Below are 144,179 nucleotides of genomic sequence, written 5' to 3'. Positions count from 1 at the left end.
TCAGCAGCATATTAAACAGCTGTCTAAATGACTCGGCTAAAGTTAGTAGCATGCTTGCTTGTTTTTTTTTCTGCTTCCACTTGTCTTTGCACTAGGATGATGTCGGCGTAAATGTGCAGTCATATTCGTTGTGTTCCCACTAGTGCTTTCAGGTTAATCTCGTTGAAATGACCTTAACGCCACAACACGGCAAATCTCCGTTAACGAGCTACCGCCGATCGCCCCGTGCATGGGGCTAGACGGCCAACACGTTAATGAGCTAACTGCGCTAACACACTAGTTCCCACCCATGTAATTGAGCATTGCATGGCACATCCAACATACTGTTTTACTTTAGTCCATGACTCGCTTACCTTCAGGGTCATACGTCACATGAAAACCAAAATAATTCCAAACGCCAGATCTGAATGAGAGTGGGGGAGGTCCATGTTGTAAGGGGAGCTTAACTTCTGTCTCGCTAGCTTGCCCTGCGCTCTTCCTTCTGACGATGCTGTCTGTGTTGAGCGCTCAGTGAATCTGCGTTCGACTACTCCGCCTAGGCTGCACTGTCGACCCTAGGCGGAGCAGTTGAACGCAGATTCACTGAGCGCTCAACACAGACAGCATCGTCAGAAGGAAAGTTGATAAAATAAATTACAAATTTTGTATTGTTCGATACATATGCGTACCGAACCGAAAGCACTGTATCGAACGGTTCAATATCGATACGAATATCGTTGCACCCCTAATACACACGTATGTATATCTATGTATATATATATGTATATGTCTTGCCTTTAAAAAGATTGGTAGGAAACTGTTAAATACATTTGAGTAGACAATGCATCTAGCTAAACTGACACATTAAAATGGATAGATTTCTTTATAGGAGGTTATTTTTACTTTTAACTCTTGTGGCCAATTTCATATATAAATTGTTCATGAAGGGGACTACTGCTCACTGCATACAATGTGTACAGTCTTGGGCGGTTGAATGATATCACATCTGGTTTAAATTGCCTTGCAGCCAGTTTTATCTGATATTTAGTTTCACATTCTATGTGCACTATGAGAAATGATGGTGTTAAAACATGATAAGCCTTTGCGGGAAAAAAAAAAATCCAGTATGACCAATTGTGTGCTCATTTATATCTCAAACCCTCAAAATAAAGTAATGTGTTGTAACCCATGTGTATTTTTGATAGCTGAAAATGGTTGGAGTATTCCCCCATCACTAAATAAATAATTGGATGAATAAAATTGAAAAACCTAAAATCTCACAATAAATTAAGTAGGAAAATCTCAGTTTTTTTAAATTTAGATTTTTCTTTATTACATAATGGAACTACTATGAAGATGTTATAGAGCTAGTGAACAGTGACGTACGTGTGTGTGTGTGTGTGTGTGTGTGTGTGTGTGTGTGTGTGTGTGTGTGTGTGCAAATTAGACTAAAGTAGACTACATCAGATACAGACAGATGCATGTGACAAAAATTCCCTTATATTTTCCTTTTCTTATGCTGGTCTATTAAAAGAATAGAAATCTATTGAAAGTACCAGTCTACCACATCTCCATCTCCTGAGAAATCCCAGGATGAGCTGAAGTAATCCCTTTCTCTGTTGGGGCTGTCCTTGGGTTGACTCCCAGTAGGATGGTCCCACAGTTCCTCTAAGGGGAGATATCTTAAAATCATCCTAATCAAAGGCTTTAATCATCCCAGCAGTTCCTTGAACACCCTTGAGTACCTCCACGTGACAACATTGGCCAGTCAGTGTCAGTAGTCAGATGTGCATGGTCACTTTGAAAAGCCTAGGCCAAAGGTTGGCAACTTTTGCTATCAAGAGACATATTTTTGAGGAATTGCTAGAAAGAAACAAATCTGTATGGAGCCACAAAACATATTTGACCCCTACAATGAAGGTGACATAGCCTATTAAGACAAAATTAGCCTATTAACATTACTATTAGGTGTAAATTTAATTACATTTCATTTTAATGTAATTTTAATATTTTACCACATGTGATTACTCTGCAAAGCAGAACTACAATAATGAAAATGATGACACAATTGCGAGTTGCAGGAAAAAGTACCTGCTTTAGCATGTTTAAGCCTGCTTTGAAATAGAGTGGCTGTAAAGCTAGGCAGGCCACTTTGAGTCATGGCTGTGATTGCGCAAGTTAATTAGATTAAAATTACCCTGCTTTGATTAAAGCAAATAAACATATAAACAGACAAAACATTTAGCTGCATAACAGCTTGAAAATGCAACAAAAACAATAAAGGCTACATTCAATGTTGTGCAGCTGCAGATCAACTATCCTTGTGAGCACTGGTGATAAAAGTAAACCAGTCTAGATGACTATGAATCTTTCCAGTTTGGTTTTGTGTCATAGAGAGCCACTGGGCATGGCCAGAAGAACTGTATGCAGCTCCTGCCCTAGACTCATGAGCAAGAATCCTGGATCTTTCTATCTTGTCATTTCAAGCAGCAACTCACCTTCAAAGAACAGATGGAAATCCACATTTTCCCCACATCAGTGTACTATTGCCTGAGGTGAGATAGTTGGCACTGATCCCAGCAGCTTAACACTTTGCTGCAAACTGTCCCTATGTAATATACTGTCCCATAAGTAAATAACAGACAGGTCACCTGCAGAAAAGAAGTGATTAGCAGAAAATAATGTTTCCTATAACCAAACACATTGTTTGAATCATTGTCAAGGACCCAACTGCATCCCTAAGTCATCTCTCAATGGGCTCCAGTGGCATATACCAAAGAACAGAGACTCCCACCAAATCCACAAATACAGTGAAAAGTGGGAAAATAATGAGTTCATACAGCAGGAACAGTGTCTAGTTCCATGTCTCATTAGAACACAGCTTTCAAATCATTTCTCTGCCTTCAGGGCCGTATTTTCTAATAAATAGATCAAGTTTATCTCGAGATTTCATACTATTTTAGAGGTGAGTCAATCAGGTTTAAGAGTTTAGAAGAAAGTGCTCAAATTATTTCAGAGTTGGATATTTCCATTCTATCACTACTATCCATTTGTCATGGTCCGGAGTCTGCGACTCCGTGTTTATGTTTAGTCTATTAGTATTCTATGGTTTTGGTTACCTTGGGTGTTTGTATTCTTCTGTTCATGTTCCTATGTTCTGTGTCCCCCAGTCTGTGTTTAGTTGGTGTGTTATGTCATTGCGTGTATGTGTTTCCTGTTTTATTGTGAAGGTCTGCGTATTATGTGAGTGTTTTCAGTTTGCCTCCCTAGTCTCGTCACGATAATCACTCCCAGCTGTGTTCCCCACCTGCGTGTAATCTCCCTGTGTTCTCTGGGTGTATTTAAGTTGTGTCTTCTGTCATGGTAGTTGCTGGTTCGTCTGTGTTATTTCCCTTCCACCCTTCTGTGTTGATTCTCTGGTCATTCTCCCTGCATGTCACGTTTGTATTCCGGTTAGTGTTTTATTTAGTTTTCCCAGTTTAGAGTTTTCACCGTTTTGTTCCTCGCCACCCTGTCTGTTGTACCTTTTAGTTGCAAATAAACTCACCCTCCACTTCAGCAGCCTGCAGTTGGATCCATTATTATTCACACGGCTTGCCCCGGCAAACCGTGACACCATTTAGTTATACCAAGTCTATCTGGCCTAAACCCGAACCATGTATTTGAACAGATGTTCAAGATCCTCCTTCAGAAATAAACATGGAGACTCGAGGGAAGCCAAATACTCTGAGGTTCTGTTTGACAATAGTCTTTCTTTCTGCCACACTGTGGTAATACTTGTCCTCTGCTTAGACAAGCTAAATAAAAAGATTTGTTAATGCCTGTCCAGTTAGCACCTGCCACCAATCAAGAAAAGAAAGCTGTAATCAATTGTGGACTATAGGGATGGGTATCGTTTAGGTTTTATCCGATACCGGTGCCAAACCGGTACTTTTGAAACGGTGCCGGTGCTTAAACGGTGCTCAAACCGGTGCTTAAAGAATGGAGAACACAAAATTGGTCCAAAAACCTCTCATGTTCAGCTGTTTTTTTGTAAAAAGATAACAATGTTAGCCTTTTCTGCAGCTATGGGGCATATATGGTATGACTCTTGGCTGGAAGCAGTGCTTAAACAATGGAAAAAACACAAACTTTGTCCAAAAACCTTTAATGTTCAGCTGTTTCCCCTCTTTTTCTTTGGTCATTTTAGCCTTTTTGGCCAGGGTGAAGGGAGTATCTGCCATCAACCAAGAAGACAGCCGCATGTAACTACGAGGTGTTTGCTAGTTCACCTTACATGCATTAATGTAATAACGTGGTTAGCCTACTCAACATAAATTACACACGAACAACATTAAGCTACTCACGCGGAGAAGAACGGCTGCTGCTGCCGTCATCATCCTCATCATTTCTGCTACACTGGCAGGGCTAGGGGCCAGGACTCTCCTCTTTGGGTTTTTGGGTATGTTGCTAACTCCGGGTCTGATAACAGGCACCACATCCGAAGTAGATGTGCTCGGTGTGAGGTCTCGCAGCAAGCTATCAAATACGGCGCATTTCTCGGCTTTTTAAAAAAACCGCTATGCGTCGCCAGGTGTTTCATCGGATTTGAGGTGTTACCTCCTTTGACAGTATCAGCTTAAAGCACTTGTTGCAGGCTGCTGAGTTTGCATCTTTTGCTGTGAAGTACAGCCAGACTTTTGACCGCTTCGCCTTGGGCGTTTTTAATCTGTAGCTCTGCTCTAAAAGAACGTACGTACCTGAACCCGCCTACTATCCTCGGAAACGTAAAATGATTGGCTAGAAGTGTATCACAGCTCAGGAAAAAAAAGCACCGAAATAAAGCACCGAAATGTGCGCTGCTTTTCGGTCTGGTTACTACCGTTTATGTCAGAACCGGTGCCATCACAGCACCGGACACCGGTACCCATCCCTAGTGGGCTATGAGGAAAAAGGGAACATATTAAGTATTGATACTTAAGAAGGGCCCATTATAGGGCTGTTCGATATAATGATATATATCGGATGGCGATAAGAAAACGTCTATCGTTTCATTTTAGTCAAGTTCTCTCTTTCTCTTGTATTTAATATAACCACACTACTGACGGACAAGAGACTGTTTTTATGCGTTGCCGTTAGCAACAACGACGGTAAAACCATCGCGTGGCTCCGCCATACGTTTGTTAATATTCCACATAAACCTTTCACAATAAAGCTGAAGATCCTGTTGAGATTTTTCAAAAATAAACTGAATCCGGTAAAAGAGTATGCAGAGTGTTTACGGACGAGAAGCTAAAAAGAGCCGTCAGGTGCTAAAAAATAAACCTTAGAACACGCCATGTAATAAATACTCACAAAGAAAATTGCGGCCGTTTCAACTTATATAACACTCCACTCCAGGTACACTTCACGCAAGTCAAGTTGCCCAAGATTCACAGAATTTAGAGAAAATGTTAAAGTTTTGTGATATATATTGTTGTCGGGACGATAAATGTCTTATTTCGTGATATGAGATTTTGGTCATATAGCACAGCCCTAGCCCATTATGCAGTCATCTACGCATTTACAAGCCAAACATCCCTGGTTTTATCCAGCATAAAAATTGCTTTCGGATTTTATCAGGAAGGACATCTGGTGTAAAGATCCGTCAAAGCAAAATGTGGAACCTGTCTACTGTGTTGACCCCTTATGAAGACGGCAGCCAAACACAGCTTTTACTTATAAAGCCAAGATATACCTGGGATTCAAATGTATACCCACTGTTATCTTTCACTGAGCCTAGAAGCGATCTGTTTTAATTCAACCTTTTCTCTAATTTTTTCATTTTCTAAAGGATGCCAAGTGGCTTAACAAGAAAAAGGCATTCACACATACAAGTATTACAAATATTTTGCATGTATTCCAGGCAATTTAACTGCCGAATGATACATTTGAATGGATTTACTCTTATCTAAGTGGTTAGAGATCAGACATGATCTGCTGGTAGGGTGATCTGTGTAAATAGAAATTATGTCAACAATTTTAGAAGAAAGTTAAGTCATTCATCTGCATTTAACATCTACTGTCTCCCTGATTTAAAATGTCATCATGTGCCAATTGTCTTCTTTAACCATATAGGTATGAGAGCAGATAGCTTTTTAGCGTCCTTTTTGGGCGGATGTTTTCAGAGGAAATGAATGACAAATGAGTAAAACATGCACCCAATCCTTTAACCCCCTCCCCGTCTAAAACTCACAGCTAATTCATAGCTCCGTTGATTACCCAGGGGAATTCTTTTATCTCCCCCATTTCATTCCTGAAGCGCTCCGCGGACATTTTAATGGCTGCACTTTCATCGTCTGTCAGATATTTAAATGGAGAAGTGCGTGTGTGTGGTGAGGAGCGAGGGAGCGTGGGGGCCATCTCAGATTCTGCATGTCAATCTTTAATGCCTAGAGATATGGACGAGTTCTGACCTCTTACTCTGTCATTCTCCTTCTCCCTTGCATAAATTGACCTCTTGATAATCATTTCCTGCTCCTATCTGCTGTAACGAGTGTTCCAGACTACTTGGCAGTCACGTGAGCCAAAGTGAGCCATTAGGGTTGAGAGATTGACCCCTCTGCTGTGGCTAGGCCATAGAGCCATCCTCTGACATATGGACTACAGTAAGACTGTCATGGCTAGTGAATTTCACTTTGCCTGTTATGGCTGTGAACATCACACGAAGACATGTAATAGAAAGGGGACCATTGGCGTAATGAAACTGCAAGTGTGAATCATTTGCTATTATTGCTATCAGTTGGTAGTTACAGTTGAAGGAATGTGTGATTAAAGACACAGAATGAGAGGGTGGACCAGGAGAGACTGTGTAGTTTGATAAATGCCAAGTTCAAAATTGTGGGAACACGATTATTGTCTGTGCTATATCTCTGTGTTATTCTGTAATATTTTGGCTTGAGTGCCACCTGCCCTTTAAGAAGTGGCTCTCTGCCTATTGAGAACTGCTGCTTACTTAGGTTAGCACCAGTTTAATGAGGCCCCAGTTTTCTGTCTCCGTCCCAGGCCACACTACTGCAGCCTTATGCATATGGCTACACACCTGCTCCACAGCAGTGGCTGTTCACAGATGACCTAACTCTTCAGACAGCAGAAGTTTAGGCGGACAGAACCAGTATCAACCCTGCATTATTGTTTTATACTAACTAATCAGTCTTTCTCACTTCTCCCTAATGATATCTTCTCATATTAGTGTCTTCTAGCCGTGATCCCTTAATTTCACGTGGTTTAAAAATTGATGGAAAATTTGCCCTACATGAATGGACAGAAAGAAGGATAGCTGAAAACGTTAGCGTCATGGTTTCTCCAATTCACTAAATGGGAGCACACATTTAACTCCAGATGCAAATTCTGCCTAATTAGTTTACTTAATCCTTACAAGAGTAATGGCCACACACCAGTGGTCCTCAAATGAACATTTAATCCTTTTGGGGGCACCTCTAATCTTTTCATATTAAAAGCTAAATAATCAAATGTAAGTATTGATCTAATTACACATGAATTTCTCTGGAGAGCTTTGGAAATGAAATGTGTTCTATATGCAGAGTGCAACCCGTAATATATGTCAGGCTCTCGGAAACGATGTAGTCATAATAGCGTTTTTGATATTAATTTAGACTTTGGTGAAATTGGTTTCCAAATATAATATAATGTGCTAATTTTTAAAATCCTTTTTCATGTACTGTGTGAATTGCAACATTTTAATAATAATAAAAACAAATACTGTGCATTTTAATTTTGTGTGCAACCACTTACTGGATTTGTGAAAAATCACAACCTCACTAACAAAGGAAACTGCAAATGAAGCCCACTTCTTAAAAGTGTACATGTTGACTTCACCCTCCATTTATTCACATCTTGAGCTTCTTGTGTTCCTTCTACTTGATGTTGCTATGATTCTGTATTGTTTTTAATACATATTTATATGTACCTCTCTCTATATAGATATATTTATATATCAGTTTCAGCATTTAACTGTATTAAAGAGTGAATGGACAATAGGTTGGAATAATAATTCCTAAATCATATAATTTCTTTTTGCCCACATACTTTAATTGTTTTCCTAGGTAATTGTTTTTTAATCATTTTCACTATTGATATGAAAATGAAAAGTATATTGATCAAGTACTGTGGTTGCGACATTTTTTCTAAACCGTTTACCGCCTGCTCTCACGATGAAAATGTCACTTTCCTCCACCTCCAAAAATCAGCTTTAGCACAACATTAAAACACATTTTATTGTCTTTGTTCACTAACAAAAAATTTTGATACTAGATGCATTATATTGATTTTAGAAAACAGACAAGATTAACATTTAATCTTCTCCATAAGAAGCTCAATAACTGATTCTATTGTTTTAAAGTGTTACAATGTTTTTGGACTAATGAGATAACTTTTGTGATTCTTCACTTAAAATTTAACATCACTTCTATTAATGTAAATGTCTTAATTCTTTATTCCCACATTATTTTGTAACCTTGGGTTCCTTGAGTTTAAGGACATACATTTAATCGGGGAGTTGTTCTTTTCCTGTGAAATATTTAGTGTATTGCTAAAGAACACATGTTTTGCGCCCTTGGTAGTAGGCGGTGCACTGGACTGGAAATGTAATTGGTTTTGTTTATTTTCTGAGGAAATGCAGTTTTGTGCTTATGCAAGTGAATAATGTTTAGACAAACATGTAACCCAACTTGGCTGGCTCATAGGAATACCACAGCTGTGTGTGGAAAAATATACGGTTGATATGATTGCTGAGCAAGAAAGAAAAAGGCTTAAATGCAAAGCTGTGAATCTTTTAAATAGCCACATTTGCACTGAGAACAAAGACTCCACACATGTATAGGTCCTGTAAATGATATTAGTATTTTGAAAGAAAGTTGTGTTTCACTGAATCTGATAGGTGTTTATATTAAACTTAATGTATAAATACATTTCACCTGCAGGTTCCTCGGTGGTTAAAATGCATGCTACAAGACTTGTATAGTGAAGGAAAAGCAGAAGGCAACAAGAAAGAGGCAGATGAGAAAGCTGTCCACAAATGTAATATGAAAATACTAACTCTTGTTTTTAACTGAGTAAATGGCATTATTCTATGTAGAATTAATATATCAACTTGACTGTTATATGTAAACACAACACTGGATCATCTCTTGAGTTTTGAGCAATTTGTATGCCTGAATGATTAATAGGTCAGTGTTAACCAGCTTTACACAGAAACAAAAAAATAAAATACCCCCGAGGTTCAAACAGTGAATTTGTCTTAGATTCTTTAACCCCAACACATGTAGGTTTATGCATAACATACAGTGACATTATAAAACTTCTTCTTTGATTGGGTATATTTTTTTTTAAAAAGTGATATATTCATGTACAAGTGCATTTTTATCAATTCATATTGACAAAATTAGGCATACTGTTATGACTCAAAGTTGCTGTGCTTCATCCCTTGTGTATTAATTGACTTAAAATGCTATGCACAAATCTGATTACAACATGCATCTTGAATGTACCTTTTATCATTATTTGCACATAAAATTACTGTTGCATCACAAGTTATAAGACATGGCAATTAAGACATCTAGTCAGCTGGTAAGTATCCCCAGATGGAGATTGGTAGAGGAGCAAAATGGCACTTTTAGGTAGATCATTTCTGTCTTGACTATAAATCAGACTCAAATACAACTGTTTAAAGTTTATTGTAAAAACAACATTGTTTCAATGCTTCAGAAAGCTTCCAGTAGCTGCGCTGCTTTGTGCGATTTCTTGTTTTCCAGAAACCAGTCAGCTGAGGGGGAGAATTACCAAGAATCAGAGCCACAGTACTTTGTTACTGGGACATCTCTTCATAGTGAACTAGAGTTCTCCTGTTCAGTTTGGACGTTTTGAACTGTCTGTTTGACAGCAGCGAGACATTTAATGGCAGCCCTCTGCATGAGAGTTTAATGGGTATGTATATGGTCTATTAATGAAACTAGGGATGCTCCTCGTGACTTATTTACTAGCTGTTAGTTGACTGATCCTAACATAAAACATTAACCTGAAACAAATAGTGGTTTAATTCCGCTGAAATGTATGTCACCGTGCGTTGTGTATAATGCTGTACAAAGGTGATGTCTGATTATTTTGCCCAGTGTAGCCAACATTAGCAGTGCTAGCAGTCAAGATCCTGCACACACCTGTGCAAAATGTAGTCGCACATTGCTTTGGTTATATGGTTTCGTATTAGTTTACTCTAACACAGCTGGCATACAACCATTTATTCTGCTTGAATAAATTGGGTCCAGTGTTTGTAATAGAGAGGAGCATGACTTCTTAAGTACTGAAGTTGGCGCTTCTCTCTCCTGTCACAGACAGGCACTGCTGCTGTCGTAGCTGTAGACCTGGGTAAGCAGCAGGTAGTGTAGTAATAAAATAATGTAGGAAGAGGGGCAACATTTAAAGTCTTGCGCATACCAGGATGAAACATTTAAAAAAAAAAAAATTACCTTATTGATAATTATTTTCAATTAGCTAGGAGCCTGACTTACTTGAGATGCATATACTATCATTATTAGTGTTGCATTTGATAAGGTGGATAAATACAGTGTGTCAACAGAAATTAAACAAATGGAGAACTTCTTACTGATGTCTACTAACTGACAAGTAAAGGATGCTTAGAATAGTTTTAAAAAATTGCTTCTCTGTTTTCTAAAGTGTACTTGATGTACTAAAAATGTACAAAGATATGCAAACTGCTGCTATGGGTCATCAAAGACCCTCCAATACTGATGAGGTCTGATGGGATTTCTGAGAAGTCTGCAGCATTAAACTGTTGATTTCTCCAGTCTGTGAGCTTCCCTGGCCTGCCAGTGTTATCTCCTTCTCCCTGGTGGGAGGAGACATGCTCCGTGGGAAGGGCAATCACCACGGGCTGGTGTGGAATCAGATTCTCCTATCACAGCTCCTGACCTCACTGTTATATGATAGAATGTGAAAGTTAACCTGGATCAGTGCCTGGGGACAGTGTCTGCCTTTGTCGAGGGAATATGGTGTTTCATTGTTTTTCAAGACTTCTCTCTTCTCACACTATCGGGCGTGAATGTGTGTGGGTGCACAGTTACACACACGCAAAATGACGATTTTCCATCCTGGAAAGCAAGTTTCTGAATTGTTGCAGGTCGCATTCACTTTCTGTTGATTTTTGCGTGTTTATCTGGCCTGGGTGCTCGGTGAATGCATTCTGCACCAAGGCTTCTGCCTTATTTTGTAATTTAAAAGTGCTCTGGGTCTGCACCAGCATTTAATGGGTCCTGACTTTGCCCATGCTCCATCCCCCACCAAGTTAAATTCAGCTTGGAAGCTATTGCATATTTGTGCTCACAGACTGAGAGACAAACAAACAAAAATATGTGCAACAATGAAAAGATACCTCAGCTCTTACCTTGTCAGAGGGAAAATAAAACTTCTCCACTGAAACTTACAGGGAAGGGTAATGCAGCTCATTTTACCTAATAGTCTAGGGGTTTGGCTTTTGTTTACTAGCTGTCACTTCTACTGAGCCCCAGTATACGTGTTGAGTAAACTGAGTTCAAAACAGTAAAGCAGTGATGATGAACACAAAATAAAGAAAACAAGAATTTTATGGATTAACACCTTCGACATGATACAGCTGTAACTTTCAGTGAATGTGTGGGAGGACTCACTGCTTGTGATCTACTGGGAGGATCTGTACATGCTCTGTTTTGCTTAAAGGTTAATTAAATTATGCAGGGGGTTGTGCCACAGCTGCAGGTTTGCTCTCTCACAGACGGGCACACTTAACCGAACCCTGGAAAAAATAACAAGGCCAGTTGTGAAATGATTCCATACACGTGCATTTCCGATAGAAGAAGCTGCTATCTAAACATACAGCACAATGGATAGACTGACATGTGGTAATACACGAAACTGCGAACAGTTACGTATATATATGAAAACGTTGACCACTTTCCTTGCATTTATGGTAACTGCTCTATATGTGCTTTACTTTCCGCTTTCTGTTTACCTCTTCTTTGCCTGTTCTGATCACTTGGCTCATCTGTAACCTGCTCATATCATAGATGATGAGACACAAACCTCTTTAGAAGTTTGACAGAAAAAGAAAAATACTAAAAGTACAATTTTTAACTTGTGTCAAGTATAACAAGTATAACTGCTTTATTGTACCTGATACCAGAACCATGTCAACAACACATGGAGCAAAACAAAAGAAAACACTGACATCTCTTAAGGTTATAGAAAAAAACATAAATTTGACGTAAATTTGACATAAAATGACAAATTCTTCCACTATGTTCAGAGTGTGTATCCCATATGCCTTTCTACAGAGCAGTAGACGTCATCACCTCTAAGGCAGCATTAGATTAGATTTTTTTTAGTCCTGTGTACTATTAGCAACTACGCATGGAACAACTGTGTGGAGAGTGTGTGCAGCATTGGTGCCACAAGATAAGTTGTACTTCAATTAAGTCAGTTAGCTTCCAAAAAATACAAGCCAAAATACTATCGATTGGAGGATCCATGATTCATGTTTTTTTTTTCTCTAATGTTGCTTACTGTAACAGGTCAAACGTCCCAGTGATAAATCGATCTACCCTTGTGGCCAAGAGTGAGCTGAGTATTAAAAGAAGCCAAAGTATAAAAATGACAGCTGGACAAAGATATTAAGTTTCACTGACTTCAATCTGTTCTCTGTTCTTACAGCTGTTAACAACTATGTCTGATCCCAAAGTACAGATGGTAGTGTCTCCCTGTCTGTTTTTTTTTCTTCAGTTTTTATAACCATTTGTTACAGGGAAGCATTTGTGAGTTGTAACTGTAATCAATTTCTTATTCGCTGTATGTTAGTTTATCTTTTTTAGGTTTACTTTTTAAAATTTGTTGTTCAATAAACTTTATATGTATTGTAAACTCTAAACAGTTTTATAGTCAGCAGCTTTGAAACCAAACCTCAGGAAGCTTTTCTCCAAGTTTCTTTATTTAGTTTATTAGAAGAATGAAAAAAATAAAATGTAATTGTCTTATCTTCAAGTCAATCTCTTGATGCTGACTTGTTGATCACTTTAAAAATAGATTGGCATGGCCACTGCAAGAAAAGAAATGAGAGAAGTTGCAAAAAAACCAAAAAACACGTGAATAGGAAGGAAGGGTGGAGAAACTGAAAACAAATGAGATGGAGTTGCATAGAGAGATCAAGTTAGAGACAGGGAGAGCTAGAGGGATACAGGCAGTGTTCTAATGACTTCACACCCCATTAGCCACTTAGTCTGATGCGTCACACCTCATTATGCTGCTCAAGCAGCAGTGCATGAACGCGTGAAACCGTCCACTCAGCCAGACCTGTCCACCCACTCCAAACACTCACTCACTTACAGCAATTAGTGTTTGTGTATGTGTGTGTTTCTCTGTTGCTCTTATGAGCGCGTGTATGTGTAAAGGTAAAATCCAACTGTCCTGCCAGTTTGCGAAAAGAAGTGGTTAAAACCGCTTGTTTAGAGCCCAAGAAAGACTTTCTCAAATCAGATGCAGGGGCTCCCACTATGCTGTATTTCAGCCCAAGTTCACCATGGCTACCCCAGAGCTCAACCGGGAAATGCTGCGAACAAGCTGAGCCGCGCTTGCTTTGTCAGCCGCACAAGAGAGCAGGACTGAGTAGCGTGCTCCAGAGGACTCTCCTTAATCACACTCGCACATGCACACACTCTTGCACTATGATGACCATGTACGCACACAAACACACAAGGATAAGGAGATAGAGAAAAGAGCGGTCCCCATGCCATTCCCTGCACGGACAGCCCCAGTTGGCAGATTGTGAAGTGTTCCTCTCCAGGACAAGGCCTGCTAACTCAAATCCCTGGCTAGCGGCCACGCTCCTCTCTATTACAAACACTGGACCCATTTATCCCGGTGTCCCCCCCTCCCCTCTCCAGTCACACTGCCACCCCAGGGGCGATCCCATATAATGGATCTGGACCCACTGTAACTGACATCTCTATTCAGCTAATGTTTATTGTTTTGCTCTGCTTGATTTGTTGATATTCAACAAAAATGAACAGCACAGAAGGAAAAACCAAAGTGAGCAAATAATGAGGGTTTTATTATCCCAAGCTTTGTATAATTCATGAGTTCCAGACAAATATTTCATATTTAATTTGAGTAGCCTCTTGTTTGAAGCCAAGTTAGACTGTGTTAATTACTGGGAGATGAAGGAGCCTTAAATGATCTGTTCGTTCCACTTTACATCTCATTGTCTGTCTTGGACACTTTTTGTCCTCTGCCAAATCTTAACTGCACATTCATATCGTCTGTTCTTTGCATTCCATTAATGTAGGAATTTGATACTTAAGAACTCTTCTGCTCTCTCTCACCTGTTCCTGTCAGGCCTTTCTCCAAGGTGACTTTCTGCAGTTTTGTTCAGGGTTTTTTTCTTATTTAAAAAAAAAAAAAAGGTTACGTAGCTGTGTCTTCATTCCTCGAGATGCGTGTTTGTCCAAAAAAGCTGACAAACTATGACGAAAGTAAGGATGCTTTAAGAGTTAAGGGCATTTTAGGCCATATTAACAGAATGTAAACATTCCCTTATAAAATATGCATTGTTTTTAGTGTTTAATAGCAACCACAGACACAGATTGACTTGACTAAGTGATTTATAAATGGGTATGCCCGTCATCATCCTGAAAAAAGATGCAGGTTTCCTTTTGCATCATACATCACCTTGATATTCATCTCACTGTGTAAGCACTTACTTTCTACTTGTTTTATGTAATGATTACTCAAAACAATAATGCGAATGTTTTTTGGTTGCATTTGCTGATCAAAGTTTTGATATATTCTTCTTTTTTTGGTGTATTCCTTGCTTTAACAATTAAACGCTTTGCTTAACTGCATATTTCAGCATGAATAGGTTTTGTTTCAAGACAAAGAAAAAAACCACCAGCTTCTCAATCTGAATTAACAGTAAACAGACTTATGCAACACACTGAAATGCTTTTATTTAATATTTTATTTAGTGTTTGTTTTAATTCTGCCTTCCTTAAAAATCTGGTTTTCCTCACTGCAACGACGCCTGTGCCCTGACCTTCAGCAGCACACCGAGAGATAATGTAATCATGGTCAGGGAGTCGCTGCTGTCAAACACATCTCCTGCATGTGATGAACGCATGCTGTGTGAGAATGTCAAACATCACACACCTGAGCACCTGTCTGTTCATGTCTCCAGCCCCACCTCACCCCGGTCACACAAGATGAGCAAGGGAAAGGACAAAAACCATGGGAGTGGTTGTGGAGAAATAAAAGAGGATAATTCATCTTGTGTATTGAAAGGAGGAAGGATCCCTGCACGTAGTAAATTATGACTCAATTACTGCCCTATTAATTTTCTAAAGCACGGGTTTAATTAAAGATTTTTTTTTTATCAGTGTGTGATTCACATGGTGGGGTACATAGGTATTATAATTTGTTTGTAATCAAGGCTAGCTGACTGGCAGCTGTGACAGTTGGCACAGCTTGGAGTGTGTTGGCCCCTGCAGTGTTCTGTTACTGGGTCACTGAGGCACTGTGTGCTGCAGACAGGGGGTGGCCTTTAGTGTCAGTCTTCTGTGACCTCCCGCTTGCATCCTCCACTCTCTTCAGCCTCTTCATCTTTATGTGCTATCCACTGAGATAAAATAGGGATAACGCAGATCAGCTGGCATGGAAAACATGTCTCACCTGCTGGGACGAGAGATTAGAGGGAGTGGATTCTCATGGATATATGTCGATTGTTGCACGTGTATATGAGGTTTATGGTTTCAAACGTGGTAAGTATCAGCCTCTGTCACTTCCAGACATCCTTAACAGAGGCAGGCTGTGACTTTTTAACCGCTGAACTTAACCTTCACCGCTGGGAGGAAACAATCAGCGCACAATTGATGAACATGCCCTTGCCCAACAGCGATGATTTCAGAATAAATATTACACTTTATTTTGAAGACACAAGCATATGTGTTAGGGTTGATAATGCACTATGGTCAGATGTGCTCATTATCTCTCACACTTCATTATTCCCTCCACTGCCTCCGTTCGCTGACCCCAAACCTGCAACCCCCATCTACTCTCCTCTCTCATTCACTCTGCTTTAGTTCCTTTTTTCTCTCCTACTCCCTCTTCTCTTTTGGACTGAGGTACGGGTGAGATCATAATTATGTTTTGACACATGGCGTTAGCCCCCAGAGCGCTAGGATTTTAACTCAAAGTGGGAGTTGTCAGTGCGACAGCCCTTGCTGCTCTTAATTGGAGGGGAGGGCCAAGAGGCCCGCCCACAGACCAGGGTGGCAGTTTTAATGAGGTTATGTTCATACAGGAAGTCGGAGTTGTGACAGGAGGAAACTATCATTGGCCTGTTAAAGAGAGCAGCTGACATCTCAAAGCCTACTGTGTTTGTCAGTGAGAGGGGAAAACCTCTCCATTCCTCTCTCTACAGGTGGAAACAGGCAATTAAAACAGAAATGAAGAATTAAAAAAAAAAGCAAACATCCAGGGCACCAACACAAACTTGACTGCATCGCCAATAAACACAAATCAGACGAAGAAAAGCTGCTGATAGAATAATAATTGCTAAATAAATTACTTAATAACCCTCCGTGGACTCACTTCAGTAGGACTCACTTGAAAATGAGCAAATTGCAGCAACTAAATGGCAATTAACACAAGTCAGCAAGATTATGAGTGCTTTTGTGTCTTTTATTTGTGCATGTATACACATATAAATTATGAAAATGTATACTCAGATGTGTTGGGTGACTTTTCTCTTATGTTCTTCAGTCTTACAGTAGCTTGGGTTTCAGAAAGAAAATTGGGAGAGAAGCAGTTAAAAGTGAAGCCTCTGACTTTTCTGGCCAAAACACTGGCCTTAGTGTTCTCCAGGTGCACCCTGCTGAGGAAGGGTCCTGTTGCCAGAGTAATGTGGCTGTTGGTATTCTGCCCTTACAAACAGGCAGTGCACAACCTTTGATCTGCGCCACCCTCAAAGTGAGTTCCCTCTTCAGCTCAAAGTCCATTTACAAAATGTATTCCATTCTTTCTCTCTGTATAAGCAAATCCAAAATATTTGTTCAACATTTCATTTCAAACAGACATTTATTTGGAATGAGAGCTGTGTTTGTTTTCCTAAGTAGTTTTTGAACAGGTTAGAGTTTCACCAAGGCATTTAAGCACACACACGATGCGTGTCAGCATGTAACCTAACAGAGACCGTAGCCATTTCCGCTCACTGTGTCCGTCCACAGACCTTTGCACGCCTTAGGTGCAAAAGTTTGTTTTTAGTCAAGGCAAGCGTTGCAGGCCAGGAATTTTGTGGAGCCCAGAAAGGAGTTTTTACAATGTTAAAAAAAAGTTTAAAAAATAAAGTTAAACAGGCTTTATTTTGCAAAATGTTTCACATTTTTGGTCCTTTGTTGGGTTTAGTCCAGTTGTGAATGCTAAGGGAGAGAGATCCCTCGCCTCTTGAGCTGTGCAAGACATAATAAATGGCTTTATTAATGAAGACATTTGAAAATAACATTTGCAAATTTGTGTGTACACATGTAGAGGTGGTGCCAGCTGGCATTGTTTTGACATATCACATGCTATGGTTTGCTTCCCCTGAATCTTATAGCATGAACTTAATAGACTCTCTTTGTCCACCGTGACAATATGTGGCTTTGAACAATTAGAGAGGACTCCTTCCTGCTATACTAGAGATAAACATCACCTGCTGGCTGTATAGATTGGAACAGACTCTCCAAGGTTGTCTGGAGGTCTTTTACTGTTTGGCTGCTCATTCACAGAGCTTGCTTCTCTAAGGAGTAGTAAAGGAACATTGGGGGGGGAGAGATCTGTCATGACCTTGTGTGGCCTGGGTCATGAGGAGAGAAAGGTGGGGATGATGTAAAGCATTTGGTCCAGAACAGAAAAAGACAAGGTCATTGTGTTTTTCAGTGGGCTTTACAAGGTTGCTTAGTTAGTTGATATGGGCCACAGCAAATGGGCTTATCAATAGATGTGGACACCAAGGTGAGAAGGGGCAAGGTCCCATTTTAATCCAATCTGACTTTAATGCTTTGGCGAACATGATTTTTTACCGTGTTGTACATCAACGACTTTGCTGAGTTTTTTCCGGACTTCTAAGATCTCACAAGTACACCGAGTGGCTAAAACACTCAGGGACACATTTTCCAATGATACTGGAGCAGTTTGTGGCTACTCTTCTGTTTTCAGCTTAAGCTACACAGACTGTGTAGATGTGACTGTTGAGGTGAAACTGCTACTGGAGTAAGAGGCATATATAGCGCTTGAGGTGAAGGGTATTTATAAAATGAATGTGTGCGAGCTTGTGAAGCTTTGGCTCAGAGCTAAGTCATCCCACCTACGAGACACCCATCAGAGTTCTGTGATCAGGTCTGACTGTAATCTTACCACAACTTCAGCTCACTGTGCTTAGATTCACCCCCGGATGATTGTCATGAGTTTCGGTCGAGAGCATTCTTGCCTAACTGCTGATGTTCTGCTGCTAGATCGTGAGAACTGACACGCTGATGTTTTACTTCCTCCGTGTGTCGAAGATGGAAACAAATGTACTAGAAAAATGAACATGCACGTTCGCCAAAAACGTGGAAAGTTCTGACCACATAATTTATTTCGTAACAGGTGAAAATGAAGACGCTCGTCCTTTTTTCTTCTTCTTCAGTGTATTTTAATTCCGGTTTGTCAAGATCAGGAAGCGGTTAAAAAGGTCATACACATCATCAAATTGGACTAAATGTCACCAAGAATAAAGGTTGGATCACTGAAGATTCATTAGTCTCAAGATTTCCAGTAAATTCTTTTGTCACTCTGTTGCACAATCATGTTGTATCATATAGTCTTTGTGAGTCTCTACAGTGATCACCTCTGGTTAAAGCAAGAATTCTAAATGCTCTGAGGTCCACTTAGCCGGGCTTCTCTAACATTAATAATGCAGAACATTTTCCTAATGAGGGAACATATTTTTTCTTTTCCATTTTTTGTCTTTTAACATGTTGGATAACTGTGTTAATCAAGGCTTTACTTTCAGATTTCCTCTCTAATGGCATATCCAGTGAAGGGAAAAGGTCATGGTGGTAATAGACTGATCTGTCGTCCTCAGGGAGATTCTCCCTCTCTCTCTTTTTTTCTTCCTTTCTTTCTTCTCTCTTTCCTCTACACCTCGCTGTTTCTGCTCAGCCTCGAACAGGCAGTCTGAGTCGCAGACATCCTCATCTGCCTCCCGCTGCGCTCAGCCCAGGATTTCAATCAGAGGGCCAAATGAAATTATTAAGAGGTGTTAAACTTATTAATCATTAAATTAGCTAAATGATCCTCCAAGTACAGCCCAGATGAATGACGTGCCATTCTCTAATGCAATTTGCCTCTCCACCTTTCCAGCAGGTGAAGGTCACGAGAGGGCTCGGAGCATACCAGTTGATGGTTTTATTATTTTGTTCGTTTACTTTTCATGTTTAATCACTTTCTTTCTTCGGGTCAACTTCAAACAATTCACTGAACCTGAATATGAATAAATATAACGCGAAGCAAGCGTGAAAAATACGAGCGGTTAAAACTGCTATTAACTTTAAAATATACTCTGTTTCAAAATGCAGAGGCTAACTTGAAGAAGAAAGACATTAGACTTATGTACACCTGACACTTCCTGTCATCATTTCCTTTTTGATGATAGGCACGTATCTAAGTGCTCTGAAGTTTCATTTCATATCCGTTATCTCGATGTGATTGGTGGGAAAGTAGGTGAGCATATGCGAAACACACCTCCTACGTAACACTTGAGCTTTCTGTGTTAGTATGCAATGACATTTTGTTGATATCGTGTATAAACACCCCATGTCAATATGAATACAGATGGCTGATTCACCTTTCAAGAACCCCCAGTGTCACCATGTGGTGAAGTAGCCTTAAGTGGTTTAGACGTAATAATGAAACATTTTAGCATTCATGCGCAAAAAAGATCCAGTAAGACAAGCATTTAAAAAAAAATTTTTTTGATAATTATGCCGTGTGGTGGAGTTTTTTCTCCTTTCGCCCCTATTTGTTTTTCTTTTTTCTTCATAGCAGAAGGATTCAGAGTGTGACAGTTCTAAGTAATAACAAAAGTTGATACTTATGCTAGAAAAGATTTTTAAAATTGAGACTAACATTTTCAGCATTGATCTAATAAGTAATCAAATTATTTATTCATGTAAAATCCAGACAAAGTAGAGAAAGTTTGCATTCTGATATTTTCTCATTTTCTTTGATTTACTCATTGCTTGCATAATTGTTTATGCCTACCCACAAATGACTCATCTTACCTTTACCTTTCATTTCTATGCAGCATGCAATATGCTTTATCTGTATGTCTGTGTGTCTGTATGCGTGTGTGACATATACCCCCAGTAGTGCAGATTTACAGCCCCGAGGGATTTAAATATCATTTTAATTAATCTGCTCACCTGAATTTAATGAGACATGTCCAAGGGGCTGTGTGCTTGTGTGAATATACTGGATGCATGTGTGTGTCCATATATGACTCTGACTTAAGATGTGCATCTGTATGTTCAAGAATGCATGGCTGTGACTAATGAAGTTCATTGAGGGACTTCAAATAAGCTCCTTCACTTGCTTTCAGAATTTGCATGTACTATTTGTATCTGAAAGTCAAGGATACATTCTGTGTTTACCTTATAATGAGGCTACACCACTTTTATAAATAAAGGACTGTCTAGAAATCAGTTCCATCTGTTATTGATACAAGTATGATTATGTAATTAGTCTGAGATCTATATTGGCATTGATTACAGTGCAAACAAGGGATTAGAGCTTTCTGTGTTCTCTGGACAGTTCGGGCAGACATGATCTGGACGTGTTCGACAGGCTGACCAAATGGCCTGTGCAACCTTGACCAAGTTTACATCAATACGTGATTGAACTGAACACAAAGGTTATGGGAAAACGTAGATTTAGAAGTTGCCAAAAGCAAATGTCTTCAAACATCATGTCAATACACACTGAGAATTTGCATAAATGTGTAAATTTGACTAATTAGCTGGTAACACAATTTCACTTCTGTGTGTTGTAATATAGATAACGTATTAGCACTTTGTAGAGATGTAAGGCTCTTAGATTGTCTTTGTTCTACGGAATACTTGAGATAAACAGATTTATTTTAAAATGTAGTTTCTTAACGTTTTAAAGTGAAAAATGAGGGCAAAAATCACTGATGTTGATAAATTAATAACATGATTATTTGAAATGTCAACAGGAGTTATGGAATGATATGACTTTTATCTCTGTCTAGTTGTTGGCAGTTCAACTTTAAATCCTTAAATGCTGTGCAAAAGTCTAGAACCGGCCTTCATGCTTTTTTTTCTAGTAAAATGGGAACTAATTCCAATTAAATCCATTATTATGTAATTTTTGAAGCATGTGCAAGCATAAATGGAAATCCAGTGTATAAGGCAGAAACTTTTGACAATTCTACTAAGCTTGAAAGTCAATATTTGCTATGACCACCTTGATTCTTCAACACACCCTATCTTAGGCAAATTTCCTTCTAATTTCTGTAAGCAGTCTTCTGCAATTGTTCTCCAGGCTTTTTGAAGGACATTCAATGCTCTATCAAGACGATTTTACACTGATTCAATAACGTTGAGATCAGAGCTCTGGGGAGGCCAGAAATGTTCCATTATATTCTTTTAAAAACACACTGCACACCATGCTGACATATGCCACATTTTTGGTTAAAACGAGCAAAAATTGCAGGCAGTGCAGGATGTTCCTCCATTTTGAGTGTGTCAGAACGTGGTTGTCAGTGTGAAAGACGACAACAAACATGCAAGCGTGTTGCCAAACATTACACAATAGGTTTGCACAAAAACCCTCCCTCCCTCCCTCGATCACAATTGCCCGTTTCTCTCTGTATTCTGCTTTTGTTTTGTCGCGCCTCATTTGTGATGGTATTTATCTCAGTGAAGAATACAAAAACCTGCTCTTGTCTGAAAGAAGAGTCATTTACAATCATTTACATTAACAAAAAAACTGTATTTTAACATTACAATAACCTCAGACAATAGCATATATCTGCCTTGTTCATTTTGTGCAACAAATGAACAGAGGTACACACGCTTCTATTGTTCTGGTTTAAATGTGCCATAGCATAATCATCTCCCCCTTCACTTCGTGTATTAGATAATGAGAAGATGCTGATAAGTTCCTCAATACAATCTGCTCCCCACTGGCTAATCCACATCATTCAGTATTGTGAGGATCACAATGATAGTTTATTATTGCTCATTCAGGGCTCAACAGTGATTTAAACGTTCGAAATATAGGAACAAACACGCTGTCTCAGATCACTCATCCATTTAAGAGGATGCCAGTTCTGCTTAGTAGCAGCTGTTTGTTGCAATGAGGATGATGATCATTGTTAGCCTCAAAGCTCTACAGTTCATTCGTACCTTTGGAAAAAGAAAACGCGTGTTTATCCAATAAAATGGAAAAATAAATCATAGTAAGGATGCCTGTCCTGCACATATTCAACTTTGGAAGTTTCCAGTGAAACACAGAAAACGAATCAAGAATGGAATTTCAATACAATATAGCTGCAGTAAATGTTCCCTTTTCCCCAGGATCTTATAAAGAGAGGGCATCTTTCTGTTTAGCTCTTCTAACCCTCTGTTGTCAGCCACCTGGAGTATTGAATTTCACTGACACTGGCCCCTAATGAGAAGCAGAACGACACCTTCGTATTATAGCTAGTGCCCTACCTCTCTCCATTTCTATGACTTGCTTTAATAAATTACTGTCCAATAAGATCTTTTATGATCTTGGCATATGTTGCCTTTTATAGGTGAAAATAATTGCGTTCCCAGATCACCCTGTCCATTCTGAACATGAGAATGAGACTAGCGGAGCCTACAAAATGAGATAGTTTCACAGTGTCTGCACAAGTCCTTCTCATTTGGGTCGTTACGCCTCCCCCTCCTTCTTTCTCAGTTTCCTGGCATACCTTCAGAAGCACCAACCCCCCCCTTCGCCACTCTCAACTCCACTCATGCCTAAAGAGGCCTGCGCTTGCATGCCAACAGGCACTGATAAACCCACAACACCATCCCCCAATCGACTTCACACACACACACACACATGCACAGAGTCTTGTTTTTGAGTTCCCACTGAAGTGTGACAGAAGCCACTTGACAGGTGACACACACACTTGATGTTATCGGGTCAGGGCCAGAGATTCAGCCTCTTGAGTGATGAGAGACTGTCACTCGCATTGTTTATCTATGCTACAGGAGGGGAGAGAAAGGAATGACAGAGGGAAAGCGAGTGCTTCTTTCTTTCTTTGCCATATATCACTCGAGGGGAAAAGAGGAGCAAAGAAAAATACAGAACCTTGCTCCCTGCAGAAGACAGTGTGTACATGTGGAATTCCTGACCGAAGCCACCGAATCAAACATCTTTGAAACACTCAAATCTGCAAATATTCTCATGGCCTGTACGGTAGCATGGCCCGTGATTGGGGTTTCTGTGTAAACGGTGCAGAAAAACACGAACCTAGAAGTGCTCTTCAGTCATTTACAGAAATTTGCTGAAGTCAGCTCACAAATTGATTTGGCTTTGTTATTGGCATTGTCAATTGATTACACCTAGGGCGATAATGAAATAACTAATTGAATGTGTCCTCTTGTAAACAATTTGTTGAAACATACAAAGCACAAACTTCCCTTGCTCTGTGCAAGAGACTTTTAATTAATTGAAGACTGAGTCTGATAACCTTCACAAAAGTATTAGCCATTCCTTTAGTTTCAGGCAAGGAGTAATCTTAGAATGATGATAATTAAACAGATGCCACAGAACTCACAAATATTATGGGAATCTCTGCGATATTAAAGTGGCATATAATAGACAGTCTGGTTCACCAAAGCCAAGGTGAAGTGAGAGGTCTCCACTCCGTCTTATACAACTGGGCGCCAGGGGTCAAAGGTCATTGTGTCAATTGCTTTCCTTGTACTCCACCAAAGATATAAAAAAGAGGAAAAATCTAGCAGTTAGGCTCCCTTACAGACCAGGGCTAGCGTTTATCAGGACACAACACCGGATTAATGCGTTTTATAACTAAACTCTGTAATTGTGTTTAGTTTCCCTTCACTGTTTAGTTTTACTTTATCACTCGTACGCAGAAGGATTCAAGAGAGACTTCAGAAGACAGACATGTTTTCTCTTTACAATAATTATTTATTAAATTCAAAATATCTTTAGCACAGGTTAAAAATTAGACACTTCCATCTACTATGAGCGCCTTGGGATTTAACATGGTTCTAACATGGTTGAAAATAAATCCTCTAGAAACAAAAACAATTTTTTATTTTCACTCCTCCCTATTTCTGTTTTCATAAAATGTCACATTAGAGTTGCTAGGGCAGAGGCAAATTTGAAATATAGATTATCATTTTTCATTGGACATTATTATTCTTTTAATATTAGAAAAAAAATATCAAAAACTCTTTCCCTTGCATGTCATGAGTTGGACAATTTGGAGTCAAAATTGCCTGTTGTACCAGCTTTGTAGTTTGTTGTTAATCGGAATTTACAGACATTTACAGAATTGTTATTTCTTTTATAGAAAACAGATTAATGCCTTTTTTTAAAGAGCACACTCTAAAGCTGGTGATAAGACTTTTTTGGTGAAATAACTAAAATTGCACCGCAGTTTCACTACTTTTAAGTAGTTTTGCCACAACACTTGATTTATTGTGGAAGACATTCAGAATATGTCATTAATTATTAAGCGTATGCATGTAAACATGCAGTGGCAATGGAAAAAAGAAACTCAAAAAAAGAAAAGAAAAACAAATCAACAAAAAAGCAAAAGACCTACAAACATGATCTGACTGCTTTCCCCTCAGCTTCTTAGTCCCCATCCCAACTAGACCGCAAACCAGTGATTTATTTTTTTATTTTTTTTGCCTCAGCCCTACCTTACGAAACATAAAAAAGATAAAAAGTAACATGAGCAGAGCAGTGTAGTAAATGGCAGGCCAATGCATTAGTTATCAGTAAGAAAACATTAACAGCAAAGACATATACTTTTCAGTTTTGAAGTTGTTTACAAACCATATCCGTGTTTACAATTTCTTATGATTTTCAGTGTTTGCTTCTTGTCGTCACTACATGCCATATGAGAAGTCGGGATTACAAAAGTACCTGAACAAATTGCTTGTATATTAGCATGCATAGCTGTTTGGTATTTACATCCTATTTACAGACTTGAACTAGGAAGAAAAGACTACAATACATTTTCTTTCATGTGTTTCATTTACATTTCTAGGATGGAGAACAAAAAGCAGCCTCATACCGATTTGAGTACATGGGACATGCACATAAAAGAGAATGTTTGCTCGACTAAACAAGGTGTGTTGTTTTATTCCCCTTCACTGCAAAAGGAATAGCTCAGTTCTGTAACAGGCTTTGTCTCTGACCAGTGCTACCGCATTGCATAACAGAGATCTAGTTTTCCCTTTGTCTGTATTGCGCACTAGTCTCTGAGCACAGGGGGCTTGGAAAGGTTAATTTACGATGTTAACCGTGCCGTGAAGGGAAAAGCAAATAGGAAAGAGCATGCACAGCACCAGAGAAGGACATTAAGCTGTGGCTGCGTCTCTCTCTTTCATGCTTCCTGTATCTGTCCAGTCAGTGACAACAGGAGGGCCTCCTGATTTGTACAAAGACACTGGGCTATCACCATCCATCATTGCGGACATACTGAGATGATCTTATATCAGCGATCAGGCTCTAAGCAGGCACTCGGCACTGACACATTCTTTTTCGAATTGTGCCTTTCATAGCCACAGAAAAATGCCCACATCAGTGTGCTTGGAAATGTAGAAAAAAGGCCTTTAAAATGTTTTATTTAATGGATGTAGTGCAACAAAAATGAGAAGACAGTCGAAGAAGAAGCTGCCACTTACAGTATAGTGCGAATAGAATAAATGACTACAAAATATGTTACACCATATCCAAAAGCAGATTTTGCATTTTTATTGTTATAGTTTTGTCAGTTTTTGTAGAAAGAATGGAAGACATGGATATATTTAGGCTGCAGACAGCATTTGTAATCCAGGGGCTAGTAACCTGCTCATGGGGTGTTGCAGTCATTAAAGATATTGCTCATTTAGTGAGGATAACATCACTATTACGTATCCTCAATTCTCCCAACTGCTACAAGTCCTTTGTCCACCTCGAGCTCATTTACAGTCAACCTCTAATATGGGCAATCAGCAGCACTATACCCTCACTGGGGGTCCATAAACACTTGATTTCACAGAACTGCCTTTGATAAAGGAGGGAGGTGACTGCCAGAGCATGTTAATGTGCTTTCCCATAAAGCTTATCTCTGACTAGGGTCACGGAGGCCAAGTGGCAAGGGGCTGATCGCCATGGCAATAAGACCCTAGAAGCTGTTACTGCAGCTTACGGCCCCTCTGATAATAACAGAGCCAACCAAGGTCTACCTTTGGATAATCAAACCCCTCATCCAGGCCCATGTGGGAAATAATGTGGACATTTACTACGGTACAATTGAAATGAGGGGCGAGCACAAATTAACCTCTGGTAACAGTGAAGGAGCTCATTGTGATAGGAATCATAAATTTTTAATTGTTCACCAGCAGCAGTATTTTAAAAGCATGTAAAAACAAAATGATGAGCTGACCCACACTACTGGAGCACAAACGCAGTTTAAACAAACGCATTCGAGTGAAAAAGAAAATTATTTACCTTTCAAAGTGGCCAGACTTCCGAAATACATATTTTTTCTAGTAATGTTTTTTCCCCCATTAGTACATTAGGCTGCATAATTACGTTTCTTCTATTTTTGTCAGGTATATGTGATGATACTGTATAATTTAGTCGACTAAAGATGGGAGCTTTGAAGAGCACTTTGATAGCATATGGTTATCCCCTGCTGTCTCAGACTCTCTGCTCTGTAGGGGGCCCAGAAGGGATGTATTCATAACTTTCTGGACTTTACAAACTTTTCACTTCTCTAAAACTGAAGGATTACACCCGAATCACAGCAGGGAGAACAGCATGTTATCTCCTCTTGAGCCACTATAATCTCAGTTTTACACCCTAAAGGTAAACCCTTACCCCCCACCCCCCGAAGCAGGATAGAACAAAACAGGGGTAAATTAAATTAGTACTATTGCCTTCCTGTCTGACCCTGAATTAGTGTGCACAGACTTCGCACAATCAAAGTAAGCTTGGTACTCTACCAAAAACGGCATTCTGTGTTTTCCATGTGCATTAGCTTCATCAATTGTGTTTCAAAGCAGGCAAATTGGAATCTAGTTAAGCTGTTTTCCCTGCCGTTAATTTTCTCTCTGTTTTCTGGCTCAGGTGTGGGAGACTAAATCAAGCTGTTAGAAACCAGACTGCACAGCTAAACGGTGCAGACTGAAATGCCACCTGTCCACAGCTCCTGGCAATTTATTATTTCCCCATTTATTTGTTTCTATAGTAGCAAACTTGGCTATTTGTAGAAGTCCCTATTGTCTCTCGTTTTTTTGTTTTTAAAAACTCACATTCTGTGTGTTTTGAACCATTGCATCCCACAGACAAAGGTTGTGATTTCCTCCATTATCTAATCAGATGCTAAAGATTTGGTTTACAGCATTTATCAATGGTATTACAATGAGGTCAGCCCAGAGCATTTCTTCCAATTGAGGCATTTTGGTTAATCCGATTTTCTTCACCCCCATCCCCAATCTTCTTGGGAGCTCATCTCATCTCAGCGAGGGGCTTGATGGCTAACTGCCCACCTAGAGCTCAAGCTTATGTGCAGGCCAGAATGAGGTGGCAGTAAGGGCTTTAAAGGCTCTATTATTCATCCCTGCCATTAGCTATGTGGCATAAGGAGGGCTGTTCTGTCTTTCTTGCTGTCTGGTTGTGAGACCAACCTTCATCCACTGTATCCCTACGTCAAAGTCCACACCACTTCATGTGTTACATTTCAAGCATTTTAAGAGTCCTCTCTTAGTTCAAATACACACATGAGTTAGATATTCTGTGAGTAATGTGTTGATGTACCCACAGTATGTTGACCTCATACATGTGAATAATTTTTCAAAAGGCTCAGGTCAGCCTGGAGGTCAGGATTGAAGTAGAGGACTTGACACGGGTTGCTTCACTGTAATCCTACCACCTTTGACCCCACTCCCACTACCCCATCCCTGTCTAGCTTGAGGTCACTGCTAATCATGACACTCCATCAGACATAGACACAGACAGCCAAAGTGTGTGTTTTTGTGTGTATGAAAAGGAGCTGTGTGTGACAGAAAGAAGAGCAGGGCATGGATATGTATGCTGCTGCATATTTCTGCAGTACAGAGTTGCATGGTGAGAAGAGCTGCTGTCAAGCATGTGTCTGTCATCAAAGTTACTGTATGTAACTTTGATTGCAGTATTACTTAACATAGAAATAGAGGATAGAGGTCATCTGGATAAGTTTATAGTTGTGTAGCTTAATGCTACACAAACACAAAATAAGAATTTAAAATTCACACTGGAAATTGTACTGCCATCCTTCATGATTGGTGGTTACTTAAAGAGCTCCATATACCATGCCACTCTGTTATACAGTGTTAAGTGAGTCTTTTGTAGCTTTTTTGACTAAAAATCATTTTGGGGTCTTACTAGAAAATCTTAGCTTGTCAAATTTATACTCATATTTTCCAATAAATTGCCTTTTAGTCATGCATTTTTTTCTATGATACATTTTGCTATTCCCTGTTCAGAACAGTGATCTCTCTCTCTTGTGTGCCAGGGGTGGGGGCAGCTATCACTTGCTACAGCATTGTGTCCTTGGCAGGATTCACATGTATGCGTAGTGTCAATACTTGATGGTTAAGATGCCTGAGGCTTGGGAAGTATCTTTGCTGGCACGATTGTCATAGCAACAACCAATCACTCACAAGGCAAGGTAACAGAACTTTGCTTAGCAGCTGGCATAGGATTAACTAGCTGCCTGTGACAAGCAACTGTCTCACACTCATGGGATAGTTTTATAACGGGATTTGACCTGCCAGCAGCTGTAATGAAGTAGTTGATGTAACATTGCCTTTTCACTATTCTGTATTGAGCATTGGTTGTCCACACAAAAGCTTTACACCATATCTTCAGCCACACATCCAGAAGGCAGACAGACTTGAAATAATCAAACAGGCCCGTTTTATTCAGGTTGTTTTTCCTCTGCAGTGTTCTGTCTATGTGTTTACTCTGTCACTTGGCCCCAGTGTGCATCTGCTTCAATGATCCACAGGCATATGCAGCACACACACACAAGCTAGCCGGTGATGACACTAATCAAGTGTTTAGTCAGGAGGACATGGACTTATTAACCAGTTTAGAGAATGGGCTAGATCATAATCAAATAAAGTAGAGATAAGTTAATAAGGTGAGATCTTATAAAGTAAGCTCTGCGGCATTTATCCTGCCCGAAATGGCTCTAGTATGCTGCTACTCACTGTGACACACAAGCACAGTACATAGTTAAGGGGAACATGTAGCAATCTCTCTTTATCACATGCATTGTTCTTCCCCAACATGGTGCTGTCTTTTATTTTCTAGCCTTGCTCTTTCACTGTTTTTATTAGACATGGGTGAAGCACCTCAGTAGTCCAGTATAAGCCAGACCTCTCTTGGCCTAATCCAAAAATAAGATTGTGGAGCTACTTTATCCTGATACCCCACTGACCACAGAGATGGACTGACCACTTTACTGAAGCTGATCATAATCTGCCCAGGGGCGACAGGGAGAGGAAATAAGTAAATGAAGATACTGTGTTAAAGACATGACTGAAGTAGTTAAGAGGGAGCGTTGTGAAGAAATAGAAGAATTTGGTGTATAAGAAAGGGGTGGGTGAATGGGGGGAGGAGCAAGATGAGAAGAAGACTGATTAAGTGGGGCCCATATGAAGGAGCCAGAGGAGAGAAAGGCAGCGGGCAAGACCCAGTAGGGGGTAAATCCGAATCAGTAGAGCTCTATATCCCTGATATCCCTGCCCCCTCCTCTCCAGCGTATCCATCATGTTAATATACATACAGCGTGGCCCTCTGGGTAATATATCTTTGACCTGTGATTACACTAACAGCTTATTGTTTGCACACTGAACAATCCCATTATGTCGACGATCTGTTTACATACAGCCTTGCTGTTTAGATTAGCTTGCTGTGCGCGTGTGTGTGCGTCTGTCACAAAAAGATCAAGGATGTGCTTCTGTGCTTGTAGGCATTTACACACGTTTTGTGTGTTCAGGTGTATAGCTGTCTATATTGTTCTGGTCCTGTCCAGTTTTATTGCTGGGTGGTGTTTAAACACTGCAATCAAAAACATGGAAAGCACATCTACCTGTCACATACGGCTTCATCTTTGCTTCACTTCTAACAAAGTGGAAAGCCTTGACACTCAGACCACACACAGTCTCATATTTGAATGACATCTTCATCCTTTTCTGTGTTTTAAATCTTCCTTAACTAATCACCACTAAGTCAGAAGTCCAAATTTCAAGTCAGTTTACATGTTGACTGTAAATAGCTTTGGTGTGCTCTGACAATATTTGATTTAAGAAGATTTGCTCACATAAATTGTAAGACCTACTTTGTGTAAGACACACAAATTAGGCAACCACATGTATTCTGCTAAAATTCTATTTTTATGGTGCAGCATTTTGATTTATGTCTTTTATTAATTTTACTCCAAAAGAAAGCACCTGTTTTGCAGAGTTGATGTCGTTTCCTACTTCAACTGCATTTTAGATGGTTGAGAAATTTCTGCAGCTGCATCCAGAAAGAGTACAGATGTAGTGGGCAGGCATTACAGAAACATAGAGGGTATTGGGTATTTGGCCACAAGGGTGAACATCTGGTGGAGCAGAGGGCCATACTCATTAACACAAAGTTAACCTTAGACAGGACATTAGGTCATGACAGCCCAGAGAGCTGTATGATAGTAATAGATGGGGTCAAGGGGTTATTGAAAATTTTTTAAAAATTGACAAATAAGTGGACCGACCAGTAAAGTATGTCAACATCAGCTTAGTACAACCTTAAATTTTGATCAGAAGCTGTGAAATTACACAAAAAAAGAAAAAAAAACTCCTTTCAGCCCAGCCTTGTTTCCTTTCCTTCCCCTCCTCTGCTTTGCTCTTGGACTTCTCTGTCAGTGCATACACTCATTGAGACGTGCAAATCCCTTTGACACTGGATGAATAGACAGTTGCTGGCAGGATGCCCTATGCCACTTTGTGCGCAGCCACTTAATTGGAGCGCCCCAGTTTTCCTTCTCTTCTTCTACCCACATTCGCTGTGGCCAGATTCTGTGTGACATCAGCAGGGACAGTATGTGTTCCTTCAGAGAGTTTAAACCTTATCAGAACTGCTGTTTGCTGGAAGACAACATGTCACAGTAGACATCAAACTGTTTCTGTCACCTTACTGTAAATCTCCTGCCATCAAATATGGAGATGTAAAGCTGTCAAAGGGCTTGCATTGGTTTAGAGAGTCAACCCACTCACTACCTGCTCATCCTCTTGTTTGAATAAAGGTCACATTCCATCTACAAATCAACATGCAAAGTACAGCATCTGAGACTATACATACTTGACATAGTGTACATATATACAGCAACATATTCGAGAGGCATTGTGTATGATTGAGCATCTCTATGCATGCGTCATATGTGTGTACTTGTTGGGCATTGGTTTGGTTTCTCCCATTGCCATATAGATCCATCCAAAGCATTTAATGCTGAACTCTCCTCGTGAGGCTCTAGAGGGACATGCAGCAGAAACGTGGGGTAGTAGAGGGGGGTCAGTGTGAAGACATGGATTTCTTGATGCACAGCAGAACACTGAGAGGTAGAGGATGCACAACGGTGGAGATGAGGTCTTCAACAAGCTAGAAATTATCCCTGTTGTCCATGCAAAAGGATTTCTGTCTTCACCAGTGAGGGCCTAATCCTTGAGGTCATCTCTTCATTGGCTTGGTACGATGTCAGTCAGTCCTTTTGGTTAGCTTCATAGTCCACTGAAGGCAGAGGCCAGAATCCTCATTTCTACATTGCAGTTACTGAGGTCTTCTTTTGCCCCTGTGTAGGCTCAGGACTGGAGCACAGTTTCAAACCATGCAAAGAAAAAAACGTGTCCCTCTCAGGCTAACAGCAGCTTTGCTACAACAGTTACGAAGTGGGCATGAGAGGGCAGGGCAGTTGTTGTAGTAGAAAATAATAAATAAGAAGACAATGGGAGAAATCTGTAAATTATATATAAAAAAAAGCAAAAAGAAAAAAAAAAGTACATCAAATATTAAACCTAATACTTAGAGGTGCTATGTTAGAATCATGGCTTTGGGAAATTGCCTGCTTCTTCTGTTCAATTTGCCTGTTTCCCAATGGAATTCACTGATGATAGCAAAGGAGTTTCTGTTGTATAATCATTGTAATGTGGCCGGATAAATTTGATCTATTCAGACAGTATCCAGGTATCTGAGACTAAATCACTGGCCATCAGAAAATATCTTCAGCTATTTTAAACTTTCAAAAATGTTGTCTGAAATATCCACATACTGAGATTTGTGATCTAAGAGCGTGGTAAATATACACTAAAGTCTGATCCATGCGGTTGTCTTCATTTGTCTCTATTTACACGTACTAGTGTGGATACTGGAGAGGAAGACTAGGCTGAGAATAAGAACAATTGTAAGTACAGTTTTTACAATTAAATTAACTTCAAAGACTAGAGAAGCAATATCTGAAATGATAGCTACATTGGCTCTGAATAGGTAAGAATACTGATTTTATATGGAAAATATTGAACCATGGGTATTCTATTCACAGTAATGAAGGTTTATGAATTTGGTGAGAGCAACTCGGTACGTTTCCTATATTAGGAATAAGAATAGGGTTTTTATTGTGATCTATTTACAGAAGCATGCATCAGTGATCTTCCCATCGAAGAGAATCAACCATCTCCTGATTATGAGTCTCTGTGATTTTTATTTTTGTTTTATTTTATTTTATTTCTTTTTTATTTTTGTGGTTTTGTAGAAAAAAGCTGGAGGTAAAATATTGGGAAAGGAAACAGGGGTAGTAAGAGGCTTTTCAAGAATCGCTGTAGAGATTTTGAAGAATTCCAGCGGGCCTTGTTTGTTGTTCTTCGGGAAATAATTTTGAATGTTGTGCTTTGTAGGTGTCTCGGTGCAATTGGTCAGTCGCTTTGATGTCATCACTGCTCAGTCATTAGGTTATCTGTTAATGGAGAGAGACAGAAAGAGAAAGGGGGGAGGAGGGGTTGGACAAGAAAGGAAGACAAGAATTAAAGTGGGAGTCATACTGCAATTGACTAGTGTTGCTTTTCCATGTACGCCGTGAACACACGCACGCACACATACAAACACACACTCACAGTTGTGTTTTCATATCTTTGTGGTGACATCTAAGCGACATAATGCTTTCCCTAGTTGCTCACCATTACCCTAACCATCAAAAATGAATGCCTAACCGTAACCCTTACCCTAAACCTACCCATAACTTAATTATAACTCTGACACTAAAACCACATTTTGAGTCTCAAAAATGCCTTCAAACTCGTGTGGACAGGCATTGTGTTCCCATAAGGGCTGTTGGTCCCCACAAGTATAGTAAACTTTTTGGTCCCCACAAAGATATGTAAACACACACACACACCTACACACACACCCACACACACACACACACACACACACACAAAGTACACCTCAAGACTGTGAGTGAAGTCCACATTGTGAGCAATACAGGACCCTTGTCTGAACTGTGTGTGCTTGTCCAGGGTTTATTGTGACACACAGTAAGCAACAGTCACTGCACTTGAAGTGTGGGATGGGCTCTGCTGTCACTGGTCCCAGTGTAAAAACAAAGGCAGAATGACCACCCTGTGAGTGTACATGGAAAGCCCACTTGGCTGAGATTCAGAGTGACAGTGGCGTCAGCATGGGGGGCTGACTCTATAATCAGCTTCAATTAAGGCCAAGGAGAGATGAGGCAATTCACTAACAACATGGGTGAGTCTAATTTAATTCTATTAAAAATATTATTTAGTCTGGTTGTGATTTACCATTTTGAACCATAAACATTTTTTTTTACACATTTTCTTTATTGTGTTGTGTGTATCTAAAAAGTTTCAGGAGACCTTCCAGCATCTTGTGCACTGTGAAAGAATGATTCATGTGGCCAGAGGGAGGTCTTTGTGGGTGGGCCATTAGACACAGAGACTATAGTGGAATTCAGCTGCTATCTACTGGAGATCCAATTACATGACCCTACTGTAAAGGTACTGCCTGCACCCATTATAAATCACCATAAACAAAGTATTGGCATTGCTTTGCATACCATCACAGCTCCACTGATGCTGGTAGAATCTATACATTTTTTATGTCATTGTATTTACATTGTATCCATTTGTGGAAAATGTTTTTACTTTTATCTATTTATATTTTGTTTAATTTTGCCTAACATGATTCCTAAGGACATGATGAGTGATGGTAAAATACACTTAAGAATATGATTTATGATTATGATTTCTAGTAGTTTTCCATTATTATAATCAAGTATTTTAGATTTTGCTGTTATTTGTAGTTGCATATAAATACATGTACACAGTCTAGCTTCATCAGTGGTGCCTCTTCGTGCGTTTGCCTTCGGTTAGTTACGGCACAAATCACTACAACTGTCTTTTTTTGTCCAGCTTTTGCACATCAGCTAGCCGTGTTCTTTGAGCTAACATGCTCACAGCTATTACCCCAGGGCATGCTACGTCCATTCTCAGAGAACTGCTACCGTCAAGACTACATCCTCTCCAAACAGAATGTAGTCCCAAGGTGTGTGATAACAGAGGATGTGATGGGAATGCAGGGCCACTTGGACTTCTAAAGCCAGGTGTTAGCACTTCAGCTCACTGCCTCATCAATAATTGACAGAGGCAAACCAATCAGAACAATTTGCTCCCCACAGCGAAGTGCTAGAGCAGCCTAACACCAGTGAATCATTAATGAGGCAATTAGCTGAAATGGTTAGACGGTTAGCCCTCACTGGCAGCACTCCTGTGACTCTACTGTGACGGTCCTCCTCATACAAAAGCTGTGCATGATAGAGTAATGTACAGGCCAACACAAGCTGAGGGAGAAGATGAGTAGAATCACACAGCAGTGCCTGGATACAGAAGGTTGGAGTGTAACTTGCGTCAGTGATGCCAGCTCTCCATCTGTTGACCACTGCTCAGAGGGCCAATAACGGGAACAAACCCAATTGGCCATTACCATGGGAGATTGACCTTTATTGGTTGTTGTTACCATTGCACAGACAAAGCGAAGCTGTCTCCTGGGTGATTCAAGTGTGGGAGAGTCTTTATGGACAGGGATGAAATCGACCTCAGTGACATCACTCAAACACGGGGAAAGCAACAACTACAATAACAGCAAAGATGGAGTTTGGCTTTGAAGACCAGAGATCCTGGATTGTTGTTTGAGAGGAAAATCAAAGTCCCAAGGGAGCTGCTCACAAAGCCACATCGATTATATTGGAACCATTTTATAGTTTATCGATGTTCCTCTGCCTGCACTCTCAGCCCTGGGTCCAGTACAGGCTCAATTAAACCAGCCACCTTGATCTCAGGAACAAACCATGTGAATACTACATACTGCATAGATTATTCCCAAACACACACTCAGTGTTGTTCACCCTCATCAAAAGTAAATGTTTTTTTTTACTTTTGTTCAGGCAAAATGACCAAAGAAAAAATACGAGGCAAATATGATGAACTAACTACAGCCAGCCAATTGTGTCATGCTCACCTTTATTTTACTGGAATTCACCTTTAATATTTTAATTTAGTTAAACATTGATACAAACTCTAAGATCTGAGCTTTTTCTGGCATTTGAAAGAGGACATGTTAGAAATGTTTAAGAACCAGTGCTGTATGATAACCTTTTAGGAGTCATATACAGAAAGGGCCTAAGGGGTCTGCAGGTTTTCATGCCAAGCAAAAAAAAAAAAAAAACAAAACAAAACTATGACAGTATATATACAGTATATGTTTACAGATAGTATACAATGATAAATTATAGTAATAAGAACATGGAATACTGTTGGAACTATGAGTTTTTATTTCCATGTTTGTATTTTATTTATTCCTTTTCCTTCCTGGGAACTGTTTTACCAGGGTATAATCTGAGTTTGTTTGATTGATGTTTGAGTTTCAAGTATTTTGTCTTTGAACTACAAATGTCAAGCATGTGCTTATGAAAGAACTACTGTTTACTGGTTTCACGCAAAGCACTTTTTATGTGCAACAGAGAAGGAAAAAAACCTTCTAGTACAGAGAAAAAAATAGCTTTTACCTTCCCCATTGTTTTCTCCCATTTTAAAACTCAATAACTTGGAAGGCCTGAAAAAGTCCCTCTTGTTTGGAAAATAATTTAGTATAACAACAGCAAGAAGTTCACACACAGCTTAGTTAATGCTTGTTATTTAAATTCCTTTGATTCGATTTGCATCATTGTGAACAGCAACCGGAAGAGATTGCAACCTTTAGGAGAATTATTACCTGGACTTAGTTTCAAAGAGCCGCTTTAACAGGTCTTCAAATCTGTCAAAAAAAAAAGAGTCTTTAAATGGTTAGGATAATTTCATTCATACAATAAATAAATAAAAAGGGACCTTTTAATCTGTCTTTTCTTCATGCTTTCATTTAATATCAGTTCAATCACGAGTTGCTCTGGGACTGTACTAACATTTTACTACACTTATCTCAAAACAATACTGGAGTCATTATTCATTTTCATTAAATTGGTTGGGGTCATTCTGTCTGTTTGGAAAGTTCAAAAGCTTGTCAGGAAATTTAAACCTGATTATTTGGTTTTATTAAGTTAAGGAGAAAATGAAATAAACATTAAAGATTCTTTTCTTAAATCCATATTTAAATACAGAAAGGGACTTTTGAGATTTCTACCTATATCTTTTGCGTGTATGCCCTGAAAATTATTGCTTTTGACAAAGAAGTGTAAAAGCAATTGATTAAAGACTGGGTCAGTCTGTGCTGCTGATATTGACACTTTTGCAGATATTGTAGAAAGCTAGTCTCTGTTTAATGATTGCTATTCACTTTTATGGCCCTCTCAGGATGTCATCCTCAACAAATATTTGCAAACAGGAAATTTGCAGTATGACTTGAGAGAGTAATAACCCTGGTACCTATGTGTTTTGAGATTAACATGTAATTAAAATAGTAAATCAATATTTATTAAGCAGTAGTACAAAACACATAATAAATGTAGCCAGGTCATATAATGAGTCACAGGGTAGTGGTTGTGCCCTTCCAAGTTGCATTCTCCACTGCAAATATTTAGCTGTGAAAACAACTTAGAAAGCTAGAAAATAGCTTTGAAATGAATTAGGCATGCTGTAAATTACTAGAAAGACACAGACACCCATGCCCTGCACAAATGGAAGTGCTTCTGCAGGTGCAAATTCTCACCTCAGCCTGAGACCCCTTCCTTTCCAAACCACACTTTTTAAATGTGGAGTCTATACTTTTTTCACTTCCACACCACAGCTTTTCCCCACAGTTATCACTTTAAGATTTTCATGCTCTCACTAGATACAACGACAGACAAAAAAAGCACCTGAAAGCAATCCACCACTTACAGCACTGACGACAAAGCACAGAGTAAAGCAGCAGCACAGGCCACTGTCCATACTTTCCAGCGTGTACTGGAATATGAAAGGGAGATGTTAAAAGCTTAATGGACTGCTGCTCTTATTGTTTAAAAATTGCTCAACATATAAATGGCTGAATAAAGAAAGACCAACCATCACGGGTTGGCCTCAATTATGCATTGAAAATAAAGTTATGAGCTAGTGTTTGAATTATTGATGCTGGCACCGGGAACAAGAGCATGTTGGCAATGTGTCACTGGTTTTTTGCTGATTCTTCATGTTGTATTGATAATTTTTCATCTAAAAAGCCCATGAAGTCTTGATCTGTGAAAGATGGAAAAACACACCATGAATATTGGAAATCTAATGCAATATTACTGGAAGAGGGAAACATATAGCATACCGTCGAGTAACATAATGAAAACTAAAAATAATAAAAAGGTAATGTAGTTTAGAGCCATAGCTTGCACAGTGTAATCTCTAAAAATCGTATAGTTTTTTCCAGTAAAAGAATTGAAACAATCGACCACATTCAGTGCTTGGTACTGGGACTGTCCCATAAGGGTGACACATTTCCTGAGATGCAAATGCTTGTGGTACATTCGGTGATAGCCTTTTTTGAAAAAAAGAGAAAAAATTCTCACCGACTAAAACACTCCCCACTTAAACATCTATTTGCCATGAAAAGATAAGAGAATATGTAATGAAAAAAAATTCTTAATGTAACATTAAATGAATTTTTGAAATATGAGTTAGACATTGTGACTAAAAGTAGCTCTAGCAGATGAAAGAGTAGAGAGTGAGAAAGACAACAGCGAAACAAGATTAAAAAAGAAGAAAAAAAACAAGATTTGATTGTACTCAGATTTTCTGTGAATTCATTTAAATGGTCTCTAGCAAACTTAGGTGACCCAGGAATGTACAACTTTATTGCATGCGCAATAAAATCACCATGAACGTGTTCATAACCGACCGCAAATCATCACTAATCAGAATAGACCTTGATTTGATATCACAATAGACTTAAGTGTGGAAATTCCCTACTATTATTATTAATAATATCTGCTCAGCATTTATGTCTGTGAACATTGTATTATTCTGGTTAACCTTTTACAGTCCCCCTGTTAAGAAAACTTAAACGGAGACATGGATTACCCAATCAGATCCTGTGTTCAAAGAATCAGCCACAATGAGGGCAACACCACATTCCTTTAGTGTTTCATAATCTGCGGCTACTTAGCGTCATCCGCACAGCCAAACATTGAGGTAAATAACTTTTAGCATTCATACAATTTTCTTCTTTTGCCTTTCCACATTTATCTTCTTATATTTAAATTTTTGATTCCAGTGCACGCACACACATTGATTTCTTTAAAGTCATCGTAAAATACATTATGCCAGAAAACACCCTTTCCTTTCAGCTCAGTTTACACATGAGTAGTAGAGTTCATTTGAATTTAAGAAACATAAATATCTACAGAACAGAAAAATAAAATTTTGCTTCATTGCACTTCAGTCTGACGACATTATTTTCATTTTCTGTTTAAAATATAAATATGTAAAATATTACTATATGCTATATGCTCACTCAATAAAACTGAAACCCTTTTTAAATTGGGGAATTGTAAATTTAATTGTATAACTAATAGTTATACATGCAAATGCATTTCATACATATACATATATATATATATGTTTTAATGTCATAGTTTTACTTTTATTCATATTATTCCAATTCTTTTGGCTATGCAGCTGACATTTTCAATAGGCATAGAAAAAGCTCAGTGAATCATTTGTCAAAGTTTTAACATGAAAAGGCTTAGACAGGGAGATCAAAAGAAAAATACATGAGTGAAACTGAACTGAAAAGCAAGTGCTTGTGAAATTTCTCACAAAGCATTATGACTGGACTTCGCCCACGGCTGAGTTTTAGGCCAGTCACAATCAGCCATTCAAAATATCTTTTTGTATGATTCAGTGAGCTCCACTCGTGTCCTCTACAAGCAGCATCCTCGCTGTAGTGGATGCTTGAGTCAAACAACCACAGGTCACATCTACCTCTTCTACTTCATCTCATACCTCTGCTGCCTACTCATGAGTGCCTTTGGATGTGCACATTACAGCTTTAAAAAATGTCATGTGGATAGTTTTTCTTTTCTTTTTCTCGCCACTGTGTGTCAGTTTCACGCTGCTGTGACTCAACTTCTGTCATGTTAGGTCTTTCATCTCGGCATCGGCATCTGCTAAGATACTCTTACTTTTATTTCCGATAAATGACTGATTTTACGTTTAGCTGGCAGTCAAACGGCCACTGTTAACCTTTCCACACCTCCACAACAGACTTTTTTTTCACCTCATTTGTAAGGTGTGAGATGTGTGCTCTTTGAGAATCGCGTACTATCTTCCTTTCCAAGGTCCCATAATGTTAACCTGTGGAGGAGCCGCTGAAGAGATCAATACCCATCAGACTGCTAAAATAAATACATTTATCACAGCGGGATACTTGCTACACCACACTACTACAGCCCGTTACATCTGATCGGAGGCAGAGATACTCAGGCTCATTCTGTAGCTAGAGAAGCTCTGATCAAACTGTCTACGTGTCCTGTTTAAAAAAAAAAAAAAGAATTACAAGTCGTACAACACTTGGATTTTCATTTTCCTCGGTTTGAACAAGAAGATGACAGGCTTATGTCTCTTTCCAGCTGAAAAAGAACAACGCTTTTGACTGTGTTCTCCATCTTTTGCTGCGGGTTGAGACAGCTCTCTGGGTTTTAAAATCTCATCTGAGGAAATGCTCCTTCTGTCCTCCCTCTGCTGCAGATAAAGAACAGGCGTTTGAGTAATTATGGTGCATTATCGCCAAGGAACGTTTCATTGCTACATTTTAAGCTGTGTAGTGAGCGGTGACAAACGAACGACCATTTTAATTTCTATCAGGAGGAAAAACACATGGCTGGAGCCAATGAAGTCAGCTCTCTCATTCTGCCACTGACTGAGACCATCTGGACCAAATAAAGTTTTTCCCTTTGAATCAACAGCTGTTGGAAATTGCACGGGAACACTCCTTGTCTGTAGATCAGTCTTTTATTTTTCATTCTTTTCACTCTTTTTAATGCTAACAGTGTTTGTTTTATGGTTTTAGTGCCGGATTTGATCAGTGCTCACAGAAGAAAGTAAAATAAAACGTGGCTGTCTAAACGCACCTGTTTCCCCTCATGTCCCCCCCTTTGCACGTCTTTCAGTTTGTATCTCTTTCTCTCTACCCCTGCTTGTTCTATGGTGGTAATCTTAGGGCTGACCATGTCAGTCAATCTTTCAGTGGCTGACAGTTTTACAACACATGCACTACACTGATGGGTAACATCACTCACATAACGAGACAGAGTGAGAGGGTGGGGAAGGACTGAACTAACGGAAGTAAAAATAACAGCTCACGTATCTTACACAAACACGGTGAGAGAGGAAAGAGTCAATTTTATCTCAGTTTCATCTATGAAACTGAACATTTTTTTTCATGATTTCATAAGGTTTTGAACTCAGAGGTAGATTTTCCACTATGCGCTGCGGAGATGGAGTCACAGTGGTTTTCTCTTTCCATTGGCCAGAGAGGAGAATTTGTTCCACTCTGCTGACAGATATGATTTTTAACACTTCATTTTATCCTGGATTATTATTATAGGGCCCAGTCATTAACATTTTTTAGCAATGAACCTAAACTGTCTCAGGCATTTAGAGCAGTATTGCCTATGTTAAAAATCACCTTGGTGAGCACTAATTTCGCTACTGAAGACTCGAAGAACAAAAATGTTATTTATGCCAAGAGTATGACCAAACATGATACTCTTGGCATATATATATATATATATATATATATATAAAAACATTTGATGATTCATGAGTTCATCAGTTTTTATTTTTAAAGGCAGTGTTTTCAGTCCGGAAATTCACAACAGACAGGATAGTGTTTCTTGTTGAAGCTGCCAGTCCACATCCTTGACAGCTGGGTCAGCAGAAAGCCATAAGTATGCACATTTGGGCCTGGAATTTTACTTACATCAAATGGTTTCAGGCAAATGTGGTGATAATAAAAAAAATCCTCCATACTATACTGTAGCTGGTAAACTAAGGAAGAAAAAGAAAAAGAGAGCAACTATTTACACCTTAAATAAACATTTTCTATTTCTTTGACAGCTTTCAGTAAATTATTAACACAATACATGTCATTTTATTTGTGGATACAGACTAAATGGTTTAATATCAGCTTTTATATCAGTCTGATATCTGATAGAGCTAATGATTAATTAAGAGAAGCCATGCCATGCACTGCAGTGGCACAAGCAGCATTCTCTCTGGAGAGTCAGGGGAGCCAAAGTCCTAAGTGGTCCCCAGAAAGTAGGCGAAAAGCCGCCCATAGGAGAGAGACGATCAAGTCAATCTGTTTGTCTGTTTATGGCAAAAGGCGGAGGAAGCATCCTGCCACCCTGCACTGTCATATGGGAGTCAGGCTCCCACAAACACATGCTTAATGACTTCATTTATTCACCCCGTCACTATTGCTTTCTGTTTTTTTCTAATGATTTTGCCCATATGCGCTTTCACTTTTCTGTCCCATTGGGATATTATTAGTAATGGGTGCAAGGTTAGCATCTGAACTAGTTTGTCTGGGTTGTGTAGGATTATATGTGGATACTCGTGTATAGATATAAGACAAGATTACAGAATGGGTGCCACTACAAACTTAGAATAGTGAAGAGTAGGGTCAGATAGTTCCCAGTGATGAGTTGATGGAAGGCCATGTGATTCATGTCAGTGACATCTGGGCCAACACTGCCAGGACATCGATCAGACTAAAGCTCTGGAAGGTCTCTCAAAAGGTTTATTCTTAAATCTATGCTGACAGGCGATGACATGATGGAGACGGGGCTGGTGAATTGATTGTGTCCTCTCTCTCCTTTCACTTTTCTGCTCGCACTCCTACTTCTTCCGGAGTCTCTCTCCTCCCTCGCCTCTTTGTCCCATCACTCTGCTTTCCATCTCTCCTTCTCCCCCCGCCTCCTTTTTTTTCCTCCACCCGGCTGTACTCATCGCTTGAATGTGTCGAGCGCAAGATGTCAGATTATTTCCCAGCAGACACTGCGCTGTGTGACAGAGGACTAGAGCTGTATATCACTCGATGACACTTCTTTTGCCTCCCCCTCTTCACGCAGACAACACCAAATATTGCCAGGCCTTTTTGATCACTTAAAAGGCTTGTATTAGGAGAAGAGTTCATGCCTAAACAAAAGCAAACAAAGTGTTTCATCTGTTGTGTTCGTCGGTCGCCCAAATGTGTGCGGTAACAGTTTTTCTATCAGAAATGTGGCAAACCACATTGACTTGCACATTATAGGACTTAAAAGAAGTCTCAATGCATATGCCAAAAGAGAAAAAAACAGCCATTTTTTCCACCACTTTTAAGTTCCATATTACTTTTTATAAGTTCGCATTTTTTTTTAAAGTAACTTACAATAATAAAACATATAAAAATCCCTGCAGTTCTCTGATTGTTTATTTTCTCTAAAAGCAGGCTTCAGTCCATGCCTTGTAATTTTAATTGAATGCACTGAGGACTTAAACTTGGGTGGGGTCGGCCCAGTATCCAGGCCAACCGCTCAGCATATTGTTTCTGTGGCACCTGTCTCCCCAGATTAATAACTCCAAAGTCTGTGCTGGCAAAGCATGCATGGATACCAGAAATTACAATACTAATTCAGCGCTAGGGATTTATACACCCGCCTCTCCCAGGATTTATGGCGAAAGAGAACTGGGGAGGGAGAAAGAGAGAGAGGAAGAGAGACTAATAATGCTAGCGAAAGTGATTAGCTCAATGGGAGAAATTGTGCGTTTGTAGTCCTGCGATTATTATTGTGTTTCTCATCACATAATGAGTTTGAACAATGCAGTTAATGGCATTATTGGCGGGCAACCAGGAACGGGGTGTATATAAGCTTGATAGCACTTTTTCGTCAATAAATCACTCCAGTGCACATGGCAATATTTAAATCTATGTTATTAAAATTGTTGGAACAACACTATCAGATTTATGTTGTGTTATTTTATTATGGATTGATTATCATCATCACAGGCATATCTGATTTGCGTGGAGGCAGCTGGAGCGTGGTTGGTTTAATCCATTTTGATTGCTCTGCAGAGGAATGCAGCTGCTTTGCTTGAGTGGACAACAACTTGCCTTGCACCTCTTATGATTGTCTCAAACTGAAAAAAACAAGACTAGTGTTTGTCTTTGTTTTCTTCACCGATATTTGTACGATTTCTCTCAACTATCAGTTATGTTGACCTGTTATGGAAATCCTTGAAACGTCTCTGTTCTCTATCGTGTTATCATTTCAAGAGAAAATAGATCATGAATGAAAAACACTGCTATTATTACTTCCTCTTTGACTGTACACTAGCTCATTTATCTTCGTAAGGCTTGAGACATAGGGAGTCTTAGAATCATTGATGAAAGCATTATGAATCACTTCACTCCAAAAGCCAATTGTATTCAGGGGATGAAGACAAATGAAAAGGAGTTGCATAAAAGGCAGACTGGATTGTCCAAGTAATTTTAGATGCAATAAAATGGAAAAGAGACAGTGGGAAGAAAATGTGTTAAGCCAGACAAACACAACAGCGGAGAAAGAGTAAGAGCAGGAGTGTGACCGCTACGTAGACACACACCGCTCTCTGTTTACAAAGTAACCTGATGTGAATCTAATTATAATCAGTTTGTTTACTTGATTTGAGATGAATGAAAATTTAGGAAGGCAGCACTGTGAAGATGAGATCAGTCTCAGCACGAAGAGTCAGTGTAGTATGTCCACTCGCCAATACGACAGCAGAATTACAGGCTCTGAGAACTGTGACAACCCTGAAATTACAATTGAGTTTCACTCCTTCCTGCTTCCACACTTACCCCCCCCCCCCCCACCCCCCCACCCCGCAATACTTTCTTTCTCATTCTCTCGCTCTCTCTTTCTCCCTCTGATGGCTCAATAACAGGTGCCATGCTAAGAGAGCTGTTACAGCCGTCCCTGAGTGGTTGTGTCAGCAGCAACGTTAGGGTTGAGCTTTCCAACCTGCTCACCATGCAGGAAAAAGGGAAAAAAGAGAATGAGGAAAAAAAATCTCTCTGGTCCCCAAATGATGCCCGCTGGGAGCCATCGTGCGCTAAATTTCGCCGGGTGTTTCTCCCCTCTTTTCTGTCTTGTGGCCCCCGGACTCCGATTTACAGACATAGCCATATTGGGCCTTTATGCATGGCGGAGCCCAACCAGCTGTGTTCAGCAGAAAAAAAATGACAACAACAAAATAAAGAAATAAATAAACAAATCAACAAACACATAAGAGAAGCTTATTTCTTTGCAAATGCTCGAATAAGGACTTTTTTGTGTGCCATCTGCAGAAAGTGAACCGTAGAGTTGGACCTGGAGTGCACTTAGACAGGTTTGCGCTCACTATTCAAGAAAACTTGTGGAAAATTCACTAAAGTGTTGGAAATCCTCCCACCACATCAGAACAAATTTATTTATAAGTTCTTGTGAGCCTTCTCTGACTTGAAGAGCCAATTTACTGCGTGCAACTCAGCTGATACTGATATCGCATGCCTTTACCAAACTGGAAGATCTGTCATTATGATTGCTCATTTAAGCACACTCCTAAAGACTTGAGAGGTTCTTGGCAAAATCTATGCAAATTAAGCTGCTTTGTGAAAAGACGCATCACTGTGCATGAAGCCTGAAGCGGGCAATAATCACAGACGGATTGTGTGCAAACAAGAGATGCTAAGCACCTCAAACCTTAGCAAGAGAGGAAAGCACACCACAGGGTGAAAGCGAGTCAAACACTCAGGTGATTGCTCAATTTTTCTTTCGCTGATGAGCAACAAAGCACTGTTATATGTTACGTTTACATTTTCAACTTTGCTCTTAACAAAAGAGCATAATTTTATGTTTAAACAGAACAGTTGCTGCAAAGGGGGAAAAAAAGCAAAAACAAAGTCAAATGTCTCATCTGAGACTCGCCTTCCACAAGTTCATGAGCATATGGCCTCGGTATCTCAGCATAATTCACAACCCAACCCCCCCCTTTTTTTTGTGAGGGGGGAGGGGGAGACATATGTTTGCATATAGCATAGGTAATCTAAATTTAGCATCCATACCATCAAGGGGCGTTTCATTTTACGCTCACAAAAAAAAATGATAAATTTCAAAGGTGACCTGATGGGTTTCATTACAGCTGATTGATCGGCTTATGTTAGGGTGTCACAAAATGGACAGAGTAGACATAATATACCTTCAGGATCCTATACAGTACCTATAGGCTATTTATCAAGGCTCCTACATGAGACGCTGATATACAGTAAATCATGAGACATATTTCTTTAACAGTTCTTGATGCTTGATTTGTACACAGCCCACTGGCACTTGACAGCGTTTGATTAAAAGTGCTTATTGTATAAACAACACTTCTATTAAACTTCAAATCAGCAACTGAACTGCTTCTCTGATGTGACTAAGAAGACCTTTTCTTATTGTCCAAGTCTTTTAACTAACAAATCATGTTCTTGATATTAACAAAATCATTAAGTGTTCTAGAAATATTAATGTCCTAATTTAGAAAATTGCAAAATAATTTGAGGTTAATAGTAGTACACCTTGTGCATTTCTCACTAGCGTTTCAGTTAAAACAGTTAAAGTTCCAGAGCAGTTATTTTTATGTATGTCTCTACATTCTTTTTGAGCGTTTGGTAACAAAGCAGGGATCTGGGATTCTCTCCTGTGAACTAGTAAATAACCCCTGCAATTCATCATAAGAACAAGAAAGAAATGTCAAGGGCACAGGAGTTCCTTTTTTCTTTTCTTTTTTTGGTCGAGGTCACACAAACAGAATAAACAGCAACACGCATGCAGAAAACATACACGCGCCTGTTTGCATGCTGCATTGTGACCACACTGCACTACATAAAAGTTGAGGCATTGACAAATCACTGAGACCTGAAAGTGGGGCCGAGGTGGGACTAATTGAAATGAACTTTAGAAAAGGGGGGACACCTAATTAAAGATGAACTTTCTATCCTGTGTTTGTGTTGACATCATGGGGCCCAAGTTTAAACTCATCTTTGTTTGCACAAACCTGGCGATGCGGGGAAACTGTACACGGAGGACACGGAGAAGGAATAAGGTCATCGCTTTTCCTCAGTGGAAACATATTTTTCTTTAAGTCACATGCAACACTTTTATGAAATGTGTGAGGGGCCCATTCATTATCTGCAACTTTTCCTCAGAGAAACCGTTCTGCATATGGTATCCTGGGTTTTTTGTACTTATATGTTTATCTGTGCTGGTTTGAGACAACTATCCAGAGTGCTGGATACACAGAGAACATCCTGCTGCACCTGTGTATGTGTGAACGAGTGTGGGTGGAGTATGAATAGCCGTGTGCATGCTTGCACTTGTTTATTGCTGTTTATTGTCTGTTCTATTTTCTGTATTACTTAGTCAGGGACACAGCCCAGTACTGGAGCTGTGAAGTTCCCCAGTAACAGGCTAATTCCTCAGTGGCTGTTTAGAGTGTCTCTAGCAGTGCTAAGTGTTCTCCTCTCTGTGCCTGATCAGAAAACAGGACCACTTTAGTCAGTTTGTTTAAGGTCCCCCGAGAAGGCTCCCATATCCTCCCTCTACTCACCCCTTCCTCATCCCTGCTCTGTTTCTCTCGTGCTCACACAAACGAAAACACTTACTTTTCATGCTCCCTAACTCGCATCACATATTAAACAGATAGATAGAAGCTGACATGTGCAAATGAATCAATTGATTATTTTTTCAGCTCCGTCCATATTTAATCAATATCATTAATATTGGAATATCTCTTTTTGTACTTTAAATTTAGCTTTTAAGCTTTGTTTGGAGTAAATGTTATAGAAGCGATAATGATTTTCCTAGTAATGCACTTACAAAAGTTTGAAGGGCTCAGTGAAAAGCATGGAACATGAATATGGATAGTGCTGCATCAGCAGAGAGTTGTATAACGTCTGTCTCTCATTTAATACATTATGAGTAAATGCGTTGACTGAAAATAAATGTTTGAACAGACCGAAGCTAAAATTTACACTGAGGATAAATGTTTATTGTTGTGTATGTTAAACAATGCATAAAACAATTCTTTTTTTTTTTTTTTAACTGAAGGAATTAGGCTCGGGGTGACTGTTGTCCCTGTTCTTGTTGTTAACTGGAGCTTGACTGCCAAAAAATAAAAATAAAAATAATAAATAATTAAAAATAATAAAGGAACGGTTCAATTTAGCTGGAGATTATCGGCTGTATGGTCCTGGAACGTGAGCATGATAGGGTCCTTTCATCACACAGTCACTGTGAGGATTTAACTCATACATGCACAAGGATTAATAATGAAAAGCAGTTCCCATCAAGCAGTGATGAATTTTATTAATGTGGTTTAAGAAGCGACTTTAATGGATATCATGTGCTTGCACTTAACGCACCCACCTCAGAGTTTAATGAGATACCACCCAACTTAATGTGTGCATGGGCATGTGCGCGTGTGCCTGTGCACGTACACGACAACTTAACTCCGTGCCACCTGCTTCTATAAAGCAATGTATACAATGCTACAGTCTTTTGGCTTGACTTTTTAAATGCATATTGTGTATTCATTAAATACCCTTTGATTGACAACTGAAATGTTGTCAAAACACCACTATTTTACTGGATTTAAAAACAGGACATATTTGCAAGGGAAATTCTTTGCATAGAGAATTTATCTCACAACATGAAGACATATTCTCTCTGTTTTCTATAGTCTGGCCTGTTCTGCTATCCTTGTGTAAAGGTGAAGTTTCCTCACAAGAGCTGACAAGTGTGAAATTACGATAGGAAGTGCTTCATACCCTGCCATTTACCTTCATTCATTACCACTCTTCACACACACACACACACATACACCTTTACATTCCCTACAGTCCACAGCTGACTGGTTGATACAGCAGTCATTTCTTTAACTGGAGTAGAGGAAAATACCAGACATAATGTGCGTGACAGTTTTGCCTTTGGAATTTCTCAAAGTTGGTGATATCCTCAAAGGAATTGGCTTGCCTTTTGAGCAATATTGGATGTGCAGGTACAAAGATATTGGAAAGAAGATTTTAGGTAGAGAAACACCTGCATGGATTATAGCTCATCTATACATCTATACCACTAGTCTCCAGCCCTGGACCTAGATCCATAGGATGTTCAAAGGAGTGCTCGACCACAGATTTTTTTGCAGAGAGGTGAGACAGGTACCATTGTCCTTCATTGTCCTATGTTATTTCACTTCAAACTCCTTAATTGCAAAAGTTACTCTATTATGTACTCAAAGATGTGTAGGATTGTTGCAGAGTACTGTAACAGACTTTACAGTCTAGACTGTAAACATTGGCAAAGTTAGATAATTGCCTGTGGTTTTCTAGTTCAGCACAATTAATGTAAAATGCAATACTTAACGCTATATTAATGTTCAAACTCTGAACTCTTATTTGAGTAGATTTACATCTCTATGAAAAGAACTGTGCGTAAGCTGTAATGCTTTTAGCACATAGTATTAAAATCGTCTCTCTGTGTCTTTCTCCACCCCCTACTGAGTGTGTGTTGTCTGAAGGTTATCCAGCTGACTCTGTGGCCAGAGGAACTGAGACGCTGGGCGGTCATAAGTCTTTGTCTTTGAAGACCGCACACTGTGTCCGTATCGCTGTTGCAGCGTAATTGATACAGGCTCACGCTGTTGAGCTTAACTGAGCCCCGTCATGGCCTTACACTCAGATCTCTCACAGCTGTAGGGCTCAGAGTACTGAGCTCTCACAAAATCACACAAGCTCACGCACAAACCCACATGCGCACACACACATATAACACCCAGCTGGCTTCTGGCGAGATCACAGCTAAAGAGATCCAGAGCGGAGCTGGTTAGACTAACACTAATGGAGATGAGCTGCCTGGTTAGCTCAATGGAAAATTGAGCAGAGTTGATGCTTATTTCATCACAGCAGTAGCCCATTCCGCAGGGAATACACAGTCAACTTACAATGATTTTAAATCTTTCTGAAACAAAGGAAAGTAAATAGTGTGGTTTTTGTGAAGGTCCTGGTTCTGTGCCTACTTTTTATTTTGAAGTGTTATACTGTATGAAACCACGCGTGATGGATGATTTTTCTCCTAAGTGTCATGCACAAAGGATACATTTGTTGGTGCATGCTGTGCTCAATCAGTGTTCTTCCACTGACAAGGAGTTCTTCTCACTTGGCTCCTTAGTAGTGAATGCATTAAATCATGTCACCAGCCGGTCCGGTGAAATCTGGGCCACACCTGAGTGCATATGTCCTGCCCGGCAGCACTGTAGCATAGTAAAAACTACAGAGGATCACTGGCAAGCAGGAGGAGGTCCTCTGCTTTTATCCCCCCGCCTGACATTCAGTGACATTTAAGAAGTCGTTAAAGGTGTGAGCATGTGGAGGTGGGGAGTGTACATCCTCAGGCTGAGAAAGACCCTCAGCGCTGTCACCAAATAAAACCTTGTTGGATGAACTGATTATGCTGTCCAAAATATCATTGTATTACATGACACCTAAACTAATGTATATGCAGTGTTGACAAATAACCTATGTGGAATATGCTATAAAGACAGCTAGACTCTAATGCTAATGTAACTTTATAATTCCTTCTGTAGGCCATTGTAGATGGAAGTATGCACTGCAATTAGACGGAGTGCAGTCCATCTCTGGCCTGAATCAGTCTGGTGGTGATTCATTGTGGTCAATCTTGGCTGTGACACAAGCACACAGGGTCCGCAGAAGATAAGAGTCTCCTCTTTTATGAGGCTCTTCCTCTCCACCAACAAACAGCTATTAAAGTATGACTGGATCTGGCCCCTTCTGGTGCTGCTGACAGCTAATGTCATGATATTTGTCCATCTCTGGCATCCGTCTCCATAAAGGCTGTGCAGTAAAAAGGCCCCGCTGACCCACATCGTTAGGGGCTGACCCTCTTTTTACAACAGTAAATGTTTGTTTAGGGGCAGTCCCCTGTTCTGAAGTAGCGATTAGCCTCTGGTAGAGAGAGGAGCCCCCAGGTTCAAAGCCCATCCTGCGCTGAGAGGCTGTCAGCTCCAATACTAACAAAAAACACAGACAGAGAAATGCAGAGGCTGAGACAGGACAGTGATTACAAAGCTTTAGCTCTCTGCTCAAGGCGCTGTACAGTTTCTCTGGAGGGAAAAAAACACTACGCTCCTCAACCCAATGAACTGACAACTGAATGTGTTCAAGTGTTTCAATGTGGAAATGGAGAGAAAGCCACGACTATAGAAAGTAGGCTGGCATAGTTTTCCCAGACAGTATAGCAAAATTCTCTTTTTGTGCAAATAATAAGCGTCTTGTTGAGTGTTTATTATAATTTCTATAAAAAAACACGGATCAACAGATCACAAATGTGGCACATTTCTCCTACCAGCAGTGAAACACTGCACAGCTGCCCAATACGTAAGTGAAACTAACTTTAACCTTTAGATCATAAGTCATCCTTTCAACACTGCCGCTGTGACATAAAAGTTTTTTTTTAAAGTCTGTTTACCGCTTGGAGTCTTCTGATTGTCATTTTAACAGGTTTTAAATGACAATTTTTTGTGTATGTGTACAAAAAAATCCATTGTCCTCGTTTAAAGGATTTTTCAGGAACTGTATGCTTGTAAATCAGTCATCTAAATGTTTCCCTTGAGTGTCTCTGTATCCTCTCCCATCCCTGCACCATATAAATCTGTATGTGCTCAAAGCGAAAGTGAGCCAGGTCACAGTTAGACCTTTGCCCATCAATCTGAGCCACATGCTCTACACACGGGAAGGTCCTGGCATTCCCACAATACACACAAAGGTAATGGAGCCCCAAAGATGCCTGAGGGGACATAAGTCACACAGAAAAGAGATGGTGACAGGCTGACAAAAGGCTTTGATGGGTGCCTTCAGTCCTTGGTATGGACAGAGTAGACATAATATACCTTCAGGATCCTATACAGTAGGTGAAGGTTTTGCTCCAGTCCCAAAACCTTCACGGTATCCAACTCAAGTCTCTACTCAGCCACATGCAGGCAGGAGAGGATGACTTTAGCATGGATATTACAAAGTTGTCAACTGGAGGTTGGGGGAATTAAGTAGGGAGCACATCTGCAATATCTTGTGTGGTCTCTCAACTGCAACAGTATATGTTTAGACTCTATCTCTAGGATAAAGTCTGTATGCTGCTGTAAGAGCAGCTATAGATCAGTCGTAGCTGGTTTTCACCACACAACAGATATGTTGAAACCCAAGGAGGTTCTTCATCGTCACATAAACATGCTTCACTATAGATGAGTACAGCTTTAAAAGCATATTTGTATATCATAAGCAGCTGTGCACTACTGTGCAACCATAACTTGTAGACATAGTGGCAACACCAATGAGCCCTCATCTGTGCTCAGAAGACTGTATATGTTCACATTATGCATTTAGCTGGGCATCAACAAAGAAATGCAGTGATGTATTCTCAATAAATACATATAGTTACTATAGTAAAGAACATTAAAAAAAATGGAATACCGCCAGATTGAGTGCTTCCTTGGCTTTATAGCCACTTTTGATGAATAATTCAGGAAGCATTTTAAATTATTTACATAAAGGTTATAGTGTAATATTATGCAAAAAAAAAAAAGAAAAAGAAATTGCTTGCCTGTTAGTGTAGCACTGTCTTGAAGTTATGGGGTGATATTGCTACCCCTGCATGGTAACATATGCTGTACTACATGCTCTCACTGGTCTTATGATTTTCATCAGTGTAACTGTCAGTACCTGGCAACACCGTGGCTTCTAATAAAACAAGATGCATTTTCAGGAACATAAATTCTTTTTTTTTCTTTTTTCTTCTTTTTCCTGGGAACTCACCTTGGCGGTCAGTCCGACCTGAACCTGCCTGGACTAAAGCCAAACTAAACAGACAGACATCTGGTCCCTGTAATCCTCTTACAACTGCCTCCCACACATAGTCCTCAATGGCGAGTCTGTGGTGTCTGTGACATTGTGACATGGCAATTAACTTTAACTTATGTTCACTGATTATCCAAAAGTAGCTTACCGTAGCAAGGGTCAAGGAACAGACTTGGATTCTTAGCATTAAACAAGACAGAATTGAACAAGTCAAGAGAAAGGCACACCCTTCTAAGCGTGAGACTATATTATGCGTAATATGCTGATGACTCCAGAATCTATTTGCCTGATTTTTATCCAAATATTTTATATAAAGATGTTTGTGATAATGTGACAAAGAAAATGAATGTCAATAAAATGTAAATCTTCACATTTAAAAAAGTTTGTAGGCACTTTTTATATTTATAGTGTTGCCCATTGTGATTCAGATTTTTTCATTTTGTTTTGTTTTCTTCACATACCCCCCGCCCCAAAAAGGTTTTCTTTTGTTCATAGCTTAATTTGATATTCAGTGTTTAAGAAACCAATGGTCATAATATACTCCTTAAATGAGGTGATTAAAAATAATAATTTGAGAACCAAATCCCAATATCATTAGTTCCACTGTGTGTCTTTCAGACATCTGTAGTGCTTGGTTCTTGATAAGATGGGTCCTTTTGTCTTGCATTTTCTTACTGTCTTTCTACAAGTCAAATGCAATATTTATGCATGAATTGTAAGCTGTGCTGTGTCAAGTTAAACATTAAATAAACATTATTAACTGTTGTTGTGACATTCACAACTACAGACTTGGGCTTAAACAGACATGATTGTTTCCAGGAAAGCGAAGGAAAAAAGAAAGAAAAGGTTTAAGATCAACAGGAAAGCTCGAGTGAGGGATTTTAGATAGCAAAGAGGAAATGGCAGTGTCCCTGCCATGGTACATGCCCCACTGTCATCACTCACAGGAACATCCTCCATCATCCACGTTTGCATATCGTTTTTCCTAATTTATTACATGTTCCACATGTTAAGCGTGTGGACCTCCAGGGTGCAATTTTAGTAGCAGCAAACCATCAACAAATCTTTGTTTCTCCCCCTGGCAGAGCGCTTAGTAGAAGCGATAAAAGCTTTTTGAGAGAAACAGACTGGAACAATGGTGGGGACTTCACTCTAAATGGCTTCCTGTTGCGCTGCAGCGCAAGATTGAGCACTGCTTCAGAAGCGCAGAAAGAGAGAGAAGAGAGAGAGAAAGGCATTTCATAAGATGAGCACAGAGCTAAGCAAAGGATACACGGAGTGAATGAAAGTGAGAGAGACACTTAAAACAAACCGTTTATTGACTCTGCTGGGGAGAGCTTGTGTGTGAAGTAGGAGCGGTGCAAAGATGCATGCGTGTCTACAGAGGCACGTCTTTAGTCTTCTGCACAAGTGCTCCCAGTCCTCTCAGCCACTTAGCACCCTGCCTGAGGGAGCTCAAGTGGCTGTTGCTGTAACATCTCGGGTAAAAATACTAAAGAGTCAGATGCTTTGAAAATAAAGAACAGAACTGTGCTTTAGATGGATCGTTTTCTTAAAAAGACAGTACATACTTTTTGAAATAATGCTTCATTAAAGTTCACTCTCTGTTCTTAGATGCATTAATAGACTTGTTGAGTAAAGAAACGGTCAGAATATATGTAAAACCTTTTGCATCACTTTATGGATCTGTTACACACATACTTAAGATAGTGGGCATCAGATTACATATTGCTGTGCTTTATGTCCAGATGTTCTTCTCTAGCTCCAAAATATTATAGTATTAAATCATTTACAATAGCAGAAATAATATGCTTGTAGGAAAGTGAATGTTGCCTGAATTTTGTAATTATTATCACACAATTCAGTCGTATTGTGTTTCCAGATATTTAAAAAAAAAAGATTTTAAATTTTGCTGACATGAATTTGCATCAAACAACGTGAAACGTAAACAAACTTGACATTCATGAAAGATATAAGAAGAATAAAGAAGAGACCATTCATGTGTGGAACAATAACAGAGCTCACAGCAAAGTCAGAAATAGATTGTAATCTTGTTCTATATGAGTTATTATCTTTTTTCTACTTTTAGGCTTCTATTTAGTGTGAACTCCCCCTGACCAAGTTAACATTTCTCAAAATCTCCAGTCTGTGCTGTGACTGGAACACACCAGAGAAAGTAGTGACCATGTTAGCAAGAGAGTGGATGTATTATGAGATTCATACTTTGGTTGCAACTGAAGCACATAATCTAGTGGTGCACTGTACCCTACATGTGCAGCACCTTCTTTCATGGTGCATTTAGAACAGAGGGTGATTTTAGAGATGCTTCACTTTTACAATCTAAAATGTTTGTATTCAGCTTTTGTTCAGTTTGGGACCCATTAGTTGAATATATAATGAACAGTGTGTTTGGATCATTGTCATGCTGAAAAATGAAGCCACTGCCAATCCCAGGCTTTCCAGATGGTTTTGTATGGTGGTACTTTTCTATGTTCATAATTCCATCGGTTATGACAAGATCCCACCACCAGTGACTAAAATGTAGCCCGAGACTACGATAGTGCCTCCATCATGTTTTACAGATGGCTTTAGACACTCACTGCTCTGCTTCTCTGCTTGACTTCAAAACAACTGGAACCCAAATTTTCAAACACTTGATTGCCAGGCTTCCACTCAGACCATCGCTGATGAGGTTTCACTGAACAATAATCACATTACTGGAACAAAAACACAATTTTTTTGGATTCAACTAAAGAAGCTGGAACAAATTATATATTGTTGTAAAAGGGTGATAGTAACAAAAGTGTTTAAAGATACAATTTAAATTTGGGTCCTTGCTAACTTGTCTGTTATGTGCAGATACAACACTGATTCATCCCTTATGTTAAGTGCATTTTTCATGCTTATGTGATTTATATGTTTGTGTAAGGTAAAAAAAAACAAAAAACGCTCAGGTAAAAAGGACCAACCTAAAAATGAATGTAAAAAGCTACCCGCTTCTACAGGAAAACTCTGAAAGAATGAGTGTGATATATCTTTCAACCTCTATGTCTCATCCTGACAGAAACCAAATCTCAAACCAGAGCACAACATAAATACAAGATGTTGCTTTTTGTATCAAGCAAAAGATAGGACCATGAAAGCTGGAGGGGTGAGAACCGCTCCAAGGGTTAGAAAATAGGAATGACAGATGACACTTTGGCTTTGACTCAAACCTATTTGTATTTGGTAGCAGTTTGTCACCGTCTACACTTGCAGACATTGAAATGGATCTGCCACGAAGGTTATGTATCCACATCTGGTTTTGTAGAAAAGAGCATGCATATGCAGACTGAAAAAGACGAAAAGAAAATAGCAATGTAACTTTAATCACATCCAGACCTATAAAATGTAACTCTGAGGTGTAGTAATGGTAATCAGAAACAGAGTGGTCCCGCCAGGAGCCAATTCACTTTCTGTTTTTCATTAAAATGCTGGCCAGTACTTCTCACATCTCTGTGTGCATTTAAATAGTTAATGGACTGCCCATCCGCTTTGCTACTGTAAGTTGGAGGGCTAGAGGAGGGGGGTGGGGGTGGGGGGGGGTGGAGCTCTTCAAAAGTTTCTGTTTCAGATCAGAAAGAGTGACTTTACAATCTTGCAATATTCATGATGTGTTTAGGAACCCTATACCCTTTCCTGGCTTTGAAGTTAAAGCAAGGCCAGATTTTATGTATTCCTTGAAAATCTTTGGTCCCTTTCACTGGTCAGTAATTGGGCACCAAGATAAATACATATAGTGCATCTTCTTTTTTTAAAAATGTATTTTCCCGAGTTTTTCAACAAGATCGAATTAACAGTGTCTGGAATCTGTTTTCATTGACACATTTCATTATTTGACAGCTTTACAATATATAGCATGCCATGACACCGTAACATGTACTCATGCCAATAAGATCAAAGCTTTTTCATGTTTTTGAAGTGAATGCTTTTTCTCATGTTTTTTTATCTACCTCAGCTAAGAAGCTGTCTGATCATATATCCAGTCAGTATGGTTCGGTGGATTTCTCCTCATGGGTTCAGGTTAACTGCGCAGTCACTGTTTTGGGGAAATACAGTTAAGTGTGTGTGGAAGGAGATCAGCAAAAGAGGGAGGGTAACTCTATACAGGGCCAGGATACCAGGTAGGAAGTCTGAATTCTTTCACTGAACCCTTACAGAGACTTTAGTACGTGCAGCAGGACCTCTTTGAAGGAAACCATAAAATATTAAGGGGAAGTGGATACCTCACTTGGCTTAATGCGGACACGAGTCAGGCCACACATAAGCTCACAAGCGAAATCTTCTTTTTCTCTCTTTATCTCTTTCTCGCGCTTTCCTTCCCTTACTATCTCTGTCAGTCTTTGTGGTAAAAAAAAAAAAAATGTTATGGAGTTTCAAGCTACACAGATTTTAAGCGTTCTTGTCGGCTCTTTTCAGGTCTGCCACAAGCAGGAGTTCCTCAGCACTGGTTTTTCCTGCACTTATTTTGTCTTCACTTTCATCACAGATAATGGATTGCATTTATATAGCGCTTTTCAAGAACCTCAAAGCGCTGTACAATTCCACTATTCATTCACACACTGGTGGAGGCAAGCTACAGTTGTAGCCACAGCTGCCCTGGGGCAGACTGACAGAAGCGAGGCTGCCATATCATGCCATCGGCCCCTCTGGCCATCACCAGTAGGCGGAGTGTCTTGCCCAAGGACACAATGACCAAGACTGTTCGAGCCGGGGCTCAAACCGGCAACCTTCTGATTACAAGACGAACTGCCAACTCTTGAGCCACGATCGTGCCAGTCATTTGCTTTGCTTATGCACACTATGTAATAAGTAAGAACTGGATTAGAAGAAAAAGCATTGTTTTGATCAGAAGTCACTAAAAATAAATGAATGATTACATTTTCCAAACTTCCCCCTGTACTTCAATAAATTAAGGGAACGTTATTTTTTGGAAATAAGATCAGTAATGTCCCACTTCTGACTTAAAATATGTGTGTAAACTACACAATTTATTTAAGAAAACAACAAAAAAAAGCTGCACAAAATTCAGCCAAAGCAGCCAACAAAAAGGTTTATAACTCAGCGACTGTGATTTCCATCATAGCATGTGCTTTTAAAGCCATTTAGCATCTCATGTCATTGCCAAGCTTTTCATGTGTCATTAGGACTGGGCGATCTGTTCCATAGTCCAATCGTTCGTCGTCCCTGTGCCATCGATGACCGATAGCATCACTGCTGGGATAGTGTGGTAGAGGAGGTTAATGTACGCCCATTAGGGTAGTCCCATGCACCCTTCATAATCCGCAATGTGTGACATAAAATCCAAAAATAAATAAGTAAATGAAACAACAAAAGAAAAACTTAGCACACAAGTGACAGAGGACTACACACCAGGGGTTTACTTCTCATTTCCAGCATAAAGAGACTTTCACATGTTGGAATATGAAAATGAACGAATTAGATTTACCATAATTGTTATAAAAAGGCTTTTCAGTATATGAAATAAAGGAGCGTGTCCCTGATTGCACACTCGCATTCAGCTATAATTGAAATATCCGTTGAACTGTCAGACATGTACTCTGTCAGAATACACTTCTCTTCTTGAATGTTATAAAGATGACAATGAAGGATCAGTATCGCCACTCTGCACACACACCCACATTGATTTCAAAGCATGCAGAAGTCCAGGAATGCCTGTGTTGCAAGTGCCGGTTATCTGAAACTGTAGTGACTTGATTTAATTTATTATTAATCTCATATTGATGATAATAATTTAACCCATCAATGGAGAAATCAGCTAAAAATAGACTTTTTGTCTCTCGCCACAGTTCTATATGTAATTTCACATCGTTGACATCAGTGACACCTGTATTGATAATGATGGTTTAGTTGGTAAAAGCATGTTTTTACTGGAGACTGAGAGGTGTGATCAAAAGGTCCTTGGAAGGTCTGGGCCATGAAAACAAATCAAAAACCTTATCAGATTTTAGTGTAGCTTATCTAACATTTAAAATTAGATTCCAATATATATATATATTGTGAACTGTGAAATTGAGTGCTGACACATAATATATTGAAGCTACGTTTACTTTTTAACCATACCAACAGTCTTTGCTTACTGCCTGGATATATTGCCAAACTTTCATATTTCATCCACTTTCTCAGTACAAGTGCATGATACTGCAATAAGACTTGTGTGGAGTGATCTAAAAGTGACAGTAAAGATAATCTAGAACAGTTTATTTAATCAAACCTCATAATTACTAACTCAACGGCTATCTTTATCTTTGAAAAAACATATCCTTTACTGTCTAAACCACCATTATCATACCTCAGATTATTTAAACCAGCGTGAACCACACACACACACACACACTCACTCAACTATTTTAAACTCTAGAATTTCTTGTTTAAATGGATTTATTAAAGAATAGTGATCAGTATTTCTGTTCCTAATGTTGTGTATTGCATGCAGAATTTTATTTAATCTCTATGAGCACAGAGTGTGCTCATTGTGTCCCTGCAAAACTGACAACTTTGCTTTCTCAACACAAATGCAAAAGAGAAAATAGAGAGAGAGAGAGAGAGAGAGAGAGAGAGAGAGAGAGCGAGCACAGAATACATCCATCAGCTTGGTGCCACTGTGCTCTGGCTGCTTTTAACCCTACAGCTATCTACCTCTCTGTCTCCATCCATCCATCTCCCCTCCTCCTCCCTCTTGCAGGAATGCTCAAAGTTACTGATACACAGTATGCCAAGCCAGATGGTCAGCCGCACGGTTGAAGCATGTACCACTCGGTTTCAACACCCTTCTAACAAACCCTCCTCCCAACTCCAGATGGCATGCCATGCCTGGTTCTTGTGCCACAGGGGGACTGCGACAGTATCGGCGTGACTCGAGTGCCTTGGGGCATGGTCCATGTGCATGTGTGTGTGAGTGTGCTTGTTTTGGTATGTGAATGTAAGCGTGCATGCGCGTCCCTTAAGTGCATTTTTTGGGGGGTGTGTGTGTTTTAAAGTCAAATGCCTTTCTCTCTTGGGCTGCTGATTTCTCCCCGTTGGCCAAATTTGGCTGCTGTGGTTCAATATGGAGTTCCATCACAAATAATCCTCCCCACTGAGCCTCACTGTTTAAGTAAGTGATTTCAAACGGAAGAACACAGTCTGCGAAAACTTGTCATGGATTTCCAAAAACATTTCATTGTAGGAGGAATAATGTATACATACATATATTCTCCTCGGCTAAAGCTTCTGTTACACTTGACTGGGCTCATTCAGACAGAACACTGATATTGTGTTTCAATCCACTGTTTATGCTTCATCAGAAGCAGCTAATTAACACATCAGCCTCTCTGCTATCATTCGACTAGAGACATTCAGTAATACTTAGATTAGCATTAGTCAGTGCCACACTTGTGTCTAGTTGTGCCTTGAGCAACACATAATCTTTAGCATTACAAAAGAAACACACCAAAGTAGATTTAATTTATTGTTTGCGTTTATTGCTAAAAAAAAAAAAAAAAGAAAGAAAAGAAAAAACCCAGACTGTTCTCTTCTGCTGTATTTTCTTCCTGCTTCACCATGTAAATGTCAGGGGGTTTCAAAAGCAGTGAAATGGGAAACCAGGGGAGGAACTTTGCCTCTGATCTGGGAATATTTCTGCTGATCACCCTTCTAAATTAAAAAGCAGTTATGAATAATCCTCACTGGAGACTCTACTTAAATTAATACCTCAATTAGATTGGGAACATTAAAGGTAGTAATGATTCCACTCCTCTGTATTGTAATTTAAGGCCTGCTTGCTCTTCCCCAGGAAAGCAGCTCTTTGCACTGAATATATTAGAGTAGATTAATGAGAGGAGGATATGGAGGTGGTTTGTACTGAAAGCCAGTCCACTCTGTTTTTTCCTACACCCTTAATGGTATGAAATGTGAAGGTATATCAATCCTGCAATCTATGTCAGTCAAAGATCGCAGGATACTTTTGTCAACAGTTTTGGAAATGACTCTTAAAAGTAAGTTCACGCAAATGCCACCTCCACCAAAGAACAGCTATCTGGGCAAGGACGCACTTCAGTCAGGACCATCACCTTTCTATGTTGCTGTGCACTCCATGGCTCCACCTGAGTGCTGGGGTGGGGTTGTAACGATCGGTACGTGTAAGTGATCCATCCCTAATCGATCCAGACTGTCAGCATGGACTAGACATTCACCTCTGCCTGTTATCTCTATCTGTAAGGAAGCCTGCCTCTGGCACGTCAGTGACCACAGCCTAACCCAGCTGGTCAGCTCCAGTCACAACCTACTGTCGTGGAGATGAGTCACCTGTAAGTTTTAGCCTGTTCTTGTGGGTTTGGATCTGGGTCCAATGTCACGTTTAGCTATGGTGAAATGAACAACAGGGGGATATTGGCTGGCTTATATCGTATTAATAGGTTAAATCTATGGTGACCTTATTTTTGGTGAAGCAGCGTGATAATTGGAAGTCCTGCACAACACTAGGGATTACCATGTTTATCCTCCTTTAATCCCCATAAACATTAAGACACAACAAGCTACATGCTGATTAGCTTCAGGCAGGAGCAATCAATCAGAGAGAGATAAATAGCTCCCTGGCTTTCTATCCACATGAAAGAAGGACAAGTAAACAGCTAATATATTGCTGCTCAGAACTTACCATGGTTTTACCACCTCTATAAGCACCATGTGAAATGATACCATGTGGAAAGCCCGTCACTAGTTACATCTACAGAAGTGACAGATAAGACTTGCAACAATAAATCTTTCTAATACAGCATTTTCCAGTAATATTTTGGATTAAGTCTGTAACTTTAAAGTGGTTTTTTAAGGCAAGTAATTCATTTTAATAGTCAATTCTTTCCGAACTGCTGGTTGACAATCAAAAGTGTAAACATTTATCACATGCCCCAGACCTGTGGGTAGGATGCCTCCTTTGGCAGACAGGAGGCCATTTTGCCATGCTGCATATTTGCCTATTCAGACGGGGAATGGGCAGAACCCCTCAAGCAGAACATATTCAGGAGGTGCGTTTTGAGGATTTCATGTTTGCAAATGACTTGCAGGTACACACATAAAACCCCCTACCTGCTCTCGATAGAGAGACTTGTTGAAACCCAGACAAGCGCGGCTGCTCAGCGACTCTAACCAGATGCAGGCTTGAAGAGACAGGTTGTGTGGTGAGATGGAAAGGGTGGGGTGGTGGGGGGAATACGCGCTTTCCTTGTCCATGCGACGCCATGATAAGGAGACACTAGAGCTTGTTTACATGCGGCAATGGGAAAACAAATTGAAAATCCCTGCCAGGACGCAGATGCATATCAAAACAGGATTATTTTAGAAATAATCGCCCATGCCACAAACTGTCACCAGCTAATCTCCACTTTGTTAGAATTCAAATTACTTTCCCATGTTTACATTGCCATTACTGCAAGGGCAGGGACCAGGGACTCTATGGGGGGCTATTTGCACAAGAGTAGCAATAAAAAAAACAGATAAAATAAACTTTCCATAAATATTCCAGACTGGAGAGAATGCTCAGGTCCTGTATGTCCTTTAGGAATATTGGATAGGACAAGCTTTTGGAATAATGGAGACTGAAAGGCCCAGTATAATGCAGAGGCAGCACACAGATTGAAAGTTTGATGGTTTGTCTATCTAGTGCTCTGATAGACTGGCAATTGGAAGAGCCAACCAGAAGTGGGCAAAAAACTACCAGAATAGCCTCCACTGACCTCCACCTGGCCAGAATATATCGGGCTCAGTTAGAGTGAGCCAAGCAAATCTGGGCTTGGCTAAGAAGAACAGAAGTGCATTAAGTTTGAGCTCTGTCGAAGGCAAAGGCGTCTCTTGTCTCTGGATCAGGTTTCTGGTGTTTATCACTTCTAGCTGTGCTGGCACTGAGGACAGTCACACTATCCCTTATCCAGTGCTGTCAGTCAGTGGGCCGAGCCATCTCAGTCATAGCAGCCCTGTGCATCAGCGTGCTTTAGCTCTGGAGGGAACCATGGAAAAACACACAGGGCTTATTGCCCGATATCCCAACCGATCAATGGGGCTTGTCCTTAAGTGAGAACGGAAGTGCAAAGCTGTGCAAAACAGTTCTCATGTATCAGAATCCTTGCCAAACCTTACATTGTTAATTCTGAATATACAAATTAGAAAACAAAAGTTTTTGTACACCTCTCAAACTTAATTGATAAAAAAAAATCAGCTAAGATGAGAAAGAGACAAGCTTCTGAGCATTTAAAGTCAAATAGTCCCCTCTTTAAGCCGCATAAGAGATAGCATCGCTCTGCATGTTTTTCCAAAAACTTTTCTGGCTTTCAGAGTCTCTGCACTAGTCTATTTGTTGCTTTGCCATGCTGTTATAGAGGTTGGCCTTATGGTTCCCAGAAGGATAGGGGATGTGTCTTGTGGTGAAAACCACACTGTGTGACAGACACAGAGGAGACATGAGGAAAGTAGTTCTCATCTCTGTTCAATGCAGCAGTGGTCACATCAAACGCTATTAACTTGTTTTCTTTTGGTTCACCAAAGGCTCCGGCATTCTTCCTCTAAAAATTAAATTCACAAACAAATTCATTTACAAATCCCGCACTCACAATGTCCTTGGAACACAAAGTGCATCATTTTTGAGGCCTAAATATTGCGATGGGTGAGCAAACACAAATTGATGGTGTTCACCCAGAGTGTTCTCTTCATAATGCTGGCCTGTTTCTGCGAGGCAAAGCATGCAGTCTGAGAGGAGACACTGTGGTGGTGACTCGAATCTACGACTCTGCTCTGACTTTGCTTATGTTCCCAGCCCTTGCCTGAGGCGGCAAACGGCTTTGCTCACTAAGGGAGGGAGGAGAGGGAGTGCGGCATGGGATGGTACGGGAGGGGAGGAGAGAGGCAGACAGAGGTAGGTTAGATTAGGTTTGACAGGGTAATGCTTTGAAAAGGGCCCTGTTAGATGATTTATTCTCAAACACCTACCCATAATGGACTAGTGCGTGTTTCTATTAAGAAAGATGGAGACGGTGCTATGCTCACTTTCATAGACACTCAGTGGTCTGTCATGCTGTCTGTCCCTCCTTTCAAACTTCAGTCTCTTCATCTTTTACGCTGTCCCTTATGTATGCACCCTCGCTGAGACAGACACTCCTACTTTTACTCTTTAAAATTTCTTACTCGTCATCAAAGATTCCCATCAGATAATTTGTCACTTAGTCCACCTTTGGATGTTTAACAGCATAACAAGCACACAACGCAGTGTTGTAACCAAGGAGACAGAGCTTTGCTGGAGCATAAGTCTTCTGTACTCAGACTCAGCATGAGACTTAGCACCTACTAACTGCGTGTGACTACCCCTGTAGCCAAGCCAAAAGAGGTCTGTCTTTTTACATTTTTTTACTCGTTGTCTTACCAGCTGCTGGGCTGCAGCACTCCGTGTGGGAGTGTAGCGGTTTAGAGTACACCAGAAATGGAGGAGGATAGAAGAGGAAGTCAAATAAACATCATCTCTGAAAGCGTGAATGAAAAGATGATGGTTATACCAGACAGACTCTGGAAGCAGTTGAAACCTTGAGCTGTTTGTTTAATCTAAACGAGAAAAGGACTGCAACACAATAAACATACACCCATACTGAACATCATAAATAATCCAACCCAGTCAAAGCAGCATCATTTCAGGTTATGCTCTTTCTTTCACCTATTTTCTGTTCACAATAGCATCATCACTAACCAGGATAGAACTTTTGTTGTTGTTGTTTTTCAGTTTTTCACTAAAACTACACGCGTGCATACTGCAGGCTGAAAGGACAAAATGTTTCTGCTGAGTAGATTTTCACCCCTCACTTCTTTTTTTTTCAACGTGCTTTCATAACCCTGTCTTAGGCCTTGAGTTCAGAGCATGACTTCCTGTGACTGGGGCGAACCAGGCTGATAACAGTGGTTTCAGTTAAGTAGGGTCAAAGTTGACATAGGAACATTAGAGCAGCCAGTAAGAGAGAGCTGGCACTGCTTGGACAACCCAAACAGGAAGCAGCGTTTTATTCAGTGCGGTTGACAAAGATATCAGGCTTGAGAGAACTATGATGGGGTTAGGGTAAGATATGGATGCCTGCTCTATAAGCCATGGCAGGAAGGAGAAGAAATAGATACCATCCTTTCCGCAGTGCTGGGAAGGTGCAGCTCATATCGGACAATCATATTACAGAAGAAAACAAACACTACTGCAAGACAAAAAATTCAATATTTAACAGTTCATTATACTAGTAAGTAGAATTTATCAACGCTAAAATACTGTGACCAGTTTTTTTTGTGAAATTTTTTCACATTTTTGCTTCATTTTGCAATTATTTGGCCTCTCTTCACCTATTCAGGGTGAAGAGATCTGCATCCACTGATCTCATGCACAGCTACACATAAAACCTACAAAGGGCTACACAACTGCCGCTGTAACTGACATGAGCTGGGTATTTTATTTTCATTTGTGCACAGGAAAAGAGTGAATCATGGCAGCATTGGTGTGCAGGCGCCAAAACAGCCCGCTGATGTTTCGCTCACAAACACTGCACTCCATCCTAAATCTCATGCATCAACTTTTCTCCAAGGCAATTTAATGCACCCCTTTCACGTATAATGCATTTTTAGAAATGTCAAACAATATAACTATAAATAAAACACCTTTCCACAACAGGCGCAAATGCGCACAGCTACAAAGGCAATACAGCTACATAACTGGATGCATTAGTGTTTTGTCTCTAACAGCAGAAAGCCCAGGTCACTATGTACCGTTGCAATAAATCCAGTTAATTTGTTGTCAAGACAGTTTGCTGAAAACCAACATTCATTATGTTAGCTCGCTCAGTGGAACATGTCAGCGGGCATTTTAGATGTTCAGAGTCTGTTAGTGTTTTTGTTTGCACAGCAGTGGCAGAAGCTGCAGTCTCGCATTCCGGTGACTTTTGAGGCGGTGAGAATTGATACACTATCTGTGGCAACAGAAACTTCACTACCTGCCTCTCTCCCTTTTCTCGGCCCCACACGGATGTAGGTTTGTGCCTGCAGTTGTGCGCAAGTTCATCTGAACAAAAGCAATACAGCACTCACACGTAGCTGTGAACCTCAGTGTGACCACCTTTACCACAGGTTGCCTTTGGAAGCCCTCACCCCACACCCCTCAGCCCGTACCCCCCCCCCCCTCCAGTTTGAGGAGCTGTTAGAGACAAGTAGCGGGGCTGTGGTTTCTCTTGTTGCATGAACCATTTGAAACCATTCATCAATGACCCACAGAGTTATTTAATTAATTCCAATTCCCAGTCTAATTCCTCTCTGAGAGAAATGTTCCTGAAATTAAATCATCTTAAAAAGAAAAAAAAAAGAAAAAAGGAAAGTGACCCGATCACAATCTGTATAAATTCTACTCTGGAGAAAAGCCTAGCGTAAATGTCAAAGACTTAAATAAATTTGTATATAATTTGCTGTGCATAGATGGATTTCCTTTAAATACATATAAAGATGAAGCTGATCCACTTTATTGAGAGCATGACAAAGTCATACAAATAGAGGGCGGGTTAGAAAAGTAGGAAGAAAGGTGTATGAAGCTTTGTTGGCTAACACATTACTAGAAAACAAGATTGGAGCGGTCACAGCCCCCATACTGTGCTCCGGGGGAGGAGTGTGATGATGATGAAACAACTGATGATTCACACTTTACTGTCAGAGGTTGTCAAGGGAACGCTCACTCACACGCCTAGAAAAACAGGGTGCGATTGGACTGTGGCACTGACTCACATCTCCACCGTCTCTCAGTTGCATTTAGATGTACCAGCAGCCTTGTTATTTCCAGTTTAACAATGCTGAACTATATCCATAAAATGTTTTGAAAACTTGTCCGTCATCTGTGCTACATGAGCATGTACGCTGTGCATTAAGTGCAGCTGGGAGCATGTGTTTGTGTGTCTCTGTACCTACAGAAAGTAAAGGTCTGTTCTTCATCAGTTTCTCAGTAGGAACAGATGTCTATGTAGGCCTACTTGTGTGTTCTCATTGTGTCTAATCTTGCCTGTGCTCCTCATCTTCTTTCTGCCTGCTCCTCATCATGGTCCTGTTAACTCCCGAACATGAGGGTAGGGAAATGAAGATTTCTCTTCCATGAAACACTGTTCAACTTCCTGCAAAGAGGGGCACTTCCAGTCATAAAGAAAGCTTTGAAAACGAGGTCAAACAGACTGTCACGTCAGTCACTGGTTATGTTAAATTACTCATTTAAATTACTCATACCTAATGGTATTAGCTATAAATGGACAGGGTTTAGCACGGCCCGTACAGTTAGTTTTGATTAAACATATATTACAACTTTCTTCTTAAATTTGTTATTTTTTTCAATTGCGCAAAGTGAATACTGCCCTGAGCCAGTAAAACTACCCATCTAATACATCCAATTATCTGGCATTATAAATTGGTCAAGGTCCATTTATTGTGGTCAGATACTTTTACTTCAGGAGTAGTGACCTGATGGCCTGGGGATAGCCTGCGTGTCTTTCAGGCCCAGTGGTATCTGTCTAAACACTGATAGAGCTCTTCCAGAGCTTCCTCCTGTCATCCAAAAACCTAGCTGCTAAAACAAACACTGACACAAGCATCTGTCAGTGACATGCCACAGGTATGTGAAAAGCAGGAAATAATCTTTTCTTCCAGTGTATTCACGTCTGCATTTGTGGCTGCCATTGTTCAGCATGTGCCCTCTGTTTTCTCCCCTTTTCCCTGTACTTTATCCCTCTATTTCCTGTGTTGCTCAATGGTTACACTCAGGTCCTAGCTCTTTGTTTTTATGTAGTCTACTTACTAGTAACTGTGTGCATCAGGTCCATACAAATCCTGTCTACCTGATTGCAGTCCTACCTTCGTGGGCCTCACCCCATTATTGATAGTTCTCTTGTTGCTCCTTACATGTTCATCTTTCTTCAGCCGTTGGCTGCACTTCCCAGCAGCAATTACCAAGTGCTGCATGGTCAGCCTTACTACTTGGTGTTTTCACCATGACCTCACTTGACCATTATCTTCACCTTTCTGCAAAGCTAACTAATAGGCAAAACTGAGAAATGAAGCTAATGTAAGTTCAGAAAACTGCAGTTTCTGTAGGTCTGACATGTGGCTGACTCAACAAAGCTGGACCTCTTCACTACACAGTGTTTGTGATCTTGGTGCTTTTCGGGGCATCCTTAATAGATTATCTAGCTAAAAATATGCTTCCTGTGTGGTACAAACTATCCAAGAGTTTTGTTTTTCAGTTTTAGTGTGTGAAATTTTAGTGTTTCATTGGTCTTTTACTTTGCACTAACTGGTGGTGATACTTGTTTGTGCACTGACACTGCCATCCAAATGTGGTAGCAGGAAAAAAAAACATTAACACTGAAGAGTCCAAAATCAATAGGTGATGTCACAGTAGCTTTTTACATTTTTTATACTGTGTATGGTTATAACTGTGCCTGCATACACTATCGTGTAGTGTAGTTGCCTATTTTTGTGCCCGTGGAAAGATAAAGCTGCATTGTTCATTTTGATGCATCTGTGTGACCTTGAATGGAAAATTAGTGGTAATATGTGGATACGGATATTATTTAAAGTTCAAGTCTTAGTGAGCTGTGGTTACTCTTGCTTCTGTGAATGGGAAGAGCTTACTCAGATAACACTGAACTCTGACTAAACAGGCATCCTGTCCCTGCTTTATATGCTTTTCTAACCCTAACCCGGGGAGCATTTGAGGCCATGGAAGCCTGTGTCTTTATCGTCGACTTGGACTCATAAAGCTACCGGGCCCAGGGATGCAGCGCACTCTACCAAGCATGTCAATCCCATCTCCCTTCACATCAGTAGAGGTTGGTCTTGTCAAGTGTGGTGCAGGATGTTTGATGGTTGTCTCTTGCATGGTGCTGCGTGTTAAGATAACAAAAGCAGGTACTTTCTCGTCCCCTCACTCTGCAGTACCCGCTTGGAAGCCACTTACCATCACTCATTCTGTGACAGAATGGGAGGGAGGAGTGGCAAGGATGAGGAGGCAGCATAAACAAGATCGTAAAAAGTTTTTAAAGTAAGTGGACAGCAAGCAAGTAATGTCTTTCTTATAAGCTGTTTAGTTTCCTATATGTAAGCCCTCCAGTCCACACCTTTTACCTGTCTCCCATGTTCTTATTTGTCTTTTAACGTTCTCAAGTTGTGTTTTAAGTTTCCCTCTTGGTTTCGGTATAAAAGTAGTATTTTTGCCATGCAAAGCACTCACAGACTCTCCCTCTGATGAAGTGCTGACTGCTTGAAGGCCATGAGAGCCCAGAACAGACTCCCATGGACTAGGTTAAGTTACAGCACAGCTGGAGACGTTTCCTATAAACTTTCATCACACTTGAACAAACACATGCAGTGATGAATCACATGGAAGTGTCATGACGGGAAACCAAATACTTGGGTTTGATTTTAACGAGTGTACCAGGTTCAGGCTTAATCTGGAATGCTGTTTACTGACCAACTGTGCAGAGGGTCCTATTGATAGAGACCTGGGTTGGGTTGCTCTCTAATTATCAAGTAGGTGTAAGCTATGTTGCACAGGTACTGACAACATTTTGACCTTTGACATATTGTCAAACAGACAATATGGAGTATTTCATTTATGTCAGACATGCTTTTAGAAACATTTTTTTGTGATTTTCAGTTTCCTGACTCACTTCAGTAATTAAAACACAAAACCACAGAGTGTTTTTTGTGTATTTATCTGGGTATCTGTGTGACTCACCAATAGAAAGACAGAAGCCACACAACACAAACGAGGCAAAGGGTTAGGCAGACGTCACTGATCAGTACTGATATACTACTAATATTCATTTTTTGAGTCTAGCATGAGCGTGGCGAAAAACACACAGTTTTACCTCAAATATATTTTTGCAAACTGAAAGTGGTCTATATGACATATACTATGATGTGTGTCTAATAAGAGGGCCACACTGTAACTCCAGGGACAAGTTTTAGGAGAGAGCATGTGTCACCGAAAACAAACAAAAAAACAAAAAAACTTGAAGCAAGTCAAAACTGCAGTAAGGCAGTGAAAAGAGGAGGAAAGAGTAAAAAACAGAAAGCCCAGAATGAATACATTTCAGGAAGAGCCTTTATTCTGAGTCTGTACTTGGCAGCATGTGTGATCAATATAAATAGCACCAAATGGGTTGTTATAAAATTGTCAAGAGTTGTAAATAATCCCCAAAGATCCCATTGGAACATAAAAGCGGACCAGCTCTTATGCACAAGTACAGACATGCAGCCAAACGTATATTTTAAGTTTGTGCATTATACAGAACCCCCTTCCCAGTACCACTTTAGCACTCAAAAGCGCTCGCAAACACACACACTGCTGTTTTTTGATTGGCTGAGCAGTCTGAAATACTATTACCTGATCCAGTGTGGAAAAAATAGAAAATGAACAAAATGTGCTTTCCTTAGACCTGGAAAAAAAATACTTGGCAGGAAAACAAAGAAGTAAACACGTATTATAAGAATGCATACATGCACACACACACACGCCACTGCTTAAAGCTGACCTCAGGCAATAGTTTTCCTTCAATAATGCAAACAAACATCTTTATTGCTTTGTTTGGTGAATGGCATGATTTATGAGGAAAACTTCCTATCAGCAGTATTTCAGTTGCTGTATACCAGGGGACAGTGAAAGGGCTGACTGCAAGACATAGGACAAGGAAACACCACAGCTAAAATATCTAAGAGAGACATGTTGGAAATGCTGCCTCTGGTGGTCATAAGTGGAATGCAATGCAAAAAGTATTAAACGTAATGATATTTTATCACTTTTTATTCTATAATGATTAATATCAAGTTTAAATTTGCATTATTTTGTTTTTCCTGTTTCCTTCACCTCTTTTTGAGCCCATTCATTTATCCCAGCAAAGTCGAGAGAAGCAGATTCAGTGATTATAGAGACTTATTGTATTATAACTCAGCCAAAGATTAAAGGGAGAAACAGGGGTAGAAAGATGAGGGAAAGCTAAAGTGCTGCGCTTGCATTTTATACACACAAAGACTTTTTAATGCATATGCATCCCCAAATTCTTCTTCACAAATGGGTGCACCTTGAGCAAATATATTCCAAGCTATCTATCCAACTAACTTTTGAGGTAAAACAAAAAAACCCCCAAAAAGGTGTGTGTGTGTGTGTGTGTGTGTGTGTGTGTGTGTGTGTGTGTGTGTGTGTGTGTGTGTGAGGGGGGGGGGGGTCGTATTCCGGCTGACAACAGAGGAGCATATGTGTAACCATTCGATGCACTCGCTTCACCAGAGTGCTCCCGGTGATGGTGGCTAACAGTAGCAGTGATATGGCGGATATCACACAGACTGGTTAATGAGCATTAGTATTAGAGCTAAGAGACGCACAGGTAAAAACCCAGAAGAAGGAACCTCCTGAGGATATGTCTAACTTTTTAAATCCCCCTTTTTTCCTCTTCTTTATTTTCCCCCTACGGACCATTAGCCAGTATGTTCCTCCCACCTCCCCACTGCACCTCCCTCCCTTTTTTCTTTCTTTCAGCACGTTGCAATTAGCACTCTCATTGAATATTGAAGGTATGAAGAAGAATGGGGCTTTTTAGCCGTTTCTCTTCCGCTAAGACCATAGCGCCGCTGAGGGATGGCTGAAGGCTTCGACTAAATCAGGATGCTGAGCTACAGCAACAGCACTTAGAGCCAAACAATCACTGATCATTTATTTAGTCAGCCTTATTTATTCATCCGCGTTTGCTGTTGCTCAGAGTTGTGATTATTTCACTTAGGTTTATTCTCATGTGATTCTCTCATCTTAAAGCAGATAACTCTTCTGAGATGCTCGGATTAATGAGAATGCTTAGTTTTGCCAATTCAGATCATTTTAAAATACCTAGGAAAAAAAAAGTAAGGAATGTACCGCATCGGTTGAGTGTTTTATTAGAGTCTTACACTTTTTATCTCCTCTATGTTTTTGCACTGCATCATGATGATCTTATTTTCAAAAGTGCACTGCTCTTATATTACTCAGCACTTGCAGGATGTATCATATCCCTGCTTTGTGTAATTCAGAGCTGAAAACAGTCCTATTGTACTCCTACATGTGTTGAATGGACGTTCGCTTGTGAACTATTAAAGCAGGTAACTGGCAGAGAGATCTATCAGTAGACCTTCTCAGGATCCAACACACTAGCACAAACCACTTGTGATTATCTACAAACTCTCCATGCCTTAAAGCCACATAATCAGGCATGATCCTAATTAACGCAAGCCTTCTCCCACACATTCATCCTCACCACAGGAACACACATACACACACACATGCACACAAACATATAAGGCACATGCTTCCTGCCAGACCTCGCACATTAACACAAAGTAACACCAGACATTGATTCTCATACATAGTAGATTACAAAGTCTCATTCTCTTACTGTCCAACACCCGAACCCAGCTCATATTGCACTCTATAAATACATTTACAGTCTTAACAGGTCTGGTATGCAGCTGAACTTTACCACTTGTTGGTTGTGTGGCAGATCTCCCATGGTAAGTCTGCACTGGGTACAGATGGGTGAGGTAGGGTGGCAGTAACTAAATCTCTCTTGGATATATTCATGTTTGAACTTGTCACTACATGTTGTTCAACTGGCCTAATGGATGAGTAAATTTCACTTGTTAGCGATGCTTGTTACTTTGATGCCGTCCTCACTGCAGGCCCCCACATTTCATACACTTTTATTTTTATTTTTTCAAGGTATAATTGCATTGTGCGTATGATTTAATCAAGCTTTTATTCATATGCATCTGAAAGTGCTTTAGAAGCAATTGCGCATCTTTTTACATTTTGTGAAAATAGCAGGGTGCTGATGGTCTGATGTTATGCACCGCTTCTGCTACATACAAGCACACACACACTGATAAGGAAAGGAAAGTATTTGCCGTCTTGTCTCCTACCACTTCCTTTCATATAGCTGTGCTCTGTGGTTAAGAGTCATAATGCATAACATAAATGTACCACACACAGACACTGATGCAAATACAGAAATCAAATACACACACACACACACACACACACGCACACACACACACACACACACACACACACACACACACACACACACACACACACACACACACACACACACACACACGCAGTCATTTCCAGGAAGTCACGTTGTGCAGTGCAACTGGCCACAGGCACACACTTATCATTTCTTGAGATTTGATGTGTCTCCTTATACTGAGGAGCACTTGCTGCAGACAGCTTCATTCAACCACATTCAAATAACCACAGCAGTAATAAACGTAAAGATTACGAAAGGAGGGGGAGAAATTGAAAGGAGACAGGTTGCAGCCAGAGAAGAGACTTGCTATAGGTGAGGGCCAGACCACAGTGTGAGACAGGCTCCAGCTTTCCCTTACAGCTCCATCAATGTTTAATGCAGTGAAGCAGAGAGGGGGCCAAGCCTGTGCTGCCACCCTCATACAGGAGGTCATCTCTGGAGTCGTCAGGGTGGAGGGAGATCATAGCGATTTAAAGGGTGTGACAGGAGACAAGGGTCTGTCGCACAAAGTGTCTCGTGGAAGAAATTCCATCTCATAGATTTTTGTAAAGCTTTGTTTCAGCACATCAGCCTAAAACATATTTCCATGCATAACATTTTTTTTAATTAGCAAATGCATTTAGCAGGAAATGCAATACCATAGGGATATATTTAAATTCAGTTAATGAAAAATGTTCATTGACAACATTTCCAAGCCCACAATATTTCTTCCTGCTGACTGCAAACATTTATGGTGATGTTTAGAAAACTTGAAGGATTAAATACTGAAAATAAATGTTTAAATGAATGTGCATTTGTTGTTTTTAAAAAAAAAATTGATTGTTGTTGAGTTGTTGGACAAAGCATTGCTAAGCTTCTCTGTGTATCTAGAATATGTATGATTATTTTTTTTCCCATCAACATTAACTGCAAGAAAATACAGCACAGACAGTGCTACAGTATTTTACCCTCTGGCAAGAACACAAGAATGTAGAGGATAATACCTTATGAATGTGAGTTAGCGAGTGGCTCACAAAATTTGAGCCCATTTGTGAGAGGACATCCTGCGATGATAAACACACAGCACTAGGCGGTGACCAACCAGACACCTACTCTGTGATTGGGTCGCGAAAAGGCCCGCTTTCCTCAAATTCACTCACACTCAGTGGGATACCCTTCATAGTCATCTCCTCCCACAGTATGAAAACACACACGCACTCACAGTGGAGGCATCTGTGTGCATTTTGGAACACCTACAAGCTGTGATTACTTGGACTAGAAGTCTGCCTTCCCTGTCATTGGGACCATCGGTTGAAGGAGTGTTCATATGTGTTTGTGGAAGGGGGGGAGGGTGGACATAAACAGAGTTAGACAATGACCTTCATCAGCTGTACCCATAGAGAGGGCTGTGGCTGTGGGTTGAGACAGATACAAAGGACAAAGAAGACAATGATGGGCAAGATTGCAGGCATAGATGGATAGATTAGCAGCAATCACCGTGAATATCACTGACCGAGGTGTAGATTTCCTCAAAGAGGAAATAGATTTAAAAAATAAATTCTTAATTTTAAACCATGTTTTTAAGTATTTATTTATTTTTCACCCAAATTTCTTATGTTGTTTTTGCAATTTTTGTTTTTATTTTTTGCCAAACTATTAGCTCCTGAGCCACACCTAACTTCTCTGGCAACACACAGCACACAGGCATCAAGCAATGCACATATTAGCTCATGAATGTGTCCTGAAGGGATGTTAAATGTGCGGCATCTGTGGCTGGCAGGCAGGGAGGGATGGATGGATGGAGAAAGGGAAAAGGAGAGGGAACGAGGGGGGAAAGTGCTGAGTCTGACACCGTCTCTGTGTGCCGCTAACACAGGAACCAATTAGCTAGAAGCCAGCTTCCGTTGCCTGTGCCGTTATAGGACCTCCTCTCTGAGTCCCCAGGGCTGACTTCAGCTTCAGGGCTGTGGTGGTACATATACTGTATACAGTAGACAAGTTATAAGAGAGACACAGATACTTGGCAGACATGCTACAGACGGGGATGTGGTGTGGCCTTCTAGACAAAAAAAAGTGCAGACAGACACAAGAGGTCAAAGAGGTAAAGGGCAATATGTACTGTTATCGCAAGTATGAAACCATCACAAAAGTGCACGCTGTGGTCAAATTCACCAACACACTGACTGACCCATGTCACCTCATCCTTATATATCAAATGTAACACATCTAAAAAACATCTCATAACCACGGATACCACACTGTCTGCAGCTCATTTCCTCTCACGTAACAAACACATTTCACAATTTTTCACACGCTTAGATCGACAGACCCCTCTCCCTTCTTAAGTTAATATACAAACACCCAAGCATTTCACCCATTCATACCTGCCCACAGTGTATACTTGCAAACACGTAAACACGCAGACACACACCGCCTCAATGCCCTGCTCAAAGAAGGCACCAGGTGACGCAGTCCTTTTATGACAATTATTGATCCTCTGGAGCGCAGTAAAAACTATCCCCAGACAGACAACAAAAATAACTGTAACCATATAACAGCTTCCTGCCAGGGGAACAGATCCCACAGTGCGTCCACGTGACTGGACTATTCCTGGAGCATACTGTAGACCCCTAGCAGACCAGGGCACTGACCAAGCATGCACTCACATAGAGGATGAGAAGAGATGAGGAGAGGAGAAGGTTATAGAAAAGTGTACATTCAGACTTTGTCTGTTCTTCTACCTCTCTTTTACCAAGAGGCTTTCAATTTGATTGTTTATGAGCTGCTTTCTTTCCCTCACCATATGGTGCTGCTCACTTTTAATTATGATAATATCAGCGTCTTTGTCTTGCATAGTCCATTTATGTAATAACATTTTCTCAATCCACTACTCGCAACATACATCGCCCTTCATACCCGCACGCACACTCTGCACATTTCCTCCAGCAGAGATGCAAGTTATCAAATCTGTCCTCTTTGAAATCCTAAATGTCTTTAGAGTATTACACTGCAAAAAAGAAACACAAAAGGAGAGGATGCTGAATTCAAGTTATTTAAAGTGTAAGAGTGTGCTATTGTATCCATTGCTTTGTGGTTGAATTTGTACCACAGGAACAATGGATAAGATAAGTCAGGATTTCTCTGACAGAACAATTTGGCAGTCAACAGGGGGATAACGGTTATAAAGCCGCCTTTGATTCTGTCACTCTGCCATTAATAGAGTCAGCCAAAACCCAGTTCTTAGAAGGATGGTGGCTACCTCTGATACATTAAACAGCAACAGAGGGGAGAGTTAACAAAAACTGGAGGGATAGCAGTTCACACATAGACAACGATATTAACAGCACTGGTTCCCAACCCCTTTTATTTGGCACATTCTTATAGTTTTCTCACAAGGGCTCGCTTTAGCAGACTTATTCCACAAATTCATTCATAATTTTACAACGCATGAATCTGTGCAGCAGTACGTGCTCCTGTATATGTGCATGTTTAGACTTGGAATATGCTACACTTAGGTTGTAGTGAAACTGAGACCTTTTCATTTGCTGGAGTGTGTTGGAAACTAAAGATGAGAATTACACCAATTACACCGATATGTGGAATATAGAGGAGAGGGAAAATCTCAGCATGCATTTAAAAAAACAAAACAAGAAGAAGCTACTGGGGAGCACAAGGGGCAGAAGTGGTTTTGGATATTATCTAGAGTTAGATATGCGGCAGTAAGCTGTCAGACAAACAGCGTTCAGTCCTGTCAAACTCAAATACTCCACTATCCACATTAAGTTCTGGCTCCCAGCCAGTGACAAAAACCTCTCATCAATGCCATTCCTCATCTGTCCTCGGAGGCCAATTGTCTACTGTGTTTGGACCAATTGAGCTTAGATCTCAGTTCAGACCAGCATTCTATGTTGTCACTAAAGTACTGAAATCACAGTCTGTATTTATACACAGAATTTATTCTGAAAGATGCCATTAAATACTGCACAATGACACAATAATGGGGAGAAAGAGAGAGACAGAGAAAGCAAAGAAAAGTGACTTAACAGGTCTTATTTCATTTTCCTAATAACTTATCATCTGTCTGTGTTATCACCTCGTTAGTGGTTGCAGTAGTGGCTCCACTAAATGAGACATACACTAAGTAGCACTTTGTAGCCGTGCTGCCCCTTGAGGGGAGTTTCGACTGGGGAAGGTCTGTTTGATCTCAAATCTTATCTGCTTCATTTCTGTTCTCTTATGTGGTGCTCACCAACCATCACTATGATTTGTGGTCAGGCTCAAGTCAAGTGTGTTACCACGTTGCACACAGATGTGTTTAGCTGCATAAAAATACAAACGCACACACCATCAAAACAAAATGGTCCTTTTGCAAACCTCAGGCAGTGTGAAATGAGTGTGCTTGCTTTCCCTGTGTCTGATAGCGTTTCAAAAGCTGTTTGTTTAGACCATACTGCTGAAGAAAATACAAGCATACTGTCAGTGCTGTGTAACTTATTTGAACAAGTCCAGAGCCAAATATTGTCTTTTTCTTCTGCCAGAATGACTCACTTGCTCACTACTCATTTAAAGTCTGTATAAATTGCTCTCTATCTTGCATCCATATGTCATTTCCCACAATTATTACAAATTAAAGCCAAGTTTTTGTACCAAAACTGAATCCTGAAGACTTGCTTTTGAAGATTTAAAAATAAACCACTTTTACCTGGACAGAGAAGAAAAGTTGAGTCCATCTCAATCAATTTTAAGAGGTGTACTGGACACCTCTTAGCTTATCTAAAACCCATGCTGTGGATTTTTCAATATGTGCTGCTTGTGTAAATGAAAGAATCGCATTTAAAATAAAATAATGAATTATTATCATCCACTTTTTTTCTTTGTAAAGCTTATTTGACGCTGTTCTTTAAACCCACCAGACAGTGAAGGAACACTTAAACAAATAGAATTAGACAGCGGATAACCGTGGCACAATACAATGGAGGGTGAGTGAAATTGAAAACATATTTCCTATTTCCTTGCTCTCTTTCCTATTCCTGTGCGCAAGCCCTGTGCATCTATATGTGAAATAGATTCTTATGCCATCCAGAGTCCTTCACGCTTCTCGGTAGCGACGCCCATAAGTATAAAGGAAGGTAAGTATGCATGTAGATTAGGTCGGGCACAGGAGATGCACGCCTAGAAGCAGTTGGCCTGTTTTAGTGGAGAAAAGTATTTTCTGCTCGAGAAAGAGAAACACTGGAGGGTAGGCTTTTCTGCAGTGTCTGCAATAAGAGTGCTAATTTCTGGAGGTGTCTCCTTTCGATGGGGGTTGTTGTTAAAGACTGGAAGGCCAGGAGAGGACTTAGGAGGTTTTGGGGGGGTGCTGGGGGCTTCTAGTAGCAGGTTATCTGTTTAAATAAAGCCTTGCAGAAGCTGTGTGATCAAGGAGGGAAAAACACACATGCGGGGGAAAGAAATCTAAAGGTATCCCTGCAGACACACTTTCAAGCACTTACAAAAAGGGAACACATTTTAGTGTGCAAGAAGTCGCGCACAAGCAAGCACAGACAGTATGTCTCTTTTAACAAAGCATTATGAGACTTATTGTTTCCACGCTCTTTTTGTCTGTTGTGTGTAAAACATGTTTTATATAAAATAGAACAATAGTCAAGGACTGAGTTTCTGTGAGAGCAGAATTCTTCCTGTGGTTTTGGTTTAGGTTTTTTTTTTTCTTATTTAAATTAAATCTTAGTGAAACACTTTGAAACACAGGACTAACAAAACCTCTATTGATATAATAAAAAATGTTTGAATTCTTTCAGTGTGAGAAATCAAGAGTTTGCGCTGGCGAATTATCTACCCATCTTCATGTCTGCAAGAAAAACAACAAGAGGAAGAAAAAGAGATAATGTGAGAAAGAGAGGAAACTGACAGACACAGGACGACTGTGAAAGTGCTGTAGATAAAGAGTGGCGATTTCAGATATAGCCTTTAGCAGAACAGCCATGATGGTGGCTGAACACAGCTGTCAGACCCAGATGGTGAGGTGCTAATAACATTCAGAGTTTTGCAGCGCACCGTTTATTTTCTAATAATAAAACTGTTAGCGCTTGCTAATAGCATAGCTCTGTGCTTGCCAAGCACGCGTTCTGGCTGACACTCGCACCCCTCTGTGGCCATTTATGTGCCATACTGCCGAGCTGAACGGGTCTTTACACACTGAGAGAGACACACACACACATATTGACAGACTCACACGCTGGCCAGATACACTCTATTATGTGTAACCAAGCAGATCTCAATGGCCCTAATGTCATTTAGTGTTATAAACATGTAGAGGTGAATGTAAACTCACGCATCCTTTCATACACATTTGAGAAAACTTGTCTTGTAGGATGGGAATTTTTAAATTAGGTGAACACATCAACTTTTAAAGGAATGTCGCAGCTAATCTGAAGCCAATTATGATGATGATCAGATGCATGGGCGTTCAAATCCACTCACTTCCTGTAAAACGTTGCTGCTGAGGAGTGCTTGAGCAATCAACCAAATCCACTCCAACAGCTTTTGTATGAGAGTACAGAAAGTAACTGTTTGCTGTACATTTAGTAATCACATAATTTCAGAAATAAGAAATCACAGGGGGAATATTCTATGTCAAAAGTGAATTAAAACTTCAAATATATTCAGAGAGCAACTAAAAAAATGAGCATAATAAGAAACAAATCTCTTTTTTTATTAGAAAGAAAAATCGAATTCCCGAATGGCTTGTGTCTGGACGGTGATTCTGGGCAGAACACCCAGATTCCCAGAGACAAAAACAAAAGGTGCTATTCTCTGAAAAGTGCTGACTCAACACACTGTGCCCTACAATAGAGAGCTGCTGTGGCGTGACACGGTGTGTCACTGACCCTAAAAGACTGCTGTTTCCATTTATAGACCTTTTCATTTTAGGTTGGATCGATACTGTAAAGCCACGTGTAGGTCAAAAAAAAAATCTACCTATTTTTTTTTTTATTTTTCTTTAAAAAAATGATAAATTCAGGCATTTTTCTTCTCTTCAGTAGCTGGCAGCAGGCAGTGACTGGAAACATGAGGCGAAAAAGAAATGGGTGACATGTGACAAAGGTCCACAGGAAAAACTGTGATACGTTTACATAGTATGCGTCTTTTTAACTACCGGTTAGTGTGATGCCTTACACCAAGCAACTGAGAAATTTGTTAAATTGAAGTGTATGCGTGTCTGTGTGTGTAGAAAAAACCAAAAGAACAAGCTACGTTTGTCAGTATCATATGAGGTTGTTTCACCTCGCAAGTTATTTATTAAATATTTCAACAGGAGCCAATTTCCCGTTAAGTGTCATTACAGTGTTTCTGCACACATGTACGCCTGCAAAGTGCCACAATTAATTGGACTTCATTTCCGGGAGATAATTTCCGACTGTTAGGCAGGCTGTAAAGGCACATCACCGTGCACATAATTACACAGGAAGGCAGAAGCAGCCTGCAGAATTTATCTTCCACCCCAAACATGAGAGGCTGGTGAGTGGGACTCTGCAGCAGCCTTTGAAGAGGCATTTATGTCTGTATACTAACTGTCTCTAAATGAGCTAGCACTGTCATATCACTGAGATGCAGCTTAATTTAGGTTTTAAACTCCCGCAGTCTGTGCCTCTATATTACTAAGTCCCTCAAAATATTTACCAAATGAATGAATTACAAAGATGCTGAATTAAATTACATCACCCTGGTGGATATATGAAAAAATAGGACGGTGCAGGAACAAGGAAGCAGAATAGCAAACACACTGAACAACACGAATGAACTTTAAATTAACTGTGGACTGGATCTCCAGCTGTCTCATGTAGCTGAAAGCAGAAACCTGTGTCTTGAGTAACTGAGCTTCTCTCTGCCAGAGTTATCGTTTTTCTTGATATTATGCAAGGATCTGTAACACAGAAGCTATTTTTTTTCTAGTTGATTCAGATGTGAAATCACTTCTGTACTGCAAGGTTTGAAATTGATAGTAATTAAGATGTGATGGGAGATGTTTGAGAACGGGGGTCCAGGGCTTTTGTTGAAGGTCTTTATTGTTGAACTGCAAAAAACCCCAAAAACAAAACACAGGTGAACACAAAAATGTGTCCTTAAAGAGGACATTAAATGATTTGTGGAAGCCTATGAGGTGGATTAAGGACTGGTAGGTTGTTAACATGAAAAACTTCTAGTTTTTCTGTGTGTATGACTGTGTGTGTGTGTGTGTGTGTCTATGTGTGTGCGTGTTTGTGTGTGTGACAGAAGGTTCCGGGGCTGCTGTGTGCAGTACCGGCTGGCAGGGTGGCTGTCAGAATGGCCCTGTTTCCTGTGTCAGCTCTAAAATAGGTCCAAACACAGCAGAGATGCACGACACACTCTGGCTATTTACAGCACGCACACAGTGTGTGCGCAGGATGCTGCCAAGTATATGAAACCAGACTCGCTCTTTATTGTACTGTATCTGTTCAGAGACTAGAAAAAAAATTGTATTCACTTTAAATGCAGTATAATGGTGCAAAGAAATGTTGCACAGAATTTGTCTTGAAATTGGTCTTCAAAATAGTCAGTGTTATGTAAAATAAATTACATCTCACGATAGTGTATATGCATTACTTAGCGTGTGCATGTCCTTGACCCCTCCATATGTAGGTGTTGTGAGAGCATCGCGTATAGTAGATGTACTGCGTCCCGCTTATGTCACTGCACCCACCTCCTGTTCACTGGAACGTTGCCCTCTGTGCGTCCGTGACAGCACAACCTCCCAAATGATTCAGACATGTTACCAACTTCGAGGCTTGCGCTGCACACACAGGTAAAAAAGATACACAAACATCCCAATGCACAAGAGCACATTCTTTAAATCTGTAACCGCCTTTAAAAAAAAAAATCCCACATTGATTTTAAATAAAGCACACCAAATGACACCTAATCTAAACTGTTGTTTCTTGGAAAAACCGAGATCTCTCTTTTGCAGATCACACACTTACAGATGCTTGTGGTTTAAACACCATTCGTGAATAACAGTGTCACATCACTGTTTCACACATGACCCAAATGGGCCATCTGAGACCAGCCTACTTGACACATTGTGACACACAAGCCATAACTGCCACTGACCATTTCCCACCACAACTGTTTATGTAAAGTAGCAAAAAGTCTGTAGTCAGTTGTCACATCCTATCATCTACCAAGAAGAGTGTCAACAGTTTGACCACAGTGATTCCCATGTAGCTTGTACGTGAGGAACTTAGTTCATATTTGCAGAACCATCACTAGAATACTGGAACCCTTACTTACTGGCTTCCCAAATGGGTGCCATATTGCGGTGGCACCCGTTTACTCAAGTCAGGTTTAATGCACTTTCACGTTAAATTGTCATCAGAAGTTCCTGTTAAAATGGGCGTGTTCAAGTTGTAACTTTCTTAAGAACTAATCATCCAAATTATTGAAGGAATGAAAAAAACCCAACAAAAAGTAAATTAAAAAAATAACACACGTAAACAAATTTCTGACTTCTGTTCTTTGGCTTATTTAAAGTACGTGCACAGTTTGTTTTATTTGCATCTTTTACAACCACACTAGTTTCTCTCCTCTCCTCTGCATGTTGTGTCACTGTATGTGTATCTGTGTCAGTTTTTAGCAATGTAGGAATCTTTTCCCACACACAGCAGAACAAAGCACTCAACCCAGGTGAAACACAGTATCAAAAACCAGCTTTTAACCACAACTTATTTTAATCTATGTTGGAATATATATTAGTTAATATAAATATATTGTAACTTGACACTGCCTGTCCCCAGCAATACATCTGCTAGGTGTGAAGTAGTTACAGTTACTCGTCGCCACTCTAAGCGCTCTAATCAAGTCCGGTGAAAGATATTTAAATGATGCCTCATCTATATGTCATTCGGGCAAGCTTAATTTTTGCAGTCCACGTTTGCCCACAACATTAGTTTTATCTAATATAGTATATATACTTTTACACAAAACCCCCGTAAACAGAGACGGCATCAGGTTTCAGGCCCTGTTTAGTTTCGCTTCGCTCACCCACACTTTCTCTAGAATATGCTTCGCTCTTTCAATCTTACGCTTTTTTCTCAATCAGAATTTCCATTCAGTTAAAAGAAACAAATGCTTAACGTTTTTTCTTCTCCACCCAGGTGCAAAACAAAGAATATGAAATGATACAAATTACACGCGCATGGACACACACCACAATAAAACAAGAAACAAGGGAAGCTTTTGATCATGGCGCTTGCTTCGTGTTTGCATGTGTGACTGTGTGCCTGCATCTTTAAGTGTTTGTGCAGAGGGAAGAGCAGCAAGTGAAATGAGTTGAGCAGAGAAGAGGGAGCCCATATGGCGGTGGTTATCAGTGCGCTGTCGGTTTTCAGTCATCAGGCCCTCTGCATTTGGGTGAAGAAGAGGAGAAGGAGGAGGAGACTTATCTGGAAACCGATAAGGCGGGTCAGGCCTTTCTCAAATTATACGGAAATTATTTTAATTGCTAGTGAGAGCTGCAGAGCTTTGAATTTTATCTCCCTATTACTGTTTGCCTATGAGTGGATGCCCCCTCCTTCCCCTCTTTTTTCCTGACTCGCTTCACCTTATTGTCTATTAAGTTTTCCCTAAAAATATCTTTTTATGCACATGCAACTGTCAGCCTCCATCTGGGGCTGCTGAGCAGGGAGTGCGAAGGCTTATTTCTCAGTGTTTTAGGTGTGTGCACTTGCGTGTGCTTATAGCATCTTAATGTACACAGGCCACAATGTCAGCATTTAACACCCAGACACCATGTGACCAAGCTCTGAACCGGAAAAGTAAACCAAGAAATCTTTCCCTGGTTGATTTGTGCATGTGTGCGTGCGCGAATGCATGTCTTGTGTGTACTTGTGCTCCATGAACCAGAGAACTCAGGTCAGATGCTTCCAGTGTTGGGCTTAAAGCTGCTTTGAATGGGCCAGGCTGTGCTCATCTTCTGCCTAATCTTCCTACTCTGGTGAGTGTAGGGAGGAGGAGAAAAAATCCATAGTCTTTTCATTCTCCTGTGACCACTGTGCCTGTGACAGAGCAGCCATGGGAATGGAGATGGATACAAGCAGCCCTGCTTCTGACCTCCCTCTACTCCAACACAAGCGTAGAGATAAACAGGGCCGCAAGGATCGCTAACATCTTTCTTTCTCAGGCACACACAGACATATGCGCACACACTCATACAGGCGCAGACATCTCATTAAAGCAATAGTAGGTGAATGTTGCAACAGCAGTGTGCCACTGGGAGAGAGGTCTATTAGGGATACTATCAAGAGACGACGGAAGGAAATGAGAGTCAGTGTACAGGACTTGTGCGCATCTCATTCTGGTGTGGCATATGTGTGATGTATGTCTAATTTTGACCCGAGGGATCCAGCGAAGGAGCCAGTATTAATACTTATTGGCTGAATCATTATGATAATCTAGTGACTAGAGAGTTAATGCAAGAATTCATAGAGTAAATATCTATTACGCAAGCGCGTGTGTGTGTTAGAGAAGGAGATAGAAAAAGACTTGTCCACATGCAATTCTATATCCATAAGTGAGAAAGACAAGAGGAACTGCTCGAGAGCATACGGCAGGCCATTCATTCTAAATTACTCTTCCCTCCCTGTATCCTGGGGATTTTTGGAGTGATATTCCCCTCCTGCTCCCTCGTTCCCTCGGCTGTCACAACCCGTCACCACAACTATTCCACTTCAGCCACAGAGACAGAGGGTAAGCTTCGTCCCTCTCCATCACCCTCCTTACACATCTCTCTCACTAATAACAGTTGTGCCATACTTGGCTGTAAGTTACTAATATTCTTTCTTTTATTCATATGGGTTTGTGTGTGTGTTTGTGTGCCTCTCTGTGTGTGTGTTTTTCCCTGTGTGTGTGTGTGTGTGTGTGTGTGTGTGTGTGTGTGTGTGTGTGTGTGTGTGTGTGTGTGTGTAGTGTATTATTAGTTTTAGAAGAGAACAGGAAACTAATCATGTTTTAGTTTTTGCTAACAAGAGTCTCATACTCCAGAATGTCAAAATGGAAAGTAAACAGAGAGCCATTCCTTTGGTCATGGCTTGTATCCATAGAGATCCATGTGTCTTATTATGGTTTGTCAGGGGTCATTACTGTAATTCAAGCAGACAGACGTTTATACTGAGAGAAGTACGCCATAATATTCTCTTTCTGTTTGTGTCTTTTTTTTGGTCTTAGCATCTATATGCAGCCGCTTCCAATAATGTCATCCTATACCGTTGTCCGCTTCTTGCAACCAGACACTATCAGCTGTGAACTCATCCCTCTCCTTTAATGATCAGGCCACAGAGAGGAAGAAGGAATAAAAACTAAGAGGAGTGAAGATGTTGTTCAATACATGGGGCTGTGCACGAGGGAGAGGAAAGAGCTTCCTCCGTTCCGCGAAAGACTGAGCAAACTAGGACTGTGGTTCTTTCTTCATTTTAGTTTTTTTTTTTTGCCTCAGCCACAACATTCTTTCCGAAAGGTCTCACACTGGTCCAAGCCAAAATAAAAAGAGAGCAAATGAAAAGAAAAAAGTGACCAACACGGTGTTTAACTTCACGGTGTAATCTCCTGACACAAGCCTCTTTGACAGTAGTGAGACGCAGAAGCGTGCCACTCTCCCGCCTCCACACTTTAAGGTTCGTTCTCCACGCTGTGTCAGAGGGGCCTCCTCTTTCAGGTCTCTGAGGCCATGCACTCTCCAAGAGTGACACTACCCAAATTCTGTAATTATAAGATGCAAAGAGAATTCCTCAGCCTGGTTAACCAGAACTATGAGAGACGGACAAATATTTACCCCCTCCCCACCCCTTCCTCTGTTCCTCCTCTTTTAACACGCCCCCACCTCGATAATTTAACAGTAAGAGCAACTCAGCCTTGTAAACACAATAGTTATGTCTGCGCTCACAGAGCCATGAAGCAGACATACAGGCTCCACTACCCCTGCAGCTACTACTAATACAGCTCTCCTCTCCTCTCATGTACATATGTCATCCCTTTATAAAAGCAAAGTTTGCATATCTTTAACAGGGTGCAACTGAAGAGTGCTAAGTAATTATTACAGCTTTGTTTTCATCTTCCTCCACCATACATTCCCACATAATTTGTAATCAGTGTAAGCAAAAAGAAGCAAAACCTATTGTTGTTTAAATTAAACACACAATCTTTTAGGTCACACACACTTTTCTATATTATGTTATTTGGTTCTTCTCTGACCGAACACCAAGTCTGGACTTTCTCAAACATACACAGTTAAAATATGTTATGTCTGTTCTCACCTCCCATAAATGTCCTCTGGTTTAGTTATGGAACTGCATTTAGAATCCCGATGTTTATTTACAAAGTGTTAAATGCTCTAACTGTTTCTTCTATTACAGCACTCCTGTCCCTACATCGTAAAGGAGGGGTAGGGGCTTTGGCGTCCACGCACACCATATGTTTCTATCAGTTTAGCAAAATTAACTTAACACCCAGTTTTCTTCATGATCTTTTAAATACACCTAATCTTATCAGCTGATGTATTCTTTTTTTCACTATCAGTTTTGAGAAATATCTGTTTTGTCTAAATTGTCCAAGTTGTCTGACTGTGCATTGTGCAGCCATGTGTGAGTTTCTATTAAGTGTGCTAAATATAAAATGCTGCCTAAAAGTTCAGGCGAGTCAAGTTATGACTAACGTACGCCTGCAAAACAACAACATTAAATTGCACTTGCAACACTGTTTAACACTGAAGTGATTCAGCTTGGGAGCTCTATAAAGCTGAAAGTTAGTAAGGTGTCAGGAATCTATCAGCTAATTACAAAAAAATCTGTATGTTTATTAAGGTAAAACCAAATATTGCTTTAATGGCCAAGAGAAACAGCCCTGTGGCTTGTGGCTCTAGAGCACAGACTAAACATCTAATGATGTGTGTGCATTACTAAAGCTCCCACCTGATTGCTTGTCTTAACACTTTGTAAACAGTGTGATAATATCTTAGGCCTAATATCTGTCCCTCTGCATGCATTACTGGGATCCTGGACTGATTAAATACCCTAGCATTTTAACTGAAAACAGAAAGTAAAGAAAAGTAACTTTTGGTTGGAAATTTCCTGTTTGACAGCAAGAAACTGAGAGAATTGTGTTGTTCTCTGAGGCTATTTGTGTTTGACATTAGCAGGCACGCACAATGCATTAAGCCAGGAATGTAAGTAATGTGCGCTTAGACATACGGCCCTAACTACACAGCGTCGACAGCATTGTTTAATGCACAGCAATAACTCTGTTAGCCTGTTACTTCTCATTGCTTCTCTTTCTCTCCTCCTCTTTGTCACTCTGTGTGTACATTTCTTAAATGGTGCACTATAGGGTGAAAGAGAAGAGAGGGGAGAAGACACTGGAAGTCTCTTCAGAGCTATTAGCTTTGTACCATTCTGTCTCCCCCCTAGCCCTGTTGAAGCAAGATACTAAAAATATTACAGGAACATTTGATATGATGCAGTGCTACTGGACAACTTTTATTCTTGCCTTAAAAATATGTTGCCGTGTTGTGATTCAGGAGGGGACCTGAACTCTATCAGTGTAAATGCAGACTTGGCCTCCACAGAGGACCCGCACCCTGGGTGAATGACTGCAAGAGCTGCTATATGGCAGGATGAAGTGTGTTCATTTCCTTATTTATTGACTCACTTGCTTTTCTCTGAGTGTTTGAAATTAATAACAGCCAGCAGAAATCAGACAGAGGGATGAAAATCAGCACTTTCCCTGCAGTGAAGCCATTCATCAAGCTAACGAGGGGGAGAATAGAAGTGGAGAGGGGGGGAGGGAGAGTAGTGACGTTTGGAGAGGGAACAGAAAGCGGGAGGGAAGCAGGTGCAGTGTGAGGTGAAGGGAGGGAGGGAGGGAAAGTGACGCTGGGAACAGAGGGGAGGGGAAGGAAGCTAAGTTTGTTTGGGAGGAGAGTCATTTGGAGGATAGCGGGGCAGACAGAAGAGGAGGAGCTGTGTGCCACTCTATAAAGAGGAGTAGCGATAGAAAGAAGGGCAAGTTTGACATTGGAATATAAATAGAGAGGGAAGAGAGAAACAGAACGCAGGCAGGATTTCCAGAGATCAAGTCAAGAACCACCAAGTCATAACTTGAATCTGATGATGATGTGTTGATATATTTTAAAGTCCATGCCACTGCTAGTTGATAAAGAGTGAAGCCGCTGGCTTTATGGAGCTTTATAACAGCTCTTGCTCAGTGTCTGGGTTCTTCAGGCCTCTGCAAGAGGCATCAAGAACCTAGCAAAACAACACAGCAATGATATTTCCCATAACACTTTTAACAGTACAGAATAAGGAGTATACTAAACAGAACTCTTTTTCAGTGTCCCCAACTTTCATATATTATCTCTCTTCCTTTCACTGATGGGTGATGATGGGCCCGCCCTCACTTTAAAGCCTTCACCTTGTCATGGCTTTGGTCCCACGCTGCTCTGCCTCCCTACAGTCCACTAGAGACTCAACAGTATCTCACACCCAGAGTAGGGCTGACTAAGCACTTACCAGTGAGTCTCTCTTCTCAGAGTGAGAAAGGAGCGCCATGCTGAGAACTCTGCCACAGGAAAATAATTAGCAAAGTGGAGCTCTGCCCAAACACAGGCTAAATCTAGTAGCACTTCACAGTCAAATGAAACTATAAATCTCAATTCTTTTTCTTCTGTTTTTGCTTATTTGTTTGCCCCCCTAACCCCCCCCCCCCCCCCCCCCCCCCCCCTCAAACACACACACACATATTTTTCTTAGGATACATAATTTTCACAATTACAAGTAAAATCTTTGTTTCATGATAACTTTTAATAGCATGAATTTAATCAGGGGTACTAAAACTTAGTTCAATCTCATACAGTCTTTTAATGAAAAGGCATCCATTGGAAGCTGCACATTGCTTTGCACTCGTTCTTCACGAGTCACTTCAAGCTGACAAATTTGTGATAGGTGCCTTGTGATGACGCAAACTGTGTCCATCTCACTGTACATGGATATATGTATTTTTAACTTTAAAGTTAGACCACAGTGTCTTTGGTCACCAAGGCTAAATATAGTCACCTCCTCCTGAACAGTCTCCAGTTTCTCACTCCTTTCCAAGAGGCAGGTGGAGCAGATAGAAGGGGGGGAAGGTGGGATAGCACCCAGTCTTGAATAAATCATCCCACAACTTTTGACCCATATGGAGGAGGTTGTTTTTATACTTCACACTGCCCCCCTTCTCTCCATGGCCTCTGCACCCCTCTGTCCCATTCATTTTCTCCCCCACATGACAGGTTAATCTGGATCGATTTCATCTGCCCTCAACGACTGAGACCAACATCCTGGCACCCAGAAATAGAGCACACTGTGACGGATTCGCCTCCTACTAACCATTACTGTTAACAAGCAACTCTAAGAAGGGGTGGGCAAGAGAAGATGTTTTGGGAAGTTTAAAAACAACATAATTTACTGCACAGAGGAAAAACACAGATGTGAAGAAACGAAAGACACTTGATAAGATGGGAAATTGAACAGTGCGATGAGCTGTGGTATGTGGGTGATGCTGCTTCAGTAGGTTTCACCCAAACCACGTTGTCATACAATGGTCACATGACTGTATGCTGTATCTTTATGTGAGCACAAACACTCACACACACACACACACACACACACACACACACACACACACACACACACACACACACACACAGACCTTTCCCCCCCCAATCTATATTTGCATTTTCTCACAGCCTCTTACACTGCATATACACACACCTGGCATTTTATCTTTGTCAGCATATTCTGGGTCCTTCAGCTCCCTACTGGGCTCTGAACTCCAGTGTCTCTTTGCATGGCAATCCCCTGAGCTGTGCCTACCTTTACAACACACAGGAAAAGCACACTGGCAGGTAGTTTTATGCCTGGGAAAATCCTTTTCTTCTAGGATTAGTTAGGTAGAGGCGCAGTGACATAGTGTCCTGGTGGCAGTCCAGGCTCGAGTCAGGACACTGTTTCCCCAGGCAAGGACACCAAGACCTGGCTCTCCGTCTCCATCACTCAGCTTGTCCTCCTGGAGCTACGTGGCCAGACTGCTCATCATCCCCCCCCCCACCCCATTCTTCATATGCATGGATTTGCATAAAACAAAGACATGGCTCTGCCTGGAATGTCTGCCATGGTTGAAACTGCTAAGAACGGGATCGACCAGACCACACCGCACGCAGCACCTCTAAGTTCAGCTGGCAGGTTGTCAGAGCACAACATCAGCATAGCGCATGGCAGGAGAACCGAGATTTACGAGGCCGCGTAAGATAGACACCCTCATGGTTTTCCACTTTAATTCGTTTAACATCCGTTCCCATGGCATTGTTTATATTCGACACCCCTTAGCAGTGAGCAGAGGGCACCTAATTCACAGTGATGACGTGGGAGGAGAATCAGAGCACTTAAAACACTTCATCTAAAGATGATTTGTCCTTGTCTTCCCTGATGGCTTTTGTCCTGCTTCCCCTCCTGAAGTTAAGTGGATCTGGCGAAAGGCCAGCTACTGATCCCGCTCCCCACTTAGAGACAATCAAGTAAATAACAGCAGATACAAATACATGTACACAAGCACACACGCACACACTTACAGTATATTCTTCTTTACGTTGGTGGAAAAAGTTAGAATGCAAGTGCTCTTTCATTCTTATGTGTCATGATGAAGCACATTGCAGCTGTTTGCTTTGGAACAATCAGTGAAACCATTACAGGAACATTTGGGTTTGCAATATACATTCTCCCAGGTTGCCCTTTGTCTCTGCAAATTGATATCAAGATTCAAATCTTATTTTTCACTCTTTGTCACTGGTGCAAAACACGAACATATAATTTGCATTTGAATGAGTGGCTCTAATCTGCCGGTTGTCCTGATCAGGGATGAAGGATGTTGCCCTAGACTCAAAACTTCATGTGTCGTGTGATTTTTCTTCTCCATGGATAAAATAAGGTATGATAATGGATACGATATCAAGGAACGTTATTGCATCAGGGAGATAGATGTAGAGAGATATTGCCAACATTAAGAAGGTGTGTGCTCTTTAGCATATACAATGCATTATGTATCCATTATAAAAAGCTTACAGACATGCATTATGTTTTAAAACATTCAGTAGCATATGTGGTGACTATTTTCTCCGTTTAATATGACTGCCTGATATTAATGAATAGTTAATATGGATTTAATTGTGTAGTGCTATAAATGAAAAATGCATACCACAAATAATACTTGTATAACACAGCTATGTTTGGTAGCATGTGCAAAGCTGTGGTATTTTTCTAAAGAAGGAATATTTTGTAAACTCAACAAATCTGATATTGCTCACTATTATTAAGCAGAAAATGTAAAAAAAAAAGGCCAAAGTTATCAGACATTTACCTCAAGAATCCTCAAGGGCACGGAGGGATGGTGCTTGAAATCACAGATGGAGAAATTTTCTTGATGACCTGAAGAAGCAGAAAAGATTGGACAAACAGATCAGATAAATTAATATCAGCGTAAATATGCTTGGTGTCACCTTTTCACCCTCTTCCCTTCTGTCTGCATCAGACACGGATACACACAAGAAGGCCCACACAAACAATCACAAAGAAACAAGCAGACTCATTCTGAGCAAGATTCACTCTCACCTTGTCTCTTTGGTGAAATACACTACATGTATCATAGTACATGTTTGATGCTGGGGGAATTGTAAAAATTTACATGCAAATAGATTCTACAGGCGGAACCCATGCATCAAAACACAAGAGACAAAACTAAAATATCTAAGCGTACGTACGGCGTGCCATCACACAGACAAGGCAAAATAGATTTTTTTTCTTTTTTTTTTTGTAGAGGCATTTATTTCTGTTCATCTCATTCAGTTGAATAATGAATTGTTCTAACAGGGGAGGAATCGTGGCAAATAAAAAAGAGAGGGATAAAGTCTTGTTTCCTTGCTACCTTGTGACTGAAACTTTCAGAAGTACCCTGGCAAAACATACAAAAGTGGGCATGTTTCTTTAGGCGGGTCCAAATACAGTTCATATCCCCTATAAATGTTGCAGCACAAGTAAAAACATTAGCTCAGCTCTTAGCTCCCTTTGCAGATTCCAAGCCGGGCCGATTTAAAGTTCCTGGAAAATAACAGCGGTGGAAGTAATTTGCCTGTACGCTACTGTGAGAGAAATTTTAAATCACTGGATTTTCAAATAAATGCCACATAGAACTGGTACAAAAGCAGTGAGGCAGCTGTTGTGATGACAGATGTTAAGAAAAAAACAAAAAAACCCAAAAGGCTCCTAATGGTGCTAAACTGTGATCAGCAGCCAATCAGCTGACAAATCATATCACCTGTTAGATATAGCAGGATATTATCTTTTTCATGTCTTAGGTTTGCTTTATTTCACCTGTCATTCAAGGTGAAAGTACTGAAAGTGTAAAAATACATATGCTGAGATATGACTTGGACTTACCTAAACAACAAAATTGCACTTACATCTATGCTCCATGTGTATCGCTCTGCATGCAGCTCCCTATTTCATACTGATCTGCTTTAAAAGTTACACCTGAGGAACCAAAGGAATGGACTTAAATGTGTAGAAAACAAAAACATTTGTGGAGCACAGAGGGATTTCACTCATGTAGCTAGATTTTTAGTGGGAGAAATTTCACAAACATATGCCCGTTTGAAGGACTGTGTGTCTCACTTTTTCTTTTACTCCGTTACCTCTTGCTTTAGCGCTGCTGCATTTATTTAAGTCACAGGCTCTTGGTTTGGGTCCATTTACAGACATATAAAATTACTCCAGCAAATCCCTACCACCTCATTACCAACATAACCTGCAGCCAGTCTTTCAAGGACGACTCTCTAATGACACCACATGTATCAGCTTAATGTCTATTTGAAGCAAGCTTTCTGCCACAAAAGAAAGAAAGAAATGTACAGACATCATCGACAGCAAAGTGTAAAGTGTAAGTATTGATGCTTGGAATTTATTGATTCCCAGTGAACTGCACTATTGCACCATTCCTCTCTTATACGATTGTACTATTCCTCTCTTCTACACTATGAATGTGAGAATAATGTTCCTTTTTTGTTTCTCTACTTAGACAGACCATTCACAGATGTGGCTGCCACCTGGTTGTGTTGAGACACATGACTGCCACTGCTGCTGCACATCCTCTCTCCAATCTTCTGTCGACAGTGGTTTTTATCCACAACCAAACTCATATAAAACATTTTCTAACTGTTGAAAATGAAAATAGTAAAAATGAAAAACAGAAGCAAATTCCATGCAAAGGTAGGACGAACAAATGTGAAAATGCAAAGAAAAAAAAAAGAAAGATCTTATTCCATTTATTTAGGATTTCTCATCACACTAAGACAGATTAGAAAAATATGTTTTCAAAAAACACAGTTGAAACTTGGCACTTTTGATATTTTGTGAGTCTTTATTAACCCCAGTTGTGTAAAATGTGACAGAAAGCCACAGCTTAACACACCCACTCTGAGTCAGTTGATATTTAAGACAGGAACAATGAATTTACCCCATGTACGACTGGCTGCTTTGTTTTGCAACACCCACAATGAAATGGTTGAATGAAGTGGGTGTGAGAACAAGATTAAATGTTCACCATGTGTGCCACAAATACTACCAGACTCAGAGTAAATAAATAAATAAATGAATACATGAAAATAATCAGAATGAATGGCAGCGTGAAAATAAACCTGGCCAGCTTAAGCCAAGTGCCACTGCCCTTCACAGCATATTTAATAGACACTTTTCCTGCACCCTGTATTTAAACTCCTTTTGTATGTGTGCTATTATAGTATAGTATTATTATATAATCTTTTCACAGTCAAAAATATATTATTTGTTTTCTTGCGATTCAAAAAATGTAAAGACAGGAGTGAAATATAGGATGTTAATAATTAAAAAATATATATAGCAGGGAGTTGTGCTGAATTTACTGGATACTATCCTATGTCGGATGTGTGTGTACATCTCATTCATTGGGTTCTGGGCAGAGGAAATGAGCATGAGTTCCCCAGGGCAGGGATTACTCTAATGACTTTGAGAGCAGCCTTGTGCGCTGTAACTTTTGACCTCTGCTCCTCCTCTTTGACAAAAAACACAACAAGAGAAATACACATGCATGCACACACACGGATTCATGCATCTACACCTACAAACACATACATGACATACCGTGCGAAACAGCAAGACAAAAAGATTTGCTCCAATTGTTCCTCTGGCACTTTCTAAAGCCTGTAAGAATTCAAACCCCCAACCGGCTCTTATTTTTGGTTGTGTCGACTGGCGTACTGGTACTTAACTGAACATTGTGCTGCATCTTATGCTGTCAACCTGCATAGCGCCAGCGTTCCACATGAGTGTCTCGCTGGAAGATCGATCATTTTATCACTTACATAACCGCTGCGTACGGGCACCACAGATATAAGAGGAAACATCTTTTTACAAATTAGATCCGTCTTCGCAAAAAATGCCATTTAGCTCGGGGACTCGACTGTTTGAGTCACACACACAGAGAAGCACAAGTAACACTATGGTCTGAAACAAAAGAATGGAGCAAATCTATTCTTTTGTTTTCGTATTGTAAGTTGGTGAGTGTGTTTTCATGTTTAGTATGCGTGCGGTGACTGTGTTTTAGTGGATGGACATTAGAGGTCTAAATGATCTGTTCCAATGAGGAAACAATCAAACTAAATAAGTTTAAGAGTCTTATAAAGAAGCCCCTAGCAAAAAACAAATGTTCATTTTTTACATGCCACTCAAAACACATCAAAAAACCCACTGCACTGAAAGCATGGTTTAAAGAGAGGCAGAAAAGAAGAGACTCTTAAGCAAAGAGGAAATTATTTCCTCTTTGAAATGGCAAATACAAAAACATGTCTTTTAAATGAGGGGAAAAGCAAATGATTATCCTCTCTAAAGTCGTTTCATACATTGTTGTGGTTAATGTGACATATCAGACTATAACGGTACTACTGCTTTAGATGTAATTAGATAAATTGAGGAAGAAGGAGAACGGCTTGGCTGTAAATTGCATGGTGTGTACATGCTAAGACCCAACACTGGCACAGCTGCACAGAGCTACACTCACAATTTATCATCTTTACATCGCAGGAGCCACTGGCCCACACCACTATTAATCATCAGCAAAATCATTTAATTCAGCCCAAGCCTGACTATTGTCTCAGCTTCTCCCCTCACTCTGGGCAAATCAGCCACCACAGCAGCAGTGCACACCTCAGATCTTGGGTTAAAACTGTCTTTCTCCCTCTCCCTCTCTCTCCTTTTTGATGAGCTGTGTAGCACATCATCATTGGCAGATGGCGCAGAAGCTTGCTTTTTTGCAAATTTAACAAGTATGAAATTTATAATGGCAAAGACTACGAACGGTTGAGCACTTACTGCTTTAACACACTGACAGTGCGGTTCATTTTTATGAAAGGCGTTTTTTTGTCTGTATCCGTTGGACACTGATAATCTGTGGCTAAACTGCAAAACAGAAGACAAATCCAGATTGAATCTGTCTTCAGAAACTGTAGCGTTTCCTCAAAGTGTATTTTGGCACGTTGGTCTTCCTGTTTCAACAAACAAATTGTTCCGAATGCCCACAAGCCTATTCCTTGTGAACTCAGCAAAGAACTTTTCCTCTTGTCTTTCTGGAAAGTGGCAAGTTTAGTTCGTGTCCAAGTGCAGTCCAAAAGTTATGTTAAAAAGAAAATCAGCATATGATGTAAAAACACCAAATGCAATGCAAGATTGGGTACAGCAGAGCAGAGACTCTTCTGCTAACCACAGTGGCTGACATAAATTGGCACCTTCTCCAGCGCCCCCTCACATGCCTGACATGGCTGTGCCCTCCGTGCGCCCCGTCTCCCACAGCATGTTTGCTTCAGGCCAACGTCCAGACCCACTGACAAAAAGGAAAGAGCTGGATGAAACTGAGAAAGCCAAACGATGACATGCTAATGACTGTAAGTGCAGAGTGTCCGAGAAACACGGTAAGCGGGCACAACAGATAAGTAAGCAAAGAATGTGTAAAAAGGGTAAGTGAAGGGTACAAATATGGAGCATGCATCATGCACAGCCACAAGAAACTCACAGTGTTGTCATTATTACATACTGCCACTCAAGGAAACACACACACACACATTCAGATTTACACCTAAGTCCAAATACACGCTTGCATACTCCCACATGAAGCAGCACTTAAGACAAGCACACACATATGCACAAATAGAAAGGCTCACACATGACCAGACTGTTCATAATAATGTTAACATGATTTATCAGACATAAAATCAAATTGGACTTCTGCAAATAAAAATGAGGATGAAGTTCATGAACTGAGATGCAAACACAATATTTCTAACACTTATTTTTTTGATTATAATGATAGAATCACGTTGGACTTTAAATGAAAAATGTCAGCAGGTAAGGTCTGTTTCTCCTTTTTAGGATCATCATCATAGGAAATAATAAATACATATATTTTTATTTGGTGTTAATTCATGGATTGTGAAGAAACATGCATCTCTATCATTCAACAGACTGTCAAAGCAGAAATGTTTAATTAGCTGCACGCCACTGTGGGTTATTGTTATTATTATTAGGCTTCATTAAGTTATTGCAACAATGGACTTGCATCTCTACATTTTACAATTTTTTTTTACACTGCCAGCCTGAATTGCTTTCCTTAAATGTTCAATTCATTCCTGTTTCTGATTCTTCCAAAATGGTGTAAGAAGCTCTTACTAAATTAATTCTGGCAGAAACGCCTTAAAAAGAGGGCAACAAGACCCCTATAAGCAGTGTTAAAATGTGGGGCAGTAATATGGAGATGACATGTTTTCTAGTTTCATTTCTGTGTGTTTCACTCACAAACAACAAAGAGTCTCAGGACAACTCAAAAGAAAAGTGAGAAACTTATTGAAGACAATTACATACATTTATTGCATATCATTTAATTGTATGAAATGAGAAACGAGCACATATGAACATCACATATGGTTAGTGAATGAAATAATTTTGCACAGCAAAATATATATATATATATATATGTATATATATACTATATGTAAGATGAAAGATTAATTAACATATTTTCAAAATTTATTGGCGAATGGTACTCCCCCCTTTTATACATGCAGGGTGACACTCCCTGACGATCTAATAATGTCCGGACATTATAGATTAGAATAATTACTTATTGCTTTGCAAATGTTTACGTTTATTTAAGAGAAAACAACAGTATACCCTGAACTGATGCTAATATCTCCAAATGATACGACTAAGTCGTAAACGAATGTCAGATCTATCTTCTTGGGAGATGGAAAGCTAATTTTCCACATGACATTTTTTTAGTGCATTTCTGTTCAGAATAAGTCAGTTCAATCAAGAAACACATTTTCAAAAGCACAGTAATTTACTTAGACTTGTGAGAATTGTCTTCTCCAAATATACTTTTTCTTAATATAGTTATTTAAAATATAATAATAAAATGTGTGTCGGACACCAGATCTCTCACACTTCGGTTTATAGCACATGCTGCAAAAGCGCTGTTTTATGCACTGCACAATACTGCTCACTGTATAAATTGGAGCCGAGCCAATTTCTCTTAATCAGTGTTAAAAATAGTTTTGGGCAGCAATCTTATTATTAATTATCCTAGAAATCTATATGACATAAGCTGTAGCACATGATATCTTTTGCATCATAGATTATAAAACTTTGTCTTTAAATTACGCTTTAAAAATTATTCAAATGATGACAAATGCACAATGGAATATATTTAAATAACAACATAGGCTTAGCAACAGACTAAACTTCCAGGAAATTGACTGGTAATTTCCTTCATACTGAAGTCTTTTCTTTTTCCCCTCGCACCAGGGTCCCCGCCGACAAACTTCCACCAGGAATGCCAGCGCATTCACTGCAGTCTTATGACAGCCGATGGTGGTGCACTTCAACACAGCTGAAATGCACCACTACAGGGGGTGGGAAGTCCTGTCACTTTTTTGTCTCTGTCCCAAAAAAGTGAGGAGGCCTAAATGAAGTATGAGTGCCATGCTGGAGTCATCCGACAAAATAGGACATCTTCAAGCATAGAAAGAAAAACCATACATGTCCAGCATGCAGGGCAGTTCAATAACACATCTCTTTAAAACAATGAAGAGTTTGTAATGGATACAGTCTTTTGTTGCTCCACACAATAACAAGCAAACGCATGAGATGAGGTGGCGTCAAACGGCAGGCTTGCAATCCTCCAAGTTTGGCAGACAAAAAAAATAAAAAATAAAAAAAGGAGAAAGAAAGAAAAAAAGGAAAAAACATACTGTCGATGGATGCACTTTTGATAAGAATCTGTACACTGAATCAAAACTAAAATGATGAAAAAGGGCCAAGTTGATGAACTTCAAAGGAGTATACTTAGTGCTTGCATGCACACTTGGTATACTGCGGCATAAAGTTGGATCAACTTTCAAATATCAAACACTGCAAATCTAATGAACAGAGATGAAAAAAAATCTTGACAGACAAACTATGTGTAATATACTGAGTATGATAGCAAAAAGTAGAAAGTTTTCTCAATACGCCTCTTCTAGATTAAAAAAAATGCGGATAACAAAGCCCTCCAAATCTACAGCAGTGGTAGAATGGAGGGAACTTATTTTCAAAAAAAAAATAAATGTAATAAAAAAAAATCAAAAAGTTGATAAATTAGTTCTTCATCTAGGCATATAGTGGGATTTGCGTCAAGTAAATAAAAAAAAAAAGTTTCAGAATGAAAACTTTTTACGCGGGGTGAGTTATTCATCTGATATAGTTTTATTTCGCGATAATGTCGAAACTCACATGAAAAACTCCGGAGATGAAGGGTTGTTGTCACTGCTGGATCCGTTTTCTCTGAAGCCGTTGCTGATGAGCTTCTCATACTTTTCTTTGTACGCGTCCCTCTCCCGGACCAGCCTGGAGATCTCTTGCTTTAGGTGCTCGACTTGCTGCAGGAGTTGTGTCTTCTCTCCCTCCAGGACGTGCCGCTGCTGAACTCGCTTGAACCGGCAGGACTGAGCGTAGCCTCTGTTCTTTAGGGTCCTCCTCTTCTGTTTCAATCTGATCACCTCTTCTTTGCTGACCCCCCGTAGCTGCCGGTTGAGCTCCCGCACTGACATGGTCACCAGCTGCTCGTCTGTGAACCGCTCCTCCAAGCGCATGTGTGGGTGATTTGTCCCAGAAATGCCGTTGGACTGGACGCCCGGTGCCTGGTGGTGGCTGCTGCTGTGGTGGTGATGGTGGTGGTGGTGTTGCGCTCCGTTCTGAGCGGCTGCCGCAGCAATTACTGCCGACACCACCGCCGCGGCGGACCCCATCTCTTCCCCGGCCATGGTGCTTCCTCCTCCGGCTGCACCAGCAAACTGCTGGCCCCTGGCATAGCCATCGAAAGACTGGAGCTGATGACTGCTGTTGATCAGCGCCTCGACCGCGTCTTCGGGGCTGAAGCCCAGCGCCTCTGGATTCAGCTGCTGTTGATAACCGGACATCCAGTAGAAATCCTCAATGTGTGTCTTCTGCTCACTCCCCGAGCCCGGACTGGGCGCCGAGAAGCTTGGGGAAGGGGGCACCGAGCTGCAAGGCGTGCTCATCGGGGTGGAAGACAAGGATCCCCCGGCGATAAGGCGACTGCACTGGCTGATGTTGCGATCGGGCTCCACCGGCTCCTTTTTCACTTCAAACTTCATCAGATCGAAGTCATTAACATATTCCATGGCCAGGGGACTGGTGGGCAGGTCGGAGTTGCTCATTGCCAGCTCTGATGCCATCCTCTTGCTGCTGACAGTCCTCCAAACGGGGTGAAGAGCAGCTGTCAAACTGGGTTGGTTGGGAAGAACGTGAGCCAGTTTAATTTTTACGCGTTTGTCTTGAAACTGAAAAAAAAATTAGGTTTTCGGCGTCCTTTTTGCAGCCGCGGACTTGCAGGCGTGTGTGAGTAGAGTTTCTTTGCAGAGTCTATTGCACTGACACACCAGTGCCGCGCGTACGAGTAGCGGAGTCCTTTTTCAGCATGTGAAATTCGGCGGTTTTGGATTTCAAACATTTAACACTTTACGGGGTCTTCATGAATACATTGCGCACGCGGAGAGGGAAACACACCGAAAGTCAGGGAGTAAAAGCTCACTTGCACGTTCTAACCCGCTGTCTGGTGGGGCGATTTTTTAGTGGGATCACACAGCAGATGAGTTTAAGCATTGTAGCCGCTCTGACGTCAGGCTGGAAATGGGAAATTGACTCGGACGACGAGCCAATAGGGTCGCACACTCTAACAGCTAATTAACATATTAGTAGCCCAGAGAAACAAAACTTTTATCTACCGTCAATGGACACCAGCTGACTGTCAGTCGGAGCATAGATCCTTTTGTTCTTTTTATCGTAATTTCGATTTCATTTTATTTATTCATTTATTTATTTATTACTTTAATTTTTCGAAGTATGAGTTGTAAGTGGAACGAAACAGAGCATGCTCTAAATTAATTACAAAACGGAGTTGTAATGCTTGACATATAGAAAAAAGAGAGAGAAAGCAATCATAAAACAGACCTTATATAGTTCGCGTAACCCTGTAGCATAAACTGGTTATACATTTTAAGACATAAGTCTTAATCTTGCGAACATTACCTGAACAAAACCCGTCCACTTCCTAATGGCAATGTCTGTTATTTGTCTGAATGTACAGCACAATTAAAACCTAGAAACTATGTTTTATCAACTAAATATAAAACAAAAGTGGCATGTAAGAAGCTGCGCGGTAACTTGACAAAAAAAGGAAAAAAAAAATATGAAAGGCGGATTGAAGAGGTTGTCATGTTTTCGCACACCATTGTAAAACTCAACACTGCCACCTTTTGGGCACGCTAGTGAAAGGGATTCCCCTCCCCATCCAGTCCACACAATTTTCGAAGAGTTGAAAGTTGAATGAAACATATACTGTTTGCAAAACACAAACACATGTACACGGTCCGAGTGTCGTTGTTTTCTTCACTTCAGTAGGAAAAAGACACGGTACCCCGACTGAATTTCAAACATCTTACATAACAAAGTCAATTTTGTGTTTTATGGAAGAAGTCATATCAGAGGAAGTGGATGCGAGTGAACCCGCTGCTCAGTGCAAACTGATATTCTGTGGAAGCCATAAAACTCACTTTATCTGAGTACATTGCTCTTTATCTCAGTTCAGAGGTCTCCTGCATTTAATTGACTTGTGTACAACACTAACATGAGTCAGTCTTGGTAATCCAGCTTCCACTGTAAGTCCTGTCTAGTTAGGTGGTTATAGTTTCTTTACCCCAGTGGACACAGCATGACTTTTAAAAATCAGAATAAATAGTAAGGTTTGTATACAGTTTGTATACAGTGTATTGTTGAAGTCTCCCATTAATGTATAGGCAAAATGCAATTAACTAATGACTAATAGCAGCTCACTTAAAAAAAAATAAAGAAGTTTGTTAGGGAAAATAGTGATGTAAGCCACACTGGCCCTGTCTTACTGGCCACAAGAGTGTTGATTTCTTTTGTGGCCTATTTTGACATGGTGCTGACAAATAACCATTTCTTTCCTGTGACAAAAGCCTATAATCATAGCCTGTTTCCCACTCTCTCGCCAAGCGTATGATCTCATCTTTGCAATGATGTATATTTTTAGATTTTTGTATGCGTCCTATTTAATGATAGTTCAACTCAGTCATGTGGAAGATGATCTTGACAATAAACCAGATATGTTACAACCACAGGGAGTTCAACACTTGGCCTATGGCTGCCCAAAACTATAGTTCAGGTTATGTCTTTATGTTTTGTTGACATAACATTATGGGGGTTATTTGAGTATTCTGATTTTCTAATCTTTAAATGGGAGAAATACTAGTTATATATTATTAATTTGGTAAAACAACAGACTTTCAAATATTTTATTACATGTTGAATAAATTAGAATAAATGCAGAATAAAAGTTTTTTTATAAGGCTGTGTTTTGTGTAAAAACATCATCATTACTGTTACTGAATGTTTTATTAAAGGGTAAGTGGATGTATCCATTTGTATGGTAATTGAACGCTACATATGGCTCAAATAAAATTCAAACAAAACCCTATTGTTTGTATTTCCATTCTGTTGCCTTGTCATCTGTTTGGGCTTACCTGTTCACAGGAAGGCACAGCAGCGGCCTGTTCCCTGGGGTGCGGCCACAGCGGACTGAGACTAATATACAAACGAAGGGAAAGCTCATTAGTCATGACAGAAGAAAGTGGCGAACCTAATTTAGCTGCTTTTGTGCCTTTGAAGTTATTGATGATGCAGACCTGTGAGAGATCTACATGGAGAGAGATCAGTACATGCTGTGAAGACAACTTATCGAACCGGAAAGACAGAAGTTCATGGGATGAGATGGAACAGCAACGCGAGGTTGACTTATAAAGATATGAAACCATCCAGCCTCATTAAATAGGTCACCTCATTTTTTCGCTCAGGCTTTTCAGCAATTTGAAAAAAAAATCTGGAGGATTTTTGAAACCACAGCAGCCACATGAAACTGAAGAGTGCAGCTTGTTAGAATGCTGTAGTCATTAATGTTCAATGTGTTCATTGGCTTTCCAAACTTAAGAATCGTGAGACACGACTGAAGAAGGCTATTTGTGTATATACTCACTTTGTGTGTCACCTATTTCACTCATTTTATTTAATTAACACACATTTTCATGAGTTGCCACAAGGGATGAATCCACATATTTGATTTGGCATGGATTTTTGCCCTTCCTGGCATAACTCTCTCTGGGATTTGCGTCCCTTCCCACTCTTGAGCTGGGGATCTTTCACAGGTTAGGTGAATGTGTTAAACACTGAATTATGGATCCACTTACATGTTATCAATTCATTTGCTTTGACTATGTTAAATTTGCTAATCTAAAATGCATCATGTAAACCGTCAATTGTAATGCATTAAACACTGTGTAGTTGTTTACAGTGTACTGTTTAAAAACCAAACAAGAAACAAACAAGAAACAAAACAACATGATTTGTAGTTTCGGTCTGTAATGGTTTATGATCAATCTAGGGTGTTGGTCATGTTCTAATTTGATTTTCTGACCTCAGATTAGATCTGAATATTAAAAATGGCTTTGATAAGATAAGGACTCAAATTTACTTCTCCATTACTTCTACACACATCTGTTGTGTGACTCCTTGTCTATGGTGACACTTATTTTTTTACAAAGTATATAGTCAGTAGTTGTTAAACCTTAGAAGAGAATTTTAGCATTAACATGAATACTGTCTTTTAGGTTGGTCTTTTGCTGTTATCTGTCTGAACTTCTCTCATTCTGGTTAGCTCTAGAGGCAACTGAGCGGGAAGATCAGAGGTCAGTAAGTTGTCTTTTGTATCTGTTAGACTTTGTGTGTGGTGGGAAGCGGGTTCCTCAGTTTCAGGCAGGGCTAACCAGAGACTGTTACTGTATCCATGTTGGCACTCAAATACCTGGAAGCCGATAGAGCCTGCAACCATACAGGCAATTTAGCTAAAAAAAAAGTTTAGTATGGCTTTACCAAACAAGAAACCAAATAAAACATAGCATTCTGAGCATTACTTTTAACTGTAAAATGAAGAAGACAGAAAGGCAACCCATGCTTTACATCTTTACTAACGAGACGAGCTGGTATTGCACTGCTGCAATGCAGTTTCATCAACAGTTTAGTGACAGCAACAAAGCTGGAATATCAATTTTCACCCTACCAACAGAATGTGGGCACAGCCATGTCACAATTACTTTAATCCATTAGTCAGAAGAAGGGTGAGGCAGAGAAGGGTGTGATAGAGGACAGAGAAGACAAAATAAGGTCAGGAGGAGAGCAGGGTTGTAGTCTGAGGTGGAGTTTGGTTAGCCACTGTGACACCGGTGGAAAATATTTCGTAGCCTACAGCTAGTGGGCTTTATGTAAGCAGAGAACTCTGGTGTCTGAACACAAGTTAGTATCAGTTCTTTGGCTTCATGGCAAAAAACCAGCAGTAAACCAGTGAATGTGTTACAGTGCTGTGAACAGCACAGTCACACATGTTTTCTAGACTGTCTTAGTGTCACACGACCCTGGGATGACACATGAGTTTTGAGGTTTTATCTCTCATATTCCATTCCCTCCCCCCCAGCTGAATATTTGTCAAGTTCAGTGACATGGTTGCTAATTAATACTATGTGCCCAGTAAATGTATGCTATTCTCTTCACCCCATGCTAAGTAATCGAAGAAGACTAGTCAATATTGTACAAGAGTTGGCAGAGTGGTTTGCATATTAGCCATAATTACATTCACATGAACATAATGTATTGGTTTACTGTCATGTGTAAGGTTAATGTGTATCACAATTAAATGATATATTAACTGGTGGATAGCTTTCCCAACGATGTGCACTTTGTGGGAATAGGTTAATTGAAAAATCTAAATTGCCCATAGGTGTGAATGACAGTCTGTCTCTGTGTGCTAGCCCTGCAACAGAGTGGCGACCTGTCCAGGGTGTACCCCGCCTCTTTCCCTATGACAGCTGGGATACACTGAAAAAAAGTCCATGTTGGATTTACTTGATTCAATAGTGGACATTGGTTGCACACAAATGTTTTGCTTTGGCAGAAACGTAAACAACTGAGTTAAATCAACACAACTTTTTCATATTCAGTAAACCTGTGCATTTTGTGTTCATTAAACGTGATTGAAACATGTTCAGATGAAGTAAGTTGAGCTCTTGGAATATTTTAATCCTTCACAATTTTGTCATTTTATTTTAACACTATTCAATAACTTTTACCCCAATACTACTTGGTCACTTAAATACTACATGCTGTCTTCATATTACATAATCTTCAACAAAGTCTAGATCCTGGTTACCATAAAAATTGAATGGGTCTTCAACAACTACCATCCTTCTATCTTTATCCTGGTTGCAGGAGGGCTGGGAAATAACCCTGAAGTGATAGGTTACAAGGCAGGGTACACCTTGGACAGCTGACCAGTCTATCACATAGAAACAAACAACCATTTACACTTACATTCACAGGTAATTTAGAATCATCAGTTAACCCTAACTCTAATAACTGCATGACTTTTAACTGCGGGAGGAAACCAGAATACCTGCAAACTAGCCAGAATGTGGATTTGAACACAGGACCTTAGGAAAGCTATGATTTCCTGTATTTGATGCAGAATTTTTTTCTTTTTGTAATATTACACAATAAATAGCAATAGCATGCACGTGGTGCGTGTGTAGTTGTCTGCCTCTTATAACTCCAGTGATTTTCCTGCAGTTTGAAATCTTGTGTGATCTTGTGAATTTCATGAGTTCAGCAACTAACCACTCTTACTAGATTGTATCATGTCAACAAGAACAAATTAAGTTGTTGAATTTCGTAGAAATTTCATAGAAACGTGAAATTATTGTGTTCAAATTACAAGTTAGACTTTTTTTAATGTAACAACCACCCAATTTACTTTTTTTGGTATACTAAAAAAAGTAGAGGTGGCTGCTCGACTTGACTGAGATGGATGCCTTCCTGAAACCACGATCTAAAGAGCGCGAGTCTGAAACGGTGTCGCGGGATTTAACATTGATATATTATTGACTTACTTCACTTGAACATGATATGAACAGCCTCTCTGCATACCATGTAGTTTCTACACTATGTAGTTACACTTAACTTTAAAGCATGAGGCAATTGTGTTAAATACACGCAAGATGCTTACGTAAATCCAAGAGCTGGCCAATCCCCTTTTTTCAGGCTCCAGCGCCCGCGACCCTGAAAAGGATAAGCGGATGCGAATGGATGGATGGAACATGAAATATGTTTACTTCATTGTTTGCATTCGCTGTTTTACAAACAATTAAGGGGTGTTTTTCCATACAATATACAATATAGCAGTTCAGTGCTGATATAGCACGTTCGTTACCATAAAGCAGCTATTTCTCAATTTCCAGGCTACAAGATTTTAAGCTGCAAACATGCAATGTTCAGGGGAGTTGTTGTGTTGTAAAGAAGCATCTGGAAAGTATCCAGCCTCTAACTCCTGCTGTGTATTTTCACAAATGCAAAAATGAATAAATGCACAATGAATATCAAAAAACAATAATTATTTGCTTTTTTTTAAGCTAAATTTTTTTATGATAACTTTTTTTACTCCTGTCATTTTTGTTGAGTTGATCATCATGGCAGTGGTAAATAATAATATGATATAATACCACCTAATGTTATACCTTTCCATGTGACTCTATACAAGGGCTTTAGCTTTAGTTTAGCATTTGGACATGTCCTTATTTATGTTGTTTTTCCATTCATTTGTCACCTTCTACATGGTCATTACAGTGAACCTAATGAGACTATCTCTTTATTATGTTCAACACAGTATTTGTCAAATATGCCAATACAGACTATTGACTTAGTGAAGATAAACAGTCTGCTTATGACAAACAACAGTTTGATAAGATCCACAGAGTTTTTAGAAGGGTTCTCAAATCCAGTGTGTTGTATGTTGGTACATAAATCTAATACTTCTCATATACAATAAATGATGTGGCCTCAGGGCTATGGCACATAATATTATAATGTTTAGAAAAGCAGGATCTTCATTTTTTATCAGTCTTGTGTGATGAAGTGATGAAATACGTCTACATATTTGTGAACTGGTGATAAGGACATTTCTTCTATCTAAATAAATACATGAAAGCAGAAACAATTGCACAAACTTATTCCCAACTACATGCAGACATATACAAATGCAAAGAGAGGCACACACCCATGCGCATGCTCAAGCCTAATGAGAGATTTTCTGACCTTTCTTTATACACCCCTGGAGAATATTGATGAATCCCCTTTTTAAAATAACTCTCGCTTGTAGGGTCATTAAATGATTTACAGTTATATCAGAAACACATAATTATTGCATTTATTATGCTGGATTGTACAGGGCTGGTCCATTGTGGTAGGAGGTGGTCCTTTTAACACACAATATGAACAATTAAAAGTTTATTCTCTGCGAGTGTACTCAGTACTTATGTTCTACTCTAAAGGTAGCATTGGTAAAAAAAAACAAAAGAGCAAAACACTTTACAGCTTTTATAGTGGTGCATTAGCTATTGTAAAACTAAAGCTGTGCCCTTCATAATGGATTGTCTGATTAACTAAATAAAAAGACTATTGCCAAAGAAAGAGTACAAAGTGTCATTATGGGCTTTACCTCGTCATATTTAACGTTTTCCATAATGTCCCATAATGTTAAAAATCTGGTCTTGGATTTCAGCCATTTCTAATCACAGGATTTGCAATGACATTTAAGCCTTTTATCGTCATACATTCCAAACCTGTAATGTGGAAACCTTCGTCACAATGAAACGTGAGTGGATGAATTTTGTCCCCTCTATTACCCATGTCAAATCAGACATAATCTAACACGGTGAGCAAAGCAACTTCAGGCGATGTCACACTTGCTCTTCTCCAATAAGACTGACTGTGACATTGAAACTGTGAGGCTCATTTCTGACCTGCAAGTACACACCATCTGCTTTAGAGAGTTACCAATATTATCAGAGTTGTTGCATGTTTAAATCCTGCAGTCTTGATCTTTTCCTAGTAATGATATCTTCTCAATTGTTAACGGTGCTAAGCTGGTTAAAAGTCATCTGACTGTGATTGTGGGCATGGCCGTTCAAATATTCCCACTGGGTGAGGCGCTTAACGTTCATTTGAGCTCTGTGTTGAGCACGGCATTAAAAACCTAACTGAAGCCCAAATGGCGATGATTTAAATGAACTCATTTGAAGAACATTTAATTACCATTGGAGCGTAATTGAATGTTTCTCTGAAGTGCTGAGTGATTCCTAATGAAATGGGAAGATACTGACGAGGCTTAGGAGGCAGGCTGAAAGTCAGGCCCATTCTCAGCCTACAGGACTGATAAAAAGATCAGAGAAGCACCTTCTGGATAAATAAATCTATCACTGTCAAATGAGCCTAAAAAATGCACTAAACAATCCTGAGCCAAAGGCCTGCTACTCTTCAAAAGATATGCTTTAGTTCATTTGCAAACTCTATTTTAATGATTCATTTTAATGGAGATTTTAGTGTGGACATTGATGAGTGTGGACTCATATAAAAGAGGCATAGGTAAGGAGGGGGGCGATAAGATATTCACAGGGCTGTTTGGCCTGTAAAAGTCTCTTCCTCTGGAGACATGTTGTTAAGCTAAGGCAACTAGTGCCCCACTGTATTTGTACGTGAGAGACACAAGACGTGCAGGTAAATAATTGTCAGTCTTTATGAGCGGCAGAAGCAGAAGCAGTTTACAGACACTGAGATTGTCAGTGTCTGTAAACGTAAAGACCTCATGAACAAAAAAAAAAAAAAAAAAAAAGAAATATATCTTCTATTTCCAAAGCATAATGTCAATCAAAAATACAAATATAATTTGAAAAAAACACCTGTTTTTTCAGTTTCATCTTCTGTCTAGGTTTTTCTTGGTAACTCTATTTGGTTGTAGTCTGTCCAGTTTGTTTTTGGAATGAGGGTTTAACAATAGGCAAACAGGAGCTGGTTAGTTAAATGTCGCTCTTGCTATTATAGGGTTAAATCTAGAGTATACAAGCTAGCAGTCTGTATCGTGAGAGCATTTCCTGCGCAACAATGAGTCTCCGGGCTTGTCTGACAGACACAGAGACACAGAGGGAGATAGGCAGAGAGAGCGAGCGAGCGAGAGAAAAACAGCGAGATAGAGAGATAGATCACCATTGCACAATGCGTACATTTATATCTCTTGGCAGCTAAACTGATAAAAGTTCACATTGCTTTCTTGCAATCAGCACATGATGATAATTCAGTCAATGTGGTGATTAGTGTGTCAAAGCATCAAAATTCCCTTTGCATCCTGACACGCACACGCACACACACACACACACACACACACACACACATAAATGCAAGTATCTATGGATCTGTAGGTGTCATACTAAAATGCATGTCACAGGCTTATCATTACCAAATGCTGTTTAGTATCCTGAATACCAATAAATGCATTACATTTTTGGCTGTTTGACCCAAAATTTACACAAAAACAAGTCGTACATTTATTATTATTGCTATTGCAAAAGAGTGAATAATTGCTAAGCATTTGTTTTTGTCTAAAACATGGTGAAAGTGAGGATTATTACCCCAACAGCTTGGAGTCTGGCCATGTATTGATCCACTGTAGTGTACTCCACGAAAAGTAAAGGATGAAAGAAGGGAATTTTAGAGTATATCATACTCAGCAGTAGCATTATTAGCAGTGGTTTGAATAACTTTTCTAAATACTCAACAACAACTCAGTAAAAGAATGCCTAAATAAAGGACAACCTTATAGTGAGGTGCTAAGGACTTAATGCTCAGTAGAGGTCAAAACACTTAGCACCATTATTTGTAGGCTGTTTGTACTGAACGCTGGTACCTTAATGGTAGCTTCAAAGTAGAATGTCACAGGTTTGAATTTGGTATGTAACTTCATCAGGTATTGCAACTGCCACAAGACTAAATGCCAGATTTCTGTGAGATTTCATGTTCTGATGAAATGAGTGAGTTGATCAGTAATACTTTTCAATGCAACAGTATGTGTAAATGTTTAAAGTGACTTTAAATTATGTAAGCTATTTCTCTGAATGCTAACGATACTAACATGTCCTTTAGTGACAGCTAGCGGCCTCTGAACTGTAGTTAATAACACATTCAAATAATTTCAGGTGGATTTATTTTGTGTATTTTGCGCAAGTTTTCCTAAAAGATACAGTTTGACGATATTCATCGGCCACAGTGCTACGAAGAGAAGACAAAATTACCAATTTGGAACTTTCATTTAAAGTCAGGCAGGACAGACAGCTACTGTAAATGAATGATTAATCCCATCAGTTTTTTAAAACTGTAGAGTCAGTGACAAGCAGTTTAAAACCTTATGTTATAGAAATGTCAGATAAGGTTGCTGGTGTAAAATAATAAATAAAAATGGAAAAGAAAACTCACCAAGTAATGAGTTGTAATTGACCTCTCCTTCCACAGGCATTCGTGCATTAAGAGGCCTACCTCAGAACAATATGGCAGCCACATTAATGCATTATTTCAGTAAATTAGCAACCAATGTGGCACCTGCGTATGGATACAGTATTAATGCTTACTGCACTCTGCCACCCACCACACATGTACTTTTCACAGACACACACACATTCAGTCTATACTATGCATATAAACTACATAGAATATGCTTAACACTCAAGCTAGGCATTGTTGTTGTACATTCAGGCTTGTCAAAGCAGTTAGTCAAATGTCTTTCTGTGCAAGATGCTCTTCCCATGGAGACATAGGAACTAAATTGGCTAATAAAAAGTCATGAACTAAATTGTAGTTTGTGACTCCACAGCTCTGTCATTGGACTGCACACAGACAATGACACCCAGTAGTCGAAGCACATCCTCTAACAAGACTGACATTCCAAGCCGCAATTACAGCACAGGGCCCACCAATCCAGACCAAAACACCTACTCACAGAGACAATGGCATAACTGTTCACACACAAGGGCAACCCTCATTATCCTGTCTGCCTTTCCCCTCTGCTCCTGGTCCAATCTTGTTATTAATCTTAACTCATTCATTAGAAGAATCCTCAATCATTGCATGCTTTCACATTAATGTAAAGGCCATAACAACAAGTCCTGGTAGTGTGTTTGCTGTCAGGCCCAATAGCAATTAATGTTTCCAAATTCATCTATGATTTCCCTACAGCGCTACATTTGTTTGACCTTGTTTTCCTTTTGTTTTACCAACATACATAACACAATGCACATCTGTCTTGTCACTGCAAAATCAGGGGTCCTCCTGGAAAATGCATTACACAAAAAAGAGACTACCGCCCTGTGCAACATAATCTATTCAATTGTGAAACAATTGAAGGCTATGTTACCAATCAAGTATTTCATAATTTGAAAAGTAAAAATTCCTTTTATAAACAATAAAATTATTTTTTTTTTAAGAAGAAAATGAATTCCACGAAAGTACACGTTTGTTGAAACTTTGATGGTGACCCATGATTAATTAGGTTAATTTCATGAACATGATTATATAATGACATGTGAGCAATAGAAGTATGTTGGTTTGGATCTATGGGATGTGTCTATCCTTGTGTCTGCATGAAGGCTTCACAGAAAAGGAATTCTCGGAGGAACTGGAGAAATCTCATTCTGAAACTTCACAAAGATGAATGCACATGGTGTCCAGCATGTTTGGCATGTGCCTGGCAAACTCTGCTGAAGTGAATGTGTAGTTTTGCAAGTGAAGCAGGGATGTGACAGTATGACAATATGGTGATGCATATGGAGTGCAAAAGGTGTTTGGGAGATGAAATTTATTGATGGCACCGCGAATGCTTGTGGATAATTCCAATATTTTGGCTGATGAGACGAGTCCGACAAAGGTCTGACAGAAGAGCAACATTCCAGCATGATAACGATCTAAAGCATACTGCCAAAATTACACAGAGGCTTTCTAAAGAAGAAATAAGTGAAAACTATGACCTGGCCAAGTATGCTACGTGACTTGAATCAAATATAACATTTTCAACACTAAAGAGAAAGATAGAGCAACATGTATGTGTGTCTGTCTTTTCCACCAAAGAGCAGATGTGTTAAAAAAAAATTATTAAAAAATATCTGCAAGTGGGACATCTTCCCTAGAAATCTGTACACTGGTATCTAGGTGTACCATGAAAAACAAAACTGGGTGTAATATTTATTTATTTACTTTTTTAAGACAGAAAATACAAATGTCAGTGATAAAAGATATGAGGCCTGAACAAATTATATTTGATTTACTTTATGCTAGGTTGCCCCTCCAATAAAACAGTGTAAAACGTAAATTTAAAGAGAATACACATTTCCAGATCATTTAAATACCATATTGTGTCCATACTTACACCCAGCCTCCCTTTCCTGACACATTTTGTTAATTTTCTCAGTTTCTTTAAGGTACATAAACCTGAAAAAAGTTAATGCTGTCCAAATGCTTGCATTTCATATATGCAGCCATTATTCACACCAAGTAATTATGTGTTAATGGCCTGCTCTGCAATTTTGTGGGCAAAATCTGGTTTGTTATTCAGTGTGAGATGAAATATTCCAGATGTAATGGAAATAGCTTTAGCCCTACATAAATCTCAAGAAATGTCTTAATATTTTTTGTCTTAATATTATTTCTCTTAAAACCAAACTCAGTGGTGCTACATTACAACCTATATCTTACAGACCGACAACACAGGATGCTGATTTATTTTAAATAATAATACATGGCATGTAAAACCAATCTACAACAGCTCTTACAGAATTTTTAAGACTGATTAGGCCATATCTAAGCTACTCTGATCAATACTGATCAATGAGTAAAATGATTTGGCAAGGGCTCAGACACAAACAAAGGGGAACATGCTATAAAGCAAACATGTATTCCCACTCTTCGAGTGAAATTGCACCATAGATCAATGGAAGAAGTCGTGTTTGTTGGTGGCTGCTTTTCACACCATCAGCAGCAAAGCTCACTGCTAGGCTGCGCATGAACCTACTCTTGTGCAACACTCCCTCAATAGAACATTTGTTCACCATCTGTGACTGCTGCTCCCACTCCATGCACAGTTGAAGTGAAGACACAGCACTGCTCACTCTCGTACAAGGCAGAATATGTTGCCATTGGATTTTACTTAACCTTCTCCCTTCCATAGAAAATGCAAAATAGGAACTGTAAATTCACTCTGTTTATGACAGTGAATTGGCAAGCTTATCTGGGATCACGAAAATATAGTCAGTGCATGAATCAAACCTGTTTTTATTTATCGTAAGGACCCTTGACCAGAAAAGTGTGTTTTGATGACAGCTATGTGTTTCCTGTTGCACCCCATTCAGACCACAGTTGGCTGTTAAAGACATTAGCGCCGGCTGGAAATATTGCAAGAGTGCCAGTTAGACTCACGCGTCCACACAGGCCTCATAGACAAACCTCAGCTCCAGACTGCAGGAGAACGGATGCATTAGAGACCACTACATTTTATATGCATGCAATTGTGATTTTATGCCCAGTGGAGTATCTTGATTTAGTCTGCAGGCGTTTGAAACTAAATGTAAAAGAGGACAGTGTGTTCTGATATTATATTATGAAGAATTTTCAGTAATCCAGCACTAGCTTAAAAGGGCCATTCAAACGTCTTTACCAGTACTTATTATAGTGCTGTCTATTGGAATATTTCTCTCAAGTCCTGTTATTAGAAAAGAATAACTAGTATTTTTCTACTATGACCAGTTACAAATCAACCCAGAGAACTTTGCTGTGACTCAGGCTTTCAGCAGTCGTAGCACAAAGAGCTGATACAGCATCCACACTTCACACATGTCCAGTCTACACTGTGTCATTGTCCAGCACTGTGGGATCTCTCAGTTCTTTTCTTTTTCTCCTCTTTTGTTTGGTCAAGTGGGGGCCAGAGCTTTGGCTTTGTCTATGTAGGTGGAGTTTTGAGAAATGTAACTGGTTAAAACTGCCTAGTGACAGTGTGTTCTTCACCAATCAGAAGCCATACTGGAATTGAACATGTGATTTATTATGGACCTGTTGGATGTATATTCTAAAAAACAGAACAAACAAAAAACCCATGATTTAACCTTCAGTCATAAAACCCACAATCAGTGCTGAGCTACTGATGGAGAATGTAAAGCATATGTATAATTATGTTTTGAAGGTTGTGCAATATTTTTTTTTCTAATGAAACACCTACGTCTAGTGTAAGAGTCTTACCTCCTGATAATTGAATAAGCAAAGCAAAAAAAGCAAAGGTCAGTCATGCTTCAATGCATTGATTTGGTGATTATGTGAGTTCAGTTACATAGTTAGATTTTTGTGTAAAACAAAGAAAAAAACAGAAAGCAGTAACTTTCCACAGTTAGAGGATTTTTCCTCTCCGATAGATCATAATTTTTGTGTGAATCATGATTTCTGTTAACTGAAGTTGATCAGAATTGTTAAATGAAGGGTTATAGATTCTAAAGTAAAAGCTGTGGTGCCAATTTTATTAATATTTCAAGTTCTGAAAAATACATTTTAGAACAGTCTCAAATAAGCTCATGAAGAACTTCCCTGGACCAGATGTGCTTGAATTAGCTTTCAAAAAACAGACCTGAACCAAATAGTACCCAAAGACTGTCGAACACGAGGATAATTAGATCTGAAAATGCGGTAAACCCAAACAGACCCAATTAAAGAACACTAAAACTGGCAGCAGCATGACGTGCTACTCATTAATGAGCAGCTGTGGTCAAAATGAGTAGGAATAAATGTCATATTCTCATCAGTTCACACTCTCTGTCCCACCTGAAAACCGACATGTGATGATAGTGGTGCACCACTTGATCAGCGCTAATAGGGAGTCTGTTTAGATCCATCAAGGAATTAGTCATATTGAAATCCAGCAATGCAACATAACCCCACCTGACCAGATTAGACAAAATATAATTTGGACTCCTGCTCAAGACCAGGGTCAAGTCTTGTAAACAAGAAAACACTGATCCCTAAAAACATGTGATGGGAACGTTCTTTCTGAGAAACAGACTATGCCAAACTCTCTTTTTCTATCCACTATACACCTGGTACAATGCATTTTTCATTAACACATTACAATGCACATAAACACAATGAGTACTGACTGCCATAAACAGCTTATACTGTGTCCTGGTGAACCATGTGGCGTTTTGCTCAAAGGCAGGTTTACAGTCAAAGGCAGGAAAGTCAGAAATCTGGGCCAGAGGATAACAGCTAGGGAGGAAAACCCAAACTGGTTTAATTAGAGGTTAAAGGTCATTCTGGGTCAAGTACCCTGCTTGCAGGCTACATGTTAAACACACTCCCCAGGGTAAAAAACAAAAAAGGGACAGCACAGTGTCTGACAAGATCAACACTGTTGGCCTAATTAGAACAAACACAGACACTCGGGACCATCAGTATTTACATAGAACAAAAGGAACAAAGGAAATCTCCTTGTATGTTGTTACTGTTTTGAAATAAACTTATTTCCTTAAATTATTCTTTCCTTTCCAGTTAGAGCTGTAGTCCTCACCACCAAGAAGGATTTACCGTCTAGAGTATAATTTGGAGAGGCTCCTTGAGGAAACAGCCTCCTCAGGGGAAAGACAATTAGTCCTTCAACAAACAGCACGGATCAGTCGCTTTAATTAAACACCCTCCCCCATCATTGCCTTGTCCTTCTTCCCTCCCCTCCCTTTCGTCTCCACTTTTTCATCTCTTTTTTTTTTTCTGCGAAGGAGTCTGGATTTTAATCCTAGGCCAGATGACACCCTAATAATTTGCTATGTGGCTTGGTGAGCTCCTAACCAGTGGATTAGATGGATATTGGTTGGTGGGGTAGTTTGTGAAGTTAGCACTAACAGGATTTACCATCTACGGAGTATATCAAAGGCATAGTCCTGCGCTAAGCACTAAGCACTCACCAAATTAAAAAGTGACCCACAGGTGGCCTCTCTGCACTGTTTGTGCCGATGGGCCATGACGCTAATTGCTTTCTAACTCTGTTACGAGTGCCATCAAATTACAGTCGTCAATTAGAGTGAAGAGGGGTGTATTGGAGGTCTAGGAGCTTACCCAACTGATCACTGTGGTGTGCTTTACTTCTGTCATTATTGCACACTGAGCACTGAGTCAGACATGGACAGTGCAAAACGGATCTGTCTCTCTTTCTCTGCATTAACATTTCCATTTTCGCTCTTCAGTACCCATTTGAAAGACATTTTAATATTCACAAGGTCTGTCATCCTTTTATTACAATGTAGGACATTCAGGAGCAGACATGCTAAGCAATCTTTTAACTTTTTTACATGCCGAATAAAGCATGGTCTACATTATTCACATAAGAGAATATTCTACTTCAAAGGTGGTTAAAGAGGTTAAGTTACAAACAATGAGTGATTAAAAAAAAGCCTAGAAAGTAGGTGAAGTACAATGGCAAAGAAAACAAAACTGAAACACCACAGTGTGGGAATATTTTCAAGTGTATGTGTACTGTGTACTGTTTTGTCTGTATATATATGTGTGTGTGTGCATAGGTTCTCTTTAATGTGATGTGGTAGAGCAGTGAGAGGAAGGCAGGATGTGATGCCGCAAGTTCATATATAACATCCTGAGATGTTGGGGAACCCCGGACTTGGTACGTGTTAAAACACTACAATGTTTCCTGTGTTGCTGTAACTGTCTGTCATCTGTGGGGAAAAGTCTGATAAAAAGATACAGCTTTTATTCCTCTGAAGGTCTTAAACCTCACTGATCCAGTTCAAGGATTCCCATCATGAAACTTACTCTGCAATCCCAAGAGGATGCATGGAGGAACAAAGAAAATGAAGTATTTTCAAATAAATCTAACTCATGCTATACCACTAGCTGGACTGTGGATAACTAATTGTTTTAATTGAGTTTGTGTGGTTTAGCATGGTTTAGCATTGTGTGGTTGTGCTGATGTAGCATAAAGTCATTAACGGAAGTTCTGTATCTTAGTGAATCTTCAGTTTAGTGAGTGACGTGATCTGGGTCGATGGGTGGGGGTGTGACATCTGCACTAGATGCCTTACTGGCATCGTAAGGCGTACCTTTCCTGGAAGACAGAAAATAATGGGGGAACAGAACAAAGAGAGAACTGATTCCCATAGATTTCCAGATCAGACAACACACCTGTAGCAGGAGATGAGCGAGTCGAGTGGTATGGTTAGGGTAGTAATTCCACCTGGGGCAGAAACACCCAGCTCCCTGCACCTAGACACAAGCAACAAGTGAGAGATACAGTTATGCACATATAGCTGAGATGGGTTGAAAAGTCTAGTGAAACTAAAAGTAGTAGTGTAAATTTCCTTCACATTAATACTGCAATGGAGACTGGGGGACTACCTCCTCTCAGTTTTCTCAGTTTCATTTCGCCAACGTGTATGCACGACAGCTGTTCCTGCTGCTCACAATTGTTTTGATTTTCATTAATGTGACTGCTTCAGGGCACCGCAGCTCTAGTGTTGCATACCGCCTGTCTGGCATAGCAACCTTTAAATAAACAAAAGGTCTCTGTTGTAGAAAGTGCAATGTATTCTTCACGTTTACAAATTGGAAGACATGGGGGAGGACGGGGGAAAATACCCCTGTATTATTAAAGTTCATGGATTATTCAAAGCTCAGTGTTAATGTCACCAATGTCATACACTTGACAAAAGAAAAAAGCTGGACTCCCATGTTATAATGAGCATATAACTTAAATTAAGATCAAATCAGACGCTCATTTTTATCTACAGAGGACACACAGGTTGATTTGATTTGTTTGAATAGCTTCCCAGTACTCAAAATGTGATTATGATTGTTCAGTAACAAAGACAGCAAGGGATAATTTAAAATTCACTAATCACCGCCAGCAACATGAGTAAACCTTTGGGTTTTTCTGACTTCTACTTAACAGGACTTTGTCTGTGCATTCTATATGACCCTGTTATCCTGCAACAGATAAAGAAAGCAAAAATGTTTATGAAGTAACAAAGTAATGAAGTACTGGAAGGTGGAAATAAGTACTTCACAAAAGAGCTGATTCTTTAACAAACTAAAATGCAAACATTTAAGGCAACTGCAATCACTGGTTTTTTAAAAGTAGCATTAAATCTTGTTAATAAGTGACATTAGATGAGCGTTTTGAGTCTTTCACATGACTTGGCAGTTTGCTACATAAAGTATCTTTCTTTTTCTTTTTCCAAATCTGAATTGAAATAAACTCATGAATCACACACTGTTATCTTTTCATCTAAAAATATGATAAAAGGCAAACAATAAAGAAGATTTGTGGGGGGTGCGCACGCAGAACTGTAAAATGTTGTATGCATGTGTCAATTCTGCAACACAGATGTTTCATCGTCTGCACGTCTACGTGCAGAGGCATGTTTTATCTGGGACTGCTGCCAACACAGGAAGTGTCTGTGTTAACCCATTGTGTTCAGGAGGCACAACGGAGGGTGATGCATATGCAATAACTCTTCAACAAGAAATGGTCAAAGGAAAGCCAGTTTGAGGAATGGAAAGGGTTAATTTTACAGTGTTGGCTGCATAAACTGAGCTGAGGTTTCTTCATTTTCTCCAGCTCGTGGCACGAACTGGCCTTGTATTCAGCACAAAAAAAGGCCTGTGCATAAAAAATATACAGTGGAAATAGTGTAGGAAATCTATATTATATACTAAAAGGAGAGCTACAAATATAGAATAACAAATGAAAGAAAGTTGAACAAACTAGTTGATAAAGTTCTTTGAATTTTTGATCCACTCCTGAGAGCCAGTGTTTTTTAAAGGGAGGTAAATGCACACCGATTAAATTTCCTAAAAATGCTACTTATTATATTTGAGAATGGATTTGCCATCTGCTAAAAGATCCGATTTTGCTGTATAATACCCTCTTGAGTGAAATTATTATGTTTTATGGTTATGTTTAGCCTCTGGCCCAGTTGGCCTAGGTTAGTTAATGTGTGGCTTGGTGAGATTTCTAATGTATGAATGTTCACAGTGACTTTGCCTGTATTTATCAGCCTCTAACCATGACCACAGTGTTTGACTAACATAAACCAAAGTGCTTTTACTGTACTATGTAAACCTCACCATATGGGAGAACTATCGCTAGTGTCACAGTGTTGCACTCTATAAGCTCAGTAGCTACCCGAAATGCACTGTTTCAAGTACACAGTGATAGTACTTCTAGTGCTTCATTCACCCCCAGAAAAGCTGCATCTCAATACGATCCAAGCAGATGAATGTTTTGGTGGATTTCTCTTAGCGTGTCTTAAACTCTCTCTGTCTATGAGTTGATTAAGGACCTCACTAATCACTTCTGGACAAGGAGAGGAAGTTGGTAGTAATTAACAACTCATTATTATTAAACAAATGTGTAATAAGGAAATACTGACATAAAGTTGGCGTGGTATATTGCTGTTTAAGCAGCTGTAAATATTTTGGCAGGTAGAAAAGTGATTTCATTTGCACCTTTACGGAAAGAAAAACTTGACCAGGGAAATGAAAACAGTACATAGAGGCTGTGGATATGAACTGGACCTAAACCAAGAGAAACTTCAGATTAAAAAGGATATACATTAAATTTGCAACCAGCCATGCAACACACTACCAGAACACATTTATCTCACACCTACATCTGCTGTCAGACAGAAAAAGGGAAACAGAACAAAGAGAGACTACAGAAAGTGTTCCCATGAGAGAATATTTGATTTTCAAACAGTCAGTCCTAAACATCATTGAATGACAGAATCTTTCTCAGTCTGAAATCAAGCAATTTTTATTTTGCATTGCAAACTCCAAAACAAATAACTCTAACAATGATAAATGCAAGAATTTCTATCATGCACAAAAAACCCTAACTGTACCTACCTACTGGATTTACAGCTCACTGACTGTATGTACTAAGCCAGTGCCACTTCCAGTGGCAAACCCAAATTAAACACCAACAATTCTGAAAAAAAAAAAAAGACGCATTTGAAGTAGCACCATGTTACTATGTTGAGAGAACTGTGTCTAATTGTAGAAGACATGGTGTTTGTCCTCACAGTTTGGTCCACTGCCAAATGTTTAGCATCAGGGGGCACGCTACTCCAGGCCATGTAGGATCTAAGATTACCTCCCCCTGCTAGCTTACATCTTCACTAGCTTTGCAGCCCTCCCCTACTTCTCCTCTTTTTTTCTCTCTACATGAGGCCAATTTGCTGTGGCAGGCGTGCATCTCAAGGTCCAGATCTTGTTACACAAATTTAGGTTTTGCTGGAAGATTTTGGACCCAGTCCAGACCAGATAAATGAGGCTGTGTATATCTCTAAGGAGTGCCAGGCAGAGAAGACATGATATGGGTTGTTATGTTTGATGAGATTAAATAGGATGGCCTTGTGTGGTATACAAACAGCATAATCTCTAGGCTATAGTGTTACAAATCACTTATTAAATGCCATCTGAAGAACATTTTTCCACCGTCTTCTCCTTTATGCGTCAAATAACTGGTAATTGCACAAACCCACATATACTATACAAAAATTTCAGCTGCTTTTCTATTCAGTTCTTTTCATGGGAGTCCAGTGTTTTTCTTTGGTCAAGCTTTTCTCACAACATCCATAGAACTGGGATTAGCTAAGAGAATACTCGTCCTTTCCTGGATGAAATCCGGCTGCAATCTCTAACCCAGGAAGCAGTGGTCACAGGTTTTGTGCTCAAGAGGAAGACAAGCTGCTGTGGTTTATATAGCACTGTTTTTATCTCCCCTATTGTTGTTTTAGGGATTGGTTCACTGATGAGGGTGAGCTGGATTTGAAGTTTTGAACAGGGATGTCCGGCGGTGATAACCATCTCCTGGCAGTATAAGTCTGATGATAGTCCTGAAGCCATTACAGATGAGGCAATGAGATGAAGTGTCTTTCGTGTTTCAATTGCAAACAGTAAAGTTTTAGATCAATGCTTCTATAGAGATAAATCATTATTCTAAAAATATAAAAATATAAAATTGGGCTGACAGAGAAGAAGTAAAAATAAATATCGTCTTGGATATTTTATGAAAAACTTTTTTCTGTCAATGACTTTTTGTCAGTGACTTTTGTAATCCCTCACAATAATCCTCACAAATATATCATTATGTAAAGCTACTAACAGTACTAATGATATTTACTCTTTATCTCTTATTAGTTTTTCTGGAATAACATCAATAAACACTTCCTGCAACCCATCAATGTGTCTTTTAGACCCAATTCATACAAGACTGCTCAAGGAAATCCTTATATTAACTACTGCTTCAGTCTTAAATATGATCAGTATAAGTCTATTAATGGGCCGTGTACTGCAGGCCTTTAAGGAGCGGTAATAAAAACGATTACTTGTCACTTGATCCAGCTGTGTTAGCTAATTATAGGCCAATCTCCAACTTTCCTTCTTTTTCAAAAATTCTTGAAAGATGAGTTGTAAAACTGTCATCACAGTATAGAAACATCACTAATGCAGGTTAAAAAGTGATCTTGTTGTGGCCTCTCATAGTGGACTAATTTCTATGCTTGTCCCGCTAAACCTCAGTGCACTCAGTGCACCATTGACTGCAAGTTTGTAAAGTTTGTACAACAGAGATTAGAACATTACGTGTTCAATCATTTATTCTTAGAAGGCATAGCATGCGTTTTTATTGCTACGCAGATGATACACAACTTTATTTGTCCATGAAGCCAGATGACACAAACCCATCAAACTGAGATTTTTGTACCTGGCCCTAAGAATCTTAGAAACATGGTGTCTAACCAGATACTTAGTATGGATGGTATTACCTTGGCCTACAGTAACACTGTAAGGAATCCTGGACATTTCCTTTAATGTGGATATTAAACAAATATGCTTTCTTGTATTTGCATAATATTTGATCAATTAGAAATACCTTGGCTCGGAGTGAAGCTGAAAAACTAGTTCATGCATTTAGTACTTCTAAGCTGGCCTATTGTAATTCTTTATGATCGGGTTGTCCTAAAAACTACTTAAAGGGCTTTCAGTTGATCCAAAATGCTGTAGTGAGAATATCTGACAGGGACTAGAAAGAGAGACCACATTTCTCCATAACTAATAACTTCTCTTCATTCTGCTTGCTTCTTTTCCCCTCACCCTTAACTCACCACACATATGGCTGCCCCTCCCTGATCCTGTTTGTGCCAGACGTTTCTTCCTGTTAAAAGGCAGTTTTTGCTTCCCACTGTTTCCAAGCGCTTGTTCATAAGGGGATATACTGATTGTTGGGTTATAACAATTAGATATATAATAAGATATATAATATAAAAAATGCCTTGAGGCAACTGTTGTTGTGATACTATATACATAACAATGAACTAAACTGAACTGAATTCAACTGAATTCTGAAAAATTGGGAAACCCATTTGTGAAAGTACCCTAAAGCTCAAACTTCAGAGTATTGAGCAGATGTCAACATCCAGATTTCCTTATAAGGTCACAGATATCCTCTGCTGCAGCTGTGAAGTGAAACTGCTTTTCTTGGTAATTGTATGAACATGTTCTTGCAAAAGAAAAAAAAACTCTGCTTGAACTACTGCTACATTAACTTTACTGCTTCCGTTGATATTTTAGCCTATTTTACACATATACATTTATTAATTTTGACATTCATAGAACCTTTGTGATTGACAGACTAAATCTACCCTTTCGTTAAAAAAAAACCCTAATTTTTTCAGTTTTTGTTGTTGTGGGTTTCATGCTGGGCTACTAGTATATCACTGAAAAGAGGCAGCCATGAACATTTATAGATAAATTTGATCATTTCGACAACTTGAAAATTTCAATTTTCCTTAGTAGGGTCTCGGTTTATTTCCAGACAACCCAAACCAATGCCGTCCTTCTGATAAACAACACTGGGGATCGCATATTTGATCATTTTTTGGTATTTGGTATTTAAATATGACATTTACATTTTGTATTCAAAATAAATGTGATGAAACTCAGTTTGAAGAACAAAAATTGTGTAATGGGAAAAAGGATAGGCAGAAGAGAATGGATGGATGGATGGTTCAAAAGCTTCTGGACCGTGTATCTTATGGCACAAGCCTCAGCATCATCGAGAAGTCCAGCAGTTACTACAGTCTCCATTCTTCTCCTACAGAAGAGTGGGCAGCAAGGCTGAGAACAGAGGGCAGAGAGAGCCCTTTAGAAAGTAAACAGACACAGAATTGAAGAAACAAGGAAGAGGGAGGCATCTGAAACACGTGGGCATTATGGGAATGTCAGATTGGATGGACAAAGGCTAACTGTCATGGGTGGAACGTATGGAATTGTGACTTCTTGTTTGGAAAAGATTGCCAAATTATGTCCCAAGTCATTTTCCCACAGACCTTAGGTAAAGCATTATGAGCCACTTTCACTCATAGACCTTTCTGTGTACAGGCAGAGTGGGCAGGCACGTTGATAAACTGGGCTTCCATTGTCAGTGAACTTGCTGTCTGAATATTAATCAGGTCAAAGTGACAAAAACCCTTTATTTTTTAAGTTCATCTTCAAGTCAAGTTACATTTTTTCTTGTAGGTGCCTAACATGACAAGTCATAAAGCATCATATAAGCTGTATTTTAAACAGCTGAGGGCTTCACTTGGACACAGAGTAAAAGAACCATGAAAATCTGCTGAAAAGGTGACATATTGCTGTCATTAAAAGCATTATCATGCTGGACTTTAGTTATAATGCTGTTACACTGGCTGACAAGCAGAGGATTTAAAGAGAGCTGTATTTCTCTGCCAGACTCTTAAACATCTAATTTTCCACTAACATGAGACCTAGAGCAGCATGTGTCACAGAAGGACATAAATCTCCTGTTTCCCTTCCCCCTCCTTGGCCCCGCACAGTATGGAGGAAGAGAATACAATCCAGCCTGAGCAGCACTCTGCTTAACCCTATAGTGTGCTACTGAAAGTGAAAGCAACAGTCTCAAACACTTACAGCTCTTATCTATTTAGGCATAGCTTTTGAAATTGCCTTGCATTTAGCTAATCAAGCAATCAAAATCAAATCCAGTTCACAGTTTCAAGAAAACAAGACCAGGATGTACCCCAGAGGTTCATCTCCAACCCTAGCAAAGCAGTCAGTAGTTGCTCATTCCCTTGAGGAAGGTCTTCATAAAAGCAATGATGGATGAATCCTCATGCTTGTCTCTCCTGTGGCAGAAGAGGGTATGTTGGTCCATCAGAGGTCCCGCTGCCTGCTAACTAATCCGGTCCAAGGATGACACACAATCAGCTAGAAATAGACATTTATTACACTAACCTGGACTCTGAAAGGGGTATTTGAGACTGGAAAATGGTCATCCAGGGCCTTTTAAATAGTAGTCTGGTTCTAAATTCTCATGAGGACACCTAGCATCCCAAAGAGTTGGAGAGAGATGTTTCAAGATTCATTAAACTTGTCATTGACCTTATTTCTACTACTTCCAGGTTTCCAGTTTTAAATAGATCTATTAACGTCATATTATGGACTCATAAAGAGGGAGACCAAAATGAGAGTTATATTAGAGCCTAAAAACACAATTTTTAGTTAGATTTTATTAGCATTATGGTGCAAGCAGAGTAGAAACACAGGAGACAGGAAATGTTCTAGAGCAGAGTTGAACCCAAGCTTCAGCAGGTTTTTGGCATATATGTTTCCTGCTCAACCAACAGAGCTATAGTTGAGCCTGCTTTTAGGCTATTGTTTTACATTTAACCATCAACATTTCCCCCTACCAAAATGTAGGTCTCACTACCAAGTTTGGTGGTAACTCTAGGGAAGCTTATCAGTTACATTTGTAATATTGTTTCTTTTACTAATTGGTAATTTTCTTTGCTTTGTTTCTTAAACTTTTGTAGAGATGACCTGATAGAATAACAGAATGCAGATTAATTAATTACGATTCAAATTAATTACAAATTCATGCATAAAGTTCCTTTTTTGAGCATCAGCTTTGTGTTACTTCCAGTTGATGGCATGGAGATACTTGCTCTGTAATAAAAATAATTATATCCCATTGTTCCACTTACACCATTAACACATCCATTTTTCCTCCTCATGCTTAAAGTGTGTTGATGGTGGGGACGTCAGTAACATTGTGATCATGGTATTAAAACAAATGGCACATTTAGATACATAAAAATATATCTAAATTTGTGAGCAATGACTGATGTGCAACTATGGCCTAGCCAGTGGGCAAGAAAATTATCTGCATCTTCGTGAGACAACTGATATGAGTTCTCAAATGGGTTCAGCTATTTAGAGAGTGTTTCTCTGATGAGTGAGCTTTCATAACAGCTAACAAATATAATGTTGAATGTGTTACCAAATAAATTTAGTGGAAAACAAGCCAATTTCATAGACAGAGAATACTTTTCGAGTCAGCGTTCCAAATGTTTAAAAAGCAAAAAGTAAGCAAGTATTTTCTTTATTTTCAGTTTATTGTTATTCATTTTCAAAAGCTGATTTTTTTCCCATATCAGCTAAATCTGACTATTTAAATTTTCAAGCTTCCTGCTTGTCTAAAGCTTTATGCATCCCTCTGCCTTACTGACACACTGACCTAATGTACACACATTATTTGGTCATTAACCGTCCTCTCATTAGTGGTGAATGGGTCTTGATTAGGGGCAAGTTCACACAATCCATCTGATGGCTATCCACAGGGACTGGGGGAGGATGGACAGAGGCAGGAGAGCACCGTCCAGTCAATTAGATAGCCTTTAGAGTTGGATGGTTCTGCTGAGGGGGTCACATTTGGACACTTCTGCCTTCCATTGCAGATTTCACCCCTCCCACAGGCACACATATCCTTCACTACACCTACACTTCAACAATCCTCTGTGGCATATTCTGTACTGTGGCAGAAAACAGTCTACAATGCTGAGATGTCAGCAGTCATTAGCCATCGTTAGCCTTTGTATGTTCTTCAGCATTTACAACTGAAGTGATCTAATCTGTGCCTCAGATTTTTTGCTGTTTTTCAATCAAAAAGACTGGCACAAAAGTAAGCCTCATATGTAGATATCGGAAAATTTTACAGTTCTGTGGAAAAGTAGGAATCAGTGCAAACACTTGACCTAACATTAGCAAACATATTCAGTGAAAAAAAAACATGAAAGTGAAAGTGGGAAAGTGCTTTTTATAGATCATAAAATCTACTGTATATTAAGGTTGAAGTCCAAACTTATATGAGGTGTGGATTAAATGGACAGAGATATAGCAGTATAGTAAAAAGCAGAACGAAGGGTTCGGAAAATGTGCAGCTGACTCCAACGTATCCTGAGGTGACACCAGACTCAAAGGCATTCTCATATGTCTGGTCTGGAGTGGACGTGAGGCTTGGGGCCCAGCCAGTACCCATCACCAGACACTGCTGGGCAGTGAGCGAAAAGCTCCACTGTAATCCAGACCCTCAGACACACCATAAGCAGACTGGTTTTGGTGTGTGGAAAACCTGTCCAGTGGAGTGCCATGGGATGAATGAAGGAAAAATAAAGTTAGTAGGGGGGCAGATAGGCATAAGTAAACAGCATACCAGCAGTTGCAATTTACCATTGAGGTATGCCGACAGCTGAATGCTATTACACCAGAAATTAAGAGAAACTGGGTAAGTACACTAAAAAATAGACATAGACACAGAGGCAGTGAGTGGCGGGACACTGGCTATGCTACGTCCTGCTGAGAAATCTCCAAACCACACAATCTCCAGAGGAAAATGTTTTCACCATCCTGTAAGTGCCCATTAACTGTCTATTCCCATTCCAGCCATGCTCTGCACCGTGTGCCCGGAGCCGCCCACAGTATTCCAAAGAGGCCAAGCAGAGCAGAAAGCTGTGCAGGCTTTCTAGAGCTGGGGTCATGTAGGTCAATCCTTTTACATACAATACAGAGAGTGAAACTATCACTTACATGGATCTAATAGGCAGATGTTTGCTAAAGCAAAGTTTAGCTCCACTGTTGTGATCTTAAAGGCTTGGGTTTAAAATGAAAGAATGAATATTAGACAATGTACTTATGTGGTGGCAGGGCAAGTGGCCAGAATTATTTACAAGTATTATTAGTTTATTTACTTTCTGCCATTTCCATCATAGATTTGAACATTTGAGGGTGAGAGAGATTGCACCCCAATTAGGGTCTGATATCTAATCAATACTTGCATATTCTGCAAGCAGGAAGTAAACGATTAGGCCCCTGGGAAAAGCAGTACAAATTACGCTGTTGTCAATGTTCGGAGAGAGAGGCAAGAGGAATGGCGCACAGTGGTTGGAAGGACACAGACATATGAACAAAGGATTGTAGAATCCTGAAAATTCCCTGTGTAGTTGTTAGCATATTGCTATTATTTATTTTTTATGTTTTTATAAGAAAATTCATCAGAAAATACAGACGTTTTAACTATAACAACTCGAAAAGCCACGATTCCCAAGCTTGTTTCTGTCAAAAAAAGAAAGAAATGTGGATGGTTACATGTTCTTCCACTAATTCATGTAGAAGTACATGGAGTAGTGGAAGAACTGAGCAATGTCTTGTCTCGACTTTGCTGTAGGGGGTGAGCTTACCTCCCAGGCTGAATTATGTGGTGCACAGAGAGAAGCTGTTCCTACAACAGCCTGTGCAGCCAGAAGCAGACCACGGACAAGGACACCACAAGTGGAAACAGGAAGACTCATTGCAACTCCTCCAACCCAATGCCTTTATTTATGTATTTACTGTACCACACTGAAACCGCAAATATGAAGGAAACTATGCAAGCTGATGCCGCCATAGGTTTATTTTTAAGTGCTGTTATTTATCATTAGTATTGTGTTTTGTTAAATAAATTCATATCAGTATATTTTAAACACTAAAAATGTTTTTAATTTGACACCTAAATTGGTAAAGCCTCTTAGTTCTTGGGACAATTTATACTAATTACATAAAACATCTTCTGATATTTAATTAAAAACATTTGTAGAAATAGAAATAAATTGTTATGTGCAAGTAAGACTGAAATTTTAGAGAAAACAAGTAGGAAAACTACGTAGATATTCACATACAAAACTTTTGCCTTAAAGGGTTATAAGTAAGAAGCCTTTTGATTTTATCTTTCTTTTTTGTCTTTTTTCTCCTGCTGCTGGATGTCAACTTCAAGCCAATCAATAGTTTAAGGAATCATTCAAAGCCATTCCTTATCAAAGCAGCGTGCTGTTCTGAAGCACGGTCTAGGCCATCTTCTGTGTGTGGATAGATTAGTCCTGTCTGCTTTGGTTCTCAGTCAAACTGGTGAGATGGAGGCCAGTCCACTGTCAAACTGAGAAGATCAAAGAACAATGAAAAAAAAAACTGTACATTAGCACATGAAAAGGCATTCGTTTGTACAATTATCACAGCAAGATCTTTCTGTATGTCTAGTCAACAGTTGTACATAGTTCATCATGTGAATTCAAGAAAGAACCTATCTATCTATCTATCTATCTATCTATCTATCTATCTATCTATCTATCTATCTATCTATCTATCTATCTATCTTAATTGAAAATAAAAAGTAAGAGTAATTTAAAGTTTTACTTTTGATGAAAGAATTAACATTAAAAAAGAAATCGATTGATTACAGTCGTCTTCCTTTGATGCTACCTAATCCAGGTCTTACTGTGAGGATGTTGGGAGTGAGGCATCTGCATATGGAGAAGTTTTGGGCCTCTAGACTCTGCTTTTTTGCTATTACTGGTGCGTTGCATTAATCTCTTTTGCTGTCAGAGTTAATGAAATAAGTATATAAGAACTTGGACGAGTGTGTGTGTGTGTATGTGTGTGTGTGTGTGTGCGTGTATCTGCTTGCTCTTAAAATCTCTGGCTCAATCTTATCGTGTGGTGCCTGTTGGGGAACTCAGAGAAAAGGAGCATTGTACTGTGAGAGCGTTCTGTTGGGTATCACTTGTAAGCTGATGTCCTCCACATGGGGCCTACAGCTGTGGCTCTGAGCTGTGGTCTGGAGGGCACGACAGACTACTCCCTCTACGACAAAGCAAATAATACAGGTACCTGAACTGAATTTATCACCATGGTTGTTGCTCAGAGAGACAATATCAGGGATACAGAAAATATAGATACAACAAATTTAATTTCTTTTTAAAAAAGGAGAGTGTTTTTTTTCACCTGATTTTATAACCTTTCTATCGTAAGAATAAACCTGCTCATAACACCCAGTGATGACAAGTCATGTAAGGTCACTTGAGCTTTTGTCTTTAAATGCTAAAGAAGTTTGCGCTCGCTCAGTTTCTCCTCTTTACAATGTCACATAGACAGAGAGGATATCTTTACTACTGTGTTGATGCCTTTTATATGTAGCTGAACAACTATATCTGGACACACTCTTATCTAGTCATACATCATCTTGTCACATCAGCAATCTAAATTCTATCCTCAGTTTAATCACGGGCCCACCGTAGATAGAAAAAGGATATGCTCTCAGCTAAGGTCAGATATAGTACACACAACTGAGTGTGTATTTGTTTGTACCTGCGTGAAAGTTTATTTGACAGTGTAACACTGCATCCTTGTCTTTGCCACGTCTGTGGCTTGTATGATGATAAATTCAGTTCAGGTGTCACCCTGGTTACGGTAGGTGAGGATTGATGGTCTGCAGAGGCTGCCGATCCATCACCATCGCATCGGGATTTCAAGAATCTGTTCCTGATCACACCCCACGGCAGGGGCCACGTGGTAACGACCCCTCTCAGTGCGACACCACAGGAAATCGATACCAGGCACTCAAGGTCAATGTACTGTTGGAAAACTACTTAAGCCCTGATGGATGGAAGGCCTGCCAACAGATGAGACAAGCCACTGACAGCTCCTCCTCCCCCACTCAAAAAAATATACACACATCCAGACATAAACAAATGTGTGTCCTTTAAGGTTAGAGGTGTCTTTGTTAATAAGTTTCTCTCTGAAGCTTCCTTTGTTATTCCAATCGTCTACTCGGATTTTGTGATTAAGAGCATTTTATAATAGAATAGCTTTCAGGTCATTAACTTTCACAGGTTTATTTTGTGCAGTGTTAAACTACCGTGCATTTTTTGGCAGTAAATGTAAATACATTGTTTTGATTACTTATTGATTTAGGACACATCATCCTAGTGTAGATGAAAGTGGTAATATTGGTTAAAATTCATTTGATGGCTTTTTACAGATGATGTCGATGATGTCTAACTCAAACCTACTAAGTGTTAAAAGAAGACTGTAATTCTTGTTCACTTAGAAGTCAATTTGTTGCATCAATCTCAGTGTTTCCCCTTAAATCGTCTGTGGTGCACAAAAAGATGATCTGAAGTTTTATGTACAAGTGGGCAAATGTGTTTTTTTAAACTAACATAGATTTTTCACACCCAAAAATATTTTATTTTCTTCAGAAATGCAGAACAGAATTAACCACTGCTTTTCAGTTTCTTCATTGCGCATTTGTGTCTTTTTAGATTTCTTGTTGGCGTTACAGTTGTCTGGTATAGATACCATGAATTAACAGACTAACATTTGGGTGAATTACTGAGTTTGTCTCAGTTTTGGCAGCTACTTTACAGCCACAATCCCAGAAGTGGAGTAGCTGTCCTTTCTTTTTCCAACCATCTTTTTAGGTTGCCCTGTTTTGCGTCACATTTGCATTAGATTTCCAGTCACTGGCATAAATACAACTCAATTATTGGGATATTGTATGTCAGCAAGGGCAATGAGAAACCCATGCTTCCTTAAGTGCAGATTTGAGTATCAACCATTTTTAAAATAGAGATTAAATTGAATATGTGTCTGAATAGACCTCAGTGTTTGAGAGTACATAGTTTAGTTGTTCTGCATTAGAAAACACATCTCCCACTCATCTCCTTGAGCACTGCCCCATTAACAACAGTTGTGCTTAACACATTCAAAACATGTATAACTCTTTTTAGACTGACAATTTGCAGAGCATGCAGTGTAATCACCTTCTAAAACCACAACTGTTATAGTAATGAAATGACTACACGAGGAAAACTTTCTCACATTAGTCGTTTCCTTTGCTTGAAGTTTTTTTTTTAATTGTTAAAAAGCAGTTCTTCATTCGTATTTCACAAGGCCACAAGGTACTTTCATTGAGGTTTCAAGTTTTAAGTTGTACATGAAGATGCCAGTGAGCTACATCCTGTATTGCAGTAACAACACCCTTCATTAGAAGACCTCAAGAAAAAGTCCGGATTCGTTGAGAAGCTGACTAGTCTGTGTTCCTCACACAGGAAATCCACAAAGAGGCATTTCGAGTAAGCGAGAAAGAGCTTGTCAGTGCAAGAATGAACAGTTCGGGTCCGTATGTTTACTGGATATGGTTTAAAAGATGATGTGCAAGACAAAGTGATCCACTGTAAGAATTATGATGTAAATTACCTAAAGGCTAATGGGAACACTGCAACAGATTATCACTTATTGTGGTGTTCACTTACAGGAAGAGGAAGACTGTGGCAGATTATCATATATTTCTATATGCTCCTGAGAACCAGCCTATTTATTTATGTCCTCTGTAATGGACATTTGTTTTTGGTCTGTATCTTTTGACTTATTACCCTATTACTACCCTATTAGTCCTGATGCGCTAAATAGAGGGCATCCTGGGTTTTCAATTGATATCTCATGTGTTTGGGTGGCCTCTTTTAGCTCCAAAGAGGCAGGAAATCACAAACAAAGTTCAATAGGAAGGTTCTTTTTTCCTTGGTTCTTAGGGGGCTATTAAGTTTTAGGGTTAAAATTTGATTTAAGGTTCCTGAAGAAAGTTCATATAAGTCAGTGAAATGCTGTTGTTTTTTTAAACAATGACACATCATAACAATAGGTTACCTTATTCTGCCAGAATGTATTTGGGTGGCAAAGTAATTATGTGGCCACACACAACAGTGGTGCAAAGGTGATCACTCAAAATAATTAAGACATATTCTTCTACAATAAGATATACTTATTATACTGTACAAGAATTATACTAAAGGGGCAATTCTTCACTGTGGATTTGTCTTACATCTTGTTTTATTTTCACAACTCACTGTAAACACAAGGAGGTAAACCACCGCACCCACAAATACACAGTAGAAATTAATATAGACGGCTAACACAATATGAGCAGTGAATATTGCCATTTACATAATGGATTATCTAGGTCACAATAGAGGTGGTCTATTATTCTTACTTCGGCTCATCTGCGTGTCTTATTCTTTTTATCCCTACTAATAATTAGAGGATTGAGATGACGCAAGACATTTGTTTTTGCTGCATACTTTCCACTAACCTATTTAAAATCTGAAGTGACCCCCACAAAGTGTAGCTGACTCCGTATTTAACAGTTATGATGCACTGCCTTCCAAAACCATATTTTCATTTCTTTGCCATACTGCAGTGAGAATGCTATTGCTAATACATTTAGGATGTTTATCTTTCTGCCTGCTGGAAGCATGATTTGTGTGCAGTTTACTGGAGCAAAACCACACAGAATCAGGCCAAAAAGCCAATGTCACTTGGACAGGCTGGAAAGAGAGTGAAGAACTCAAGCAACAGGCCCCAAAAGCTAAGAGCAGCTGCTCTGTGGGGAGCTGTGGTCAAAAGAAAATGTACATAAACACCTATCGCTGAACTAATGGGAACATGACAGAATCAAGAGTAATAGCCTTCGGTTTCAGACAATATGTACAAGGGTTAGCTGACATGTTTTCAAGCTCTAAAATAAAACTGCTAACATAAGGGAGCATTTACTCAGGAGTGTTTTTATAAAGCCAAAATGTTAGGAGCATTGTATTTTTACCATGGGGCAACATCCAGAGCTGAAAAACCCAACCCACAACTGCAGTTCCTCTTTGTACCACTTGGTACTGAAAGGGAGTCTAAACTCACCTAAACTCTTATGATAAATGTTCAAATTTACAGCATTAGAAAGTTTATTTACAGCCTGTTTTGACATCTGTAATAAAAACCATGAGTGGGGTGATTTTTTCTTCTTCTTATATTCATCCATCTGCATAATTGAGTTAGAGCGACAGGTGCTTTGATTAACAGCATGGTCCAGACTGTCCAAGAAGTTTGTTCTTCAGTTTCAGTGATTTTATTTGTCACTTTGTACTCACTGTCTCTGTGTGTTGAGCTGCACAGATAAAGTTTATTAAAGGTCTTTTTTAACCAAGCTAGCTATTATTAGCTGAAAACTTGTGCAGTCTACCGTCTCATGTAAGATCATTTCTGGCTTCAAAAAAGCAAGATGTTCAATGCTCTAATGCAGAGTCCAAAACCAGTGGGTGAAGTCTCTGTTGTTAGATCCACTTTTATGCTAGATTGGTTTTTATAAGATGCTAAAAACACTAACACTGTGGCAAGGTGATTATAATGGTTAAAGTGATTATAACCCTTTTTTTTCAGATCTCCAAGAATTAAATGAAGTAGCTCATAACTGTCTATTTCTTTTATTTTCTTTTATTCTTTTTTTCTTTCTTTCTTTATCATTATTTTTACCAAGGTATCCAATTATAGTGAAACTGAAGTGGACAAATACTAGACTGACTTTACATCCTACTTCAAGTGTTCAAGTTCTATTAGCAAAGGAGGCAAAGGCAAAGGAAAGCAAAGGAGAAACTATATTATTACCTATACAACAATCCCCCAACACACCACAATATTTGTACTCTCACAGGACTATCAAGACACTGTCTGGAATTCCAACAGATGCACACCTTTTAAATGTTCTTCAACACCTGAACTGAGCAAGAGATGAGGAGCATGAGGTCCAACACGGCAAGATGTCAGATGTAGAGAATTCAGTCAAATTTTTAAATAAAACGATGAAACAGAGTTACAGAGAATAACTGGGTGTATTACTCAATTGAGTTTGTACTGTGGGTCTACCAGGTAAGCAGCAGTCAGCTAGACTCTGGTACTTTCCTTTCCAACACATTACTTTCAAGCAAGTTCTGTATCACAGCAACCAAATTTTCACAGCTGATAAAACACTGAGCTTCCAAAATGCTCTCAAGTGGTCCCAGCTGGGTGTTTTCAGATGAGCGCCTGGCATTTCTAGCAAGGAAAACTGGTTTTCGTGTGCACACCACCTAAATTACCCCCTCTGTTTCAGAAATGATGAGATCGGTGCAGAAGAAGAGAGTAGATTTTTAAAAATGCATAATCTAAAAATGAGTTGTTTTTTTTGAAAGAACATATTGGCAAAAGTTTCTTTTATTATGCCAAGCAGTCTTGTGTTAAATTAACTGATAAAGACACAGACTTTTCTAGGAAAATGTGTTAAGACTCTTTTCTAATGTATCTTAGTGAATTTATCACTGCCACAGCAGGCTGTCATGAAAGTCATGGTTTAGATTACATAAAAGAGATCAGACGCACAGGTTACCGTGTTTTATGACCTCTGGAGGCACTTACAAACCTTACATTAGACCTAGTCTGGGTCCAGGAGTCAGCCGCCTGTTTGAACATGAAAAATTAGCCAGGCCCTCAGACAGTGGTCATTATGTGGTCGCCACTCGGCTTTTCCACCATAGATGGGCCAAATTGGACGTGGTACTTGTGGAAAGAGCCAACTTCCAAAACTGGCTCTTCAAGGTAGAACCTCCCTCAGGAATTGTAGCAGCCCACAAAGCTGTGCAATTAATAGAAGAAAGTAAGGAAGGTAAAGGAAGCTTGAAAAGACTGAAGGCAGAAAGAAAATCAAGGAAGACAGAAGCACTAGTGGTACAAAAACAAAACAAATAACAAGGAATGTGGGGCAGAAAAAAGAGACACGAAGCAGTTGCTGGTAGAAAGACAGATAAGTGTTTCATGGAAGCTACCATCTAAATCTACCATGAAATAAGGAAATACCATAAAAGTCCTCACCAAAATTACCTGTGAGCTGTTAAAACACCTTTAATGAATTACTAGAGAATTTCATTACAACTGTATTTTTTACATTTTTATCTTTCTTTTCCCTTTTTTTAATTATAATTTGTGTTGTGGTAATAAAAAAAAGCTTTCCACAAAATCCCCTGAAAAAACACACAAAAACAATCTGTTGTAAATTGAAAGTAATAAACTGCTCCATTCAGTGGTATAGCACACTTACTTCTATCTGCTTCTGTAGTTTTTTTTTTTTAATTAAGAATTTAATGAAAGCTGGTCTGAAACCTCAGTGAGACTCTTCTGTTAATAGACTGCTATTACTAAACCTTCTCTGAGGTTGTTACATAATTTTTGTCACAAAATCTTCAGTGAGGTTATAAATAATTTATATCCCAAATTTCTATCTACTCATGTAGTGCAAAAGTGTTTAAAAAAATGTTTAGAGGGAGAAAGAGAGAGAGAAATATATATATACACAAACACACACTGGGATAAATTGTTGCATACATTTTTTTTTATTGTTTGGGTTTTTGTTTTATTGTTTTTTGTCATATTAAGATATTTTGACATTACAGATGTTATGTCAGCATATCTGTTTCCAAGCTATTAGACAGTTGTTTTGCGTAAAGCTCATCTTTCACCTAAACCTTTCATAGTCTTAGAGGATAGTGTTCAGCATACGGTGAGCCTGAAGGGCTTCAGTTGGTGTTTCAGAGGAAGGAAAGACCAAAAGACAAGGGAGGCGGAAGAAAGGGTGAATATTAAGTGAATGAGAGATCATAATGGAGAAAATAATGAATTATTGGGGGGGGGGGGGCTGAGACTAACGGGTGTTGTTTGTGGCCTGTTCGTGTTACTGTAACCACAACGTTAAAAGTTCCCATGATTCCAGCTGCCTTATAATAAGGATGGTCAGTGCACAGGGAAATGACCCTAGACTAGGCTTTCTACTCCTCAGCGCTGATCCCAGGTTTTGTGCAAACATGTGAACAATAATACAGCTGCTAATTAAAAATAAATAAAGAAGTAAATGTATACAATATAAATGAACATAGTAATACTCTTACACAGAGATATTTCCCCTACTTCAGGTTTTCGGTATGAGTATCAAACAGTACTCTAAAAGCCCTGGTTTCATACTTAATTGTCAGTTACATTTTCTTACCACATCCTTATTGTTACCATGAAAGCTTTGGTGTGGTATCAACTACTAGAAGATTAATTTATTATACCTGTCTATGTAACTGTGAATTTGTTTTTAAATATATGCTTTATTACTCTGGTCAGGCAATAGCAGCCAAAGTTCTACATTCTGGATTGCTACATAAACATGAGGCATTCCACTATGTTAGTACTGTGACTACTATAAGATCAAAATAATAAACAAGCAAACAATTAATCAATCAAAAAAATCCAAAACCAAACCCTGTGATCTCTTGAGGGGCTCAACTGTATTTCACTGCCTTAAATGCCTTAAAGGAGCACAGTGTACTCTTTATTTGCAGTAAAATTACCCTCATATTTCCCTACCATCAGAGTCATGATTCTTTAGCACTGTCCAAGATGGTACTGACGCACACTAATGTCTGTCACAGTCCAGTGTGAAGCATCTATAAATGGACCCCAAAGAATAAAAAAAGATACCTTGTATGAGACAAATGACTGACATCATCATTCCAAATAAATTCCTCCTGACTGAAAAATGTTGATAGTTTGGCAGCAAACATGACAGCGAAATTATGTAGACGATGTGAAGAGATGAAACGTGGCCATGAAATTGAGCCATCTTTTTCTGCTGTATAGCAAAGGCATCAATAGAAATGAAGTCTACTCCTGCAAATTGTCCAAAAAAGTCCAAAAAATAATGGGTTCAAAGACTTTACATACTTATAGTGCAGGTTAATACCATAGTGGCATAATGCAATTTTACCATAAACAAGACTGGGAAAACATGAAATGCAAACTTAACATTTTCTTTCTTTCTTTCTTTCTTTCTTTCTTTCTTTCTTTCTTTCTTTCTTTCTTTCTTTCTTTCTTTCTTTTTTTTGATCCAGCTTATTTTATAGGTCCAATGAACATGTAAAAAAAAGAAAAAAGATGTTTCCAGTGACAGACAATTGGCTTAAACACAACTTCTACTATTTGTGGGGGGGGGGAAATGGATATTGTGTGACCTAGAACAAATATTACAGTTTACTAAACATAAAATAAGCATTTTGGAGGGATAGTGTAACAGAATTAAATCACACTACATTATGGAATTACTAACATTATTAATAGATTTAAGGATGTAAATGAACAACTTTAGAAAGTAGCGGTAAAGTCCTTTACATGGAACCCAAGATTTGGAGGACCGCAGCACAGATGTTCATTCGTTATACCTGTATGGCCCCACAGTGCTACACACCAGGGACACCTTTATACAGTTAAATAAAGGCTTTGAGAGCCATCTAATCACAGCCTCTTTAAAGTTTTAATAGCAGCCAGGAAAATATCAATAACTTATATCAGCTGGAGGTTGGCTGTGTAACAAGTGGCCTCCTCCTGGGCTGTGTCTGCCTTGACTAGCATGTGTGTGGCATGTGTGAAAACACTGTATTGGTGGTGGTGGTGGGTGTGTGTGTGCGTGTGTGTGTGCTGTTTAATGTCACACCCTTTTGACTGACAGATAAGTTAAGAGAAGTAAAGTAACAGAAATAAAGTCCATAGATCTGCAATCCAGTACTTGTCCCTGTAGGATTATTTATCTGGCAAAGACATCATGCTGACTCTGATAGCCCTGGGGCACTGTCTACCTCTGTATGGTACAAAATACTGGTATGACAGGCAAGCACAGCATATTCACTGGCTTTATTGCCCAAAGGCACAAAAACACAGGTCACGCCTCAGTTAGAATCACTGTGTTTATGTGTCAAAACTGCAATGACCTGCAAAATGTAGCCATGATTGATTTAATAATAATATTACCATGGCTGCAGATATGTTCAAAACTGTCCAGTCAATATTTGTGTTTGTCTGTTTCTGCACAGGAAAACAAAAAGGTTGACAACACAAACACATTACCTATAAGAAGTTATTCAATAACACGAGAGGACGGGAATGTGGATGATTGTTACATCAAACTGCATTAAACTATTTTAAAATGAAGAGACCTTGTGTAGTTAAAAGAAAAGATGAAACGACTATATTTACTCTCTTTGTAGATTCCAGGGAGATCTTTCATTTATCTCTCTCCTTAAACACAGTGGTTCACCCTGCTGCTAAAAGCCCACCTCAGCACTTTCTCTCCCTCTCCTTACCCTTTAATATTGATGATTCTCACAGGATAAAATAAGTTAAGTGGAGATATGGTAATCCCTCCTCTGCTTGCTGAACTCGTTTGTTTACTCTGGGGTGACTTCAGTGATGTAGCTATGCCTTTCTAGTCGCATATAATTTCACGTTTAGCAAACGCTACCCTCTTTAATGTGTGCACTATCAAGGTCATGAATAGCTAATTTTTTTTCAGCCCCTGGAATTAATTATTCACAGTTAAAAAGCAATGCAGAGTTCTTTCTGAAACGTGTTGGCAGATCTTACCTCTCTGACCACAAAAGATTCCACTACAGTTTTCATGTTTTGGTTACACAAATTTACTTTGTGTATCTAATGGTACTGTACAAAGCTATACATATATATTTATGGTTTTGGTTCATGTATCCCATTAGAGGGAACAAATCAATTTAATGTTGTGATGGAAGTAGTCTCTTCCAGTAGCACAGGGCTTGTAACGCAAAACTGTCCACTACAATCATCAAAAGAAGAATGGTGTTCCATATCTCCATACACCTTTCTAACACTTGAAATATACTTAAGAAAAATAATTTTTATAAATATTTATAAATATTTATTATGCAGGAAAAAGAACATGGTTTTGTTTATAGCTGTGTGGATGTACATAGCACACAGATTTTGAATTTAATTTTATTCTCAGGACTGCTGTTACGAGAACTGGATAGTTTGTGTCATTTTCTTCAACTGAGATCAAAGTAAGTCAACATGTTCATGTCAGAAAAGTCTTCATCTGAGCCTTATTAAGTATAGACCAGATTCATTTCTTGGTAATAACAGTAATTATTGTGGATGGACTAGCTGGATTCCTACTCGGGGTTATTACAGTGACACCCCTGTGGAGCCACTATGCCCAAACATCTGAAATGGACTGTGAATTCCTCTAGATTAAGGACTAGCTTCACTGTACAGTCTATTTAAAAAGGGATTAAACTTTGCAAATCCGTTACTTTCTATAAGACCTCATATTTGAATTTTCCTTTGCATTTTAGAGCATTAATTCTCCTCGTTCTGACTTTTCAGCCCTTTTTCCATTTTAGGAGCACAGAACTTGTTCAATTACAATAACTACCAAATTTCTTTAAGCTGCTGTTTTCAGAACCACCGTAGGCAGAAATAATTATGAAATGCATCCAATGTTTTTGTTTGTTTGTTTGTTTTTTAATATTAATACAGTTAAAGACATGTTTTATGCTGGAAAAAAAAAAGAAAGTACAAGACAAGATCTGTCTGTATGTGGACAGTTAAAAAATGTTGGGCCATTAGCTATTTACAATGGCATCTCCTAACCACTGGTCACAAGATGCACACGATGATGGTTCTCAGGCTGTAAACAGAATGAGTGGACAAGTTAATGGTATTAAGCTATTTAAGATCAGTGTTCAGTTCAGTGCACTGGTTTAGGCCATGCTATTATGGCATTCAAGGCTACATTCTTCCTTGTAAGTGCTATTTCAATTAAATACATTGCACACTCTTGTTAAGGTTGTCCTTAATGGTGGTAAGCTATAAAGAAATCATTGGGATATTTAGTAAAATATGAGTGTTTACTGATATTAAGTTACGCTTTACATTTCAGCTTTAATAAACATGAGTGAGGATGTGCTCTACTGTATGTAACTGCATAAGATAAAGAAATATTTGTCCTTAAATCATATTTACAATCTTATATCATGACCGTTGGCCAGTACACAAGTCTGATGACCATCATGTGAATCATTTACATGTATGAAAAAATTAGGAAAAAAAAAGATTTAGACATATTTTATATTTATACTTACAAACAAAGTAAAGTAAAACTCTCATAGATAAACTCATCCTCACAGCACGGCTTCTGCTAAGACGGACACCCCAGTAAGAATAATTCATTTCAGAGATAGCCAACATTTGCAATTAAGCTTCATCTTCACTGCAATGTTGTCACATTCCCATACTCTGCCTTCTCTTTGAATGAATCACCTGTACACTTTAATTACTGAGTCTCTTTCCCCAAGCCCACCCACCGCCATCAACCTACCTCTTGCAGGCCTCATTATCAAACTAGGGCAATTTCCCCCCCAGCAACCCCATCTCTAATGCATGGATACTTTAAGCAAGACTGATGATGGCCAATAAATGTGTTAGAGCGAAGCTGTATAAATGATCTGGGATAAATGCGTGTTTTAAAATTCAAACATGGAGCAAAGATGAGGCTTCAAGCCACTGACATCACGTGTCTTACGTGTATATTTGGTCAAGCTCTGGGCGCTGAATCATCACAAACATAGTTGGGATAACCAATATATGATTTATCAATATCAGATTTTAATCAACTTGAAGTTCACAAGTTATAAACATTTGAGTCACTGCTTTACAAGCTTAGTCTTAGCTGTAGACAGAATTCATGTGAGTATGCCTTTCCTTGTGGCGAAATGAAGACATGCCCACTTTTGCCTCAATAGTGGCTGTAGCTCAGGTGCATCAGAACCACCAATTGGAAGGTTGGTGGTTCGATCCCTGTCTGCTCCAGTCTGCATGCAAAGAGTATAGTCTTGGCTAAGATATTAACCCCAGGTTTCTCTCCAGTCTGTCTGTAAGAGTATAAATGCACGCAAATGTTGGACAGAAAGCACTTGCATAGAAAGAGCATAGAAAAAAGTCCTTGGGTGAATGAGGCAAGTTGTATAAAGTGATCTGAGTGTTCGGAAAGAGTAGAAAAGCGCTATATAAGAACCAGTCCATTTAACATTTTGCATAGCTGACCAGCTGCTCTTATTATGAACTTGTCTTATACACATATATGAAATACAAAACCTACATGCAAAATAGTGTCAGACTTGAGTGACACTGACCACTTTAAAAAACAAAACAAAACATCTACTTAAAAAATGCAATTAAATGAACAAAAACAATAGAAGCAGAAGTAGAATATTTACTACCTCAAACTAAAGAATTGACAATGATGTGAAGTGTTTTGGGCCAATCTATAAAAAAAAAAAAGACCAGCAAGTTAAAGGATGTCCTTGCCCCAAAATGTAGAATAGTGAGAGCATAGCCTGAAGCTGTGTCATGATGTATATTGTATAAAATAGACAGCTGTGTATTGTGACAGGGCATTCTTTAACTCCCTAGAGTGAGTGACAAAGCCATAGATTTCTCACAGGAACCTGCTGCTTAGGAGGGATGACAGCTACATGTTGTTGATAAAGCATGTGGAAGGGATCGCTAATAAGCTCCTCCAGATCAATAAATGACTGCATGCTGCAAATGAAACTGTAAATCTCATCAATGGTAGTTCATAATTCTTATGTCAAGCGCACATACCAGCTAACGTGCTTGCTGCTTATCGTAACCTCATGCATATTAAATATGGGCCAAGGCTAAGGGTAGTATAATAACACAATTCTAACTTATATGATTGTAATAAAATGACAAAATATGGTACAAGTTTGTGCTGAAGTTTTCCCCGGGGAAGCTTTGACAAATAAATGAATAGTCACTTTATTTAGGGAAACTCTATCTTGATAGCAGGGCATGGCGTCTATTAGCTGAAGCATGAAAAACAGATTCTATGGCAAGCAGAAAAGCAAGATGCTTGATACATGAGTCTGATTAATCAAGCGCTACTCGCCTCGCTATATATGAAAAGAGAAAGAGTCCCATATTGAATGACAATGAGAGTTGTGTATTAAACTATCAGAACATGTTCTAACAAGGCAAAAACTTTAAAGTCACTCTGACACACATGGAGCTTACCCTTAAGACAGCACTGACATTGCGGTTTTACTTGTTATGTAATGACTTAATTGTGACTGGAAAGGAAACAAAAAAGTTTTAGGTTTCTACTATACCTTTGGTGGTACATATTAAATACAGACATGAAGCAGGCTCTCATTTTGCAAGATATCTATGCTGAGAGGGACTTTAATCCATTTTTTGCTCTTCCTAGAAAGACAAAAATTCCCTTTCAAGGATTTGAAAAACCTTTATTTAGGAAAAATCCAACCGAAAAGAATAAAGTGGAAGAAATCATGTTTTTTAAACCATCTTTAACCACTGTTACTCAGAGCTGTCCCACTTGGGAGTATCCCTATGAGCTGTGGTCATGAAGTCTCAGAACATCTCTGCCCTGTGGCTTTGTACTGACCAGCAGACCACGAACACAGCCAGGCAGTGGCTGGTCAGAACCCAGCCTTTCTGCATTTGACCATGCTAAGTTAGAACAATTATACTGCATGAAGCTTACCACACTGTAGCAGTGCATATGTCATGCATTGTCCTTTCTTTGGTAATGCAGTATTTGTGATAAAACGTCTTTTGGCTTTCTGTTTTGTGGTGTAGGTCCTGGGTCCAAAGGCCAAATCTCTGGTGGGTAGCCATAAGTCACGTCTGGGTTTAGCACATTGCTGAGGCTGGCTGAGGTTTGCTGAGGAACCACAGCCTAATTCACCCAGCGCTGCGAGGAGACGGTCCGTCTGCAGCCCAGAGCCATGACCAACCAGTGCCTTTACTGAGGGGCTGCACGCCAGAGATATTATCCCCTTTCCCTTATTATTATATCACCCCTCGTTTAGCCACCACCCCTCGTTCTTTTCGCTCTCATTTATGTCGTTTTTTTTTTCCCAGGTTAATGTGTTATTTAATATTCTATTTTTAAATTAAATGTAGTAGCACTTATAAACCTCCAGATCTCTTTGGTATCCAGGCACACTTTCTAGGTTGTGCTTTATCTAGTGCTGTAATAACACATCTGGCAGAGTTTCACTGCCAAATGGCAAGTGAGATAAATGTGTGTGTGAATATTTCACTCAAGTGCTTTACAATACTTGAAAAGATAATCCATTTTTACGGAGAAAGGAGTGGGTGGGAGAGTTTAGGGTTTAAACAGCACAATAATCTCTCCATATCTGCCTCTCTACACGACACACTTTTTCCCTGCCACTTACTGGAGATGTGGGGATGTGATAACTAAGAGTAAACATACTCGGGCTGCATGTTCCAGCACACACATGCAGACAGACACGCGTACACACACACACACACACACACACTCGCTACTTTCAAATCATTCCCTGGTGCCACCGCAGCTACTTTACAAATAATGGCCCCCATGTGTGCTCAGGGCTCCAAGCCTGTGTGAGGCAGGGGTCTGGGCTCTGTGCCCAGTCTGAAGCCCTGTCAAGATCACTGTAAATTTCTCCCTGTTTTCAGCAGCTGTAATTTAAGGGCCAGATGTACAGGAGACTGAGGACAGAGCCAGATAAACAGCTTGTTACATATTTCTTTACCATGTATACTGTTTTACATGGATATCCATATACAACAGTGAATTTGTTTTGGTAGTAGCAAATTTCTTTTCTGTCCAGATCTCATGTTGACATGCAGTACCCACATGACAGTCTGCTATGTAATATAATGCATGTCGTATTTATCTTGTATTATATTGTTTAGGGGCGACCGTGGCTCGGGGGTTGGGAAGCGTATCTGTAACCGGAAGGTCGCTGGTTCGATCCCCGGGCTCTCTGTCGTGGTTGTTGTGTCCTTGGGCAAGACACTTTACCCTACCGCCTACTGGTGTTGGCCAGAGGGGCCGATGGCGCGATATGGCAGCCTCGCTTCTGTCAGTCTGCCCCAGGGCAGCTGTGGCTACAACTGTAGCTTGCCTCCACCAGTGTGTGAATGTGAGAGTGAATGAATAGTGGCATTGTAAAGCGCTTTGGGTGCCTTGAAAAGCGCTATATAAATCCAATCCATTATTATTATTATTGATGTCTGAGTTAGTGCCTTTTTACAAAGCAAAATCCATGCTCTGCCTGATTTAGCTGGTGATATTTATTTATGGATCTAAGCATCTAGATATTGTTTTAACTTGCTGGAAAATACATAGTTTCGCACGTGTTGGAACTTAAAGCACACCACTGACATGTCAATAGGACAACACAAACTTTCACTAACAAAATCTTGTGTCATGACTATTATTAAAGAGGCCCCTTCAATGACAGAGCATTCTCCTTCCACTAATGGTCTCAGTTTCCTAGATCTGACAAATTCCCTGTGACATCCATAGAGACACTGGTATTGTAAACAGTGGGTGTTACCAGGGAAAATATTGTTAAATCCAGAAACTCCACCCTAATTGGGAATATAATGGAGAATGAAGGGACACCGCTGAACTAAGTGGGAGGCCTGACGAATGTGTGTAGACTGAATATGTAGGGGAATCTTTCATGTGTTTTGGCAAGGAGAGACAGCATACTGTTCAGGCCTTGTGTGAAAAGTCACATTTTATAAGTTAGTGTGA

General features: G+C 39.6%; 1 protein-coding gene across 1 annotated transcript; it reads right to left on the bottom strand.

Annotated features, from left to right (window-relative positions):
• Nucleotides 1–33,078: 33,078 nt before the first annotated feature.
• mafa (MAF bZIP transcription factor a) lies at nucleotides 33,079–100,241 on the bottom strand. Its single transcript, XM_085354055.1, has 3 exons — nucleotides 98,897–100,241; nucleotides 91,407–91,474; nucleotides 33,079–33,346 (listed from the first exon to the last, which is right to left on the bottom strand). The coding sequence occupies exons 1-2, from the start codon at nucleotides 99,859–99,861 to the stop codon at nucleotides 91,447–91,449; spliced, it is 993 nt and encodes a 330-aa protein (XP_085210181.1). The 5' UTR covers nucleotides 99,862–100,241; the 3' UTR covers nucleotides 33,079–33,346; nucleotides 91,407–91,446.
• Nucleotides 100,242–144,179: the final 43,938 nt, after the last annotated feature.

This window comes from Diplotaxodon limnothrissa, linkage group LG1 (genome assembly GCF_057381915.1).
Source record: "Diplotaxodon limnothrissa isolate DT_005_m linkage group LG1, D_limnothrissa_male_GT1.1, whole genome shotgun sequence".
NCBI classification, from domain to species: domain Eukaryota; kingdom Metazoa; phylum Chordata; class Actinopteri; order Cichliformes; family Cichlidae; genus Diplotaxodon; species Diplotaxodon limnothrissa.
The sequence above is the reverse complement of the archived record's forward strand: the minus strand, read 5'-3'. Positions and strand labels throughout refer to the sequence as shown.

Excerpts from the sequence above, each read along its gene's own strand:
- mafa (XM_085354055.1), bottom strand. The coding sequence starts at position 99,861 with ATGGCATCAGAGCTGGCAATGAGCAACTCCGACCTGCCCACCAGTCCC. Across the intron at positions 91,475-98,896 it reads TCATCTCCGGAGTTTTTCAT|GTCATCAAGAAAATTTCTCC; the intron begins GTGAGTTTCGAC and ends CTGCTTCTTCAG.